Source organism: Thunnus thynnus, chromosome 1, assembly GCF_963924715.1.
Source record: "Thunnus thynnus chromosome 1, fThuThy2.1, whole genome shotgun sequence".
Lineage (NCBI taxonomy): Eukaryota > Metazoa > Chordata > Actinopteri > Scombriformes > Scombridae > Thunnus > Thunnus thynnus.
The window spans coordinates 36,038,495-36,182,673 of record NC_089517.1 but is presented as its reverse complement, the minus strand read 5'-3'; the positions used below and the strand labels follow the sequence as shown (position 1 = coordinate 36,182,673).

The 144,179-nt window shown below is 39.4% G+C and overlaps 7 protein-coding genes and 1 long non-coding RNA gene across 14 annotated transcripts in view; 3 read left to right on the top strand and 5 right to left on the bottom strand.

The window, feature by feature from the left end:
* The window catches only part of LOC137187672 (CD81 antigen-like), a 31,626-nt gene extending 20,870 nt beyond the window's left edge, over window positions 1-10,756 (bottom strand). Inside the window, exons 1-2 of the mRNA XM_067596754.1 lie at window positions 10,642-10,756; window positions 727-841 (exon numbers count right to left, since the gene is read on the bottom strand). Of these exons, the coding sequence (XP_067452855.1) occupies window positions 727-841; window positions 10,642-10,707 (181 nt within the window). The 5' untranslated portion in view covers window positions 10,708-10,756. The remainder of the gene's footprint in view (window positions 1-726; window positions 842-10,641) is intronic.
* A 5,942-nt stretch (window positions 10,757-16,698) lies between these two features.
* LOC137187646 (tryptophan 5-hydroxylase 1-like) lies at window positions 16,699-25,670 on the bottom strand. Its single transcript, XM_067596705.1, has 11 exons — window positions 25,295-25,670; window positions 23,923-24,078; window positions 23,563-23,746; window positions 23,279-23,379; window positions 23,088-23,155; window positions 21,811-22,007; window positions 20,987-21,122; window positions 20,723-20,849; window positions 20,385-20,480; window positions 19,423-19,556; window positions 16,699-18,811 (listed from the first exon to the last, which is right to left on the bottom strand). Exons 1-11 carry the CDS (start codon window positions 25,388-25,390, stop codon window positions 18,637-18,639), a joined length of 1,470 nt encoding a protein of 489 aa, XP_067452806.1. The 5' UTR covers window positions 25,391-25,670; the 3' UTR covers window positions 16,699-18,636.
* A 9,326-nt stretch (window positions 25,671-34,996) lies between these two features.
* Window positions 34,997-38,398, bottom strand: LOC137189608 (uncharacterized). Its single transcript, XR_010929673.1, has 4 exons — window positions 37,537-38,398; window positions 36,495-36,606; window positions 35,384-35,492; window positions 34,997-35,288 (listed from the first exon to the last, which is right to left on the bottom strand). It is a non-coding gene; the product is annotated as an uncharacterized lncRNA (long non-coding RNA).
* A 2,148-nt stretch (window positions 38,399-40,546) lies between these two features.
* Window positions 40,547-64,432, top strand: LOC137187627 (AP-2 complex subunit alpha-2). 4 transcript variants are annotated; one of them, XM_067596666.1, is made up of 23 exons: window positions 40,547-40,777; window positions 44,508-44,576; window positions 46,244-46,386; window positions 46,520-46,713; window positions 48,296-48,425; window positions 48,549-48,650; window positions 48,758-48,866; window positions 50,355-50,505; window positions 50,851-51,019; window positions 53,021-53,158; window positions 53,242-53,424; window positions 54,277-54,374; window positions 54,558-54,789; window positions 55,077-55,241; window positions 55,496-55,585; window positions 56,237-56,370; window positions 56,509-56,591; window positions 56,715-56,805; window positions 56,987-57,109; window positions 57,199-57,315; window positions 58,996-59,065; window positions 60,297-60,437; window positions 60,530-64,432. In XM_067596666.1, the coding sequence occupies exons 1-23, from the start codon at window positions 40,711-40,713 to the stop codon at window positions 60,605-60,607; spliced, it is 2,877 nt and encodes a 958-aa protein (XP_067452767.1). In that variant the 5' UTR covers window positions 40,547-40,710; the 3' UTR covers window positions 60,608-64,432. The 4 variants fall into 4 exon arrangements, with proteins under 4 accessions (XP_067452767.1, XP_067452783.1, XP_067452792.1 ...); XM_067596682.1 differs by having other exon boundaries at window positions 40,548-40,777; window positions 60,297-60,431; XM_067596691.1 differs by lacking the exon at window positions 55,496-55,585 and having other exon boundaries at window positions 40,549-40,777; window positions 60,297-60,431.
* Window positions 64,433-67,154: 2,722 nt separating this feature from the next.
* Window positions 67,155-77,120, bottom strand: LOC137187620 (protein C19orf12 homolog). Its single transcript, XM_067596655.1, has 4 exons — window positions 77,045-77,120; window positions 74,859-74,981; window positions 73,090-73,264; window positions 67,155-67,870 (listed from the first exon to the last, which is right to left on the bottom strand). Exons 3-4 carry the CDS (start codon window positions 73,247-73,249, stop codon window positions 67,605-67,607), a joined length of 426 nt encoding a protein of 141 aa, XP_067452756.1. The 5' UTR covers window positions 73,250-73,264; window positions 74,859-74,981; window positions 77,045-77,120; the 3' UTR covers window positions 67,155-67,604.
* Window positions 76,581-82,448, top strand: si:ch211-260e23.9 (uncharacterized protein LOC555795 homolog). Its single transcript, XM_067596643.1, has 5 exons — window positions 76,581-76,651; window positions 77,131-77,320; window positions 78,973-79,116; window positions 79,206-79,368; window positions 81,321-82,448. The coding sequence occupies exons 3-5, from the start codon at window positions 78,993-78,995 to the stop codon at window positions 81,547-81,549; spliced, it is 516 nt and encodes a 171-aa protein (XP_067452744.1). The 5' UTR covers window positions 76,581-76,651; window positions 77,131-77,320; window positions 78,973-78,992; the 3' UTR covers window positions 81,550-82,448.
* Window positions 82,257-88,979, bottom strand: zgc:162297 (uncharacterized protein LOC555865 homolog). Of its 2 annotated transcripts, none has more exons than XM_067596631.1 (6): window positions 88,867-88,979; window positions 86,844-86,926; window positions 86,578-86,758; window positions 86,111-86,261; window positions 85,002-85,129; window positions 82,257-82,729 (listed from the first exon to the last, which is right to left on the bottom strand). In XM_067596631.1, the coding sequence occupies exons 1-6, from the start codon at window positions 88,916-88,918 to the stop codon at window positions 82,539-82,541; spliced, it is 786 nt and encodes a 261-aa protein (XP_067452732.1). In that variant the 5' UTR covers window positions 88,919-88,979; the 3' UTR covers window positions 82,257-82,538. The 2 variants fall into 2 exon arrangements, with proteins under 2 accessions (XP_067452732.1, XP_067452723.1); XM_067596622.1 differs by lacking the exon at window positions 88,867-88,979 and adding an exon at window positions 87,489-87,717.
* ccne1 (cyclin E1) lies at window positions 88,153-97,006 on the top strand. Of its 3 annotated transcripts, none has more exons than XM_067596602.1 (12): window positions 88,153-88,492; window positions 89,043-89,092; window positions 89,320-89,407; window positions 89,773-89,835; window positions 90,191-90,357; window positions 91,810-91,945; window positions 92,811-92,957; window positions 94,431-94,526; window positions 94,847-94,981; window positions 95,162-95,273; window positions 95,407-95,564; window positions 95,915-97,006. In XM_067596602.1, exons 2-12 carry the CDS (start codon window positions 89,079-89,081, stop codon window positions 96,098-96,100), a joined length of 1,302 nt encoding a protein of 433 aa, XP_067452703.1. In that variant the 5' UTR covers window positions 88,153-88,492; window positions 89,043-89,078; the 3' UTR covers window positions 96,101-97,006. The 3 variants fall into 3 exon arrangements, with proteins under 3 accessions (XP_067452703.1, XP_067452712.1, XP_067452693.1); XM_067596592.1 differs by lacking the exon at window positions 88,153-88,492 and adding an exon at window positions 88,511-88,811; XM_067596611.1 differs by lacking the exon at window positions 89,043-89,092 and having other exon boundaries at window positions 88,220-88,492.
* The last annotated feature ends 47,173 nt before the right edge of the window (window positions 97,007-144,179 follow it).

The window sequence follows — 144,179 nt, the reverse complement described above, 5'->3', positions numbered from 1 at the left end:
GTCATAAGTGATGATTGAGAAGGATAATTTTTGTATGAGTCTATACATTGTTTTTTTTAAAGGAAAATCCTGCATAGTATACCTTTAACTTATTAAAAATGAATATCCCATTCGTCTTATTCAACAGGGGCCTTATAGACCAAAGAGGATCCACTATTCTATCCATTAATAGTTAATGTTATTGTTTCACTCTTAGTTATTGCAGCACATTAAAGAAATGACACTGTGAAACTGTATTCAATAACAAAGGAAATAATATGCCGATACTGGTTTCAAGTTAGAGGCACATATTTCCTTCTAGTATCTTGCATGAACTTGCTTTAAACTTGGACTCATTGATGAGGTCCCTTCACTGAGGGATATAGTAAAAGTTCAACTCATCTGAACTCAGTTTATTTGTCTTTGACCAAAATTACCTGCCAGGATGTATCATATATCAAAATTTGTTTTGAAATTCAGACCAAATGTCAGATCCTACCTGATACGAGCACTGTACTGTTTTTTATGCTGTGGTTTAGTGTACAAAGTGCTGTGTTGTGTGGAAATAATGAAGATGAGCGCAAATGCCAGTAACACCATCATTTTCCATGTGACGGAGGATAGAGTGTGGCAACAGATGCTTTTTGTTGCCACAAGGCTCTCTTAACGAAAGTTTCAGCAACAGATTTTCCACAACATAGACAGCACAGAGACAGACAGTAAAGATGGTGTAGATAAGATACGTACTGATGTAGAAGGTGCTGGGGGCCTGGGCTCCATCAAATTCAAGTACCAGAAGATTGCTGGTCTGGGGATCATGTCTCAGCCATAGGGCCACGCCCAAGATTACACCTCCTGCAAGCTGCAACACACAACATGACACGCAGTTCCTTCAGTGCATCTCATTTCATTCGGTACATTGCATTGTGCTGGTTACATTTTTAAAAGCAATACTTTTTGTTCACTTTGATATTTATTGGGCACACTCAGTGACCTAAACAGTCCATCACACATGCCTGCAGGACACTATGAGCTGCTTGTGTTTTATATTTGCATGTTTTACTGACACTACAGATAAGGCCTGCTGCCATTTATTGCAAAACAGTCTTCCCTTAGCTGAAGTAAGTTTGTTTTCTTGGCAAAAGTTCGCTGAGAAGACAGATAGCCTTCTCATGTTTGTATGCTGAATATGAAGCTACTGCCAGCAGCCAGCTAACTTAAAACTAATGAACATGCTGTATCTCATTTGTTTCATCCATATGAAGTCTAAAACTGACAAACTGTAGTTTGATGGTGGGTTATGTGCTCCTACAACTATTTCTTGGCCAGGAATAGTTGCCATGCAAACAGCAGAGACTCACGGAAGTTACTGGAAATCAAGAAATTGTGCAGCTCATACCTGTCCAAAAATTTGTTTTTTTACACTTTGTACAGATACAACAAATAAGTTAAATAATTAGTGAGCTTTACAGGTGCCGGTAGGCAAAGTTTGTTACATTTGGACAGAACCAGACTAGTTGTTCTCCCATTTCCAGTCTAAACTAAGTTAGCCAGCTGCTGACTTGATATCTAGAAGACAGACATGAGAGTGGCATCAATCTTCTCATCTAACTCTCAGAAACAAAGTGAATAAATGCATTCTCTGAAATGTTACACACTTTAAGTTTATTTAAGTCAGTCAGGTGTGGTGCAGAAGGGATATTTTGAGTGTACATTTGACGACACAAGCAAGACACGTCTGTGAAACCCTTTGTTTTTTTTCTTACTTCCTCCACTGCCCAATTTCCTGGGGGAAACCCTGCACACACTGCGATGTGTAACTTTGCTACATAAATATATTGTTCTCCAGGTTGGTTTATATTGACATAAGCCTTCCCCAAGCCTTTTTGTTTTGCCCAGGACAAAGAAATCCTAAATATAACCGGAGTTAGCATATACCTCAGCAGGCACACAGGAACAAGCACCAGCACACATACGGCAGCAGTAAAATAAACCACTGACGGACAGAACCAACACCCTTCCCCTCAACATGAGTTTGGATCTAAACGTCTGCATCTTTTAATATATTTGAAAAAATGTCCTTCTTCTTTCCTGTGACAAAAACAGAATATTTAAACTAAACTAGCTTCTGTGAATAGATTTTTACCAAAACAGGCACAGCGCTCTTACTCCCTCCCATCCTCCTCCTCTCTTAGTGATCTCCATTCCACAGCTGAGGACAGCTGCTGCCTAGCAACCAGATCAACACCATTACTGCCAAGAGTGCAGAAATTCAACACAACCACACAACCACATACACACACACACACACACACACAGAATTACTAACTTTAAGTTAACCTCTACCGCCTTACCACGTGAATTACCACTGAGATGAGTCACTGAAATGCAAGAGGGTTAAATAAAACATGTTTATACAGATTCCTGAGAGGCTTTAGTTTACAGTGTTTAGATGATGAATAGAAGGAGAACTCTGTTGAAATTCATCAATTTTAAACTCTGGCTGGGATGTGACCAGGGTCTGAAATTAACACCCCCCAAGCGCCAAATGCGGGTAGATTTTCTGTTTGGCGAGTAAATCTCAGAAGGCTATCCGCCACATTGGTGGGTAAATATTTGTACCGAAATAGTCATGCAGTAAAATATCTGGCATGATGGCTTGGAGGAAAACTCAGGTTTGTCCCTATACAGTGTAGACACGTGTATAATGTGTTTTTTTACACACTTCTAAACAGTGCCACGAAACTGTAGGAGATGGTCTGAGGCGAAGGAGTGCCGACCACAGACTGTCTCGAGCACTCCTAGTTTTGTGGATCTAGTGGATTTTTTCATCTACCAATCCCTTTGGCAGGTGAGGTTCAAACACTGGATGTGATCGAGGCTGGAGCAGCCCAGCTACTGCTGGAGCACAAAGACAGTCCCGGTCCCAGGTTAGCCACAGTTTCAAGGGCAGCATTGCAAAGGGATGTGACTCCCAAACACAACCACCAGTACAGCTATGAGAAAGAAAGTATTTCATCACAAATCCATGAGATGGCTTTTGAGCCATAATTATGGGATCTGGGATGTTAGAGTCAGAGGTGCAGGCAGCTTCTGGAGAGACTACAGATCTTGAACTGTCTCAGAACAATTTTAGAGGAGAATCACTTAAACTCAGATGAAATTCAACAGGAGAAGTTAGAACTGGACTCACATCTCACCCAGAGCAGACAAAAAGGCTCAACTATTGATTGAGTAGTTAAGTAGAGCTAAAACAATTAGACAATAAGTGGATTGACAGAAAAATAATCTGCAACCATTTTGGTAATAGATTTCTTCATTTAAGTATTTTTTTGTTTTTTCTATGACAGTAAACTGAATATCACTGGCATTTTACATATTTATATTACTGATAATGAAAATAATTGTTAGTTGCAGCCATATAATAAAGTAGTATAGACTAATAGCAAGGTTTTTTTTGTAATAAACCTATTTCACAGCAGACACTTTGACATATAATAGTAGAAAAACCTCAGGTCTAAGTAATACATTTAAACTGGCTGCAGTCCTTCTAGTTGTTTCAGTAACAGCATGCTGGTTCGCTGGAATGGCGTACAGGGACATTTAAATGGAACAGACTCATCATTAATACTGTTAGTTATGTTTATGTTGAAATGTCTGCTGTGAGAGAGGAGTATTAACAAGATTAAGTGGGAATCCACATAATAAGCAAGAGCGTAAGTGCGTTCTATTTGTTCAATCCACACTGACAACGACCGCACCTACATTCATCGTCTCTGCCCACAGAAGCAGAAGTCTGTCTGCAGAAGCAGAAGTTCCTGGGAAGCTGAGAGGACAGCAGCCCGACGGAATGCCCCCACCAGACTGACTGACAGCAGAAATTTACTGAACCAAAATAGTTTTCATGTCGGCTACACAGGAAGAAATCAACAGTGTTTGTATTTATTGATTCATTGATTTTATTTCCCACCGTAGCGAGTGAGGAGAATCTGCCTACATTGAAACTGGTAGCTCACAGCCAGACTGAGAGCCTTGATCAATCAATATAGATACAGTTTGAAACACATAAACATTGAAACACATATACAGTGGGATATTTGTGTGATTTAAACAACTGTCTGTGCAGATTACACTTCACTAAATGCAACAGAAATAGACTCAGAGCATAAAAAAAAAAAATCGCACGTGTCTCGGAGTCAGTATGGATTAATGTATTTAATAAAATGGAAGTGAATCTGTTCCATGAAACGAGTGACGAACATCAAAAACGCTTCTGAAAACACCTTCTATGTGAATCGGCCATAAGAGTCTACAGCCGCGCTAGCAGCTCTGTGAAGCTCTACAGCAGCACAGTGGTGCTTTGAGCCAAGTGCTGATGTCATATTGCGAACATGCTCAAAATGACAACACTAACATGCTGATGTCAAAGCAGGAATAACGATTACCATGCTCACCATCTTAGTCTGGCATGTTAGCATGCGCATATTTGCTTACTTAGCACAAAATACAGTACAGCTGAGGCTGATGGGGAAGTCAACATATTTGCAGGTATTGGACAAAGTATTGGACAAATTGAAATCTTGACCAGATGACATCGCTAGCTGAAAAGTCAGAAATCAATGTTATTACAGTTCATCTTGAGGGTGAGATGAACATCTGTACCAAATTTCAGGGCAATCCATCCAATATTTGTTGAGATATTTCACTCAAAACCTCAAATGTCAACCTCATGGTGGCGCTAAAGGAAAAGTGAGGGGATCACCAAGGTCAGTAGGATTCATCTTCTGGGGACCATTGAATATTTGTTGACATATTTCAATATGGACCAAAGTGGCAGACCTTCAGACCGACTGACCAACATTGCCACAACCAAAGCCATGCCACTAGCATTGGGATGTCACATTTCTACGTAAATGAGTTCATCTTGTTTTAAATTACATGTCCACACAGGCGTTTTCACTTGTTTTTCTTAATTAGACCTCCACAGGAATGTGTTGGTGTGTACAAACTGTGCTCCTTGACATCTCCCTAACCTCCCTGTTACTTCTGCTGCACTTATTACACCTATATCATTCTTTTTAGTAGATAAAGTTTGGTGGCTCAGTAGCCTTTCAACATACGTCAACAAGCTTGACTTTATTGTTGTCGTTGGCTGGGTATATCCACTGTCCAAATTCTGTTTTTCCAACACAAAATGTTCTGCTCACTGGATGTAGGCTATTATAAGTATTGGACACCAATACTTTCATGAGGACGCCCTGAGTGATAAAATGCCAACTGTTGAATCAAGTACAACTTAACTGACTTGACTCTGTGTTGTAGACCTTATCGCTCTATTGAAGGCTGTTGAAACATATTTTCTCCATCAGCGTCTTGCTATGAACAATGGGTTTCAACATGACCACAGTTTCTTGCCAAAGTTAGAGCAGTTTGGGTTCTTTCACAAGACAGATATCCATCTGTGCCCTTGCTGTTGTTTGTTGTTTGAAGGGAAAAAGGACTCAGACGCGAAAAACGTGATGTCAGGTACTCATGTGCCCCAGTCAGGGACAATCACTGTTGATTGTTAAGTGTTCAATATGTAGTTATAGAGAAATACTTAAGATTTGAAATCAGGTTTTCAAGATTGTTTTTCGAGATTGTTTCAGCTCCAACTGAAATACTTTTTTCATTGGGAACTAGGAAATACTGGGATGTTAAAATGACCACAATATGAACAGCATTTTCCTTGGGACACGTCCTACTCATCACAAGATTTATTGTATGTACGCTACTTTTTTCATTCTGTTGTTGGAATTTTTACACTCAAATCAAATGTCAGACTGTTCAAATCTTACATATGCATGTATTTTATTAGAATAAAATGTCCTCTTTTTATTAGATCAAGACTTAGAGACAGGAGGACATACTACAATCACAGAGTTATACTGGAAGCTAGATTGGTAGCTCATAGGTTAACATTAGTATAACGGCAGATAGGCCCCATTTTCAGTGACTGATAACATTTTTGGCCTTGTATGTCGAAGACACAAGCAAACCATCTGTTGCTCATTCAGCCACTGCATTCGGTGTCACACATTCCACACAAAGAAAACTGTGTAAACACACGGGTCAGCATCATCATGTTTACTGCCGCCTGCTGTCACCAAAGAGAGGCGGCTGACAGTGTGGGCTTATCTTGCTCCTTCTGAGCAAAACCTAAGATTCATTATAATATCAAGCCAGTTCTAATGTGTTGTAAGACAGGAAAAAACACAGATCAACAGCTCCGACTCAGTTCTCACACTTAATGCCTCTTAAGATGGAAGCGCGACTTATAGATGAGGGTGAAACTCTGAAATTGTCTCAAACATCATCAAGTGTAAGATAAGCACAGCCAAAGTGTCCCCGCCAGCCCTCCCTCTAGGGTCTATTTCTGCCCGTTGCCCAGAGTGCAGGGGGTTGTAAAATGCTAGGCATGCTGGAGGACGGGTGTGGGGGATGGGGTGTGGTCTGCAGTTCCCATAAGACTCCTAAACCACCACAGAGAGGCTTGCCTCCCACCCCCCACTCCCTCTGTAACCTCTTAACCCTCTCAGTGTCCGGTGTGATTTATGGAAACAGGAGGTCTCATTTTTTTTTAAAGAGCCGGCCTCCACAGCCGGCTGCTGAACGACCGCACATCGCAGTCAAAGCGTCTCTTCAAATGGACTGAACTTGTCAGCCCTGACAGATCCATTCACAAAGCTCTTTAGAGCAGCCAATAAAACTAAAAGGGCTAAAGTGGGCTATGTGTTAAAAAGAGAGGAGGAGCCACAGAGATGCTGTAATGCACTTTAAGTACTTGTAATGCATCATATTATAGTCACTTTTCAGGAGTGTTACCAACACTGCATATCAGGAACTGTTTCATACTTGATCTCAGCGTCATACATCCTGCTGCATCCTGTTTCCCTATCGTTGTTTTTCCATCATTACAATTGATTGCGTTCAAAAATGTTTTAACGCCTTACACCAGAGCTGTCAAAAATGTGTACACTACATGTGGCCAAAAGAATTTCCTACAATGGAATCCAAATTAAGATATGTCTTTAAAACACAATAAGATATATTCCATATTTACAAATCTCCTTGGTGTCTCAACACAGCTGGCTAACAAGAAGAAAATCTTCAAAAAAAAATGTGATGTTCGTCCCAATAAAAATAACCTGTATCCTCAATTCTCTGATGTAACTTTTTACAAATGGAACTGGAAACAGAACTGCAAAAACACATAAAAATGATCAAAAGGATAGATTTGAATTTATTTTTCTGGCAAAACTGTTGTCACTACGTCCATCATTTTGTATCCCAAAGTTCTTAATGCAATAAATCAAGAGTTATGTGTAACTACAGTTATGTGAATATGGAGGACTACCAGAGATGATTTGTAATATCTGGATGAAGTACAACACCATGATGACAGAAACTAGGGAAGTATGTCCAAAATAAACTAAATGGAAACATCTTAGTTTAGCCTATTAGCATGCTAACATTTCCTAATTCGCACAAAGTACAGCCAATGCTGACGCAATGTCATTAGTGTTGCTGTTATCTGGTCATAAACCTAGTAAGTACTGGGCAAACAAGGGAAACAGAGGAAAGGTCAATGGACTATCAAAGTCATCATGATTCCTGTGGGCACCATGGACATGTGTACTAAATGTTGTGGCAATCCATCCAATAGTTTTGAGAAAGTTCAGTCTGAACAAAAGTGGAGGACCAACCAACCACTTACAGATTCCTGTAAAACTGATCAGTGCTACACTAAATCCATTCTGTTGGAAGCTCGTAACCCTAAAGGTAATCAATTCTAACCAGCAAAAAGAGTAGATCCATATGTTCATTGTGTTTTAAGTAGTGAGAGATTTGGGGATTCTAGGAACAAAACATTGCCTTATGGCAGATTAATTGGTCTCTGCTTCCCAAACTGGTTACAATTGCAGACAAAGGTATTTTATTACAAAGGAAACCCATAAATGTGGTATAATTACATTTCAATGTAGAGATAAATCCTTTGTTTATTTGGCTGCATGCTATTTGGTGATATAACTGAGTTTGATTTCTATTTAGCCTGAAGAAGAAACACTGATTTCATGTGAATACCTACTTTCTTTGCATGAACTAAAAAAAGATACAGTTGGATCCCAGAGATACCCATCATGGCTGGTAGTGAAGACAAAGTGGTTTTTTGTCTTTATTAGGGATCAATAGTTAATTTCACTTCTGCTACTTTGTGTCTTGGTGGCACTTATGAGAATGGCAGTTTTATTAAGATGATATTAAAGTTTGAACGAGTAATTGAATAGACGCACTTGCTTATTGAGTCGCCTTCTGGAAGTAAGTTAATGTAACTCTTTGAAGTTCAGAAAGAAAAAGGCCCCTGTTCGTTCCACAGTGAGATTTACTGCCTGTTATCTATGTTAGATAAAGCTGGTACCACAGTTTTATTATTAACTCTCCGGTCCCTGAACAGTCAGACTGAGGAAAACTGCAGCAACTGGAATAAAGAGCCTATTGCTCTCTTTTCAACACTATCACTTTAGTTGTCATTCATCATTGATAACGGCAATCAGGGGCAAATGGTCATCAGGGGTAACAGCATTTCCTGTTGGGCCAGCTGTGAGTTTACCAACATCAATATCAAAACTAAAAAAATCTGTACCTTATAGTTCCTGCAAAAGGTTTAAAATGACCATTAACTAGGCTGACCATGACAATCTTTCAAAATTGTTCAAATGATTAATATTATAACCTACAATACTGAGCATTGTTTTGAACACCATCTAAAACCCATTTTCTATTGATTTATTGTAGTAATTACATTTTTATGTGGCACGTCTCATACAAATTAATACAAAACAATGTGGTTTAAAAGTATTTTCTTAAATCAGAAAAGAAAAGCAAAAGTGGGAACATAAAAAAATAATTAAAAAAGAGACATTTAATAATAAGTCAATAATAATTACTGGACATGATGAAACAAGAGAAAAAAAATCAAAGTTGAACCAATTATTCAAGTAGTCGATTGACAGACAATGAATCAGCAATAATTTTTCATAATTATTTGTTACAGCTGTATATCTTTTGGTTTTGGAAAGAAACACCAATGCAAATGTCTCAATAACGAACCACAATACAATGAGTTCAAATTACATGGAACAAATATTGAAAGCTAACACCTACAAACTCTCAGCACTGGATCGCTTATTTGCTGATAAAGCTACGTATTATAACATCTTCCAATGTCTCAAGACTCTATCTGCAAAGAATCAGGAGCAGAAAGCAGGTCTGTATCAGAGTGATACTGTTTATCTGCAATCAACACTTTTGCTTTCATTCAAAAGCTCGTATGGAAGATGGCCATTTAAAATGAATACAAATGATGATCATGGCCAAACAAAGTCAATACAGTTGGCCTCTATGATCTCTATCTATTAATTATTCCGTTATTGCAGTAGCCTCAGGAGTGACGTCAGTAACCGGCCACAGCCCCGACAGCTCTGAGATGCTTTCTACTGGTGGATACTTAAGAGAAGCAGAAACAAAACATCTCTGAGCAGAGCACTCTCTCACTGAGTGAAACTCACTGTTAAGACAGATTTCTCATTTCTACTCATCAGTTTTGATTTGTCATTTTGTGAGTTAAGTCCTCCAGTAATCATACTGAATAAAAGTGGTGAATCTACAAGGTGTGATTAGCAGGGACTTCTCCAATTACTTTTTGACTCTCATAGGGTATAACTGCTGAATAAAACAAAAAAAAAACCTAAGGAAAAAACGTACGAAAGTAAATGAAAATCAGTGAAGGAGCAGTTTGAGTGCAAACTTCGCAGCGGCTCTTACACAAGGAGTAAAAAAACTAAACACCCAGAAATGTTTCCATGATCCATCACCCAACACAAGGCCTTGACTCACCAAATGGAAACCACCACACACACACACACACACACACACACACACACACACACACACACACACACACACACGTTGGGTGGAGGATGTAATCCAAACAAAGCCAGTCTCCTGCCGCCCAACATCTAACGGTGGAGCATCACAAGCTGAGCAGAAATGTGTCGACATGCTTCTTCAGCTGCTGAAAGTAAACTCAAATTTGATTGTAAAGTATTGAACTTTCAGCTTTATATTACAGCAAATCACAACTATTGGTTGAGATGATCTTCATGCGGTCTTCATATGGTCTACATGTGGTCTACATGTGGTTACAGACCCCTTTTTCTCCGTTTCATTGAATTCTTCCTCTCACTTTAAGATCTGAGGTGACTACTGAGCCATGTTGTGTTTTGTCTCGTATAAACTACATATAGGCTGATGAACCAGCCCGTGGGTGTGTGTTGTAGTTACGTAAATTAACCACACATGTCATTTTGTATCAATTCATTTGATTATCCTAATTTCACCGCAATCCACCCTGGAGGTAGAAAACTGTCACACGGGTATTGTAGAGGTATAAAGGCGCTAAATGTGAGATGTGACGTACATGTTGTTGGTTTCATTCATGATAGACCAGCAGCCGAAACAAACCAGATCCGTTAAAGACAGAGAGGAGGCGGCGCTGCGCCACACACACACACACACACACATAAACACACTCACAATGAGGTGAAAAGCGAGGCTGCTTACCCAGAAGATGAAGTTGAAGAAGAAGAGCATGTACTTGATGCATTTGGTGCAGCCTTCGACCCCCATGGCGGTCCGTCAGACAGAGAGATGTGGCGCAGAGTTAACGGGAGCGTGCGACTAGCTGGAGCTCAACTGAGGATCTGGATTTCAGTTCGGAGACAGAGGCAACACCCAGCTCCTCCCTCCCGCCCTCACTGCAAAACAGAGCATCCCCCGTTATAATCCAGCCCGACAACACAACACTTCCCGTCTCAGCCTTCAGAATAAAACCCATATTTGAAGGACGAGTTCACTGTTTTTCAAGTCTGTTTTTACAGTCAGGAGCACAAATGAACATTGAAACATGTTTTTCTAGCTGTTATCATTCCTCCTGTTCATATTGACCGTTAGAAGATCCCTTCATAATGCACTTATAATGTAAGTGTTGGGGAATCCACAGTCCTCCATTTGAGCAAAAATGTATTTAAACGTTTATCTGAAGCTAATATGAAGCTTCAGACGTCGAAATAAGTCAAATCAAGTAGCTATATTTCAATGTTAGTCTTTTTAGTGCCAAAGTCCCTCTTTTTGTTACTATACTTCCACCACATTTGATGCTAAAAAGACTGTAAATGTGGCAGATATCCACTTGATATGACTAACTCAGACTGCTGAAGCCTCATATAAGCTCCACATCAACTTTTAAATGCATTTTTGCACAAAATGACTGTGTGGACACACTGTGGATTTTGGCCTCCATCACTTATATTGAAAGCACATTTGAAGGGGATCTTTTGATGGCCAGTATGAACAGGAGGAATGATTACAGCGAGGAAAACCTCTTTCACAGTTCATATGGACACCTGACTGTTGTTTTAAGACACACTTGATAAATTGTGAATCTGTCCTTTAACAACGTGCTTCAACATTTTTGCCCTGATTAGGTATCTGTGCTTCAGTTCAGCTGCTGTTCTGTCTCTCTGTAAATTGTTTTTCTCAAAACATTTTAGCTCAGCAAATCTCTCAGTGTGAGGTGGAGTTGCATGGAGCCGTTCCAGCCAAAATAATTGAACTGAAGCAACAAATAAAAGCAATAACTTGGCAGCAGAATAAGCTGGAAACTCAACAATGACACAGTATCATCTTGTAATGTTGTTGTAGTGAACATGTTAGCAAACAGCTGCCTTTTACATATACAGCAGACACATCATTCATTTGGAGTTGTGATTCTGTCCATCTGAAAAATGTAAGTATATTCACTCTCCTTTTAGCTCTGGTTTGGTCTCCACAAATTGTGTAAAATATCTGGTTTAGCTGCTAAATGTTCCACTACATTCAGCAGTGAGTCACTAACTTTGTCTGTCATTTGGTTCTGGGCAGTTTGTTTGCGGTAGACTTATGAATTTTATTTGCTCTGAACAGCTGCTGCTGTTTGAAAAAGGTTTGATGAGATGCAGTGAGACTGAACCAGATGAGTAAAGTTGAGGTTGTAAAACCAAAACAAGGAGCTGGAAGACACTAAAAAGGGAAGTACAGAGCGATGCAAAACCTTTCATTTCGCTCATTTTTATATACATTAATATATCCGTTAAGCTTTATAGAAAAAAATGTAATGATAAAAATAAACAATATGATTTTAAAATTGTAATTTTAATAGGGTAAGTCAAATAATAAGACAGTATTTCAACAAATTTTGATGGTAATATTTTGTGTCATTTATCTGCCTATTTGAATATTATTTATATCAAGATTAACATACTTTTTATTATATATTATATATTATATTTTACATGAAACTAAAATTATAATATGCATTATACATACAATACATTCAATTAAATTGTTGTTGTTGTTGTGTTAATACTTCATTAAAATGGATTAATAACTGTCTTTCTGTTGTGTGTTTTCAGTAATGTATCAAACTTGCTCCCCAAAATCACAAAGTACATCCTGAAATTATTTTCAAGCTCCAGTATTAACTTGTGAAATTCTAATTAGTGACATAGTAACATAGTAATTAGTTACTATATATAACTAATTATTATATTACTATATCACTAATTACTGCTTGAAGGCAGTATTGAGTAGAGCGAATGTTCACAAGGAATTTTAAAACATGAGTCACACTCATGTGTAAGGTGAGTAATAATGAGTTTTTCACTCCAACAGGATGACAGATGAAATAAAATGCGCACAAACAATTTGTACTTGGTGTGGTAAGCCTTTTAAATTCTTACAATTATAGCAATGTATTACTTATGATATACTATATGATCGTTTTTACATACAAAGTAATAATTATGAGCTACATTAACATTTTGAGAGGCTGAGTCATAAATCTGACCCACCTGTCTGGCAATGGAGTGCAACCTGTTCAGTGTTTCCTACAAACTTAGCCAGAAAATATCAATGTACTATATATGGGTTGTTGTTTTTTTTCTTATATTTTACAATAAACACCTACAGATTCCTATAAATAAATCTGGTCTCTAAGGATTGGTTTCAACATTGGCCTATAATTTATGGTGGATATTTGTGGATTTCTTTAAAAACAACCACATTAGCTAGAGTTTCATGCCTTATTTGTCTTGTATTATGGACGGTGACATATAATGTAGGGATATCTTTTAATTTTTATTTTCCCACAATGCCACATTATGGGATTTGATTTTGAAGGACAAATGCTCATGTTTCAGAAGTATCTCTAGCTAAGTGTGAAATCTTGACAGAGCTGCTTAGACTAGCCTCAGCTTTCTGTTTCTGTCTGTTTTCTTTTCATTTTGCCAGATTAACATGATAATGAACAGTTAAATGACCATTGAATTACAGCGAGTATGAGGGAGGCTACAGGAATGATATGATTTATATATTGGTTTTAGAGATTTAATTGATAAGTGGGATTAGTTATGTCAATAAACTGGCTTCAGTCAGCTGGCTCATGTCTTTCTTTTTTAAGATTTGGCCTGAAAGTATATTTTCAGAGAAATTTATTTTCTCCTTTTTCAAATGATTTAAGGTGCAAGGTCAAGCAGGTCTTAAATCTGTGGGATCAATCAGGGCAGAAAGTTGGCCCCAGACAGTAATTTGCTATTAACAGAGACCCTCATTGGCTGGGAACAGAACTTCACTTCACTTTCACTTTTACTTTTCACATTCATTTTTACTTTCTATACTATTTCAGGCTTTGATTCTACTCTCAGAATAGTTTCAGAGCTACTCATTTGGTCAAAGTTCCATGTTTTTTATTTATCTGGGGAAGTTCCACTGTGAGGAAGTCACCCTTATAACGCTCTGATCACATAGTTACACTGGGGCAACTGGAAGGGCAAGGCAGTGATGATGAGAGGGAAGCCCCCAATCCTGATTTACTTTGCAAGCCGAGGACCTTCTGGTCACAAGATCACTTCTCTAACTTTGGGCCACCACTGCCCTTATTTCAGTTTACATTTCAATCATTTTAATTAATGACCTTGAAGGAATTTCTGTAACCTACAAGTAAAATCTGATTAGACATACTGTACATTTACATTAAGTTTGTTGGAACAGTTGAGAAATTAAATTTTTGATTTAAGTTTCTTTGGACAGATTCAACATGACCTGCCAGTATCATCGCAGTTAAAGACATTAAAGTATCAACTGGTGAGTGATCAAGGTAAAATGTATGTGGTCAACCCTTGTTAAAAAACACTGTACCCAGCTGCTTGAGAAAATTGTTATTATCGTTATTTTCATGTTTTTTTATTTTCATTTTATTGACAGTCGAAAGTCTACAGACATGCTATAATCGAACAGATATGCTATAATCGACTCTGTGCTGATACATAGAGGTTGGGACTTTATTAGATTATTGGCTATGAATTAAAAGTCTTAGTCTCAGAAGTCTTACAAAAAGAGCTTTTACCTCTTTCTAGCTTTTTTACAACCATAACACAAGCCTAAGCAGCAAATGGAACTGGTTCAATTGTCATGTGACCTTAATATAGAAGTCTGGTCACCTAGGCTTTATTTCCACCTGGTGTTTACATGTGATCTGTATCTGGATACATTATCTGGATAATGGCATCTGATCCACGGGCCGTTGCATTTATACTTGGTATTAGTGTTTTCGTTGTTTTCATTCTCAGATCTCGATTCATTGTGATCAGATCTCAATATGCAGATAGTTAGGTGGACAAAAAACTTGGTGCGTCTTAGGTCAAGTGACACAATGTCATGGATGGGTGTCATTCATTTTATTCAAGGGAATAAAGCTAATAGCTAATAGCTAATAGCTAGCTATTTCTACTACTTGTAGCATTTATTGGGCTTGCTTAAGCTGGCAGGAGGAGGCAGAGTGACCTTTCAACTTGCTGGGTTAGGTTTTCTTAAGAGTTTGGCCACACTGTACAGATTGCATTTACATCTGGTGTCAAGCGTCAGATATGAATGCCCCCCTGATCTTTCTCTGGCTGTCCACTGACTGCCGATCAATGATTTTTACCCCTTCCCAATCAATGCTGTGACCATCAGCTGTTCACAGGCAGCTGATGTCTGTTTCCAGGATCCCTGCTGTTTCACCGATGTAGTGTTCCCCCTAGCTGTCACATGTGATGTCATACACCATACCAGTTACATACCAGTTTTCCTCTCCAGGGGGATCCTAAAGTGTTGAATGGTTATTCCAATCACATATGTAAGGGAGCCTCACTGGTTGATTTAGCAGTGTCCTTAATGGTCTTAAGCCAGGGTATGTTTCTCATCATTCACTCCTTGTATCTGTTGGCCCTGAGTGTCACTCAGACATGCTGCACCTCCCTCTCTCTATCTAGTTTTTGACTCAACCCTTAATAAATAATAATAAAGGATGTGTTTCTGAACCTTAACATTGACTGTAGGTTATTAAGTCATTATTATTTAAAGTTATAGACAAATACTTAAGATTTGAAACCAAGTTTCAGAAGATTTAATATTTTTTCACCATAATTGTATTCCTGACAATGTGGGGAAGACATTGAAAAACAAAACAGTTAAATAAAGAAATGTGGAAAAAAAGTAAAACACAGTTTTTCATGGTTAGTCAAACTTTTCTTTGTGGGGGCAGGGCTGGGCTGAGGGAATTTGGACTCATGCCCGTAGTATTTCTAAAATCCTGGCAATGGCCTTGGCTTAAGCAACCGTAATCAGGGTGACTGTGAGCAGTTGCACATGTTCGGACTGCACATAAATACAGACTATCTGAATGAACCATTTGATGATCTAAATTACAATATATTGTGTGTAGTGTGTAACAGTTCCTTGAGAATTAATTTACCTTTAGTGTTGTGTTTTTCTGCATTTGTTACTTGAAATTTAGTGGGAGCTGTTTTGTTTAACTGTAATTTTGATAACTGTCTTGAAACAAACATTTTTGTGTATAATGGCAGTTATAACATAAAACTCTCCAGAGAAACAAAAAAAAAGTGGTAAGACCTCTGGACCAGTGTGATATTGATGGTTCATAGGTTTGGTTATGAAAGAAGTAACTTGTCTGCTATTGTACTTCTGGTATTGTACTTTATCTATTATTACAGTTCCCCACTGGGTCTGTGAGTTGAGATACACACCTACAAAGTAACCACAAGAGGGTGGTACTCAGCTGTAATGCACACAGTTGCAGGCCTCCTGAAGGTTGCTGCACACAGGATGGAGAGCAGTCAGTGGAGTAGACACAATGTCTTCAACAGCCATGCAATCTGGTGCAATTTCATTCCACAGAAATGCAGTAAATACTACCTTTGTGAAGCTATGAAGTAAATAATGTTCAAATGTATTTAGAGTATTGGAGAGTGAAATGTTGTTGCACTTTAAATTGTAAGTTGTACTTTATATTTTGTCCACTTGTTCCTTTGTGCAAGGTGAGTGTTGAATTATATGTCTATTTCACTGATTCTTTAAAGGATAAGGCTGGTATTATTCTATATTTTTCTTATTTTCTTTCCTGTGAAAAGACCAACACAAACAATATCTCAAAATATCTCTCAATACCCTCTGAAATTCCTATCCTGTGTGACACACATTCTTGTTAGTATATGAAAAAACAAGGACGGCCAGAAACCAGACTATCATGGGGCATTAAAACTATCCATTTAATAAAAAATAAGAACGTAAACATCAAAATTTTACCAATAATGAACATTCATTCATCAGAGCCAATTAAGGTTACAAGCTACAGACAGTCAATGTTACAGTGTCAATTTAATCAGGGATGTCCCGAGTCACTCAGGGACAATCAAAGCATTTTTATTGGATTGGTATCTACTATATAAAGCCTGTTCCATATCCAATTAACAAAGGGATTGTAATCCATTGCTGTCTGGGTATGCCAGCTGTCAGCAACATCTCATAGTGTACAAACAAACAGCCGTCATAGGATCCATCATCACAGTGTAAATTGGTAGCATCAGAGAGTAGCCTTCACATTAACAAAGCAACAAAGTATGGACTTTATTACTTTTTAAAACTTTGACTTGATTATACATTTATTAAAATACTATCACATAAAGTAAGATAAATTAAAACACTGTGAGTTACCCATTTAGGCAAGATCACCCACATTATTACACCACATGTCATATACTTTTATAGTCATATATGACAACAGAAATCAATCACACAACTACGCACTTTCACATTACTTGTTGCATTTATTACCGTTTACAGCCAACAGTAAAGCCAAGTTCAAAACATTTGTCTGGTGCTTGTGGACGTCCCCACACAAATGTCAATAGATAGATTAGAATAATGAACGATTCAGGAAATCACTGCTGCCATTTGTTATTTGTCATTATTCATTATTTTGCGCCTCTATTACAGTGACAAGAACCTTCAAAGCTGCTACTGGTTGCAAATGGCTTTTGAACTTCAAAGCCCAACACAGCTATGGTCCACCAACACAGGTGTTATCACTTATTTTGTCTGATTAGACCTCTTCTCACAACTAGGTGGGTGTGTACATCTCCCTCACCCTTCTGTTAGTTTCGTTGTATTTCCAGTCCGGTTGAATCGGACTCTGGTTTCTTTTTCTTGGTAAAATTTGTTTGGACAGATCTGAACACAGCAGTCATACTCAGGAAGTGGTCTTGGTCTGGTCACAAACGAATTCTGGAGCAGTTTGTGGTGGGAACATGATCCGACCTCGATCCAACTCAACTACAAGGCGTACTCTGCAAATTGGAGCTAAGTGGCTACTGTAGCCAAGTGGGCTTTGCACGGTCGGATGAGAATGACTGAAATTAACAGCTGCTAGCAGCTGCCCAGAGATATATTGAGGTCCAACCTGGACTAGCAATGAAGTAACACCCCATGAATGTTTAGAAACGCCCTGAGAGTCCAAAATGGAGGACACTATAATTTTTTTGTGTGTCTTACCCTTCTCTACTGAATTAGAAGTAACACCAATAGAGCTTTCCTCTTCTTATTCATTTTGCCACCAGTGAAACTAGTCACAAAAGTTTCCACTTTATAATTCACTTAGTACAGAGCTAATTAGCTTTCAGACATATTAACTTCCATTTTCTATGCTACTTCTATCATTGGCCTAAGCTTAGGCTAACTGCATGTTGCAACTATACTATGTCTTAAGATATAATATCGGATCTCTCAGATGAGAACTTGGGGCAAACTGGATCAGAATGTATACGGAATTAAAATGTATAACCCATAATATCATTTTAACCCTATTCAAGATTATCAAATCACAACAGGTTAGGCTAACCACCATCTTAATACAGGTTAGTATCCTAGTTTGCCCAAAGTTTTCCCTCATTGCCCCATTCTCACCAAACCCCATCCAACCTCACATATTCCAGCCCATTTATACCCAGTCCATCCAACCCAATAAACCCAACTCCAAACTTTACCAACTCCAGCTAACCTCTTTTCACCCTAATAAACCGGGTACTTGCTGCCGTGTAATTCTCCTGAAACCCTTTCTGAACCCCACTGAATCCGATGCACTCCTCCCAGCCTGATCCTCCTTCAGCTAACCCAAGGCTCGCCTCAGGCTCTCAGATTTATGTTGAGTCGGTTCAGGGCGTCCTCTACAATGTCCAACTCATGCCGGATGTCCTTCACCATGCTGTTGATGCTGTTGGTGTCCCTCAGGACGTCCACACTCTGGGTGTAGGGGTTGTAGCATACTGTGAATGGGCGACGGATGGTCTTGGCAAACTCCCTGTACACACAAAGCCATTCAACCAAACTTATAGTAATCTCAAGTAGAAAATTGACATTCCATGATCTATCATTACATTAAATCCTCCCCGACAAAGGAAGGACTTTGATATACTCAAAAGTTTAATTAACTCAAATATATTAACATAAACAAAACTGTGAGGTATCTCCTCGGGCAAAACTTTATTACAGCTAAGCTAAGGTCCACATCTAGAGGCATTGGAAAGGTAACTGCTAGAACATGGAGACTAAAATCAAATGTTGCCAACTTTTGTTGAAATACAGTAGGTACAGCGGTTTTTAAAGAAATTATGGGAAATATGCTTGTTTGCCTTCTTTTTGAGAGTGAGATGAGAAGACTGACTCTCAGACACATGGGTGGTATCAATTTTCTCATCCAACTCTCATAAATAAGTAAGTTTGCATATTACTCAAAATGTTGTGGGCATTATGAAACATCTGATAATGTCACAACAGAGCCTTTTTAATGACAATTGGTTAGATTATCAGCTAATTACAACAGAGGTGATATAAAAATAGTTACAGAATCGATTTCAGCTCCCTTCAGCTACAAAGGGACATTGTGCATTTGCAGAGCAGAATTCTACTCACCTCATCTGGTTCTTGGCTTCCTCAAAACTCTCTGAAACAAAGTAAACTTCTTGGAATGTAGTAATCATGCATTCCTGTTTACAGGTCAGCATGGGGTCAAATGGAAGGGTATGAGCCTTGTCAGACAAAGCATGCTAATAGAAGAAAGAGAAATATTGTGGTCAGATTTTACATTTTAGTCACAACATACAGACATATTTACATACTGGGAGAATGTCCTTCCTAACCAGGTTGGTCAAGTAACATAGGTTTGGCCAACTGCATAAATGTTATAACAGGGTTACAATTAGCTTAAACACAGAATATAAGAATAAATGGTAACAGAAGCTAACTAAGACTTTCCACTTGACATAGATTGCTGTAGATGGTTGATGTTGTATGAATGTGATTGGTTATGACCGGTCTTTATTAATATAATTAATCACTTAAATCATGATCATTAATCAGAAAAAATCTTATGTCACAACTTTTTCCATATTTACAATCAATCACTTTGTGTGACCAAGGCAACTAAAATTATGAAAAGAAAATGTTTCTTGATCCAGGAGTTATGATCCAAAATGTCAAGTGTTTTGTTAATGGCCATGTTTACACACAATGGTCATACTATTGGATCTGGATCTGCACAAAAAAGTAAACATTTCTCACTTGGCCTACAGCCTTACTATTCACCAAACTTCATTTACTTATCCTATTGTATTGAATCTTTTAGATGCCTTGATAGAGAACAATCAAACAAACAAACAGCAATGAAAACCTTTATGGAGGTAAAAAAAAAAAAAAAAAGAGGCTGAGCAGAAGAGGGTTCATCATTTCATGGCAACAGGAACATTCATGTGGATCAAAGCATCCGGTACATAAGTTAACCTAATTAAGACAACCTGAGTATAACTAACAGGTAGTTTCTTTGGTATGGAAATACACAGTATAAGCAATAAGTGCAACAGATTAGCTTGTATTACCTTGAGTTCACTGATGGAGGAGAGGAGTCCAGCTCCATAGGCCCTCAGCCTGCCATCTTGCTTACATAGACCAAACTCCACTGTGAAGAAATAACACTGGAATACAATAAAATTAAATATTACTTTATGCTATTCATGTCGGCACCACAAAAATTGGAGCATCAGTGGCAAAAAAAACACGTCCATCTCTTAAATTTTAATCTCTTTAAAATAATGCAATATTTCTTTCTGTTTTAACAACTACAGATAGAAATTATAAGTAGTGTTGACTGTGAGTAGCCCTAGTGTGGATGTGTGTGTGTATGTTTGTGTGTGCATGTGTCTTTGTGTTTTCTCACTGTGGCCAGTTTCTGTACAGCATCATCTGAAGCCCCTAGTGATGCTAAACCAAGCTCTTGAGAGAACTGAGCGAAGCTGGGCTCAGCAAGCAGGGGAACGTGACCCAGCAGCTCATGGCATGTGTCCCTACATCAAACATACAAGAAATATAAACACAGGCACTTACTTTGCTAAAAAAAAAAATCCTAGTAAAAAAAAAAAGAGTGACTTAGAAGTCATAACAAGTGAATGTGTTGTGTGTGCATATATGTGTGTGTACTCACGGTTCAGGTGTGTACAGGGGTTCAGAGCCGTGGCGGACATACTGAGTACAGTGGAACACTCTGAAGGCCAGGCCTGCTAGAAAGTCTCTGGGGGAGAGGTAACCTGCCACTGGCCTGATGATGAAGCCTGAGCGCTCTATTCAAACACACCCATACACACACAAACACACACACACTCTCTGTCTATTTGTTCTGTAGAAAGTCTAGGTCTGTGGCCTACCTAGAGTAACCGGGTCATTGGGTCAAATGCAAGAACCACAAGTATGAGCAGATTTGTTTTTAAGAGACATGTGAGTGATGTGAACTTTGTTGTCACATTGACCAACTGTCTCGTACTTTGAACAAAATTACAGCAGGTTAGATATGAAGAAAATTCTTGAGTGTTCAGGCCTGTCGTACAACTCATACAGTAAACAGAGAGTCTGCCGTCCTCTACAGGGGGAAAACATTTGTTTGACTCTAAAATTCTAATGCCATAATTTAAGGGAATTTGGAGTTTCTATATGTTACAAAAAAATGCAACATGTTTATCACCGCCCACCACCCAAAAGGTTTATAAATTGTCTCTCTGCTATGTAAAAATGTCCATAATCTCTGAGATGTTGATGGCTAGACAGTAGATTCTCAACTTAATGTGTTCGCTGGTGTTGTCTAATGTTGCTAGACATCAGTTATTTATTATTATATTAATACATCATACTATAATATATTACATATATCATTATTTATTCAAATGTTTTTACTGAATCTCAATGTTTTACTCAATTAACAGCTGTGATGCTCTAATCTGACAAAGCTGGTTTATAGTAGTTGTAAATACTCACCCTTGAGGAAGCGTGAGATGTCTTCCAGCTGTGGGATATTGTCCTCCCTGTAGTTACAGTATGTGGACAGCAGAGGAAGGTTCTTCAGATACTCCTTGCAGGCATGACTGGGATACAGCTTGTTGAGTTCCCTGAACACCACGCCCCAGGTACGAACCTCCTCTGCTGTGAAGTCTATACGCGGAATAGCTTCGCCGCTGACAAACAGAGAGAGTTAGTTGCTTGTTAGCTTGTTGACTTCAGTAAAATATAACTTTAAGAGACAGCTTACAAAATTTAGGAAAACAATGTAGCAATGTAATTAATTAATAGCTAATGTGTGATGTGGTGACACACTATTGGTGTATCTCAACAAGTGTTATCTTGGTTTCTTTTAAACGCAGTCACTCAGATTATTTAACTATTAAGAATGGTGTACCACAAGGATCTATATTTATCTTACTTCTTATTTTACTTTCCTCTATTTTTAATCAATAACCCTTTTGTGGAAAGTTATTAATTGTGGAGAGATTGTTTTGTTCAGTTGTATGCAGATGACACTGTTATGTACATATCTATTTCTGAAAATTAAAAACTCTACAATCTGAATTTTCTGTTGGTCAAATTTTTTTTTTAAGTATCTTATAGTTATATATTTATAATCATATATTGAATAAGCAGAAGTACTGCAGTTTACTAGAAACTAAATACTGTACTAAATACTTACTAGTCTAACTGAATAATCCTCTGAGTAGGCTAATAATTTTACTAATTGATCTCCACATGGCACTCTAGATTGAGTCATAATTTTCATTTAGTCATCACATTGATTTTATCATAAATAAAATAAACGTCAGCCTCATAATACCACATTGTTAAATAAATTGCTTTACTTGGAAGTGAGAAAAGAAATAGTCTCACAGCTAAATTACATGGACATATATCAGACCATATCTGCAATTTATCTTCATCATTATATTGTACAATAGTGTTTGTGGATATGTTTATATTTTTAAAAAGCACTTAGTTCCATTTAGATCATCACTTAGACTTTCTCAACATGCTTTCTTTTTTCTGTTTATAATTTGGAAAGCAATTAGTAACACTGACATTATGTTATTTTGGTGTGTCAGTTAATTCATCTTATGTTTTGTTAGTTTTGTGCAGATAATACTTGAGGACCCCCTTGAAAACAAAATGATGCATCTTAAGGAGCTTATTCTTAAATGTTGAAATAAATAACTAAAAATAGCTAAATGAAACAATTTCAAATGCTTTGCAGTTAGAATGGAACTTACTGTTTGTAGCTCATAGCCAAATCAGCAAAATATTTTCTTCTTTTACGATATATGTTGTCCTTAAATCCCTGCAAAAACAGTACACTCACACATATTAGAAAATAATAGAAAAGCAATTTTTGTTGGCTTTAGCACATGTTAGACAAGATATGAAAATTTGTGCAAAACATAAGTATCTCTGTCCTACATACTGGATGATCTGCATCCAGGTCAGAGCCATACATCAAAACCCGGTTCGCACATAGATCCAAATCAGAAATCTTCTTAGGGAACCAGGGCACATCAGCCATATCTGAAATACAGTTAGAGTTGACTATTTTAAATCAGCATGTTTCTCACTTGATTTCTGCTTTTGCATGTAATCATGAGTTAAATTGTGAATTACACTTTAAACAAATACACTTTTACAACTGGTGTTTTACAGGCCTGGATTATGGTATTTTCAGTTATATGTTTTTAAACTTGCATGGCCTACCATCATCAGCTAGAGTGAAGTTGTCTGCTGGCATAATCTCAACAATATCTGTATGCTTCCTCAGCAGCTGAGACAACTCCTTGAGCTGTTCATGGTCAGTGTCACAATCCACAAAGATCTCAAAGTCTGAATTCCTTCGTTTGGATTTGCGAGACTCGATATGAACAAGGTTGACATGTTTTTCCTGCACATACATCACATACAAGATGAACAAAACATGTAAAAAAGCTTCCAAACACGATCAAATGCAACATCCAGTGAAGATAATTTTGACAAAAATGATTCTGTAATTTGAATCTACATTTAAATATAAGAAAGCATCCTACAGTATGCTTTTAAAACTTTAAATGAAAGACCCACCTGGAAAAGCTTGAGTGCCTTGACAAGACCACCAATTTCATTTTTTAGTGAGAATATGATAGTTGCACCGCTTTTCTCAGAGCTGGAGGGGCTTCCATTGCAGACGCTCCTGTTGTCTTGGTTCTCATCAATTTTACTGAATGTAACCTTATTCATCTAAAAAAACAAACAACATTTATTCACACTGTGAACCACACTGCATCACTGATTTTCCTGTGGCCAGAAATACAGGCATGCTTTTTCTCAGGATTTGGTGGAGAGCAAATCTACGGCAGTTTAATGCTGCCACCACAACAAAAAATATCTGCTCAGTTTACTCGAAGGAGAAAATTATCTTGAAAAGTATTACATTGTTACAAAAAGGTTTTCTCATTATAATGACAGAGTTTACTTGTTCTAACAAGATAATTCTTCTCTTAATAATGAGAAACAGCTTGTTATACTGAGATGCTTATTCACATTAAAATGAGTACACTTTCTTATTATAATGAGAATAAATCCTTGTTAGAATGAGAAAGGTGTTTCAAATACAGACTGTATATGTATCTCAGAAAAACAGCAGTGTTGCTGCAGCTTTTAGGGCTAACACAATCAAATTCTCCTAGTAAGCAACTTAGGAAGGGTTTCTATCTTCATGCGGACACTCTGAAGGACACTGTCCACACTGCGTCTCTATTGGAGAAAGAACCAAAGTGACATTCTAGATGGATTTCTGAAAGCCCATGTGATGTGTTTGCCACAACTGAAGTACAGGCTATTATGAGAAAACTTTAGCATTATAACAAGAAATGTATTTCGTAATAATACATTGTCTTGTTATAATGAGATTATAGAAACATTTTCTCATTATAGAAGTTTTAATGTGATTGTTTTTTGAGATAATGCTGGACTGGTAATGACATGAGCAGCAATCTCATTCAGATTGGAGGCAGCTTTCATGATAGTCTCCTTTTAATCCTCCTTTACAGCAACGGATTAACCAGCAGTACCAGGTAGACATGTATCCTCCTAACACCTTGGCTGAGGGAAGCAAGAGAAACTAGACCAATTAAACCTGCCAGCAACTACTGTATATCATCATTACTTTGGAAATGAATATGAAAATGACCAAGCTGCCCATGGGGTTTCTGTTAAATATTTTACATTTGTAAATTTTTTTAAATGTTTGAAATTGGTAAACACCTGTTATTTTTAAGTTTAAATTATGGGTCTACGTCTTGATTGGCTTTGTTGCAAGTTGCATTCAAATAAATCAATACAGAAAAAGTGGACATCAGTGTTTTAGAATGTTCATTCCAATTAGAGTTTTTTTTTTTTTTTTTATCAGCTCATCAAGGAAACACAGAACACAAGCATCATTAGTGCTACTTACTTCGTTGTTGAGCTGCTTCTCCTCATAAGCAGAGTTTACCGAGTCAAAAGACCTTCCTTTGCGTGGCCCCTGTTCATCAGTCTTCTTTGCATACATGCCTGTCCCAGGATTAGTAGAAATGTGATTTAACTTTTGCTCAGTAAAGTGCTGTTTATTCTACCCTGGCTAGAACTAAGCTTGAAACTAGATGACAGTGAGTTTTCTGAAAGGAAGACAGCCTCTCTCAGCAGCAGCAGCAGACTTTTACATCAGCTACAGAATGAGTTGCCTGTGGTACTGTCACACAGAGCAAAATGCTGTGGTATTTATGAAGCCCTGGTGGAGGGGAGGGCACATGGAGAGAGGGAGCAGCCATTTCTTTCAGCAGGAGGGAGATTAGAAATAGGGTCACGATTAACATCAGGGCTGAGATGTCACATGGCCTGACATGTAAACCAAAGAAGGGCACTATGACTCCTTCATAAGTGGCCCAAGTACTCAATCATGTGTCCTTACTATGTTAATTTTTTTTTAAAAATGTATGTATACATGAATCATACCAGTGGCATGGTGAAATTCATCCATGAGTCTTTGTACTACTGCTAACTACTGCTACAGCTAACATGCTGGCTAGCCAGCTAGCACTGCATTGTGGAATTGTTAGCCATTCATAGTGTTGCACTTGTTTTGAATAGTGACAAAAATAGTTGTGCAAAGAAAGAAAAGCGTAGCATAACAACTTGGCAACTTAGTAAATGTGTTTAACTTTTTATAAAAGGTGACTTATTAGAAAGTGTTACCTAACAATACCCAACAATGTTTTGTCAGCCCCAGATTTTGTGATGTGTGGCGTAATTTCGGGTTGGTGTCTGTTTAATCCAGTCTCTATGAACCAGACTGGCAGGTTGGGAGATCAAACCATGGTGGCACATGATCAGTCATTACCACACCATTAGTTTTTGCCATTACATAAACTCCATTCCATTTTCCGCCGCTTATCCACGACCGGGTCCTGGTGGCATCAGACTGAGTAAGGAAACCCAGACATCCCTCATCCCAGCAACACCCTCCAGCTCCTCCTGGGGGATCCCAAGGCGTTCCCAGGCCAGAAGAGATATGTAGTCCCTCCAGCATGTTCTGGGTCTGCCCCGGGGTCTCCTACCAGTTGGAGGTGCCTGGAACACGTCCAGAGGGAGGCGTTCAGGAGACTTCCTAAGCAGGTGTCCAAACCACCTCAGCTGGCTCCTTTCGATGTGAAGGAGCAGTGGCTCTACTCCGAGCTCCCCCCAGATGTCCAAGCTCCTCACTCTATCTCTAAGGCTGAGCCCAAACACCCTCCAGAGGAAACTCATTTTGGCCGCTTGTATCTGTGATCTCATTCTTTCAGTCACTACCCAATGGTCATGCTGTGAGGGTTGCGACATAGACAGACTGGTAAATTCTATCAGACTGTGTGATTGGATATTTGGTTGCAATGGTAATGATGGCAATTCTTAATACAAAACTGAAAAATACCAAGACAAATGGCACATTTAAAAAACTGTATTAACTGTGCTATCAGTCATATTTATTTCTATTCTCATCTATCCATCCTGGTGGAAAGTGTAATCACTTTGCTTAATCAGCTGTCTTTGTACTCACTGTTACCAAGGTAGAAATGAGGTGTAACCAGTCTGCATGGTCGGGTAATGATGCGACTGTTATTATGTTTATGTGAAGTTTTCACTTTCAGTAACAACATTAGGGGTGAAAATTATGAGATTTCCTCTGTTGGAAAAACTGTGAATCACACATTTTCAGGGAATAGCTGAGGGTTTGTGGCTGCTTTCATTCACTTTTTTCACATGACAGAAATTCTTAGACTGGATTGTTTTGGATTTCCAAGTTTGGTTCCAAGTTTACAGACATATGTGTACTTGATTAATGCACCTTTAAATAAAATAGGATGTCGATTCCCAACATTCGAGGGAGAAACCATGTGATTGCTTGAAAATATTCCTTGCAGTATCAGGACTCCTGAAGGACGACTGAAAATATGGCTCAGTGATTTGTTAGGTCACACTAATTCTACCAGTTGGATAGTCATAGTAGGCACCGTAGATGTTCTTATTTTCCAGACAAAAGTGTTCGTATTAATGGAGTTGGCACAAAGGGATCAAGATTACGTCTACATTAAACTAGCTAAATTCTAAAATGCCATTTTCAACAGCGACATGCATCCACAGCAGGAGTTTCAGGTTGTTTCTGTCAATACCTCCATCCACATTAAAACGCCAAAACAGGTAATTCTCCTCCTATTGGGCATGTGTAGAGGACAGACAAGTAAGTCAGCCACAGAAAACCGATGAAGAAGGTATAATATTTCTGTTTCCGTGGTGGCTTCCTGACATTTTGTTTATTGTGAGCAGCTTACAACAGTTTCAGCAAGAGAAAGATGGTAGATAGCTAAGTTTAACTCTAAACAATCAAAGTAGGCAATAAAGAGAACCATACTTTCATGAAGCCATCTGTCATTATTGCCATTGTCATTGTGTTTCTTCTTCTTCCTTTTTCCAATGAAATGTAAGTAAGTAAAGTTATTTAAATAGTACCTTTCACAGACACCAGTCACAAAGTGCTTCTCAAGCACACAAAAGAAACAATAAATACAGTAGATAAATCAAAGATAAACAACAAATAAAACACACAGGAAAAAAATGCCAATGAAAAACAATGAAATTCCGTGCCACTGCCACCATCTTTTTTGTCACTGATATGACTGTGTTTCTTAATTGTACACTCTAAAATGCCAAATTTTAGCATTTACATACTCTGGAGGCCATTTTGTGGGGGAGAAAAACACTGCTTTAGTCAGGAGGAGGGCCAAAACGGAGAGAAAAAGATCCATTTACGAATTTGGCTTAACATGGACATGGCGTGGGGCTGGTTTATACCATCCAGGAGATGACGTCTGAGTTGCTCCAGAGTGGGACACTGTTGAGGGACTTTAGCCAGACACATGTGCAACTAGTCTTGGCAATTGTGGGACAACTCTGCTGATTTTGAGTTTATTGTGTTGTTCAAAGCATGTCAAACAGGACCACTCCCAGGTGGCACACTGTGGTGTGACTATAGGTCCAGCATTCGTACCACGCCAGTAGGATTTGTGCTGAGATACTGTAAAAGATCTGATAAGATGATTTCTTCTCTACAAAGCAGCTTAGCCCGATTTCAAACAACAGAACACGTGGGACATCAGAGCTGGTTTCTATTAAGATGTTTTCCACCTTGATGTCCTAGTGGAAGATGTGTTTTGCCAGTTCCTTTGCAACATCAACCAGCTGCTTCAGAGTGAGCTGAGCCTCCTTCTTCGAAAGAGAGCCTCCTTTGACCTGTGTTTACAGAGGTCAACAAAGGGCACTGGTTTTTCTAGCACCATAGTCCACATCATACCAGTTCAGTAGAGAAATTGCTGCTTACTTCCTGGATACTTCTGGTCCAGATCTTCATCATGGCAGCCATGGCAGAGAGAGTCTTTCTATTATGGGTCACATGTTTTCAGATCAAATTCTCTCCGAGAATGTGTTTTATTGCCACAGGGAGGCTCTCAGGTAACCAGCATATAATGATCCATGGTTTCCTTCAGTGAGAAAGTGAACCTGCTGGTATTTAGCCTCAAATTCATCTCTGGTGCCCATTTAGGTTGACTCTGCATTTTTTTCCTTCTCAAGGTGTAGGTCAGACTACCTCTTCTTCTTCCTGGGTGTCCCAGTATTCTTGGCTGGCATGACTTTTCTTTTTGTCCCCTTCACGCTGACTGTGTCTTCAGAGATGATGCAGGATTTTGGCTCTTAGGTCCTCTGACTCTTCACTGTGCCATCTGCATCTTCAGTGACTTTTCTTTTTATGGTCTTCATCTTGACATTGTCTTAAACATGCTGCAAGAACCAAACTCAGAGCCCCTCTTCCTCTTCTGCCATGTCTCTTCATCAGTACTTTATTCTTTATTTGGATCCTCATTAGTTTCCACAAAGTGGTTGCTAGTCTTCCTGGGGTCCACACAACATGAGCAACAATAAAACAAACAGCAATTAAAAATCACATGGATCAATAAAACAAGTCAAATATAAAGAGTGTTTAAAAAGTGAAATAACTCTAAAAAGGTTGACAATACAAACTTAAAGTAAAATAAAAAAGAATATTAGCAATAATTAAAAGTATCTCTGTAAGTTTCAACAGATTTTGTTTTAGTGACTTTTTGAAAGAAAATCTACTTTTGATGTGTCTTATGTCTGTGGGGAGCAGACTCCAGGCAGCAGAAGCTCTATAGATAACATGACCAGAGCTGATTTGATGTGTGTTATACCTATGACAGAAACCAGTATATACTAACTTTTAACAATGGAAGTGTTGATAAATAACAGAAGACTTGATTTCAATTTAGCTACCACATTTCAGACACTTTATCAGGGAAAGAACATTGAAAAACTGACCTGGCTGCTCTGTTCTGCACAGCCTGAAGTTTCTTTTAGCTGTTTGTCAGCAGTATTCGGCTAAATGACTGGGCAGTACTCCAAGTGTGACACAACAAGTGAGTCAGTCAGAACAACGTCAGTCATAACAGAAGATGGAACATATGTGGAACATTTCCTTGAAATTGCAGTGCCCTTTATCATCATGGAAACAGTGACTATGTTTACATCCACAAAATATTCCGGTTTTTGCCCTTATTCCGAAAAAGACAATATTCCTACTCAGCTGTTTACATGGCTAATGAAAATGAATATTCCACTATTATTCCTGTCACATGCAGAGGGTTTTCAGGGTTTCCCTCTGCTCCAGTGGGAACAGGAATCACAAGATATCTGCAGGCAGTGAAGTAAACCAGAGAGGTGAAAAACATTAGTGAGCTGCGGCCTGATATTTATAATTGATATTGATATGACTGATATTATAAATTTATAGTTACTGGCACATCCAGTACCTTGGTTGTCCCATGATGTTTATGACACTGCTGAGTGTTTTTGGTGCACTCTACTCTCATTCCTCTCCTCTGTCTGCCGTCCTGCTCCAGCATGTCATTTTGCCAGCGCAGGGGTAAACTGGCAAAGAGAGTCATGTGTTGTTAACTGTGGTAAAAACCTCAGTTATGACGTATATTCTGAATGCACTGTATACATGTCCAAAGAAAGCTCCTAAAACAGAATAATACCGGCATATCCTACATGTCTTAATCGGTAAATGCTACATTTGGAATAAGTCCTAATTTGGAATATTCAGACAGAATATGCTGTTTACATGACCCGTATCAAATTCAGAATATTTGTAATAATAGTGGAATATTAGTGTGCATATAAACATATCCAATGTGATCACTTGGATCAAGTCACGAGAGAAAATTACCTAATTTAACACCCAGTAATTTGGTCTTTATGACCTGCTCAACTGATATCCCATCTATAAACTAACTGAGTGACTTTAGCAAGAACATTCCTACTACCAAAAACAATATATTTAGGTACAAGTGTTCCTCTTTCCTCTCCTTGTCCTGACATCACTGGGCTCCGTTGTGCTACTGTTGTTGTCTTTCACTACAAGAGTTTGTTTGCAAAAGCCAACTTACTTTGATCATGTGGTGTGACAGCTTGATGATTCCTAATATTGTTAAGCCCATATTTATTTAATTATTCATTGACTGAACCCCAGTGACCAAAATTGAACAGATTGATGTCAGGACTATCATAATTTCCTGAACTTGATGGCACCTTACTTTCAGCTCACATGCATCAATGAATAACACATCAGTATGGCAATCTAAAAAGTGATAGGTTTAAATGTTATGTCTGTGATGTGACACTTGATGTTGATAACTGTAATATAACTGAGCAATACTAAATACAGCTGTACTACAAAGCTTTATTGAAAGATATTTTAGATTATGTCCTACTGCTTTACTCATGAACAATTACTACAGTGTGTACCTGAAATAGCTGGTTCATTCGACAATCAAAAGTCATGCAGCACTATGATAGCTCTGTGATTACCTTTGCTGTATCTATGTCTTTTGTTCAACTGTTAGCTTATACATTTCATTTTGAGTTTTTACAGGCACAATATTACCCCACCGGCTGATCATTTTAATGTTCATATGAAAATACTATTTTTGGGTAGAATACTTTTAGAGTACTGTCTGGCTAACTCCAAATTAAATTCTTAACCCCTTCAAGTTACCCAACTGGGCTGTGAGTTTTACAGTAGACTTAGATTAGCTAGCTAGCTAACACGAGTTAACGGAAAAAGTGATAAACTTACTAAACTAAACGCAAAGAAGATCCCTCAGAGTCAGTAACAACAGTGAGTGCAGATTCAGGTCGGTTTTAGAATGCTGATAGTGAATCATGAAATGAAAATATAAATTAATTTTCATCTTCTCAAAAAATCTTATTTAACTTATTAAAAACAAACTTATTGAAAACAAACTTATCAGAAAGACACAGAACATATGTCAGCATGAAGAGAACTACAGAAAATGAAATGAAATGAAAAATGTATTACTGTATCTAAATCTACTGAATCTACCAAAATTTCAGCCATTCCATCTGGTGGATGTTCATATATTTCACTGGACAAGTAAAAATTGTATCCTGCCGGTGGTGCCAGGTGAAAAGTCAAGGGATCACCAATGTCAAGAGGAACTCTCTCAGGACCATGAATGTCTGTACAAAATTAGGTGGCAGTCTATCCAGATATTTCAGTCTGGACCAAAGTGGTGAACTACCTGTCATTGTCAGCCATTGAGGCACGCATGCCTAAAAAGCATGAATGACAGTATGATGTCCATGCATATGTTAAAACACAAATTTATATTTCTTCTACATGTGAACCATACTCCTATATAACTCAATTTATATAGGGGTATGGTTCTCAACACATATGCCCACTTTTTCCATGCAATAACCCCGGTATGATGAGTAACTGTAATTATATCAAGAGACAGGAAGTCTCTATGTGGCTCTTTAATTTTGTCTGAAACAGTGGCCTGTCTCTAGGAGGCTCCACATGAGTCCTGGCATATGTAAATACATTTACAGCCGGATCTGACCTTCAGCAACCCTCTGAGAAGAAAATCACTGATGCAGGTTCATAAGTAACAAGTTGTCTGCAGCTGGGATTTTCTGAGAGGTAAATCTGACCTTGATGCAGCTCTGCTCCTTTGAGAAGCTTAATGAAAACCAATCTTAAGAGTGTGATCCATCTGCTCTCTGTTTATACAATTAGAAAGCCCTTTGTGTAGCATTGAGAGGTTTGTCAAATGCGTTGTAACGCTGTATGGTCTCTGTGCAAGGTAATTTGCAACCATGTGTTCATTTTGTTGCTTTATTGTATTATGCCATGCCCTGTCAGCATGGATAATTTTGAAATAATTCACATGGATGATAGATGCAGCAGTAAATCACTGCTAAGGCTGATAGGAAGGCTCCTCTGAAAGCTGGAAATTATGCCTCTCCAAAGATACACATAATGTCTTTGTGTGGACCTGTGCGTCAAGCAACTCACCTCCTGTCAGGAAGCACATCCGAAACGGAATTGAAAACATACAAAAGTAACACACACTTTAAGTGCAGAACTGGAGTGCAGGACACACTAACAGGATATGTGGGTGTTGAATTGAAGTAAATAAATTAATGCTTCATTATCCTCCCCAAATATTAGGCTGTAAGCTTTCATTTCTGCCTCTCTACACCAAACCTCTTGGATTAAGCAGGTGGTTCTTAATTTAAGAAACAGCCACCTGCACTAGTCTAGATTAGTTAGATTGAGGGTGCTATGAAATCCAAGAATGCATCAAGAACTGTATATAATTGGGTGGATCAAGACAGGAAATGATTATTACAAGAATGGCTATTTCATATTTGTAATTATATTCATAAAAAATTATGTAGCCTAAAATGGTAGTAGGTTGCAGGCTACTAGACCATCTTCAAGGTCAAACAAGGACAAAATGTTTATAGAAATGAAATAGCCTTAAAACACATCACAATATGATTTGGATCATTAAACCTGGTTAAACCAACAATTGCAACAAAGGACAAACAATTTGGATGAATGAAATGGCCTCACAACAACTATCTAATTCCAGTCCCACCTGTTTATATTACACACAGGTTCAAGTGGTAGCTATTCTCAGTAGCACCACTAGCTGATGTAGTCGTAATCTTATACAGGAATGAATAATCACAACTTCAAAAGCAGATCATTTGAACCTACATTATCTCAAATCAAGGACTATTTTAATGCACAACTCAGAGGGTGACTTTTGCTCCTCCTCTGAGATTACTCTGAGCAGCATCCATGGGAATAAATTACAATATAATCGTGACGTCAGTAAACGTCAGTGCGTGAGAGCTGGCAGCCCTGTTAATAGCTATGTTACACTTTAATGAGCTGAAACTGATTCAGCTCCTTCATGAATGTCCCATCTCCACAGCCAAATCCTGTCCGATTAGCGAGCTAACGTTTGGTCAGTGGGCTAGCAAAGTTTGCTAATGTTGACTTGCAAACCAGTAACAACACTACAATCCTGCTTTTAGCTCATTAAAATTTGGCTGGAGTCAGTGGGCCAAGCAGGTTCATTCAACATATGCTAGCCCATCTTTTCCTGTGTTCTATCTTCAGTCAGTGATTGCAGTTAGGCTAAATGTCATATTTCTCACCTTTGTAAACAGTCAGACACCTGTGTGGATTGATAGACTGTGATTGACAGCCAAAGCATGCTGTTACAAATGATCAACAACGGGTTCAACTAAACCAATTCAAAGGGTGGTCAAAAAATGTTTGATTTTTTCATAACTTGCTTTTTGTCAGTTGCTGAAAATAGTAAAATGATCACTGACATAGGCTGCTTAAATACTGTATTATCACCTGATTGCGGGGACTGTATGATGATAAGTTTATTTTTGAAAAGACAAAAAGTGAGGTAGTAAAACCATAACAGCTCCTCCTAACTGAATAATGGCGATGCATTTACTCCACTTGCTCCATCGCTCAGACACCTATATGTCTATGTAAAACTGAATCTTGAAGACAGCAGACAAGCAGAGTGAATGAGTGACCAATCCAGGGGGCTGTGTGTTGTAAGTTCACTATTCTTTTATAATGTCTTGGTGAGTTAATTCTTCAGCTAAGCTAGTGTAGCTAACTCCTGTAGTTGGCGTAAGACGGTCGACCTTTGGTATTGTGGGGATAGTTTGTATGTTCTATGCAGAAATGTGTGAGCTACATCTATTACATTTAACTGCTGTGAGATATTACAGTGTTGACCTTAAGTTAAAGGGAAATTTCTGTGGTGTTTACTCTGAAAAACTTGAGATGTAAAATGTAGCTAACTGAGTACTTTTGCATTGTGTTATAATGGTGTTGTGTGCATAGCATCGTAACAGTTCTAGTTTCATACTGTTAGTGTGATAAACAATTTTGTTTGTGCATAAGGAGATAATATAGAAGTGAAAGCACTTAAATGTCACTATACCACACACACACCAAGAAAATAAATCACTAATTTAAGTGAATATTACGTAATATTTAATTACGTAAAATAGTGGAGTGTGATTATGCTGTTACTTGAAACAAGTTGACTCATCTTGAAATAGGCAGACCTAAACCCATATTAAATTTAAAACTAGTCCTTAATCTCAGATAACAGGAAATTGATTTTTACTGAAATCACAATCGGGACTGCAAGTGAAATTTCTGTCAACATTTATTGACTGTTGAAAGTAGTCTGGAAAGAGCTTTCACACCAGTAACAGTCTTATTGTGCAAATTCCTGAAAAAACAAACAGGTGATTCAATAACCTACTGCATTGTTAGACTGTGGGCAACCTTCAGTCTACTCTCAGACACCCATTGTCACAGAAAGGGCATTGTAAGGTCATCAGCGGCAGTGCATCAACAGCCAGGAGGAGGTTATAGATTCTACCAGGACCGGACTGGTGATGGGCCGTCTCTAGAGAGACATACTGGGGTCCTCCAATGGCTGAGAGCAACAAAGAGGAGACAAAAAGTAGAACAAAATTAAACCTCAGGCATATCAATTTAATTTCAGTTAAACTGACACTGACTCAAACTCACCTCAAGAACATGGAACAGTGCCTCACTTATTGATCCAAGCTTATTGGTGGGACAGTTGGGGAAGGAAACATTGAAGGTAGTGCCTTCAACAACGCAATGGCTTGTCCAGCTGAAAAACAATATGGATACATCGAATGCATTGTCCTTGTTTTTGATAGGCAATTTGACTGTGATATTAAGTATAATTGAAAAGTAAGCACAAAAGCAAAAAATACTTCGGTGCAGTGCCCAAAGTAGTGTAATCATGGAAAAACTATGCTGTTGGTGAATTACAGTGTTTGTGTGTATATGTGTGTTGTGTATATATCCATGAATCTTAATGTCAGCTTGGGAAATTGTATATAATCTGGTGCAACTTGAAAAGTTGCCCTGAATGTTTTGTTAGGAGACAGGTTGTGGGATCATCAAAATCAAATGGTTCTCCTTCTAGGGATATTGAATGTGCACAGAAAAATGAAAGAGCAGGGATATGTAGGGGAATAAAAAGCATAAGGCTCATATGTATACATGACAAAAGGTAGTTGTGGTGTTTAAACCCTCTAGTGATCACTACTACCTTGGAACTACTATTTTGCTGCAATTCAGGCAAAAGAGATTTTTGATTTTTTTTTTCAGTTTAAATTGCAGTAATAACTGAGCATAATAGCCTGTCATTTGATTAAAGGGGAATACCACCCATTTTAAAAATTCACATATGTTCTTCCTGTACTCCAGGAAAGTTCAGTCATTATTTGTGAACATGCATCACTAAGTCAAAGCTAGAAATCAGAGGGAGAACCCTCCAATCAGTGATGTAACTGGGATGCAAAATTTGCTGCTCCATAGACAAAGAATGGGGCTCTGATGTTATAAGGCCATAAAATGTTTGTGTTAGCTCTTACACCCAAATGAGGTTTATATTCTAATATTGCTAGAAGTTATGAACCAGAATTAAAACCTCATATGAGTGCAAGAGCTCATACCAACATTTTATGGCCTCAAATTCCCCTTTAACACATTACACACTGCCCAACATATATATAAGCATAATGGCACTCATGAAGCAAGTAGAAACTTCAAGGCTGCAAAGTCAAGTGATAGAAACTATTAAATAAGAGAACAGGCAATATACCTTTCTAATTAGAAATATGCTGTTGATGTGGACTGGGGGCTTTGCTGCTGGTGCTTGACTGGAGATAATTGCAAGGGGAGCAGCTCCGCAGGCTCTGAAGTCCTTCCCAAAACTGTAGGGGTAGACATGCAACAAGGGAGTCGTGAGGGTTGTAAGGAGGTGGATGTCTGAAAAGAAATCAGAACCCACAAGTGATTTCATGTATATCTGTGCATGCATAAAATATAAAAAATATATTGTTAATACTGATTCAAATTCAAGTACAAGTCCAAATTCCGTCAGTTGAGTTTGCCCACTCTTAAAAAAATTACAGTGTGCTGCTGATGCCAGTAACCTGATAATAGCATTATGGAGTAACTGTTAGTAATTGGGAATTGGAAGGTAAGTTACTAATACATTCAAATCGCACAACATTCATTAATATACATGGGTGGTCCCAGAGGCAAAGTCCCCCCCCCCCCCCCCCCCCCGTCAGAGATTAATGAACTGTATTCTGTCAACTGCTTATCAAAATGCTGAAAAATATAAAAAATATACAGAAATGTCATGTACAGAAATGTCTAAAAAAAACATAAGAGAGAGAGAAAATATAATATATAATCAGAGATCTAATGTCAGAGATCTAACAGAGAATGGAAAGAATAGGGGGAATGCACACCTGTTAGGGAGGTGCTGACCATGGCCAATAGTACTGGTTCGATATTAATGGAAGGCGAAGCATCTCTAAACTAAAAGCCTCTCTAATCATATCCTGCCAGTTTCCTCACTCCACAGATATCCACATCAGTTTTGTGCCAGCAGGTGGCACCAAGTCCCTCCATGCTCCATGCTAGAGTAAAGCCAAATTCAGCAGAACTCTCTACAATGCCCGTAAAGGCAGATTAGTACTTTTTTGCTGTTACAGAAATATTATTATTTTATTATAATTACTTCAAAAAAACCAAATTGTTTAATGAATACAAATATTTGTATTTGACTATGGCAAGGTGAAGCCTGTGTCCAAAGACAGTCTTCTCCCATCATTCAGCTGGACTGCCCTCACATTGTTGGTCCCACTGTCAGTAGTCAGGGCCACCTGCCTCTCCTTTCCCAGTCCCCAGGAATCAAGGGCCTCTCTCAAGCCTTGTGCAATTATTTCTCTGGTGTGTTAAAGCAAAAGAGGTAAAGAAATACAGATTAATCAATAACATATCCTTATAGATTAGAAGCTTTAAAGACAGTAAATGATGAAAAACAAAGTACAGTTATATATGAAGGTGAGTGGTGAAGATTAAGTGGCGGCCCTAGACCCCAGAGAACTTGTAAGCCTAGGATGCAGCAAGAAGACAATTAGAGCAGTTAGAGCTTCAATAATACAGCAGATTGGTGTTCCCATAAATGCAAGGTAAAAGAGGATTCATTGGGGGTAGATCAAACGAGTTTCATGGCCTTCATTTGTAAAATTATTAACGTGGCTACCAAGCAAGAGAAAAAAAGTAGTAGAATTAAGACAGTGGTGAATGCATATTCACTGATATGCACTGGATATTAAAGACTTGAGAGCAGAAGATACTCTTGAAATGTTGAAAGTAAATTCTGATGGAGGGTCCCGGGGTAATGACTAACATAGTTTTTATAGTGATCCATTTACTACAGTGGAACACGAGAAGCCTCATTGCTAATGGTCAAGAATTTAAAAGATATGTATCAGACTCAGAACCTTGACCGGATATCTTATGTATACAAGAAACCTGGCTACACCCCCATCTTGACTTTATTATACCAGGATAAACCTCAGCTAGGCATGACAGGGTAGACAATGAAGGTGGTGGTTGTGTTACATTTATAAAAGATAGAATAGTTTTTCGAATCACCAGCAGACATGGAATGTTTAATTGTTGAAGTGTGTAATGCACACTTCAATGCAATCAAAATAATCAACTTTTACAATCCATGCAAGAAGTTGAGTGTCGAAATGTTTAATGCAATTGAACATAGTAATAGAAGAGAAATCTGTTGCAGTGATATTAACACTCATAATAGCTTTTGAGGTAGTAAACACACGGACAATAATGGCAATGTGGTTGAAGAACTGTTGGAGGAAAGATCACTGGTCTGTCTTAATGATGGCAAAGGAACAAGATTAGATGTATACAGAAATGTTCATCATGTCTAGATGTAATGTTAGTATCTAGAAATATAGCGTGTTCATATGAATGGAAGGCTAATGGCATAGGAAGCAATCATTTTCCAATTTTTGTTCTATAAATATCAATGTGCATGCCCAAGAAAGGTACATGTTAAAGAAATGGTGGAAAATTTTCAAGAATACCACACTGAGAAAGCAAATTTGATTTTGATAGATGGTAATATTGAAGAATGTGCTTCTATAGTAACTAATTTAAGTTTGAATGATGCTTTGAAAAGCATACCCATGAGTAGAATAACTGGGAAAAGGAAAGTGGTGGCACGGTGGAATGAAGAATGTAGCTGTTAGAGAACGAAATAAAGCATTATGAGTATTAAGAAGCAAGTTGAATCAAGAAAACTTAATAGACTACCGAAGGACAAAAGCTCTGACTCATAGAATTATCAAATTCAGCAAGAATAACACATAGAGGAAATACTGTTCTACTATAGGAAGAGAAGTGGAGCTAGGTGATGTATGGCTAATGTTAAAGAAAATTAGTGGAAAAAGGAAGTACACTAAAATTCCAGTGCTAGAGGATTTAGAAAGAAAAGGCTATGTATTGGGTAAGAGCTTTGCCAATATACACAGTGGAAATCACTTGGACGATCTGCATAAAAAGAGGAAAGAGGAAGGTCTTAGTGAAAACCGTGATGTAATTAAGAAAAAAAGATAATGAAGACTCAACTATTGATGCTGAGCTGACAATCAGTGAGTTAGAAATAGCATTACATGGCACTGGATACACAGGATGGGACAGGACCAACTAAGATATGCTATGTTCCATAAATTATCTGATCAAGTACTGAGTATCATCCTGGAACTACTTAATAAGATATGGAGAGAAGGATTGATGCCAAAAAGTTGGAAGAGTGCACTTAATTTACCTTTTAGTAAACCCAGTAAAGACCCAAATAATGCTGGAAATTATAGACATGCTGTTGTTAAAGTAAGTTATGAAATAGAGAAATCAATTGATGGTGATCGTTTTCTTTGATATGATATGATATGACTATGTGGAGGGAAGGACTGCTAATTCAAATGAATTGCAGGATAGCATACCTAGCAACGGCAGCAACTCAATAGATTACCATGGTTTTTTAGCTGACGACTGAAGCAAATCTACCAGCCACTTGCATATTTTACCAGTATTTGGCTCGTGCTAATTTTGTGCCCTGACTGTCAGTAAGGATGTTCAGCATAACAACATGGTATCTCCTAACTCCCTTCACTTTCATCAGCTGGTGGCGAGCAAAACATGGGAACTTGGCTTGGGTCTTGAGGAGTTGTGGCATTCATTCACTGACAAATAGCCTAAACTGTACGCACATTGCATTGCTAAGTTCACAGCTATACTGCTAACTTCATACTCTCTGCTCTGGTCGCCAGCCTCACCATCACACACACGCTCTCTCTCTCTCGTCCACACACTTGTACACATACAACCTACGACCATGTTGAAGTTTAACAGAGTTACACCGAGCTGAACGGGTTGAGACTACCTAGCTAGATGGGTGGTAACAGTGTACAGGAGATGGTATCCTCCAAAAATGGCTGACTTGCTGTCGATGACATCACATTCCCATTTTCTATATGGAAAAGAATAAGGAAAAATAAAAATAAAAAAATAAATAAATGACATTATATAAAAATAAATAAATGTATATTTTTAAAAATATATAAATGAATTTGTATACAAATGAATGTGAAAATATATGAAAATGCTTATAATTATTCTTTTATATTTTGTTGTTTGTCTTTATATTTCCACATTTATTCTTTCATTTATTCCTCTTTATATTTCCACATGTATTTTCTTATTCTTTCACAGATTTATTCTTTTTTTATGGCACTCCGATGACTCCATACACAGCCCTGCTGTTAGGTGTTGCTCGACATGTATTGAACGCAGCCGCAGTTGTCTGGTTCCTGTCTCAGTCGCTTGCTGACTGCTGGTTAGCAAAACAACTTTGAAACAAAGTTATTCCATACTGTGAGACTTATCGTTACACACCAGAGAAAACCTGACATTAACAGGGAGCGGACAAAATGCCTGCGGTCTCTAAAGGGGATGGGATGCGTGGCCTGGCCGTGTTCATCTCTGACATCAGGAACTGTAAGTTTGTTTATCACATTCATACACAGCTCTGGGTTAGCCTATAACAAGTTATTATAACGTTGGCCAACATTGGAGGTCTGACGGGTGTTTTCGGGAATAGGTTCAGTTAAGAAGAGGAGTGTGTCTCTTGCCCTTTCTACCCGCAGTTTTGTTAACTTCACCGTATGAAAGTGGATTTTGACAACCACTCAGCTGGCTAGCTAATTAACGTTAGCTGCTAGCTTCCAGTAGCTAACGTCATGTCGAAGGGCGTGGACCGCGCCGCTAACTGGAGATGAGATAACGCCAAATTGGCATTTTCTATTACACTGTAGCGTTTCAGGGTTTTTCATTTTATAGCTTTCGTGAAGTTTTTATGTCAGAAATCAACAAATTCTCACTTTCCAGCTCGGTCTGGATGACTCACTGACTGTATTACCAAATATTTGGGCAACGCTGCGACTGGCAGTTGCAGTACGTTAGACTTGGTGAAGGCTGTTTCAGGTAACGCCAACATCAAATGGACGTGCACAGCTAACGTAATGAACAGCTCGAGTCTATTTTAAATATAGATTTTGCCAGCATGTCCAGCTTAAAGTGGGTTTAATCGTCCAGCTAGAGCTTACATTTCCCCATCGGTTTCAAGCGTCCAACTACAGAGCTTTACAAGAACTGGCTGTCAGTTTTGGGCAACTGCCCAATTGTTAGTGTAAGAAGATTTGTACATAATTACAGGCACCATTATGACCACACACATACACAAATACCACTTATTCACTTATTCTCGACGCTGAAGTTAGCTTTAGAATCGGGGGTTAAAGGAAAAGTTGAGGGAAACATAAATAATGATATTTAGCGGCTGGTTCTCCGTTTTTTCACCATTTGTACTTCTGAAAAAGTGTTAGAAATCGTAACAAAAAGCCTTGACGCTTCTTAAACCTTCCTCCTAATTTGCCAAACCTTTATTTTGCTTGTGAAAACTCAAAAAGGGCGATTTCACTGCTCCCCCCCAAATCCAGATAACATTTGACTCGGTCTAAATCAAAAACCATTTTACTTGGACTTGTCAAATCTGGACTAGATTGCCAAGAAGACTCCAGAGAGTCATTAAAACACAGATTTTTCTTTATTCTATTTGTGAAAACTGAAAAAGGGCGATTTCCCTGTTTTTTCTCTATTCAGAGCACTCTAGAGCAGTTCCAGATCAAAAAACACTATACTATGACTTATCAACTCTTATCAATTCAAAACATAGTGGTTTTTGAACCGGAACTGGTTTAATGTGTTCTGAATGGAGAAATATCAGTGAAATCGCCCTTTTTTCAGTTTACTAATAGAAAAAAGGGTTCACAAATTTGGAAGTGGGTTTAAACAGGCTTTTGCTAAGATGTCTAAAACTTTTTCAGAAGTGTAAGTGGTGAAAAAACGCTAAATATCATTATTTATCTTTCCCTTAACTTCCCCCTTAACTTTTCCCTTAACCCAGAATCACAGTCGTCTTATTCACTTTGAACACAAATGTATTTCTATAAGGCAGAACTGTTGCCAAACATTTGCCTAACATTTCCACTTTCCCTTCTGCTTTTCCCTCTGCCCCTTTTTACAGTGTATTTATATGTAAATACAATTTAATAAAGGATCTAGAACTAGGCATGGGCGAGAGTTCAATAAACATGTCAGAATTGCGCTTAAAGGGCAGGTTCACAATTTATCAAGTGTGTCCTAAACCAATAGTCAGGTGTCTATATGAACAGTGAAAGAGGTTTTCCTTGCTGTAATCAGTCCTCCCATTCATACTGGCCATCAAAAGATCCCCTTCAAATGTGCTTTCAATGTAAGTGATGGGGGCCAAAGTCCACAGTGTGTCCACACAGTCATTTAGTGTAAAAATGCATTCAGCAGTCTGAGTTAGTCACATCAAGTGGATATCTGCCACATTTACAGTCTTTTTAGTATCAAATTCCCTCTTTGTGTTTCCTCAGACAGTGTTTCCCTGTTGAGCTGTGGAAGTATAGTAACCAAAAGAGGGACTTTGGCACTAAATAGACTGTAACGTTGAAAGATATCTACTTGATTTGAGTAACTTGGACTACTGAAGCTTCATAGTAGCTTAAATACCTCAAAACTTAAATACATTTTTGCACAGAAGGAGGACTGTGGATTTTGTCCTCCATCACTTACATTCTAAGTGCATTATGAAGGGCTCTTCTAATGGTCAGTATGAACATGAGGAATGATTACAGCATCTGTCTAATCTGTCAACCATTTTCTCGATTAATTGATTAGTTAACTTTACTGTCATAGAGGACTAAAGAGGCAAGAAAATACTCACATTTGAGAAGCTGAAATCAGAGAATTTGGACATTTATTTTCAAAATGATGAATTGATTATCAAAAGAGTTGGTGATTAATTTGATAGTTGACAACTAATTGTTTAATTGACTAATTGTTGCAGCTCTAATTACAGCAAGAAAAACCTTTTAATGTTCATTTGGGCACCTGACTTGTTTTAAGACGGACTTAAAGAAGTGTGAAACCGTCCTTTAGGAATTCTGCTGACAGTTTGAAAGTGATTGACTGAGAGGCACATTGCATTCACTTAAGTAAAAACATTAGAGAGGAGATTATTATAAGTTGACTTTCACATCTCATAATTATGATTTACATTCTTGTAATTATGGCAAAATTATATCACAGACATGATGACCTTGTAATCATAAGATCTTCATCTCATAGTTATGAAAACTAACATGTTGTAATTATGATATCTTTACCTGATAATTTAGAGAAAGTGATTTAAGGACAGTGTGAATAGTCATCACTACTTGAGAGACTAGAGAAGATAGAGATTACACAATCTGCTTAAATTTGCTTCCTTGCTTTGAGGCTTTTTAAGATACTGATGTCACCGACTAATGTGAACAACATTTTGTATGCCAACATTGCTCAGGCATTGTAATTTGTTGGGAATGTCCAGTCCCAACCACACAACCAGCTCACACTCATCTACTTGTTGTTTTTCTCAGTCCACCAGTCTCAGCTCCTGCAGGTCATTTCACTGTTTCAAAACGACTTCTTGTTACAGTGTATGCTGTTAGCAACTGTCAGCAAGTACACTTGGACCCAAATGCAGTCCTAATGAAGAGGCTATATAGCTACCACAAGTGTTGTGGCTATCATTTAATGCTGATGTAGTGTCTGTCCTGAAGAGGTTGTAGCGTGTACACTCTCTCTGATAGGAGGAGGACAAACTGGAGGACAGATATCCTTCTTTGGATTTGCTCAAACCAATCTGTTTCCTGTTAACATTTCTCTAAACATCAGTGTGCCCTTTCCAAATTGACCCTACTGCCACAACAACCCATAACCTCAGTTCCTGTGGCTACATTCTTTTCTTGTAGTTAGGAGATAATATTGTCATGCAGATTTGATAGTTATTTATGAGAGAGCTTTTTTTTTTTTTTTTTAATTATGAGGTAAAGATCTCATAGTTATGAGATACTGATCTCATAATTACAACACACAGATGTTGCTAAGTCGTTATGAGATTAAGAAGCTATAATTACAGGAACAAGTCTCCATATTCTTTGGGGGGTGAATGCAATACTTCTTTGTAAATGAGAGGTAGTTTAACAGTTTCAGTATTTCAGTGTGTGTGATATAGCTAATATGTCTGTACATGGAGCTCCACTGTCCTCTATTAACCCAACATATAACATGCAAAATATCTTGATTTTTTTTTTCACAGGTAAAAGTAAAGAAGCAGAGATTAAGAGGATAAACAAAGAGCTGGCCAATATCCGTTCCAAATTTAAAGGTAGGTTAACAATTCTGACAAATCCATGCTAACATTCAGTAACAGTGAAGCATATGGAGGGCCAGGATTCTACAGATTATCATTCAGTCCGAAGGCTGATCCCGATCACCTGGAATCATGAAAACCTTTACAGCCTTTGTCTTCTATGGTACATGTTTTCCTGTCGCTGCTGACTTTGCCCCTGTGACTTTCTTAATGACTGCTGCTGTGTCTGCACCGTTAAAAGTTCACACTCCTCACTGTCAATGTGTCGTTCTTAATGTGCCGCTGGTGTTGTTTCTCCTGCCACCTGTTCCACACCGCCTAAAATTAGTTTGCTCCAGAATGACGCTGCCTTCTCTGCCCATAGCACCCAGCATTCTGCCCTCCTTTATTTCCTCTAGTATCTACTCTCCTGCCCCCGCTGGTTTCCAAGGCTTTCAGGCCCACAGTTCAACTGTGTTTATTTTACTGTGATTGTCTCTCTGGTGTGTTTGTCCTTTCCATTGTACATTTTAATCTGAGACTATCACAGGCAGTCCCATCCAACTCCGTGGAGAGATTACAACCCTGTTCTATTTCCTTCTTGTAATCATACCCTTCTTTTCATGATGCCCTCTATCGGGTAGTGGTCCTTGAGATCAGAAACCTAAAGCGTGTGAGGGGTTGTAACTACAAAATCACACGACCACTCGTTTATATTGTCAATAGCTGACACTGGAAACTACCCAACATACTTAAAACTTTTTCTTTTCAACTCACCAGCCTGATAATGTTGAGATTTATGTGCCATGGTGTTGGGACGTCTGCCTCTGAAAATGGGCAGATATCGACTGCTCAAAGCTTTGACAAATTAAACAGCAAAGTGTGTATACGGAAACACAGTCCTTGTTCATCACAAGCCTCTGATGACAAACGCATCCTGGACTAAACTAAGAAAATAAAAGGTTGACTTGAACATGACCCCGGGAAAGTCCTTGTAGGAATTTGCATGCTTGCTATCACCAGTTTCCTACAAAAAAGTTAAACCACTTGTTTAAAGTCACACACAAATCAAACCTTGATCTCAACAAACATCATTATAACTACAGTAGAAAGGAGTTTTTGTTTCCCTGGAACGTGTCTTCTTCACTTGCCTTGTTTACCCCAGCCCCTGAAGCTTCTCTAGTTCCCCATTTAAAGTTAACAGAACTGAAAGTGTTTCCAATCTATTACCTAAACCTGACCATGTAGCTTGCAGAGTTTGTTGTGATCACTAGAAACCACTAAGCTTGCCTCAGATTCTTCTAGCTTGCTAACATAGGCTAACAGCTACAAAGATCCCCACATACAGGGCATTCCTAAGACAAATAATTAACTTTTTTCTTACCTTGAATGGAACTTATTACATATTAGGATTATTGGGAAGTTCTTTAATTAGTGGCATATTTTACAGCTGTTTTAATATATCACCACACAGTTTTCTGGAACAACAAAATAAGGAGACTTTTGTCTTTGTTTCCTTTCCTTGACTTGAGTTCTGCTTAGTTTAATCAAAATGGGAAATTAATGTGGATTCGTCTTTGGTACTGTACTCACAATGTCAGATCATTGAAAACCCTGCATTTGTGACTTCATTCAGACATTCAAATCCATCTTTGTGGTGTGTGGGTGTGGACGTGTGTGCGTATGTGCTCGTGTGTGGATAGGAGACAAGGCTCTAGATGGCTACAGTAAGAAAAAGTATGTCTGCAAGCTGCTCTTCATCTTTCTTTTGGGCCATGATATCGACTTTGGACACATGGAGGCTGTCAACCTCCTCAGCTCCAACAAATACACAGAGAAACAAATTGTAAGTAGACAGAAACACACAGTCCTCACACATTTATGAAAATTAAGAAATCATTGTACTTCAATAATATAACATGGTCTCTTAAGCAACTGTACAATCATTTCAATCAACATTTTACCATGTTCCCTTTCAGGGTTACCTCTTCATCTCAGTGCTGGTGAACTCCAACAGCGACCTGATCCGTCTAATCAACAACGGCATTAAGAATGACCTGAGCAGCCGCAACCCGACCTTCATGAACCTGGCACTGCACTGCATTGCCAACGTGGGCAGCAGAGAAATGGCTGAGGCTTTCGCTTCAGATATTCCCCGCATCTTGGTGGCAGGGTGTGTGCACAAATACACTCTGCTCATAGTGCCTTTCTATACTGTAGTTTTCATTGTTGGTGGTGCATTTATTTTCCTGTTACTGTTGATAGAGGCCTCTCTGTTAACTGTTGACTCTCCCAACACTGTATCAGAGCTGTATTACAGTAAGTTATGGCTAATGCAAACCCAACATTTCCTACTGCTGCTGCTTTTATTGTTAAGCAACAGCAGGAAGTGGTTGCAACAACAGAATAACACATTTTCAGCACTTTTCTTCAGTGGCCTCTCAGTGGACTCTGATAAACTCCACACTAGGGTTTGGAACGAGGGAAAACATAGCTGCACAGGCCTCTGTGAGTCAACAGGTAGAAGTTTCTTTTAAATAGATCTGTAACGGTCTCATGCACTTTTATAGTTACAGCCTGTATATAGTTATAGGTTAGCAGGGCGGGCCAGATTATTAAATTGGGTGCAGGTACTCTTTAATTTTTGCAAGAGAGAAATGGAACAAGAAAAAACAGGTGAAATGAGATGTTGGATGCTAAGCTGCAGGTGTCAAGCTCAGTTTGTGTACACCTCCAACTCGCCATCAATGCAAACAGTTCCTGATAAGTGTGCCATTATGTTGTGTGGAAAACCACTGAACTGTGCATAGAGCATGAGATCAGATCGTAGTTACTCATGGCATGATAGAAATTATACTTATTCCTATTAAAGCAACGTAACACAGTGAATCCTTTCAGCCCAGTTTGTTTGGCTGCGCTGTAATCAGACACACCTGTTGTTCTTATTCTGTTGCATTTCTGACAAAGTAGCTGCTCAAGGCATGTTTGCTGCCTTTAGTGGTCAAGTGTGATTTGAATGTCACATGGGGACCTTTGCTATTTTAATGCACTTGCTATTACCACCAGTAACTATAGGTGTCACTAAATCAATCAGGACTGAAGTCTTAAGGATTCAAACTTTGAAGCCGGAGTGCGGGACTTTTGTCTCCCCCTTCTGGCAGTGAGAGTAGTTACAAAAACCCTATGGACACGTGCCTACGTCATAGGCTCCGCTCTAGCCTACTCTGTTGCTACGTTTGTAAAACGGTGGATAAATTGTTTAAGTTTTGAGCGTCACTCAGCCCCCACGAAATGACTTGTTTCACTATCAGAATTTGATCCTTTCGGTCCGATATCATTTGGAAGGTCTAGAAGAGCTGCACGATTAAATTATTTTATCCCCATTCAATTTCGCAGAGAGCTAACTGGAAGTTAGCTGCTCACCTGGCGGAACTCTCTTGTGCGTATGCTCTGCCCATAGAGCATGTGCAGTATGCATTCATCTGGCCAGTAAGGGAATGTCAAACCAGACACCAGAATAAAAACTCTGGTATACTGTGAAATACAGAGAGATTTATCTGGCGGTGATAGACTTAATCAGCATTGTGTGAACTCGTTTGGCAAGGGCTTGAATGTAACAGACGTTCATTTATATGTAAAAGTTCCATACTGCAGGTTTTAAGTGTGAAGTTGTGAAAGTGACCATTTGAAAAGTATATTGTATATAATGTGTTGGATTATGATGAGTGAAGTTGTGTTGTGCTTGCCTGGAGCAGGGACACCATGGACAGTGTGAAGCAGAGTGCAGCACTATGTCTGCTACGACTCAACAGGACGTCTCCTGACCTGGTACCCATGGGTGAATGGACAGCCCGAGTGGTCCATCTGCTCAATGATCAGCACCTGGTAAGCCTCACTACTATCCTAAGACCCAGTCACACCCTGTAACTTCTGTGTACCTGAAAAATATTTTCCCTGGATGATGAAATGTTATGTCAGTGGGTCTGTATTTTTTCTGTCTGTTTTTAGGGAGTGGTAACAGCAGCCACCAGCCTTATCACTACTCTGGCTCAGAAGAGTCCTGATGACTTCAAGACATCCATCTCACTGGCTATAGCCAGGCTGAGCAGGGTGGGTGTCAATCTGTAGCTTTACACAGTGTCTTCATCTCACTGATGTTAAAGGTAAAATGTGTTTCTGACATCTATTGATGTGATATCTTGTCCTTGCTTGTCCAGATTGTGACTTCAGCATCCATCGACCTCCAGGACTATACATACTACTTTGTTGCTGCACCCTGGCTGTCTGTTAAATTACTGCGTCTGCTACAGTGCTACCCTCCACCTGGTATGGTACAGAACAGGCCTGTGTTTATGGAAGAGAAAATTAGGTCAGGTGGAAAGATAAAATCCTGTCACCTGGAACTTTGAGCAGCAGTCGTTAGAGATTCTTGCATTTACAGTTGTTTACATCTACTGTAGATTCTTCTTAACTTTGCAAGGGATGTTCAATGTTTTTCCAACAATTTGTATATCTTGCCAACTACTATCCAGATTGAAAAGGAAACTGATATGGATATTCATGGTTCCCATATCAATCTTGATTTGATGATTCCAGTTACTGGTGTTTGCCCTCTTCTTTACTGCCAGGTCAGATTATCAGCTTTGTCCACAAGGTAACTAATGGCCATATTTTCATCAAATTAGCTGTGGGTATAGGATAAAACTATTGATTTAGGGAATCCCATTGCCTTCCCTCTAGCATCACCCTCCTGCTTGAAACATTAGATGCTTGCAAATCCCAGTACAGTAGTCAGCTGTCTAGCCGGCAGCCAGCTCTTGTGGAACTTCTTGCTTGACAGTTAATAACATTCTTTCACACAAATCTTCCAATACAGAGTAACGACATTTTTGCAGAGCTTAGAGTTTAAGGTAATATTCAGGTTATTTGCTTTCCCTCTTAGTGTGATGAGAAGATCTATATCATTAAGTACAGTGCTGGAATTATTTAGTCTAGTTTAAAATAAAGACTGGAGTCAAGGAGAAACAGCCAGCTGGCTCTGTCAGAAAAGGAAAAAAAACACACCTACTCACACCTCCAAAGGGCAACACACACTGCCTTATTTCACATTATGTAAATAAGACTGCTTTAGAGGTGTAGGTAGGCTTTTTAAAAACTTTGGACAGAGGTATGTTCCCCTGCCTCTAGTCTTCATGCTAAGCTAGGCTAAACACATCAAATATTAGCTCTGTACTAAACACATTCGTGAGAATGGTATCAATCTCTCAGAAAGGAAGAAAACAAGCATATTTGCCCAATGATGGCTGCACGCATCATTTCTGAGATGTTTCAGTCTTTAATACAAAACTGCCAGGTTTTGATTACTTGGTTGTTTAAAAATAGGATAAAGTTGCATAATGCAAGTTTTGGCTATGAGATGACAGAAAGTAGAAATTATGTCAGTTTATCAAATTCTTAAAAATAATGAGGCGGGAAAAATGACTTACACATCCAGCAGAAAACCAGCCAGTCAAAAATTCATTCACATTTTAGAGCTGCTTTGGTCTGCTGACTCCTGACAAAAATATCTGAGCCTCTTTAGATTGGCAGATGTTCAGCTCTCTTCATCAGGTACTTGTTTACTTCAGCTTTCCACTACTTTGAGCTGGGCACAGAGTAAACTGCAAACTGAAACAACAAGCCCACAGTGGCTGAAAGCACTAACAACCCAGAGGTTGATTTGATTCACTGTTAATATCAAAACATATTTCATAATGTAGACCTTATACTGAGTTTATGCAAGTAATGAACCTAACCTAGCCTTTGTTGATGCAGAGGATGCAGCGCTGCGAAGTCGTCTGACAGAATGTCTGGAGACCATCCTAAATAAAGCCCAGGAGCCGCCCAAGTCCAAGAAGGTCCAGCACTCCAACGCAAAGAATGCTGTTCTGTTTGAAGCCATCTCACTCATCATCCACCATGACAGGTCAGTCAGATTCACTGTGAATTTGGGTTCAGTTTCTTAGGAATTTTACCCGCAGGTCACTGTATAGGCTTTTAGCAAATAGTGATTTCCACCATTAGTTGTATTAGATTCAGTTCAACTGTAGCAGACTCTAGACTGTAACGCTGCATTAATAACACCAACAACAGAGGAATGTGCTCTGACTTGGATATGATTCATCTTAAAACTTCACATTAAGGTCACAGGACAAACCCAACTGTCACCAATTCAAACTCTTGTGTTGTGTAGCACTTGTGGGGTTTTTGGATTTTGAAGTGTGTGTTTGCATGTAAACACTCCAGCTAATTGTTGTATCTCGTCTCTCAGTGAGCCCACCCTGTTGGTTCGAGCCTGCAACCAGCTAGGTCAGTTTCTGCAGCACAGGGAAACCAACCTGCGTTATTTGGCTCTGGAGAGCATGTGCACACTGGCCAGCTCTGAGTTTTCTCACGAGGCAGTAAAGACGCATATAGAAACCGTGATCAACGCTCTTAAGGTGAGTCCTTTGATAAGTGTTTTCAGGTTAATGTGAAAATGATGTGTACGGTTTGGATGACTTGTTTCAGAACCTGATAGTTCTCTGGTCTTCCATGTTTTGTTTTAGTTTTGACCATCAGACCAGTGGTAATCAGGATTCTGAAATATGAAACTGGAATAATTATTCATGTGGTCAATGGTTATTTACAATTAATGAATGAATAATTGCATTTATAAACAAGTTCTAGAGTGAGCATGGACAATCTTTGTGTAACATAATAATCTCAACTCAAAGGTCCACTTGCTATCTTTTTGGAACTTTCCACTGTATCCCATGTTTTCATAACCACTTTATAACGGAAATGATAACTCCTCTCTCCACTCAAAGATGGTCATTGACAACTTCAAAAAACTAGTAAGTGGACCTTTTGAGGTTAGTTTATTTTTTATACACAAGTTCTAGAGAGAGTTATTGAATTTACATTTAAAAATGGTAATAAAGTTATAAAATAATCAGTAAATTTTCCAATTAATAAATAAATGATATTTTAGATTTTAAGAGGGATTTGCAAAATATTTTATGTAAAGACTTTATATTAACCATCTTACCTAATTCCTTTGTCCTTGTTATAACATCTTGTCTTTCATTTAAATGTAAATACATGGCAGCAGTGTGTCACACTAAAATGCAAAGTGACTCCAACCCACAGGGTGATTATAGGAACTGATTCAAGCTGTGTTCTGTCCTGTTAACCACAAAGGCTTTCTAAGAAAGATGCTCTCTCAGTTTGATATAGTTTTTTACTGCCACCTAGTGTTGTATGTGAATATTCCTCAGAACAGCTGAACTTCATATTATTAAACATCATAAGATTAGAGAATATACAATATATAAAACTTTTCATAACAGCCTTATTGTGATAACAGTAATTTATTTATGTGAAAATTAGTCTAAGTTTCAAACAAATCCAATTTTGATAACAGAAACTGCAAAATATTTTTATGCCAAACCAAACCTGCACATCATATTCATGTTTACATGCCAGATGTTTCACATCAGCAAATTTAATTTTGTGTTTGAAGACTGTCTGTCCTCCAATTTATATTTATTGACTTTAAGGAAATGTGGAGCTCTTTATATCATTCCAGGAACACAAGAGTAAATATTATTACAAGACATGTAGGAAAAAATAGTAAAATGAAAAGACAACCTGTCACATTCTCAGGAGACACATTCACATTAACTGTGATTAAAATCTAAACAGGCATTTTTTTTCAATTTCTATGTAGGTCCAGAAAAAAAGGTCGTAGGAGGAAGAATAATCTTTTAATGTTTTAAGCACAGACTCATACGATGCTTTTTCTACCACTACACTCACCTTATCTTTCAAATCTTTAGCTACCTCCTGTGCTGTTATCACACCATCATAATAACTGAGAAGGCACATTTGGTATGTTTGGTATTTGAGATCCATCCTCTAATAAAAATCAATCAAGAGCTGCATTAATTACTGAACCAAACCATCCACCCAGGACTTCTATCACTTGTACATTGAAGCACAAATTATCCTTCATCAGTCTTATTCTGTGGAGTCTTATTGGTTTATGACAATATCTCAATTTAATATATAAAAACTTCATATAGTGTAAAGTTCCTCTTTGCTTCCTTTACATATTTACCACATTCTGCCCAAATTTTCCATCTTTAAATTCTTTTCCCAGATCATTCTGTTAAAACAGTTTGACATATGATGAATCATTACCCATAAAGTTGTTGGTAAATTTCTAAATATTTATAATCCACAATGTTGTCTGTGACAATACTGGATGTATATCTTGCACAATCTCTTGTTTGTAAATACTTTCAGTAATGTTCTTTACCCTTAAGAACAATATTGTCCAGTTAAATTTCCGTAGGACATAAATATACCTTCTTTTCACAGATATCCAATAGTATAGAATTTAAGATCCGTTGCAAGTGTCATTTCATATCTTGTGTTGATATGTGTTTTCTACACAGACTGAGCGAGATGTGAGCGTGCGCCAGCGGGCTGTGGATCTGCTCTATGCCATGTGTGACCGCAGCAACGCCAAGCAGATCGTGGCAGAGATGCTGAGCTACCTAGAGACGGCTGATTACTCCATCAGAGAGGAGATAGTGGGTCACCCATTCAGGCCTGTACACCACAAAGTTTCCCTGTGTTCCACTCTCGCCCTCAGCCAGTTGCCTCTCTTCCTCAGGTGCTCAAGGTGGCCATCCTGGCAGAGAAGTACGCTGTCGACTACACCTGGTACGTGGACACCATCCTCAACCTCATCCGCATCGCCGGGGACTATGTCAGTGAGGAGGTGTGGTATCGTGTCATCCAAATCGTCATAAACCGAGATGATGTCCAAGGCTACGCTGCCAAAACTGTTTTTGAGGTGGGTATGGAGCTTTGTGCCATCACAGATCGACTTTACTGTCAGTGCGCACCCTCAGTGTCAGCCTCATCAGTGTTATAAGCAAATGTATCGTATATATTTTTTTAGAATATGTGGGCTAATGATCTGGCCAAAACCTACTACATAGGTGCAAATTTAAAAAAACAAATGGATTTTTCCAATCCATACTCAAACTATCATGTTGTACAGTGCAGCAACTCCTGAGCCATTTCTGGTACTTTTAAATGATAGGTATTGGCTAAATAAGGTGATTTCTAGTCCTTTGCTTGCTCCGGGTGCTCCTGCTGTCACAAAGGCCCCTTTGTGCTCTGTTAAAACACTGGGAGCACACAGCGAGCACTTCATCACAGAATATTAGCAGAAACCATCAAAGTAAAGCTGTGATGCAAGTATTTTCAGAGTTATTCAGCTGTTGAATTGCATAACAAATGTAAATATTTGCCTGCTTTACACTAAGTGAGCACTTTATGTTAAGAGAAATATTTATTTGAATCAGACTCTTGCCAAGATTTAGAAAAACAACATTGGATTAAAAAAAGAAAGAGAAGTAGTAGAGAAATAACCAAAAATTTATGACTGTTAGGAATTAAGTTTGATCAGTGGCAATCAAGAGACCCTTTGAGCTGATTACACTTTACCCACAAGAAATCCTCAAGGAGCCCATGCAGTGGGAAACAGTATGGGCTCCAGAGGAATTGTATCCTTGTTACTCGACTCTGTTGGGTCCACATGGACATGCTGGCTGGGTGGTTACCTCCCATTCTATTCAAACTCTCACTTCTTCTTTTTTGTTTCTAACCCAGTGCTCTCATGCTTTGTGAACACTTGCAGGCACTACAGGCTCCCGCCTGCCATGAGAACCTTGTTAAAGTCGGAGGTTACATCCTGGGAGAATTTGGTAACCTGATTGCTGGTGACTCGCGCTCCAGGTACAAACAGCATCCACAAAAAACCCGAACACGGTGCAGTGTTTAACATGTAGAAGAAGTTAGAGGAATATAATGTTGTCTATCAGCGAGTATGGTTTAATATACAGTGGAATTATCAGCATAGAGTTGACCTGAAGGATAAGAAGCCTTACTGTCACTGTTTTATATCGTCTTCTCCTTCAGCCCTCTGGTCCAGTTCAACCTTCTCCACTCCAAGTTCCACCTGTGCTCCGTGCCGACGCGGGCGCTGCTGCTGTCGGCCTACATCAAGTTCATTAACTTGTTTCCAGAAGTGAAGGCCACCATCCAGGACGTCCTGCGCTCAGACAGCCAGCTCCGCAACGCTGATGTGGAGCTTCAGCAGAGAGCTGTGGAGTACCTGAGGCTCAGCTGCATCGCCAGCACAGATATATTGGTTAGTGATTTCTGCAGGGAGTGGACAAAATACTGAAAACATACAAACAGGCTCACACACACTCAGTAGAGTCATAGAATAAATTTGCAGTGTCTTAAATTAATACAAAGTGACTTTCACAGTGTCATCTCGTGACTGTATTGATCATGAGATGAAATGCATCACAATCTATTTGATTCTGTGTGTCAGCAAACGATTTACGGAAAAACTGCTAAAATTGTTAATTGTACAGCGGTGCAGTAACTGTCTGTGTACAGTATTCCCTCAGTCTCTCCGTCCCTCCCCAGGCCACAGTGTTAGAAGAGATGCCTCCGTTCCCAGAGAGAGAGTCTTCAATCCTGGCCAAGCTGAAGAGGAAGAAGGGTCCAGGCCACCTGCCGGACATCGATGACACCCGGCGGAACGTCAACGGCAGCACGGAGCACAGCGAGAGCAGCGAGGCCACGAGCAAGGTAACTCCACAGTGCTGGAATAGCTAGCAGTGACACTTCATTTGCGAAGAAATGTGCATCATAACAGTTATACTCTTTTTATTGTGTATCGATAATTACTGGTTTCCAGCCTTTTGGCCTTTGCCTTTATTTTCCATCGTTTTTTAGCCTTTCCTTGATCTTCACTTCCACTTGTCCTCTCTTCTCCTTCCCCGTCTTCACCCCTCTATCCTTCCTCTACTCTTTCTGTCCCGCTCCTTCTCTTTCTCCTTCAGTCTTCTCCTTCACTGATGACAGACCTTCTCCCAACCAACAGGCCCCGCCCTGCCTCCTCTAGTCCCATCATGCTCTCTGCTGGGACCATGGTATACTGATACTGTAGCTAGAAGCAACACATAGTATACTGATTTACATCTTTGATTCATTACCACTGCAGTGGAAACTACTCTTGTCTTATATACACTCACTGAGCACTTCATTATATAGAAAGTGTTATATATAAAGTGCTCAGTGAGTGTATTGACTAACCATGCAGTTGGATTTTTCTGGGAAATGCCTTTTTGTCACATATCATTAAGCTATTTCTGTGTTATTGTATGCTTAAGTATTTTGCTTAGAATGTTTCCTATTGACTCATGTCCAGGTGTTACACATGTTTATTCACATCTAGATAGAATCAGTGCTAACATTAGCAAGCTAGGTTAATTCACTTCCACTATCTCCACGTTTTGAGTGGAATACAAACGTAGCAGGAACAGCTGCCGATGGAAACACCCACTCAGATGCTTGAGGTTGAGATGCTGTTTCCACAAATTTGTCCAAACAGTTTATTCTATTGTGAAAAACTGAAAACTATGCACAACAGCCGTGGTATTATTATAGTTTATATTTCTTTACTAAACAAATGAGGAAAATGCTAATGTCAGTTTGATGTAAAAACTTAGATTGAGGTTTTGGTGTGCTGTGTGTGCAGTTATTGTATGTCAAAGATAATATTTGCTGACTTTCTCCCCCAGAGTTCCACCCACCCCTTCACAGACCTGCTGAATCTGAACTCCACCCCCTCAGCAGGAGGCAGCCTGCTGATTGATGTCTTTTCTGACAACTCAACTCCTGCCTCCATGGATGTGTCTGAGGAAAATTTCTCCAGGTGGGCTCACACTGTGCGCTTGGTTGATGAAATCAGCAGAGAAATACAGTTTGCAGCATTTGTTGCTTTGGACTAAATTGCCCCATTAGTGAAAAATGCAAGTTCTCAAAAGTCTTCTTTATGTGTGTGTGTGTGCAGATTCGTTTGCAAGAACAACGGCGTTCTCTATGAGAACCAGCTTTTGCAAATTGGACTTAAGTCTGAGTACAGACAGAACCTGGGTGAGCAGATTTACAATATCAAATGTGCATCTTTCTGTTTTGGGAAATCTCATTAGATTTAATCAATTTTGCTGGTATTTTTTAAGAATTTTAAGGAAGTGTTTATCTTCTGTCGTACCCCAGGTCGTATGTATGTGTTCTTTGGCAACAAGACATCTACCCAGTTCCTCAGCTTCTCCTCAGCGGTGGTCAGTCAGGACACGCTCAACACTCATATCCTTTCTGCTGCTAGTTAGATTATTAGTCATGTTTTAACCCACAGGAAGTGCTGCAGTTAACTTAACACAAGTAACTAGTTCCTCCTCAGTACACTTGTACTTCAGCTCTGCAGGTGTGCTGAGATGAATACTAGCGTAATTTTGGTATCAGAAGAATTCTTAACCATGGCTTCCACAGCTGAACGTCCACGCTAAGACAGTAGACCCCATAATAGAGGGTGGCGCTCAGGTCCAGCAGATCCTCAATATCGAGTGTGTGTCCGATTTCACCGACGCGCCAGTGCTCAACATTCAGTTCAGGTTGGTGCCTGAATGCGACTTTTTAAAAAATGTTGACATGATGAGCTAATTATATAAGCTAATGTCTGATTCTGTATATGTGTGGACAGATATGGTGGAGCCCTTCAGAACATTGCAGTGAAGCTCCCTGTGATGCTTAACAAGTTTTTTCAGCCCACAGAGATGACATCCCAAGACTTTTTCCAGCGCTGGAAACAGCTCGGCGCGTAAGGTTCACTTTACATGATCAGTGTAGCAGGAGAAAACTTCCCCTCATGCTTCTGTGTACTGTCACAGTCAAATAGAGATGTTCATTCATGTCAAGAGCATGAATGGCATTCAGTCAGCCCGCTATGATAGGTCAACATTCAGCTCAACATTTCCCTCTACAAGCATTGGTGCTCCAGCCCAAAGGTGTCGACGTGTTTTTGCATTAACTACATAACATACACAAACTGTACATTTGCAGTAGTAATGGTTTTCTTTTTTACAAAAGACATTTTGACTTGTGACAGTAGGAAAAGCACACATGTAGATAATAAAATGAATGAGGCTCAGTTTCAGGGTCCTGGTATTGTGCATGCTGGCTCACTGTCACACTGTCAGGACTTACTGGGACTACTGGGCTACTGGGACACACTAACGAAGCTTTTCCTGCTGTGACAAGTCAAAATATCTGCTGTACAAAAATAAAAGTAAAAATGCCAAAAAAAACAACAACAACACTGGTGTCAACTTCTAAAATTTGGTTATTTTGGTTTTATGTTTAAAAAAAATCAAGCAGTTTGAATATATCAACTTGGGATTTGGGTAAAGAGTGTTTTACTATTTCTGACATTTTATGGACAAATCTATTTAAAAGAGAAATGAATCTACAGATTAATCAGTGAGGAAAATAATCATTAGTTGCAGCTCTGTTTCATTTCTTGTTCTGTTTTTATCTGATTCCAACTAAGTGGATAAAATATCCTGATTCACTAAGCTCTGAGCTTAACAAATCTCTTATTGATATGTTTTGTTATTAGCATTGTCCAAAACATTCATTTTTAGCTGGTGTTGAGTGTTGTGTCTGCCAGTTTAAATGACAAACATTGTCTTCAGCAGATTATATAAACTGTAATGAAAGTTAAAGGGACACTCCGCAGATTTTACACATAATGGTCATGAAGAATCAGGTGTGCAGCAGTAAGCAGGCTACACCTGTGGTTTCAGGACCTCAGATACACATTCAGTGGATTCAGTAAGGGCTACCGATTATTTTAGTAATTGAGTATTCTACCGATAATTCCATCGATTGAGTAATTGGATGCTATGCTAATGCTAATGCTAACATTAACGTTACCTGTCGGGTCCGCTCATGCTATTGTGGTAGGCTAGTTCAGTTTTACTTACACTGTACAGAGTTTTTGTTTTGTTTCAGCTCCCTGTTGTTTTCTCTGGCCTGTCTCTTTTCTTCGCCCCTCGCTGTTTTCTCTCTCTTTCTCCATTTTGCAATCCACGCCATCAAATCATGTCTTCTTGACATCATGTGTCTACAGTGTAAGTGCGTTGTGCGATAGTAATCATCCGTGCAACAAACAATGTGCTGTATATAGTTACATGGATTAAACGAAGATGATTTTTAGTAATCGAGTTTCTCGAGGAATCATTTCAGCCCTAGATTTGATACTGGATGAGACTATAAAATCCTTTCAAACCTCACCTATAGTTTATGTGAAAACAAAGCTTTGTAAAGTCCTTTTGACCTCTCTTGGAATTTAGGTGTTGTATGAATGCAAGTATCAACATACATTTAACAGATTGAGCTTCACATCGGCAGTATTTATTGCAGAGGCCTTGTCATAGAAAGGATTCCATTGCAAATGTTATTGCCAGAAAACTAATCTTCTCCTCTCTCTACCCTGCAGTCCTCAGCAGGAGGTTCAGAAAATCTTCAAAGCCAAACACTCGATGGACACTGATGTTACCAAGGCCAAGGTAAAATATTTATCCTCTGAGGAAACCTTCTTCAGACACCTTTACAAATGTACCAGCTGGTTGTGTGAAAATCGACATGACATGCTGTCATGTGAGCCACTAAAACATGATACGATATTTAAAATCATAGAGGAAATGTGCCTGAATGAATTGATTGTTTGAAGTGCCAAGTTTGGTTATTGTTGTTCCACTTTTGCTTTTCCACTTATTTAATCAGTGATGTTATGGCACATTTTGTCTTTGTACTTTATTTAGTTATGTCTCAGTCATAAAGGATGCATCATTTTTTTAAATATATAGCAGCTTCTCAGAAAAATTGCAATACAGTTTTTGACCTTTTTTGTTGTTATTTTTCCACTAAACTACAGTATTTTTTGAATTCAGTGGGGGTTTTGGAATGCACAGATAGTCCTGTGTATATACTGTAATTATTTGCGTAAGACAGATAATATTTTTATAAAACTTCAGATTGTACATTCGTAAACATGAGCAGTTTGTGTCCATCTCTTATCTGTAATACTTGGTAGCATATAGACTTTGTCAGCCAAGATAGAATTTGGTATAACAATCATGACTCAGGATCCAGTTACTCCACATATAGAGTACTTTTAATGAACCTTTTGGCCCTGTAGTGAGTGTGCATGTGTTCCCAGGGAGCATGCTCGCATCAAACGGTTAGATGTGTTTGTTGTGTTACAGATGGTTCAGTTTAGAAATGCTGAGATGAGTTTGCTGAGGTACGGTATAAATTTGTGGAATGTGAGCAACAGCCTGGGAACAAGAGCTGCCTAAGAAGCCAACTTCTTTGGAATGAAAATCCTTGAGGTGCCAGTTCACCTGTTAACTTAGAGGTTTGACTTTTATTAGATGTTAGCTTGTGCTGTAATTAGTCACATTTGTTTCTTCTTGATTTGATAATTTATGTGGAAATATTGTGCGTCTTGGACAAAACTGCATGCCCAATTATGCAGTGACTCATTGAATATGCCTTATTTCTTGAGATCCCAACATTTCAATACTCCTGGAGGGACTGACTACACCTTGATTGTAACATCAGAATCCAGGAATTCTGGAGATCACTCTTGAATTGAATCAGCAACTTGAAGAATTGAATCACTATAAATTAAGTTGATAGGGTAATCATATGATTGGTTCACAATTTCCGGATTTTTTTCCCCCACATCACTTTGCTTTCTTGTGTGCATATAATCATATCCTCTTTTTCCTGCAGATCTTAGGCTTTGGTGTAGCTCTGCTGGATGGGGTGGATCCCAATCCTGCAAACTTTGTTGGAGCAGGAGTCATCCACACTAAGAGCACTCAGGTGGGCTGCCTCCTCAGACTGGAGCCCAATGAACAAGCAGAGGTAAAGGTAAACACACACACACACACACACAACCCTGTGTTAAACCATAATATATCTATATATTGTGTAACTGTGTGTGTGTGTTTTTTTTTGTTCAGATGTACCGTCTCACCCTCCGGACCAGCAGGGACTCTGTGTCTCAGAGACTGTGTGATCTCCTCTCTGATCAGTTCTAGACTCGACACAGCACCAGCGTTACCACACATTTACTCTCCTAGTCTCACCTTAGATTGGAATTGATGTATTGTACAGTGTAAATTCTTTTTTTATTTGACTTACTCTACATGTAAATGAAAAGAAATGTATTTTTGGCACACAGCTTTACTAATATGTCACTGCTTTAAACCTGCCTGTACTGTATGTGTGTGTACTCACACTGTGAGCACCTTAGCCGACATGTTGCGGGTGGTGCAGGAGGCTCTGAATGCTTCTCTGTAGTGTTCTGCAGCTCCAAAGTTTTGAAATTGTGTGTTTTTTGCTGCTTGAGTACTGCCTTTCTTCTCATTGAAACATTTTGAGGAGTGTTTAGCATTAATTAGATTACCAAGCGTACCAATGAATTCAATAATCGACTGTTCTGATAGCGTTTCTATGAGACATTTTATTCTTGTAGTGTTTCAAACGAGTGTTGCACAGAACTGGGAAGCTTTCCTCAACTTCTAGCCCATTTTGCACTTGTTAGAGAAAAAAAGATCACATCAGATAGATTTAGACGAGAGAATTTTGACTTGAATCTCAGAATTCTTACTTGCTTCACAAATTTTACACATCTGTCGTCTCAGGAGCAAAGGCAAAGCTATGCATTGTGGGGTTTTTTTTTAGCTAAAGGTAGACTTTGAATGCTATATTTTTTCTGTTCCATTGTGGGAATTTTTAAGCTTTGCAGAAATTTTACACGTTTAGTTTAAACATTCAAATAAAATGGCAAAATCTTAATTTAGTACACTAGGTAGCAAATGGGTAGCAATTTCTGATAGTGATGGAATTCAGTGTCAGCTTTTTTTCCCCCTCATAATATCTACAAAACTCTGGCCCTGATCTCCTTCCACACAGTTGTGCCTTTGAGCTTTTACTACACTGTTAAATAGACACGCGTAATATTCTTAAAATCTTAAGCACTACAACACTGTCTCACTACTTTTGCCTAAATGCATTTATTCACAGAGCACTTTCCAAACTGGTAATATTTCTATATTTCAATACCGCTCGGTGTATTTTCTGTTTTATAAATTGTACTTTTGTCATATACCTTGATGACATATTTGATGTGGCCTCGTCTTTTAAAACACACACAACAGACACTAAACCAGACTCCTAAAAGTGGGTTAAGAGGTCTTAAAAAATGCAGCCTAAAATGCTCCATGCATACACATAATCTGTGATTTGAACAATTTGGGAATTTGGCGAAATCAGCCACTCTATAAAAGTTGAAATCCAAGACAAAAGCTTTAAGTTCTGGCCCGTTAAAGGTGGAAACAGATCATTTTTATATGTTTTATGTTAAATATGTTCCATATTTTGGGAAATAAGTTTATTCACTTCCTTGCTGAGAGTTAGATAAGGAGATTAATAACAATCTAATATATGTTCTAAAAATTTTAGGCTGGAGCCAGGAGACAGTTAATTTAGCAGAAAGACTGGGAATGGGGAAATGGCTAGCTAGTTTCTGTCCGAAGGTAAAAAAAAAAAAAAACAGCTGAAATTTCTGACTGCCAGAATGTCTAAAGCTCACTAATCGACCCGTTATAACTTGTTTGTTTAATCAATACAAAAAATGAAGTGTACAAACTACAAGTTGTGACTTTCTGTTGAGTGTGGTGATGACAACACTCTAGGAAGTCACTGCACCCCGCCAAGAGATAGTTCTGCATATAACACTTCGTAAAACCATTTTTTGTACGGATTAGACAAATGAGATATAATGTGTTCCCTAAGTCGTGATCTTTAGAGCTGCTGGAAGGCTTTTTTTTCTTCATCTTTGGACAGAATCAATCTATTTTTTTCCAGTCTTTTTGCTAAGCTAAGCTAATCGACTCCTGGCAGGAGCTTCATATGAAATGGACAGATATGAGAGTGGTATCGATCTTCTCATCTAACTCTCGGCAAGAAAACAAATAAGAAAATGTCTCAAAGTGACAAACTTTCCTTAAGAGCTTTTGTTCAGCAATAGTAATCGCAATAAATAAGAATATAAGAACAAATGTAAGTGAATACTAAAAGAATACATCTGTAGATGGTGTTAAAGTGGTTGGCCGACTCATGAGCTCATCAAGTATCTTAAAGTGGAGCTGAGAAGCTTTACTCTGAGGTCTCATTTTACTAAGTTGATACCATCTTTTAAAAATGGTTATAGGCCTTCACTATGCCCATAACCATTTCTCCTTATATATGGGCTCATGTCTTGTTGGATATGAGGTTTCACATCATTTAAATGCAGTGGAATCAGACTTTTGGGTGTCTTAAGGTTTATCTATTTACTGTCATCAGGCATGTGAAATCCCAGCAGTGATACAGAAGAGCAACCAGCCCAGAGTCACTGAGTCCCTTCTGTTGTTCAGCAGCTTATTGTCAAGATCACAAATGGGATGGAGGTGTGGTGCAGGATTTGGAAGCACTGATCTTCTTACTAATCTGTATTGTATACAGGACCATGGAGACACTGAAACAGGGTGATACTGTAGGTGCCAGCTGGGATTAGTTTAAAGCTCTAATCAATATTTTATTTTAGTGAAGGATCAAAGGTGTAATGTGAAGGTGTTGCTCATAGTGATGAACCCACAGAGCATTACCATCTAATAGTTTCCCTCAGTGCTACGGGGCTTTTTAGTGTCTTTCAGCTTGTTGTCTTGGTTTTACGCCTGGAACTGTTTTGATTGAGTCTCACTGCTCTCATCAGTGTCCAGATGCAGCCATGCAAAAATACTGTACAACACCTGTTGCTAGCTAACTAGCTTTTTTTGGCATTTCATATAGTATCTTTTGGACATTTTTATACCTTTATTACAGAGCGAACAGTAGAAAGATGGGGAATGATATAAAACAAAGCCCCTAAACAGATTTGGACCAGATGCATTGTAATTCATGGTTAGCGCCTCAACTTGTAAGCCACCAAGGTACTAGCTGGTGAACATAGTGAAGCATTTAGCAGCTAAAGAGCCAGACATTTTCTTCAGGAGTTGGTGGCGACCATAACAGAGCTCAAAGGTCACTAGGTCAGAGATAGGACTATGAATGATAATATTGCTCAATATTTTCTATGTGTGTAAGCAATTGTTAACTGCTAATAAGTTCACCATATCAACTTCATGATAATATGTCAGTGTTGTGTTTACAGCTTGTTTCTGATGTCCCCAGTTGGCCATAAGATCTCTTGGTCTGGTTCTTGGAACCTAGTTCTTGTTTTTATCCAGTACACTTACAGTATAGTTTGGCATTATGTTGCACTAATGTTAGAGAAAACACACGGCAAGTATGCTCAGTGGGACCACAAGTTTGCACCAGAATCTAAATGGGGCCACAGAAAAACAAGCTTTCATTGGCTTTGAAACAAGTCCAGGCTAAGCCAACTATCAGACTCATTGGTTCAGTTTTAACCTAATCTACAAATAACTGTTTGATAGTTACAAAGACTAACTACTGAAACTCATTCCTGTGGGCTCATTGGATTCTGATTTAAAACAGTGTCCATGCTAGATACAAGGTTATGCTAAACTAAACTGTAGATATTTTGGCCAAAACTGACATTAAGACCCAGTTTACATCCATGGTACAATATCCACTATACTCAACACTAACTTCAACTTTAGACTTTGTCATAGTGCTGTTGTTATTGTGCCTTCTAACAAGACAAGTGCTCCGTCTCCCTCCTCTGTGACACAGGGTTATGCTGCATTATTAGAAAAAATATAAAAGGCTGGATATGTTGTTGCTAAGTAAATGTAATGTCATTTAAACATCCATATCCCAAAAAATGTTTTTATGAATAAAAAAAATCTGCCAGACATTGCTTGGTTTGTGACAGAAAAAGACACATAATCATACATTATGATCATACAATATGCTCAATAAACTCACATCACATAATCCCCTCATTCTACTTCAAAACTGGTTTACAGTTGACTGCTGGTATCTCTAATATAAGTCTTTCTGCTCGCTGGCTTGAAACTGTGAAACTGTTCCAGATGGGTTTTTTTTTTTTGTTTTTTCGGCTGCTGAGTCTAAGATAGTCCTACCAATCTGTTTCTGTTTCTAGAGTTTCACCAGGTGTGTTTTAGAGAAGCTACATCACAGAGAGAGTGAGTGGTGGCAGCTGACATTTTAGTCACAACTTCACAGTTTGAAGTCTATTTTAGTGTTTAAAACTGAAGCAACAAATCTGTTTTGAGCAAACTGAGATGTTTTGGCTTTCTTACTTGTGTGGGGAAAAACTAGTATTTTTAATTACTTTCCTATTGTGGAGTACTATTCAGTTCTCACCAAGGCTTCATAAGTGATTATGTCACCAAGCAAAGTGTTAACTGACAAAAATACAGGTTCTACCACTTGTACTTTCAAAATGAAATTGTTTTATGTCCATATGTGTATGTGGATACAGTTCCTCAGATAGACACTGGACCAGTTTGTCCTGCCCCACTACTGCAGTAGCCTCCATCCCACAGTGTCATTTTACATGTTTCATCTCTCTCTGAGAGGCTGAAACAATATGTTAGGGCTTTTCATCCTCACAGCTAAATGGACATCCACTGCTGGATTAATGAAATCTGATCTTTTATGCAGAATTCATACTGGTCTGTACATTCCTGTGCATTGTGCATCGATTAGTAACTAGTCTGTTAGTCTGTCACAGATATAAATTTATTTAGTTAATGAACTGAAATAATAAAGGCTTTAGAACTACATTTTAGCTCTTGGCCCTTCCAGATTATGTAATAATGTAGGTGTCACATTAAGGTCCCTGTCATCTCATCTTATATTTATGCACAAAGAATTAAAAAACAATTTACCAATATAATCAACAGTGAACCCAGAGACTTCAGGCCTCCTGAGGTTTAGTAGTCCAATTATTACCACACAAATGTCAGGTTAAAGTTTAGAAAACCTGATTCTACATTTGTCATTCTTTTATTCTTGTATGTTCAAATATTTGGAAGCACAGTCAGATACGCTGGACAGCCTCCCTCACTGAAAACAGGCTCCAGAGAGCATGGATACACCTTAAGTTCATTTAATTAGCATTCAATAAATATATATGTTGTTGTTATATGTTGTTAACAGGACCAAATTCAGCCCTGATTACTGCAGAAATCAGTCATCTTCACCAAGTTAATAATCTTAGTGAAATGTTGAGTAAAGATTTCAGATTACTGTCTAGTTGTTTATCAGGTTTAACAGAGCAGTTTATGTTAGTTATGTTAGTTCATTTTCTTTTCAATTCAAATTTTTCTTTTTTAATACCTGTGATTATTTTGATTCCGTTTCTCTTGAAAGTCAAACCAGCCTCTGAAAAGGAGCTTTAATTTTGCCCATAACATCGTCGACGATCTAGTTGACATCTCCATATCCTTTTAATTCTGTCTCGCTCATCTTATGAAAAATGGATGAACAATGTGCACATTAAACAGCAGCAGATCTAGTAAATTTTACATAGAGTGGCAAGAGGCTTTGGCGAGGTTACTGCCTCCATGTTGAGACAACGATAAAAAAAATCTGTGGTAAATTGAGAACAGTATGGAAGCTCATTTTTGCAATGAAAAGAAAAAAGTCAAGTCAACATTACACAACGATATTATGAGTGACTGTGTCATAATTTTTGACTCATTAAAGCCAACTTAAGATACGAAGTCAACATTCTGAGATGAGTCAAAAGTTTGACTTACTAAATCAAAATTATAAGGTAAAAAAAATCAAGTTTATTGATCCTAAATCAAAATGATAAAATATCAGATTTTCAGAGTCAACATTTTCTTATTGTCTTAGTTTTGATTTAGCATGAGTATTTTTTATTTTAATCATGCATAACTTTTCATGTATTTTTTCCTGGCCATAATAGGCCTCCATAAAATGGACAACAGAATATTTAAATAAAAGTCCCTGCATAACAGTTTTACTACAAGGACTTAAGAAAACCTAATATGATATCACATATTCATGTCATTTGAACTGAAAAGGCCAAATAGATGTCATTATTCAAATCATTATTCATCTCTGAGAACAGAATGTGTAATCTATGCTCAGAAACTAGTGAGTCAACCTCTGAGTTTAGATTATTTTGTTACATAATGAATATACAGATTCATGATAATTTGCCTATATTATACGGCCCTACGTGAAACGTTGAATCTTCTGCAACTCTTGCTACAAATTTGTGAGCATTAAGCCACAGATATATTCCTGAGCAGACGCGTACACAGACCACCACCATGGATGCATAGTAGCTCTGTTTATACTACTTTCTGAAGTCGGCTTGGAGGATGTGTTCCACATATGCACAGTAGATCAGCATCTACAAGAAGACAGCGTAGTGACCACATGGACAGTCACAACAAATTGAAGGTACCCGGATATCCACACAGAGCCTACGTGTACACCCTCTGATGACATAATTTACAATATGCGGACCCTCACGTACTCGCAGAGGTGGAGAGTACAATTTCGGCTTTAGTCAAAATGTGCCCTTACAGTCCTGAGAACTTTAAATAATTAAATAATCAGTCAGAAGCTGAGCAGTGTCAAATATTTTATTTGATCTGTCATTCCTAAACAGAGGTATACCAAAACCACCCTGATACAGAGTGCGGAAATAAGGAGACTCTACTCTTGTCCAGAATAGATGACTCCCCAGGCACCATAAGTTACATAGTTAAAAAAAAAACATAGAAAAATTGATGTTGACATCCATCTGATGTACAAAACATTATTTGTGCGATGGTCACAATCCATTCATTATTGGGTAATGCAGGTAAATTCCTACAGTGACTGTCAGTGATTGGTTTCTTTTAAGAATAGACAGTGATGATAGCAAACAGCTTATTGTGATAAAGTCATGACATCATCTGTAATCTAACACCTATTATTCATAGTTTTTCCAATTAAATACAAAAATAAACCTTCACATTGTAAAGGAGTCCTGTGGTGTTTGTCAGGCTGGACTCCTGAATTATGTGTCACCATAATTCAGTCTTGATAACGCACCTCTGCTTTCAGTTCCTTTGTGACAAAGTTAAGCAGTGTGGCAACGACCTGCTGCTGGAGACTGGCGTTGCCCATCACCAGGGCAATGAGCTGGGCTGCATCCATCCAGTTCAGGTTGCCTAGGACAGCCATAATATCACTGCAGAGCTTCTGCTGCTCGGCAGGTGGCAGCTCCATCAGGATCTGAGGCAGAGGCCTGAACTGGCCGCTTGTCAGCCAGCTCCCCAAGAGACCACCTACCGCTCCACCTGGAGGAGATGCAAAGAGGGAGGGACAAAGGCTCAGTTAGAGGTTCGGTAGAAATCAAATGGAAGCATGTACAATAAAACTCAAATAATGCAGGATTTCACATGATAATAGTCTGGTGATCATCTATATTTTTCTTATTGGCAACAAATTCTGTGAAAATACCTAAAACAATGAAATGAATTACATACACTGCATGTTTTGATTGAATCCTATACACACGTTAGGATGTTGAAGCATACATTTAACATCTAGCATTAGAGATTACTCCTGTTTGAGTAATGTCTGCTAAAAACTACAGCGCCCAGCGGTTAAAGCTTAAAAAGAAAGTTTGTGATATGTTTTTAAAATATAAACCCCAACCAGCACAAGCCTAGTTTCCCATTTAAGACCATTGATCGATTAGTCAACCCTGGTTCTTCTGGTGTCCCTATCACTTCAAATGCAGACTGTAAAACCTTTTTCATAGATAAGATTGAGGACATTCGATTGAAGATTCACTCCTCCACTTCTGTGTCTGACTTCGCTTGTCCTCAGCTGGATATTTTGGTTTTTAAGGAAAGCAGTATCCAAGAATAAACTGAAACTATTGCACTGGACATAAAACCTACCAAAATTCTTATTAGAAGATCTAGATATTTTAGCCCCATGCCTGCTTTCAATCATCAAGAGTACTCTATCTTCTGGATGTGTTCAGGATTATTTTAAGACCGCTAGTGCCCAGCCACCTCTCAAAAAACTCAAACTGTTGGTGGCTTTGTTTCCTCTCAAGCATCGTCTATGTATGGGGTGCCACAGGGCTCCATTCTAAGGCCAATTTTATTTTCCCTTTATTTACTCCCTTTGGGCCACATTATCAAACAGCATGATATTTCATTTCATTGCTATGCAGATGATACTCGGCTGTATTTTTCCTGCAAACTATCTGAATCAGCTAAGTTATCTTCCCTGCATAATTGTCTAGCTGTAGTTAAGGTTTGGATGGCAGGAAATTTTCTTCAGCTTAATTGCTTCAAAACGGAAATCCTTATTATAGGCCCTAAGCACACTCATGGACATGTTCTACCTCCTCTTGGCTCTCTAGCTCAGCATGAGGTACCAACTGTTAAAAACTATATTGTTATTGTAGATCAGAACCTCACTCTCGAGTCCCATGTTAAAAGGTGAGCTCAGTCATGTTTTTTTCCATTTGAGAAATATCTTTAGAATGAGATCTTTTATTTCTTTTAATGAGTTAATCATGCTTTTATCACTTCTCATCTGGATTATGGTAATGCTGTGTTTACATGATTGCACAGCTTCACAGTGTCCAAAATGCAGCTGCCAGACTTTTAACCAAATCACAAAAGCATGTTTATGTCTCCCCTGTTTTAGCTTCTGTTCACTGGCTGCCTGTACATTTTAGAATTGATTTTAAAATTTTACTCTTGACTTTTAAGGCCCTGTTAGCTATTCCCCAGTCAAGGCTCAAGACTAAGGGTGACAGGGCTTTTGCTGTCAGGGCTCCAACCCTTTGGAACAGCTTACCAGAGGAACTTAGACTAGAAAATTCACTTCATTCTAATAAATCCTCTCTCAAAACTTACTTCTACTGTATGGCTTTTGCTTAATTACTTTATCTGTTATTTATTTTATCTGTTACTCTCATATGTTACTGTTATCCATGATTTTTATCATTACTTTTACTGTTTTATGTGTTATTTTGTTTGTTGACTGTGATTTTGGATGTGATCGTTTTCCTGCTTTCTTTTACTCATTGTTTGTGAAGCACTTTGTAACGGTTGTTTTGAAAAGTGCTATATAAATAAACTTTATTATTATTATTATTATTATTATTATTATTATTATTATTATTATTATTATTATTTACATTGGATTGAATTTATTCCAATCCCAAAAGGGCCTGTGTAGTTTTTAACATTTAATGCATCCTCCTGACACCCAGCAGACAGTTTTACTTGTCAGGCTCAGTACTTCCTTCTGGCCTTCTTTGGAATAAGTCATCTGGTAATATGCAATACTACAGGTGTCTTTTTGTGGTTGTTAATCTTGGTCTTCCCATATGGAAGTTTTTATTAGACTTTAATAGTTGTAACCCACAGAGGACAATCCACAAGTGAGTGCCATGAGCCACAAATATTTCACTATCCACAAACATGTATTTTTTGAAAATGTGTGTTGTGTTCAGTCATATCCACAAAAATAAAGAGCAATTTGCAAATATGCATAACTTACTCTGTAAACATTTACGTATTTGTGGATCCATTTGTACATGTGAAACAGGTTTTTTCACTTTTGTTGATCACTTCCTGTCTGTCTGTAGGCAATGTGACATTTGTCACACACACCCCTGAGTCCCGCTCTTTTTCTCCAGTTTCATCACAGGCTAATGTTTCCAGCGCTAGCCCCCTCATATTGTCCTCTGGCATCCATATCCGCTGCACTTACATCAGATCCAGTGTTTGTTTCATATCCTGGATCTGAAACACCACCCAGAAATCCTATTTCAGTGCCTGTAATCCTTCCCATTCCTGTTGTGGCCAGCCAAAGACTAAACACCTTCAATTCATACTGCAACTCTTTCGAACTTGATATCAATTTCCTGTCCAGCAAGAACTATAAACATGGCTCTGTTCAATGTTACATCTCTAGCAAACAAATCATTTTTAATTACTGATCTTATAGTTAATTATAAGCTTGATTTTATGCACCTAACTGAAACCTGACTGGACATGAATCACACTGCCATCCTGAGACATGTCCACCAGATAACAGCTTTTATCAGTCAGTGAGACAGGAAAAAAGAGGGGGTGGAATTGCCACATCTACTCAGAAAACTTTAGCTGTACAAAGGTCGACCTGTGTAAGTTCTCATCCTTTGAATGTCTTGCCCTTGTCCTTAAAGCTGAAGCAGCTGTACTCATTACAATATACTGACTGCTCTTATCATCATCAAATATGATAATAAATAAATTTTAATAATTTTGAGTGGTCATTCACATTAATAACAGTGCTGACTCCAAGGCTATAGAATTCATGAATCTACTTGAAAGCCTAGAACTTACTCAACATATAACTGAACCCACTCATCAACAGGGCAATGTCCTAGATCCCGTAGTGTCAAAAGGGTTAACCAGTGTCTCATATTCCTGTCTCTGGTCACTATTGTGTTTTTTTAATAGTGTCTTGTCTGTAGCTATAACTACAGAGTTTATGGTGCAAAAGCGGTTCTTAGATGCTGGTGATGCTGCGAGTGAGTTCCCTGAGGATGTAAGTTCTTTTTTGATCCATGTAGTGTGAGCTGCTTGCTTGACAAAATGGTTGCTGCCCTATACCAAGAAATTAAAAATGCCCTAAAGGTGGTACCACTCATGGTCAAAAAGAAGGCATGTGAAAAAACATCACTATCCGTGAGTTGAAGCCTCTGCCTCTGACCTTCTTACCCAAACCTCTTCCCCTAAGTGTGAGAAATTTGCAATTTTCTGAACAATAAAACCACAACCATCAGAGCTGAAATTGTTAGAACTCCTGGTGACCTCTGCAGACAACCTTGTGAAAGGCAGGCAACAGTGAGAAGATTCTCTAGCCTCTCAAACTCACAACTTTGCAGGATTGTAGCTATAAGCAAATCTCCCATTTGATGCCTTGACCCTGTTCCTTCTGCACTCATTAAGAAGGTCTTCAATACCATTTCAAACACGGTCATAAACTTTATTAATACATCCCTTAAAACAGGAGTTTTTCCTGAAACAGAAACCTAACTAAGATTGTGGAGTTCTAAGCAATTAATGACCGATATCAAACCTCCCCTTTCTAAGCAAGATACTTGAAAAAGTTGTTTGCAACCAAATAAACAACTTTCTAAATGAGAACAATCTTCTGGAGAAATTTCAGTTGGGTTTCAGAGCTAATCATAGCACAGACACTGCTCTCACTAAGACAGTAAGTGATCTGAGACTTAGCACTGAAGCTAAAAATGTACTGTATCTGTTCTGGTTCTTCTTGATTTAAGTGTAGCATTCGATACTATTGACCATGAAATCCTCATAAATCACTTCGAGAGCTGGGTTGGCCTCTCAGACTGTGTTCCGGACATACATTACAGGAAGGAAATTTTTCATTAGTCTTGGAGAACATGTGTCAGAGACACATTACATAACTTCTGGTGTTGCACAAGGGACCTCTGCTATTCTACTATATATGCTTCTGCTAGGTGAGTCATTAGTGAACATGATGATGATACATAATTGTACATATCATAGAATATTTACATATGCTTTAAACTCCCTGATGCCTGTCTGTCTGCAATCAATAGATGGATGAGTAATGATTTAAAATCAAATGAGGAGAAGACAGAATTCTTATTAATTGGCCCCAAAGCAAAAAGGGATGAGCTCTTTAAAAGACTTGGCAACCTGATTGCCTTGATCATATTAGAGGTAAGAGGTTAAGAATCGATTTTAAAGTCATTCAACTTGTTTATAAAGCTCTCGATGGCTTATAGCTGACCTACATCACAGACTCCCTGTTACCCATAACCCTACCCAAAAGAAAATTGGAGATGCAGCTTTCTTCAATTATGCTCCAAAATTATGGAACACCTTACGTAAAAGTGATTAAAGAGGCATTAGAGACTCGGTTGAAACCTTTTAACGAGGGGTGGGGGGGGGGCTTAGCAGCAACACGTTTCTCTGTTTAGCGTTGTCAGGTTAGGCTAACCCATTGTTACTAACTTTGTGGCTAACCCTCTTCACTTCTCCAGCATTTGTACATGTGAGACAGGTTTTGCACATTTGTGGATTGCTTCCTGTCAGTTTGTGGGCCGTGTGACATTTGTGACCTCCCTCCTATTTGTTTGTGGATTTTCGTCCAATTTGTACCGGCGACATGGTTTGGAACTTTACTGTTTTGACTCAAAATTTTAGTGAAAAAGCTCTTGATAAACCTGCGGTACACTACGTGGCCAGAACCAAACTGCAGAAATCAAAGTTAGCAACTAGCTAGTGAAAATAGTGGATAATTTAGCAGCTAAAGAGCCAGATATTTCCCTCAGGAGTTGATGGAGACCAAAACAGAGCTAAAAGGAGAGGGAATATTGAACTTACATTTGTCAAGTAGACAGAGACACAACTCCAAATGAATGCCAGTGTTATTCTGTGTCTGCTGGATGTGTGAATAGGCAACTGTTAGCTTTGTTTGTTTTTCGAGCACTTATTCTTACCAACAGCGATTCCTGGAGGTCCACCAAGCAGCCCTCCTAGAAAGGCAGTTCCTCCTGCCACCATTGCTCCTTTGGTGGAGTTTTTCACCGCGACTTTGATCTGATCATGAGCTGATAATTCACAGCACAGTCGCATGATATCATCAATCCGTGGAGCCATCTCTGCGTTAAGGCACTGGTGAGAGACAGACATGTCGTGATTAGTATGAGACAGAATACAAAGTACAGTTTCAGTACATTGGTTTGACTTTAGATTCTTTGTGTCATCAGGTTTTGCAGATAAAGTTGTTATTTTAGTAGTAGTAGCAGTAATGTATCCCAATGTGACTTTAGTATTGACTACAGTGAAAAAGGCGGGTCACCTGCTTTTACATAGATGGTTTAGAGTCCATATTCTACATGTTTTATTCCAGTCTGACCTGAGGAAACATCTCTGGAGGACACTGAATACTGGCAGCATTTGCATATATTTAGCAACTTTGCTTATGGAGTAGCTGGAGTCATTTACTTATATTTTGATAATGTACTATTGTGGAGCAAATTCCCAAACAAATTTGTAACTAAAACTAATTATTAAACTGACCCGGGGACTTTGGGGGCCCCTAGGTAATTTTTTATTATAATAATAATAATAATAATAATAATAATAATAATAATAATAATAATAATAAATTTTATTTATATAGCACTTTTCTTAACAATGTTACAAAGTGCTTTACAAAGGAGAATAAAACCAACAAGGCAGATAAAATAAGCAAAGAGGAACAAAGAGGTAAAGGCAGAAGTACATAGTAACAATAGAAGATGCACAATAATAGTAATAATAGGACAATAGAATGCACAGGAGTAAAATAATGATAAAAAATAAGATAAAATAACATCAATTAATAGGTGTTAAAAATAGTAATTAAAACATATCAAACATTTCCAAAAGCTTTCACAAAGAAAAAAGTTTTAAGACGAGTTTTAAAAGAAGCTAGAGACTTAGTGTGTCTGAGTTCAGTGGGTAAGGGGTCCTAGAGAGTGGGGGCTCTGACAGCAAAAGCCTACTGTAAGAGAAATATTGTGGAATGTTCAAACATTTCAGACAGAACTATGTCCCTCAGGTACAATTCACTTTTAGATGAATATTGACAGCAAAAACGTACAGTGTCCTGCAAATGCTATTGCTCAAAGTCAGCACAGACACTTCTACAATTAATAAAATTGTGTCAATGAGGTGAAACACCTCATTTAAAGAATCTGGGAAGGTGGCAAAGCAGGGCAAACAACACACCTTGTGGAACATAACTGTCAGCAGCGTTTGGTTTCACTTTTACTTCTACTTTAAAGTTCAGCACAGCAAACAGCTGTCTGAAAATATAAATAAACCGATTAAATATATCTGCACCCGATCTGTCTTCATGTTTTCCTCCAAATCAAACATGTGAACAAGTGTTTGATTTGAATACAAACTACTGGACTGCTGTGCTCCATAAACTGAGTAGGAATAAGAGCTACGATGAGTTTGTAGTGTTTTTTCGGTACGTGTTGACACTGGAAACGATATATTTAATCAGCGATGAGGAGTTCAAACTTTACACCATGCTACGATTCGTTTCTATTTTAATACTGAACAAAATATGACTCCAGCTAAGTTGCAGAACACCCCAGGAGTTAGTTCCCTCGTCTCTTTAAGCTTAAACTAGTGATGAGAGACAGGTGGCAGCAGCCTTTCCTCCGCCATTATTACAAGGTTAATAAGAGTCAAATAAGTAAAATATTCTTACCCGCAGTCCTGTCCTCAATGTGCGGGATGATAGTTTCTGTTCTGATCATGCACCCGGCTTTCCTCAAACTTATGATCTTCGCACTGTATGATGGGATTTTCAGTCGACTTCCTGCTCTAGAAACTATATCAGAGAGTACATAACAGATGACCAAGACAAGATAAGTCCCCTCTACAACATAGGGCACATTAGATAAACGGTTCCCAACGGAAGAGGATTAGGGCCACATGTGAAAAAATTATTTGAGTTCTGAGTGTAAAGTCAGAATCCTGACACTATTCTCAGAACTCAAATATATTTTTCACGTGGTCCTAATGCTCGTCTGTAGTTCCCAACCATTTTGGCACGTGACATCTTAAAATAAAGCAGTCTGCCTTGTTATTTACACATCCAGCCCACCTGAGACCCCTCATCACATTACGTTGTCTACCAGTTAAGTTACCGATTATTGTCTTGATTCATCGGTTAATCATTTTGTCCATAATATATCAGAAAATAGTGACAAATATCTGTTAAAGTTCCCCACAGTCGAAGGTTTTGTCTGACTAACAGCCCAAAACCCAAAGATATTCAGTTTATCATCATGTTCAATCAAATCACAATTTTGTGGTATGTGCTATCATCTCGCGACCCTTTGATTAATCCAGCGACCCCCAGGTTGGGAAACACTGAATTAGATCAATGTTATAAAGCTATTACAATTCATACAAAACAATTAATCATAAAATATAAATTTTGAGTTTTTTCACAATATTGTACTTTCTTCTTTATTGAAGGGAAAATCCTCCCTAACTTACTGTGAACAGTAATACAAACAAAAGACGACTGTTTCCATGGGCCAGAATTAGGAGAAAAGTCATCAGTCAATCAGTTGAGATGGTCACTGTGAACTAGTGAGTAACCATGGGTTCATATATTTTGAGATAGTAAATGAAATCAAAGCCAAAATGAGAGATAAAAACAGGTACGGGTGCTGGCATGGTTTCCTATATCAGCAGCACAGACTGTCTTTCTGTTGGTTAATGTAAAGAGAGTTTTATTTTCAAGGTGGTATTTCCCTTTGACAAACTATTAAGCTGTTAACCTGTCAAAGTGGCCTAAGCTAAGTTAATACACGATGATCATAGTTGACCGTTTGGGACAAGTCAAAGTTAACGGCTGGTGTTTGGAGTAGGAGGTGAATTATCTTAAACTGAAGAACTCTTCGATAAAAAAAAATATCAAAAACTCAAAAGTATGGTTATATAGCGTGTCCGCACTTTATCCTGTTTCTGTGTGCTTATTCATTTAGATTAGTATAAAATAAGAAGTTCGTTTTTTTAATGTGTAAACTAGTTTGTTCATGCACTCTGTTCCTTACCCTCATGTGAGCATTTGTTGTCTGGCTTTTGGGCGGTGCCGTACATTATTGGTAATTTTTACAGCGGTGAGGCTTAGAAAGTTTAAGGTTAAGTTTAAGTAAATACACACTGAAGAAGTAACTTTTTGTACGTTAAATTGTTTGTAAACGAGTCATGACTTAGAAGAGTCCGTCATGTTCCAATTAATGTGGACAAATATGGAAAATAACCCCCGATATTTCACATCAACATGTTGAATACTTCCAGGGGTTGTTGACGTATGTCGTAGTCAGTGACGCATATAGATGGGGGCAATTATGTCCCGCCCACTCCGGAGGGGAAAACAATTCATCCCTCTCCATTAACTTTGGTTTGCCTGAAAGTGCCTCCTTGTCAGCAAACTACAGAAAAATGCATAAAGGATGCTATGTGTTGGGATGCGCTACTAACAGGGTAAAGAACCCAGAACTAAATTTTTATAAGCTGCCGAACTGAACAGTTGATGCTTTATGAAGACAAAGTGGATAACATTACAAGGCTGCACGGACAGCCTGCAGCTCAACAACCTCCGTAAAAATGACACATATACCTGCTCACGCTGCTAGTCACAGAGAATACACATTTAAGTAAAAACAGAACAGCTGTTTAATTGAAATGTGTGCGGTGTTTGTAATAAACGTTTAAATCACAGAATAGTTAACCTGCATTCGGCTGAAAAGCCCGAAGGGAAAACGATTGCATGTCTCTGTGTGTAATTTCCTGCCTATGTTTACAAACTGTAGTCGCCATATCAGCTGTGAAAAGTGTAATGCCAGCCTGTTATCTTCAGCATATGCTATTAACTACCTTTTCCTCTGTGGTAGACAGGGTACTAAAATAATCCTTTGACATGCTGAAATCTAATGTTATGGCGCCGGTTGTTTTTACCTCAGGTGGGCGTGGTTTCACGTTATGACGCGGTGCGCACAGTGGGTGGAGTTTGATGACGTTTCAGGACACAAGGAGGACTCTCGCAGATAAACAACTTTGAGATCAAAACAATCTCTGAAGAACAGCAACATAGCAGGATCCTTTCCACACAACGGCAACACCCGAAGAAAAAACATATCTTTATTTTGTCAGGTGAGTCAATGTCTAAATCTCTGCATCAATGAACAATAATCACCGTCTATAAGCCTTGAATTCCTTTTGTCTTTTGTTCTCTTACTACCATCCTCTTGGCTATGTGATGTCTGATCATCGAGTTTCCTTTTGCTCGACTGTTATTTGAACAGAATATTAACTTTGCAGCTGTGATTATAAGAAATAACGCATAACGCAATAATCGCTCAGCACACAGTCAGCTGTTGTTGTTTTCCAAGTATCATGTGATAATAGGCCGTTGATGTTATGATATGCTATCCTCGGGGTTTCTTGCATTAAGGCAATGTCCTGCAGTATGTGTGTTTGCAGGGAGGGGCTGCTGACATTAGATTCCGGCCAGACACTGACAAGTGGGCAAGAAGGCATCCAGACACTGGGGAAAAACATGGGTCTATTTATGGATGCATTTTTGTCTTGAACTACAACAGAAATGTAATAATATACAGTATGTAATAATGTAGTAACTATTACTACTAATAATAATTATCTTGGAATATATTTGCAATGGTCTTACTGTATTTTGGGGTAGATATATTGCAGAGCTAAGAGAAAAATAGGCCTGTTTATCATGAATACCATAAAAAAATGTTATGATAACATAAGGATTTGAAAGCCTGAGTAAACATTATACTTGTGTTAAATCTCCACATAAAAAAGTCTTCAGGAAAAAGCGTAAGTCTTACACTTACTTAAGTGTAAGTACAGAAATATAACCAGCAAAGTGTAAAGTATCAAAGGTGAAAGTATTTGTTATGCAGACAAACAGCCACTGTGATTGTTATATTGTTAAATATCATATTATTAGATTGTTGTTGATGATGCATTAAGCTGGAGATGATTTTAACCACATTAAACTTAAGTCTGATTAATGTAACCGAGGAAAAAGGATAAGTACTCCTTACGTTAACCAAAAAGTACATTCCAACAAAGATGTGTTACAGTGAGATTAGTGTCTCATGATTGCTACTTTCACTTACTTTGACAGTAAGATTTAGTGTTAGTTGTACACTGAAATAATGTATTAAAATAGTAAGTAATAGTAAGAGAGTTAAATATATTTACCCAAGAAAAGGATAGAAGCCTGCACCACAGACTAAGAAAAACAAACAAGCAGTGATGGTATAAATTGAAATTAATACCAAGAGTAAAGACTACAGGGTCGTCCGCTTTGGACAAAAGGTCAGTCAGCTGTTAGTCTGGGGCAACACATCAGACTGACTTTCCTCTTTCATGGAAGGAATCTCAACCAGTATCAGGGATGATATGATACTGCTGCAATCAGTGTAATTTCAGCCTCTTGTATCATTGTGTTCCCTAAGCGGTGTCTGTTCTAAACTTACCACGTCACTGTGACATAACAACTCGGCCTGCTTGGGTTTCTGAGATGGCGTAATGGAAGCAGTTGTTGATACAGATAAGGCATCAGGTCTTGTAGGGTGTTTACTGGGGTGGCCTCAAGGTGGAGCCATTTGTGCTGTTTTAAAACACAAGTGCTATAAAAACTCAAGTAGACTCAGGTGACCCATAATTTCTCTTTTAAATATGGAATCATGGACGCAAAACTTCCCAACTACCTCAATGTGTTTTTGTGCATTCTTTCAATTCACCTGCTTGTTGTTATTATTTTACAGACGGCAATAGAGGCATAAAGATGATCGGGAAGATTCTTTCTCATCTGCTTGGGAATGCCAGCGATGACTTTGAGGTGGCAGAAGATACTTTTGAGGAGCTGATGGAGTTCGAGGAGGGAGAATGGGTCATTGTTAATCTCCCAGGTTAGAGATAAACCCTGTTCACATCTGTGTGGTCTAAAGGTCCTTGCCTCAGTGAGGGTGCAGCTGATACATGGTTGTTCTTCTTGCAGAGAACGGGCCACTGTCGGCCCCTGAGGTGGACCCCCTTGAGAACCTGCTGATCGAGCACCCCAGTATGTCTGTCTACCAGATCAGACGCAGAATGAGTGGAGAAGAGGAAGGGGAGGAGGAGGAGGAGGAGGGCTCTGATGAAGATGAAGAGGACTCCTCCAGGTTGTTTTCCATTGCTCTGACCAGCCCACACACACACACATTTGTCTCAAAAGCCCAAAATGAATATCCATGTCATCCTTTTCCAAAACAAGAGAGAGTTATATTGGCTACGTCTAGATTCCAAAAGTCCAATATTTACCTCATTACCTTTCTCTTGGTAATAATACAATAATTAACCCCTGCTAGCTACTGTTTCTCAGTCTGCTGGTACAGACTGTTGCTGAGATTTATCAGCTCAGTGTTCAGTGTGACAACTGATGAGGTAGAATTGTTAACCTGATAGATCACGTGTTATCATCAGTCAACCCATACAGGGAAGACACAAATAAAGGTAAACTTTATGAGACAATAAACCCACAAGCTCATCAATGCCATGATTTTATGTGAAGTGAGCTACATATAGTACATATGCAAGTGCCTGTAAACGAATTGTCGACATTCAACTGTCTATATTAATAATTAAGTTACAGCTAAACAATTATTGGTAAATAATACTAATATTAAAAATAATACAAAGTCTGTCGGTGATGAAGGTTACATGGCTTTCAGCTGCAGCATGTCAATGTCTATTACAGAACCAGCTCCTGTTGTCTGCCAGAGGGCAAAAGGCCGCCTGGAACAACAACTTGTATAACGAGGGAGAGAGGAAAATATTTCATAACTCACCTCCTCCTGTAATGTTAATCATGTCAGAATGGGGCTTCAGATTGTATTTCTAAGTTGAAAAAGTCACAAATGCGAGCTGTTGTGTTTTCAAACTTTTTGGAAATAGGGCTTGGAATTTTTATTGACTTATTTTAGAAGCTAAGAAGTACAGAGAAGCGCTGGAAAAACACAGGACTTGAGTAACTCCAGCACTCAAGCTGTAATTACATTTCCAATAGCATCTGCTTTGTTCTGCAGGCTGACTGCACATAGTAGAACAAATACTGGTTGCCAATGCTGATAAAATGAACAGATGATGAGGTAATTATTTTTTATAAGATCAGTGTTATGTTACAAAATCAATGGCCCAAATGACTGTGTAAAGTAAAAGATGTGGCCTGTAGTGACAAACCCTCAACAAATTATCAGCTCTCTATGGAGCTTTTTAGCTCCTTTCAGCTCATTGTTTTGGTTTTATGGCCTGTGACTTTACAATCTTGATTCAGTCCATTCAGCTGTTTAGTGTGGAAAAAGCTTAGATAAACCTACTGTACACTAGCACTAAATAGCAGCCAGACAAAGCTAATAACTAGCTGGTGAACATACACTAGCACTAAATAGCAGCCAGACAAAGCTAATAACTAGCTGGTGAACATACACTAGCACTAAATAGCAGCCAGACAAAGTTAACAACTAGCTGGTGAACATAGCCAGATATTTTTCTTGGGAGTTGTTGAGGAGCAAAGCAGAGCTGACATGAGAGTGCAGATTGTACTTGACTTCATCTGGTGGACAGAAACATGACTCCAGATTAATGCTAACATAGCTCTGTATCTGCTGGATGTGTAAATAAGCAAATCTTTGCTAACATGCCATATGAATTTAAAAATATGATAATACAGTATGTCAGTGTTGTATTTAGAGGCTGCCTTTGCTGCCCCCAAGTGGCCAAAATGAGTTAAAAGCAGGTCAGCCAGGGTTTCTAAGGTCAGGAATAAAGTTTCATGCTTAGCTAATGAAACAGTTTTGGGTCAGTTATTTTGAGTTATACTTGGAATGGCTTACATGTAGTTGAGCAATCAAAATAGATGGATGTGGACACACAAATATCAAGACTATTTTAATCCTAATACTGATATTAACTGTACTCTCAGGATTTATTCTAACCTCTTGAGAAATGAGAACTCTCAAAACCCTTGAAAAAATGCAATCACTTGTGTGCAGTAATACTGTCTCTCTCATATTGTATTTCTTAGTTCTAATATTTCATCAACACATATTATAACACTTCCTCTGTGTTTATTCAGGCCAGTGGCAGTGCGGCGACACATCTCCTGGCGCCTGGCTGCCTGGGGAATCCCTCTGCCCTGCAACATCCAGCTGCTGGCTGTCCAGAGGGCAAAGACCCAGGCTGAGCGTAAGAAGCTGAGCCGCAGCGCCCTCCACAGGCAGAACCTGGCTAAGATGCGATTCTCCCCGGCAGAGAGACGCTACGGCCACTTCAAGCAGCCCTGCCAGCGCCTTTACAACTACTGAGCAGGAGTGATGAACCTGCTAGTGAGGGTGCTTGTCAGGTTGCATCCACCACAGCTCAGTGTGCAGCACAGTGCCTTGACTCTGAATCACTCAGGTTTTCCAACATTTTTTCACCTCACACACGTTATTCTGCAAATGAGCAAACATCAGCCAAATGAACCATAGCAACACATGCTTTCATTAGGATACAGGCAACCTGCACTGCAACCCTCACGTGTGAAACCACTGATCTCCTGACATGATGAATGACAACGTGGCCCCTCAGGTTGGAAAGCACAGTTACTATCAAATAAAGCCTTTGTACATATATCAAATGAGAGCAGTTGAGTTGTTTGACTTGTTTAGCCTGATTAGATATAAGTAGGGGTAGGGCTTATAGAAAGTTGCAAGTGTGTGAAAGATATTGTAAAGGTGTTGTTACCGTTACAGTGTGTGACACTGATCCAAATTTGAGAACTAGAAAATGTCATACCTGTAGAATACTTTGTTCTAAATGATGATGCAGTTGGCACATTTTGATTGATTATTCCTTGTGTTCAGTATGTGATATATGACGTGCCTTAGCTTTAGATGTTCTTGTGAGAAGTGTATTGCAAGTTAAAAGCTGATTTCATATCATGTTGACCTGTACAGTACTCATGCCTTGTGAAAACATAACCATACTCTGTGAATTTCATAAGAAAAAATGTTGCTTCAAATGCACAGGGAATGATTACGAAACCACTGTTCATGTTTTGTATTGAGACTACTTTTCAGTGGATACTCACTTTTTTTTTATGTTACACAAATTGTTCATGCTAGACTCATGAGTGTAAATACAGTTGATGAATATGTTTTTTTCTATTTGTTTGTATTTATAAAATGTACAAAAAAATTGCAAATAAATCTTGTTTTCTTAAGGTGGTGGCTGAATGTGTTTAATGTGTACAGTGAATAAAACATGTTTTTTTTTCAGGGTTCAGTCCCACAGGAAACGCCTTTAATTGATCTCATTTTCGAAGTTCACGCATCTTTGCCATGAACTTCTTCACTCGCTCGGGGTCGACTGCGTTGGCCCAGTGGCCTTCTTTCTTGAAATGAGACCCGATGATCATTCCATTTGCATCAAGGAAATGTTCAATGTTGTCGTGGGTCACTCCAGAGCCTATCAGCACTGGGATTTTCACAGATTGGGAAACATCTGCAAAGGCAAAGAAACAAAGTCCACCACAGGTTTTAAAAATACACTCGGTATATGATATGACACAAATCTGTGTAAGACAAATTTGAACAAAATGAAACAATATCAAACTAATGTAAGTGGCTGAAACACAAGGTGTTTAAGGCAAATCTGGACCTGTTTATGAATAATCACCCATACTGTCTGTTGTAATGCTGAGAAGGTGACTAAACCAAGAGAGGCTGTGATACACCCAGTGAACTTTATAGAGGCTAACCTCCACACAGGCATGTGAGCTTTAACCAGTGCCTGCATGTTTGTGTCGACAAGAGTGCACGTGTGTGTGTGAGAGAGAAAGGGGTGTGAGAAAATGTGTGTGTGTTTGTTCACGTGTGCCAGGACCCTCGCGTGCATGGAACTAAGGCTGAGTGCCTGTTTAGCTCCAAGTGTTTACAGTCTTGTCTGTCGTGTTGGAGACTCGGCTTAAAATAGCAACCCGGTGTTGCTGTGAGCAGGACATGGTCCAGATTTCAGCCCCACTGACCCTCCGCAGAGACACGAACCTGGTGGTATTTTCTTCTCAAACCCTAGTGCCTTTCCTCACAGCCTCCATGGCCACTGACTTAGCAGAACATTTTCTTCTTTCTTTTTTACAGATTCTTAAGTAAAAGTAGTTATACCACACTGTAACATAAAAAACTCCATTACAAGCAGATGTTTTGGTAAAGTACAATACTGCTTGGTAGTTTATTCTATAACACTGCATCATATTTTTTAAGATGATCATGTTTACATTTCGTGTAAAATCTGATTCTGCAAAATAACTAGTAACCATAGCTATCAAATCAATGTAGTGCAGTTAATTAAGTACAATATTTCCACTAAATGTACGGCGGTGGAAGAAGTACTCAGATATTTTACTTGATTAAATGTAGCAATGCAACTATTTAAAAATAGTTGTAAAAAAAATGTTTTGCATTAAAAACCTACACATAAAGTACCTATAGTGAAATTGCTCCTTTCAGTGTTATATACTATATTACTTTATTATTATTACTTATTCATTAACTATTTTAAAAACTGTTGAGTAGTTCATTTTAACAAAGCATCAAATTTTATAAGCTAAATCATATGTGTTGTATGTTAAATTGCAAAGTAACTGCAGTAGTAACTATAGCTGTCAAATATGTGTAGTTGAGTAAAAAGAATATTTCCCTCTGAAATGTAGTAAAGTGGGAGTTTAAAGTAGCGGTAAGTATATCATAATTGTACTTAAACTTGCTTTAATTGATTTTTTGGTCACTTGACGGCAGCAAAAAAAAAGCTGTAAACAAAACACTGACGTATAGAGTTGATATGGCAAATGTGTTAGCAAACATTAGCTTATTTACACATCTAGCAGACACGGAGCAACATTAGCATTCATTTGGAAGTGTGGCTCCGTTCACTGGGTGAATATATGTCCAATACTCACTCACTTTTTAGAGAAATATCTGGCTCTGTAGTGGCTAAATGCTCAGCTATGTTCACCAGTTAGTTTCTAACTGTCTATCTGCTGTGTAGAGGTGGGTAGGTGGTGTACAGTGGCTTTATCAGTGCTTTGTTTGGCTGAACAAGCAGCTGCCTGCTGCTGCTGGAAATTAGGTCTGGAATGAGAGGGCTGAAACTGAAGCAAACATTAAAGTTACAGCCCCAAAGACACCAAAAACAATGAGCTGAAAGATGCTAAAATGCTCTGTGTGTACTCGTATGCATGTGTGTATGCTAGAATAACGAGAATAACTATCCAGCACAATCCCCTGGAAATGAGCCTGAAACTTCCCTTCCCAGTGGAGCTCAGATAACACAACACTTAATGTCTGCTGATACTTGACTGTATATAGTCTGTATGAAAGAGAGACAGACAGAGTGCGTATCCAGCATTCCTAAACTGAGCCACAGTGTAGACAGGCTTCAGATGGCTGCCATATTGGGTGACTGTTGATCACTGGTTTGAATGTAAACTGTCCTGACCAATCAAGGACCACAGAGCACTGCTGACAGGAACTCACTACAGGTGAGAGTGTCCTCTGCTGGACAGACAGGGCACTGACTCAGAGTGATATGCACAGTAAATAAGACTGTGGTGAGTTACTTGCTTTTCTCTGTTTCATTTTATTGTTTATTCAATAACTTTATGTTTTTCGACATTTCATAGACTAAACAATTCAAAAAAGTGCATGATGAAGCTAGCATTCATTACAGCACCATGAGGCTGCTGGTTGTATGAAGCGTGGAGTTTTTGTGGCAGTACCTCTGAGCTCCTGTGGGTCAGCCTGCACTCCAGTAGCCGCTCCTGTGATGATGAGTCCATCTGAGAGGAAGAACTCGGCGGCTCGTGCCGTCTCCTCAATGCTCACGTCTGACGTCAGGGCATGGGAGCTAAAAAAACACACATACGGTATACTACACAAACATACCCACAGACTGAATGACAATGAGATTTGGGCTGGGATTATATTGAAGACAGAACAACAGAAGAGTGACATCCATACCCACTTATACTGACCACGTTCTTTGGGACAAAATAGAGCACTCAATGATGACTGACAGATCATTGATTGATCAAGGTGATAGGTTGTTAGACATAGGTCACTAGACCGTTGGGAGACTGCTGGTCTGGACCTGCATTTGTCATACTTCTAAGAATTACACTTATAGTAAAAAAAAAATGAGTTAGAAAGTATTTCAATAAAATGAGAAAGAAGACACATTTAACAAATGTCTCACTCCTACTAACAGTAAAGTTTAAGAGTAAGCTTTAAGAGTAACTCTCAAGTGATGACATGATTATTGACATGTATAGCTAGAGAAATTAGGTAATCAGACAAGGATTTAACCTCATTCTGCCCAATTGTTCATTAGTTTTTTTTAAATTCATTTCATTTTTCTCAGTGGTATACTGTCTTGATTTTTTGTGTGTGTGTGTGTGTGTGTGTGAAGTCTTTAACATCTCTGTTAGCAATTAACACGTGAAATTACCAGAAGCGATTATATTTCTAATATATGGATGAAATAAAAGGAAATTGGCTGAAATGGACATTAAAAGAAAAACAAACTGCATCAGGGAGGAAATTCTGCTGTTGATAAAGGAGGCACATTAGAGAAAATATAAAGCCTAATAAGGGAAATTTAGTACCACATTAACAAGTTCCAGGTTGTTTAGTCTGATACTAGAGTCAGTAGTGAGTCAGGCCAACAGTACTTATGTCAGTATAAGTAGACAGAAAAAAATATTGCTATAAGTGCACCACTACAGTTGTATTCAGACATGAGTCAAATATGCTTTAAGGTCTTTTTTTTGCATGCCAGTGGCCCATCAGGTTCTTCTAACTAATGAAACTATGCAGATGGTGATCTCACCTGTGCTTCTTTTTGATGTCGGTGAAGATCTGCACATGCTCAGCTCCAATCTGCTTGCGATATCTCAGTAAGTCCCCAGCACATGCATTTAAGAGGCCCTCGTCAGCCACGTGAGAGAAGACAAAACCCTCAGCCCTGATAAAATCCAGACCTGTGAGATGACAGAGCTATGGTTAAATGAGACAAATGCTAGTATATTTTGTCTACCAAAACCTTTTAATTATGTGGTTGATCTTTGTTCATTCCAGACCAAACACACAGCAGCTTATTTCACTGATAAACACACCTTAAATCAGATAGGGTGACCAAACAGTGAAATCAGCTGCTGTAGAGTTTGGTAGGAACATAAGTTAGACATGATAAGACATGGTTCTCTGTTCTGATCTGCTCTAAAAGCTTTAGCTGCAGATGATTATAGCCTCATATACAGCACTACAGTAATCATACTACTAATATCAATACTGAACCTGAAGCCAGAGCTACAGCCAATGCATGCTGGTTAGCAGAGGATAGTATCTGCACTCCGAGCGGCAGAGACGGACAGAGGCCTCTCACAGCAGCACATACTGAAGTCATACAGGCAGACACCTCAGGGCCCACAGAGAACGAGTAGGGGATGTCGTGCATGTTCTCAATAATCACACCATCCTGACAGAAGCGTTTACAATGGTTACTAGATTGCCTGGAAAGACTTCAAATGTCTAAGGAATTCACACAATGTGCAACCACTTACAATCCCTGCATCACGGTAGATCGCTGCCTCCCTGCATGCCTCTTCAATGATCTGGGACATTTTCATACATCCTAGCGGGGTGCCTGGAATAGGTGAGAAACTTGGTTATATATATTATAAGATATCACATAGTACAGCTCCCAAATTTTCAGTGGTGGAATGTAAATAAGTACATTTGCTTAAGTGCCATAGTTAAACTATTTTACTCCACTATGTTTATTTGACAGTTAAGATTTTTCACACAAAACATTTAATTGTCTTATCAAAACATAATTATTATAGATTAAACTACCCAACAGTAAAGTAGTTCAAATGATCTTCACCTAGACCAACCCCAACAGCAAAATGCTACTTACACATTAATGCTGGAGCTAAAATCATCCCATAATTTAATTTATAATAGTATGACATTCCACTTTTACCTTTACTTTTGATACTTAAAGTAAAATTTGCTAATAATACTTGTGCACTCTTATTTAAGTAACATTTTCAATACATAACTTTTACTTGCATTGCAGTACTTTTGTTTAAATGTGGTATTGCTGCATTTACTCAAGTTAGGGAACTGAATAAGTTACTTCTTCCACCACTGTAAATATCACACCAAAACACTGGAAAGAAAGGTTAAGTGAAATCTTAGTTTACCTGGTAAGGCTTTAACATGAACCATTCCAATAACCACAGATTTTAGGCGCCCAAAAAGATCCAAAAATCTCATGTTTCCGATTTTGTGCAACAACTAGGGAGCAGTGAACAAGGCTTGTTTTTTGTCTTTCTAAGCACGGGGTCACATGACTGGGCAAGGGTCAATTTCCAAATTGTTTATGAATTGTAAAATATATCCTCAAAATCTATATCAAACTGGTGATACAGAAAGATACATCTTTTATCTTAATTTCCCTGAGTTAAAAATGTATGTAGCAGTGCGACACGTTTGTGTTTGGAAAAGGTTAACGTGGTTGCGTAAGGGGGACAGCAGCAAGTATGGCAACCCGGGCTGGAAATGGGCGCCCCAGTAGCATCGGCAGGCTAACATAGTCCAGTTTCTGTTAAATAATAGACGCGCCCACGGTGACAGCGACTGACAACACTCTCTGGAGTCTACAGAACGAATGGGCTCCATTATTTCACCATACTTTGGTCGTGTTATGCTTTATTTTATGCTTAAATCCAGACTACTTCGGCTTTGTTTACATCTGACAGACTAGCCACGCGGTGCCCGGGCACTTCCTCTTCGAGACCCGCCCCTGCAGCTGTCACTGCCGGCTGTCACGCCTCCCGCTCAGTGACTAAATTATAAACTCATTTTTCATTTTGTTTCGCGCAATATACCCCGTCTATATCGAGTATATTTGCTGTGTACACGCTATATGTGTGAAACCGTGATGAATGGAGCTGAAGTGAGACTATAAAGAGGCGGTGGAGTTGGTGTTTTAGCGCCAAGTTAAATCGCCTCCTCCCTGACGTTGATGCTTCAGGTCATCTGTTCCCTGCAAGGCGCCAGCTCGGAGCAACCAGCAGCCTGGCCTGCTCACTCTCTGTCTCACACACAGCACCTTCAGCCTCAACCACAGGCGGGGAACCTACACAATACTCATATTTAATCTGTAAACGAGGAGAAGAGTGAACTTCAAGGAGATAATCTTGAGGTGAGTGGATGAAACGCGACTATCTGGTTAGTTTAGCTAGTTTCAGCTGCAACTCTTGTGTATGAGCTGACTTAAATGCTAACTAAACCCGCAACAAGCTCGAAATGCGAACAATGACTTAAAAGTTTGTGGATGCTCAAACTTGAATGTCGTTTGTGTATAACTAGAGGATCGATGTTTTTGCTGTCACTGTTAAATAGTGAGTTGGAAATAGGCGTCTCAGCTGTGCCGGGCTCGGCCATTATCTGGCAAGCCAGCTGTCCAAAGTTAGTGAATGAAAATAACCAGTTTCCCCGCACAAATATGCAACATAACAACGGTGAGCAGATAATGTAATGTCTGCTGTCTGTCATGGACTCGTTTCATGATTATACCTGCATCATGTGGTACTTTTTGGCGACTTTTAACATTGCGTACTGTTTCCATTTCCCCGCGCAGGATGAGCCGGGCTTTGTCCAAAGGAGGGAGTTGAGAGTGGGGGTTGGGACTGTGTGTGAATGTGTTTGTTTAAACCCCAAAATATAACTTTTAAACAATTCTCATTTCACAGGTTTACTCCGAAACTGACACCACCCCTCTGAGTATAATGCTAGGAAGACGGTGAGTTTAATATTGAGCTGATTCATGTCTCAATCAATCTCGTCACTCAGAGTGTGTGACGACGAAAGAAAAGTTGAGTTGATGGAGCTTTAGCCATCCGGCTAGTTAGCTTGTCGCTATAGGACCTTGTTTTGTCCACATTGGCACATATAACCAAGCTTGCTGAAATGTTTGTGTCCACTCTGGAGACTTACAGCTACGTTTTTGTTCTGTGTTGTTCGTTTTAGGGAAGAGACAGAACCGAAATCTGTTGCTCCCGAGGCGCCCAAGGAAAATACAGTACGACCGAGAAAGAGGAAGGCAGATGTTGCCATTGTAAGTAGTCTGAAAGGCTTGCTAAACCCCATATTCAGCTGTAGCTAGCTCCCTAACGTAGGCCTTTTTGAATGACCAAAATGTGAGAAATGGTGATGCATATATCCCTCGTTGCTGGCAGGTGACTGTGTCTTTTGCTTTCACATTAGCATTACTCACTGTTGTAGCTGGTATTGCATTGCATATGAGCACAGCTAGATTTATTGGTGTTTTTGATTAGAACTTACAATGCAAAACACACCCTAGGACAGGTTTCTACTGTTTTCACAAGCTCTCATATGCTGTAAAAGTGATCTAACCAGCTCTGTGTTTGTGAGCTGCCACATCACACACACAATAACATCCTTTCCTTCTTTGATCCTCAGTATTTACAAGATCTGGATGAGGAGGTAGCAGAGATGACGAAGAAGAAGCAGCGTGACTGTGAGGTAGGTTTGGTTATCTCTCCACGTTTGACATCATATAACATGTGCCTCACCCCAGTCTTCACCCATGTCTCAGTTCTTTTAATGTATCTGCAGACCAGTTGCTGAGTCTCACCACTATGTCTGTATTGTATCAAAGGCAACACTGATAGTACTGTATCTAAGCTTGGCTGCTAAGTCAAGTACACAGTGGCTGAACAGTCGTCGCTGCCTAAAATTGTACTTCACACTTGTTTCCTAACTAGGTGGTGTGTCAGTAGTTCCCTTTTTCAGGCTGTTATGCCTTTTTTAGCATTTTGGAAAAGTTGCATCTCCCATGTTTCTTCCTCTCCCTCACATTGTCTTCTCTCCTGTGAAGCTGGACTGGAGGCCTGATGCTGTTTACACCAGTCCACACAGGTGGATCCCCACACCTGATCAGGAAGAGGACCAACCAGTTACCCTGATAAATGCAGGCTTCCCCCACTATAACTTTAACAACATATTTACGACCCCCGTGCACTGCGCCCCGCTCCCTGCTCTGTGGTAAGTACTGTTGTTGACTATCACAGGCTAGGCTCATAATCCCCCTGCTCTCTTCTATCTGAGCACATACAGGCAACGTGATAAATTAAAGGCAAAAACCTGAATGAATGGAGAAACATAATACAGATGATTCCATACATGAGTCAGTGAATGGTTTGTTGAGAATGCAAATAATGTGAAGAGTGTGCTATGGCCTTCATAGTTACCAGATCTCAACCAAATTGAACACCTTTGGGTGATTTGAGCCACGTGTTAGAGTTCTCCACCACCACCATCATCTAAACCACAAATTACAGAAGTGAGATTTGATCTTTTTGTGGTGATGGTTCACATTCATGTTTGTAAGTGATATGTATGAACACCGTTGAGATCCTGAACTGCCACGCATCCACAGATTTATCTGAAATGTCATCCCCATGTACAAGAATAACATCATTTGTACGACGGTCAAATCATTAACATGGATGACATGACTATTTGTTGTATAGAAGTTTATTCATAAATGTCCAACAAACTTGTCCCCGTTTTTCCATTGACCCCCACCTCCCATCTGTTCTCCATGTTCATTTTTGCCGGGCTGTGAGCAACACTGAATGATGACGACAGGCGACACATGCATGTGCAGAGATGCGAGGCATAAAAAAAAACCCACATGAATTCCAATCTGACTGTTCTGACAGCAGTCGCATAGCAAGAATTCGGATATGAATCAGATCTGGGACGTATGCAAGCGGCCTAGATCTCATATGTAAAGGTCAGATTTGGGTTGTTCGCATGTCCACCAAAAAATCAGATCTGAGTCACTTGGAGGCATTAAAAATGTATTTGGGCCACTTCAGCATGTAATGTGAACATTGCAAATGGTGAGGAGCACAGAAGCTGTTCTGGAGGCTCATTGCGGCCCTCGATAATTAGCATGTATCTGTAGTTTTTATGGCGGCAGGCTTAACTTAAGCATCTGTAAGCACAGTACTCCATGTTCTGTGTGTGGCAGCTGATTGTCCCCTTCACCATTTATCACTATCTACAACTTTGGCTAAAATAAAATCATTATCAGTAGGTTTAAACTTAACTTTGTTTAAACATTTAAAACTATTGCTTTCACTACAGACAGAGAGAGGTGGCTGCATTAGAGCATAAGTAGCGCATGTCAGCCATCACAAAAAAAAAAAGATTCCGATAATCATAAAAATGCTGAATATCAGATCCGATAATCAGTCGACCCCTAGTTTGTATAGCCCTGTAGAAACTACTGTAGGTTGAAAACAGTTTTGATGCAATATTTATTTTTTTTTTCTTGTAGTTTATGTATCCATCCAAAGAAAATCTTCCTTAAACTGAACTGCATATCTTCACCTGGATTCAGTTCATTGTAAGAGTCATTATTGAGTGTTCAGACTCATGAGGAATCCTTGTTTTTTACCTTGTGTTGATGTCTGATTTTGTTATCAGCTGGGCCAGTAAGGATGTGGTGTGGAACAACATGTTGGAGAAGGATAAGACTTACACCAGAGACGTCAACATGATGGAGAAGCATCCTCATCTTCAGCCTAAGATGAGGGCGATTCTCCTGGACTGGCTCATGGAGGTGTGTAGCATGTCCTTGGTCTCATGACCTGTAACAGAAGGGATCCACGCATCCGTTCATAACCATCTACTGGCTCGCACTTGACAAATAAATCGGCCATGATGCTTTCTGTTAACAGCAGTTGTAGATGGCATAAGAGTTAGACTGCTTGAATTAGTTTTATGTGGGTTATTATCAGTAAACGCCCTGTGCCACAAACAGTTTAGTAACACTCAATGTTATCTTGTGGGGCAGTGGGGGAAAAAAACACTTTGAGTTCTGAACATCATTGTACTGAAACTAAATAATGAGCTGCTATGACTAATGAGTTCGCCGGCCCCTGAAAGAGATCAACCGAATAGATTTGGCCTAATCACATTCAATAAAGACCCTATCTGCTTTAGCCTTTTGATTTTAGTTTCTCCTCATATCAAAGTATAAATTGCTATGAATAATGGTGATAAGGGCTGTGTGGAAGTAATGTGGGACCTCTTCAGGCAGATGTGAGATCTAAGGTTTCTTTCAAAAGAGCAAAACATTAACTTTGAGAGAGTTCTTTTGGTCCTGTTTGTTTTGTTAAATGTTATAGGTTAAATATATCAGTTTAACCACTTCACGAGTCTTTGCTCTCGGTTACACAGGAAGCAAAGATACAAATGTGTGAATTGGACAGTAGCATTGCTCTCCTCCTTCATACATGAGACAAACTTGCCCTGATGAGTTAACAGTAATTACTTTTTTGTTCCATCATCAGTATGACCAGCTGCCTGATAAAATTTCATGTCCATAGTTCACTCACATAAACAAGCCTAGCACTGGTTGTGTTTCCTGAATTTACGGAAGGTCTCATCAGTGCAGTGATGTTTTGTTTGTTTGCATGTTTTAGGTGAGTGAGGTGTACAAACTGCACAGGGAGACGTACCACCTGGCTCAGGACTACTTTGATCGCTTCATGGCCACGCAAAGAAACGTCTTCAAATCCACGCTGCAGCTCATTGGCATCACTTGTCTCTTCATTGCTGCCAAAGTAGAGGTGAGAGGGGCATTAAAATCCTTTGTTTCTAAGTAGCGTTTAGTGCTTTCTTGTAGGTTTGCTTTTGGTATATCATCTAAAGCCCCTTTCACACTGGACAAAAAAACCTGCTAACACTGACTAACATCTGGCTTTTGTCTGCAGTGGGAAAGGGTACGATGGGCATTCATTCCCAGGTCAAATGACTCTGCAGTAGACTTTTATTACAGAGAGACCTTACATATGTTCTCATCTGTATGTTTATGTAGTATAAGCATGCTAGGATAACAGTGTGACTTTATATCCACACTGTGACATCTTTCAGAGTACATACACACCGTAAACACACCTGTCACCTGCTGTGGGACCAGTAGCTTGGCTACCTAAATGGACAAGTGAACCAGCCAGGCTTCAGAAGCTAAAATATTGATTGTATTTCATTTCTATCTTATCCCAACCCGCAGTTTGTTTTCCCACCACCAAAATGTAAGATTCTATCTGATTTTTAATATATACTGCTACATATTTTCTATTAAAGTAATGTTATATATAGTCAATGGCAGCCACACATTCTCAGTTCTGTATTTCTCTGTTGAGCATCGTCTAACTAGCTAACTTCAGGGCTAACCCCTTTCACTTTTCCAGCAGTTGGGGAAAGAACAGACGAGACTTTTCTTGGTCTTGACAAGCTGCAGCATTTATTAACTGACACACTGTAGTCTGTACTGTACATGTACTGCCAGACTGACAATTTACTACTAACCTTTTCCTCTGCTCCGCTCACATTCAGCGTCACTTTTCTGCCGCTCGCTCTCTCACTTAACTGCTCGCTCACTTACGCACTGCCCTATTCCTTAAAAGGAGCTACGCAACCAGGAGTTTTTCCTAGGCAACAACACCGACGTTGCCCCACGTTTCAAAACGGCACTGTTCAGAGTCTATTGATTTCTGATGAATGGGTATTTGGCATTACTTTTGGCATTAAAAAAAATATTTTTTCTGGCCTGGTGTCCCACCAGGCCTGTACAATTATAGGGGAGACACTGCAATATATATTTGTTCTTTCGGGAACAACTAATACTACTTTACATGCTGGATAAGTTAGTTTATAGAATCTTTTTAAAGCAAGAAACATTGTGTTTAGAGTTATGATGATGATGATGATGACAATATAAAAGTAAACTCACAATAAAAGAAGCAAAACCTACATAAAGACAAAGTAGCGATATAAAAGGGAAGGAGTACGTTTCACAAGACTTTTCCAAGACTTTTAAAATCCTTACAAATTTAAAAATTGTCTTCCATCACATACATAAAGACTCTTACTGACTATTTGAATACAATATATTTATATACTATATAGATAAAACACAACCTTGGCTGATATCACTCCCACGAAGATCAATACCACTCTGCCTATTAAATGTATCTATACCCGATTTTAACTATTGATTATTATAAAGCTCGTCTCCCTTTTTACATTGTTTCTCCCAGGAAATGTATCCTCCTAAAGTCCACCAGTTTGCCTATGTCACAGACGAAGCCTGCACTGAAGACGAGATTCTCAGTATGGAAATCATTATTATGAAGGTAAAGGACACACACGCTCTTTGTTAATCCATGACCCACCAATACGAACTTTTATTTGACTAAACATAAGTGATGAAGTAATAATTTAACTGAAACTAAATCACTGATGGTTGACATTTTTCTTCTTGAGTCTTTTTATTACATGGTTTAGAAATGTGTACCTTGTCACAACCCTGTCTGACAAGACACTTTGGAACTACAGTATTACAACATCAGTCCACAATACCTCGAATAATTCGAGTTGTCAGTGGTCTTATTGCTGTTAGTGACGGTGGTACGTCTCTAACCGTGTAGCTTGTCTGCTCTCTTTTCTAACACAGGAGCTAAAGTGGAGTCTCAGCCCACAGACTCCCATCTCCTGGCTCAATGTTTACATGCAGGTGGCCTACCTGAAAGAGACGGACGAGCTGCTCATCCCCAGATATCCACAAGCTACTTTCACACAGATCGCAGAGGTACCACTTTGGGTTTTTTTGTTTGTTTTTCTTACTAGAGAGGTTGTGTAGTTTAGCTTTAATAAGCAAAAAACATACAATTCGTTCTGAAATCTAACATCCTTGGAAGAACTTTTTCCAAATTCCTTCAAGACATGCTCTGATGTTTAATTAAAGTTTCTTTTTATCTGTTTTTCCCAGTTGTTGGACCTGTGTATGCTGGACATGCATTGCCTTGAGTTCTCCAATGGCGTCCTTGCTGCTTCAGCTCTGTTTCACTTCTCCTCCCTGGAGCTGGTGGAAAACGTTTCAGGTGAGAAACCAGCTCATGCTAAATGAACAGTTGTACTCTTCTGGAGCAAAATATCATTTACTTCTTCCTGCTTGTGCTATCGCTGGTCATATCACCTTGACTCATGTCTTTGATCATCTTTGTGTCCATGTAGCCCTGAAGAGGGTGGAGGTAGAGGAGTGTGTGAGGTGGATGGTGCCGTTCGCGATGGCGCTGCGGGAGGTCGGCGGGTCACCCATGAAAACGTTTACAGGAGTCCCTGCTGATGACATGCACAACATCCAGCCCCATGCCTCCTACCTCACATGGCTCGTAAGTGGCTCTTGCTTCCCACATACAGTAGTGTCAAAGTAGTACAATAAGAGAGACACAATGGATGATCACATTTTAATCTGGAAAAAGTTTGGAGATGATCAGAACATCTTGAAAAACAACTTTTCTTTACTACCATTTTAAAATCAAATCTCTAATTTGCAATTATCTTCAAAGTTGGAACAATAAACCTATAACACATATCTAAAATTCTTTCAACCTCTAATTCAGCTGAGGACTTGCAAATAATTTTCAGGAATGATGGCAAGGGTTACATCATCATAGAGGAATCACCTGTAGTGACATCACAATTAATCTTTTCCTGCTCTTTTGTGTGTGTGTGTGTACAGGACAAGGCCTCCTCTTACCAGGATGTGGAGTTGGAGCGTCATGGCAACTGTCCTGTCCCTTCAGGCGTCCTGACCCCGCCCCTGAGCAGTGAGAAAACGGAAGAGTTGCTCCGAGTGGATGCGGCGGTGCCAAAAATCAGACCGAGGATGCGCACTCCATCCCCACAGCGCCACCTTCCTGAGTAGCCAAATAAATCTGAACGGATCTTTATATTACAGCTGTAAGGGGAAGAAAGGAAGCTCAGGTGTCACCTCTGTGCTGTACCACATATGTACGATGGATTTTTCAAACATTAATGGACTTGTATTAAGGTCATTCTTATAACTTGGATCCAGATGCTTTTAAATGTCTGTGTAGTGGTTGCACACACTGATTTTGGCTAAATTGGGAAACACTGACACATAAGCTTGGATGGCCCCCCACCCAGGAATCGTACCTACATTTAACTCCCCAGTTTGGATGAAAACACAAAGCAAAGGGTGCTTTGAGATGGGACCACCCAAGAGGAGTGTTTTTTTTGTTGTTGTTGTTTTTTTAGCATTGCACCCAAATGCTTGCATTAATTACCAACCACACCTACATTTAGTGGTTGACTTTTTTTTTTATTTCCTATGCAGAGGCCAAATTGAAAGGACATTTTATAGAGTCTCTACTTGATCTTGCGCGTGTGTGTGTGTGTTTTAATTGTGATTGGTGTTTTTTTTTTTTAATCTATCGATGGCCTCATTTGCCCAAAAACTATTCCTAGGGTCATATTTGGCTCTATGTGCTGCTATAAAAGTGGGCTTTGCATAATAGAGGGGTGTGTGTGGTTGTGTATGTGCGTGAGTATGAAATGGTGTGCTTGTGTTTGTGGTTCGACTCTTGCCATTTTCTTGGACAAAACATGGCCATGTTTTGCTTTGGGACCAGTAGCTTGGCTACCTGAATGGACAAGTGAACCAGCCAGGCTTCAGAAGCTAAAATATTGATTGTATTTAACTTCTATTTTTATCTCAACCTGCAGTTTTGTTTTGTTTTTTTCCACCACCAAAATGTAAGATTTCTATCTGACTTTTTAAATAAAATGCTGCTACATATTTTCCATTAAAGATTATTTCTGAAGACTCTTGAATAATTCACACTCTTTGTTGTGTTTATGGTTTTTCAGTGATGAGCCTTTGTGAAATTTCAGTACTCAAATCCATTCCTTTTTTTTTTTTTACATCTTTATTAAATGGTGACACTTGAGAGATGCAACAAAGGTTCCTGGAAGCACTGGAACCAGACGTTGTGGTTCATGGTGGGTGTCTGAACCAGTAAAGCTTCCCGCTTCTGACAGATGTTTTGATGAAAATCTTTGAAGTGTTAATATGCAACATAAGAGTGTGACACCCTCTGTACTGTCTTTGACTTCTAAGAAATCACAGAAATGCACACAAGCTTTTGTCCACTAGATGTCAGTGTGATGCTGTTAGTTTTGGCCCTGAGAACACTGGATGCACTCTGCTCATAAAGCAAACAGGAAAAATCCCATCACTAAAGAAACCAAGTGCACATTGTGTTGTGTATCTTAATGACAGAGCTGAAGTGTTAAGCCCTATGTGATATATTTTAAATATTTTCGGGGGCATTTTATACCCTTAGTGAGTGGAAGACAGTCGGGTGTCGCTGTTCATCAGTGTATTTATCAGTGTGATATCAGATTTGATTGACATTGCTCCCAATATAAGCAAACAACCCCACAGCTGTCCTCAGATTGGTTCAAATGTTGCTAAATTGATTTGTGCACAGAAATTCCTGATATCACCTTTTAAACAGTCTCGCTCACTACAAACCAGTGAGAAAAGAAAGGACAAAAACACAAATACATCGATCACAGGTGAAAAAAAATCAAAGCTGGTCTAACTTTCTCAGAAAACAGTGTGTTTTTGTATGACTCCTTCACCCATATAAGAAGCTGGTTGATAAAAATAGATTTTCAGGGTTTTTGATTTTTTTTTTTTTTTTTACATAATAGCAACCAAGTCGAGTTTATATAACCCCAATTGACAGATTTTTCTCAGAGGGTTTTACTTCACAAAAACCTCCAACCTCAGAGGAGACAGAATCAAAGTCCTTTTAATGCATAGGCCTGATAATTAACATTCACTGTCTTATTTTACATCAGAGATTTTATCAAGGCAGAAATTAAGATTTGTTTTTGTGTTTTTGTGTTGTGTTTTTGCAAGTCTTAAGTCTTCAGGGAGCCAAGTCTCAGCATGCATGTCTCAGGTCTTCATTTTTCTCACTTAAGTCCAAGTTTCAAATCTGTGACAGAGTGTCTGAAAACATCTTGAAGTACTTACCCAGGAAGATAAATCATGAAGGTATCTCCCACTGTGATTTTTTTTTTTTTTTTGGTACAGAAATACACACTCCTACCTGCATGACATTTTCTTCAGTGTCTAAGTGGTCGTGTTACAAGTCATCTCATCAAAGCCACATGAGAACCAGCTCTGCAATCACTCAAGATGGTGAATAGCCACACAGAAACTAGACCAACAACCACGCTGAGGTTCTTGTTAGCCACCCACCATCATAGATGTGGACTTGTTTGTCTCCAGTGGTTAGTTTTCTTCTCTGTATGTTGACGCTGCTGACGCTGTTGTTTGCTCTCGCTGAGCAGAGTTAGAACCAGGCCAGACCTCCCTCAGGGCCTTGCCACCATCCCATGTAAACAAGTTGCTTCAGTGTATATTAGCAGATACTTTGATGTCATCAGCTGACTTAGTTTCTCTTCTCTTAAATATTTTAGTGACTTCGGCTAATTCACAACATCAGACTGATATCGACTATAACAACTGTTGTTTTTCAAGAAACTTAAAGGGATAACTTTATCCTAATCACAAACATGGCAGCAGCACATACTGTATGATTCACCTAAAGCATGGCAGGCAAATTCTGTATGATTTCCAGTTGATCAATTTGTGTTGCTGAATGGCTGGTTATTGTTTAGGGGCTGCCAGAAAACCCTGAAGTACCCTTAGTCTGTGTGAAACATGTCTGTGTTGAAATGCTCAGGGACTCTTAATGTACTGTACATGCCGGTCTGTCTGTCATGCTGTTTTAAATGTGTGTCTGCCTCCCTCTTGTGGCTACTCTAATTAAATACATGACCACTCGATGAACCACAGATTCCCTCACAGAGCCTCATCCTCACTCCACTGAGACAGAGAGGAAAGAAAATGTTGGTAGGATATGTGTGTCTCTAAGAGGGATATGTGTGTCTTTTAACATTTAACCTCTCAAAAATGGACATAAGATTCACTTTTTTTTTTGCAGAAGTGATGTATTTAATTTCTTTGGATTTAGGCCGTTTATGCACAAAACTAGTAATTTTTCACACATGTGGGTTGATTTTATTTAACTTTCTGACAACCAATTGTCTGCTTCCATATAGTTTGCCTCAGAGTTGAGGACAAAATCTGGAACGACAATTAAAAATCATGTGAATAATGTGATTACATTCCACAAATTCACCATTTTATTTCAAATTTATCAATTAGCTTACATTTAGAGGTAAGAAAATAAAATAGTCATCCTGGGGTGTCCAAGTAAAGCTTTATTGTAGAAACACATGAAGTTTATGTAGAGTTTCACTTCTTGTTGTGTATTAGTCTCTCTGCTATGTGGTTAATATGCTAAACACACAGTCATACACACGTGAGGGCTATGGGAAGTACTTAGCTTTACATTTAGTTACAGCTGAACAACAGTGGTGGTATCCAAATGACTGACTTGAGTAATACCACACTCAAAATACTCCATTATGAGTATTGTAAATGTACAGAAGTATTATGAACAAGATGTGCTTAGAGTAACCAAAATAGTCATTATGCAGAACAGCCAGAGTGTTGTTGTTACATTATTATATTACCAGATCATTATTGTTGATACATCAACATATAGCAATACTTAAACAATGTATTATGCATCATATTTTATAGAGGATGACAATGCCCCAATTCATAGGGCACGAGGGGTCACTGAATGGTCTGATGAGTATGAAAGTGATATGACTCATATGTTATGGCCTTCGCAGTCACCAGTTCTCAACCCAGTTGAACACCTATGAGAGATTTTGGACTGACCTGTTAGAAAACACCAAATGAGGGAAGAATGGTGTTCCTCAGCCTTGGCATTGATTCTACAAATCTCTGAAACTCTTCTGGAGGGATGAACACCATCCTTCAAAAAGATATTCCTTCATTTAGTGTTTTGGAATGATGATAGAAATGTTTCATCATAGGATAAAGATGATGACTCAGAACATCTTTGTATTGATTTGCAGTGACTCTTCCCTCTAAGGGGACAAGTGGACCCAAACCATGCCAGCAAAATGCCCCCCACAGCATAACAGAGCCACCAGATCCCCTCACTGTAGGGGTCAAGTATTCAGACCTGTGCCAGTTTTTCCTTTAATTTGTCTGTACCAGGCAAACCCTCAGGCTTTAAAGACACTGCCCCTCATCCTTGCAGTGAGATAACTTGAGGTATTTATTAGAGCTGCTCTTGTATTTGTATGCATTGGGGTCCTGTATGTGTCTTAGGGGACTGACTTATTTGTTTTTTTATGTTATAGGCCAGATTTTCCCTTAACTGCCAACACGCTCCCTGGTTGTTGGTGACTGACGATAAAGAGGTGAATGTCTGGTCCTGCTCTAAGTGAAAGCTGATTTAACTCATTTCGTGACTGTTAAGGTAAAACCTATAAAACTCTCCTTTAATATCCATTTAGTGGTTTTGGTCATTGTGTAATTGTTTTTTCTTTTGTTCTTTTCTTGCAATGCTGACTGCTGTTTTGCATAGGTTTTATCTTTGTGTATTTTATTTCTGTGCTGGTTTTTTTTAGAGGGTTTTTCTTAATAGCAGTAAATGTGTCTATATTTCCCATCTGCTCAAACTAAAGCTTCTCTCTGTGTTCTAGGCTAGAACTTGATCCAGGAAAGGGGTCATGGGCCTGTTCAAGCCGTGGCCTAGTACGCCAAGTAACCACTCCTTCTATAGCATGGTTGAGTGTTGTTTGCTGTGTTTGCACCTTGCACTTTATCTTTAGTTTTGTGTGTTTGTGTGTGTGTGTAATTTCACCAACCTTCTGCATTGGTCTAGAGTCTAGAGTCTTCCCCTAAATTCTACCCGGCTTGGCAGACAGCGACCCTCCCCCCTGACTAGTCGTTCTTACTTTAGTCAGTGCCCCTTTTATATTTTTGGCTGTAGCTCCTCCTGACATTGGTTTACATGGTTTTTATCAACATAATTGTTCCCATACCTTGTTTTTTAGTAATGTTAGTGTTTAGGTCTTTTAATTGTACTTAATAAACATAATTATTCTTGTCTCTATTTCCTTCATGTTGCATGGGTTAAAATAACTGTCTGAGATGGTTACATCCTCATCACCTGATCACACTTGCATTCTAGGAGAATTTTAACGCCAAGAGCAGTTGCTGTCACGGTTCTCTCCACAATCTCCTCCTTATGCGGTATTTCTTACTGTTGTGGCATTTCTAACATTCATGTTCATGTATGTTATTGGCTCTCTCAGGCCCTAGTCACTGCTTGAATTTTTTGAGAGCTCCTTCACCGAAGAGCCTTTAATGCCAAATCTAACTGTATAATCATTGGCTATAAACAGTCAATTCCTTGTTGTGTCTGACTGAGCTGCTGAATAGCTGCTCCACAATAAGAAAATGCAATAGGGGAGACAAGGGGCAATTGTAACATACTCGATTCCTCCAGTCAGAAACAAGCTAGAGTGATACTTACTCTGCACATGCTCAGTAGGATTCTCTCTCTGCTTGTGGAAAAGGAGCAGGATCATTTCACCTCAGCAGAAGTTTTCAACAAATAACTGATCTTGAGTGTGAAAGTAATGAAAGACCAAATGATTGGCTTATCATTTTAATACAGAATTGTGGAAGTTATTACTTTTTTGCTTTGTTACTGTGTGCATTTAGAAAGGAATTTTCTCTTGTTATTCTTGAGGAGGCCTACTTCTCTCCTTCTGTCATCCTGGCTCATGCCCAAATTAAGTGATGCTCTGGGTTGTATGTGTTGACATACTTTTCTGTTAGAAAATGAACATATTTCACTTAATTTAAATGTAAAATTACATTCAAAAAGGTGTATTAAAATTAATGTGTTTGTGCTAGTATAGCAGCTCATCAATAAACATACTATTTTTGTATAACATAATGTATATTTTATGTTATAAAACAATATGAGATATTGACAGAAAGTGTGAATATTATATATGTCTGCAAAAGCAACGTTCCTTTCATTGCCAGTTAATCTGTATAGTGGATTTAAAGTGGTTTGATTATATAAAACCCTGCAAAACCAAAGAGGAGGATTAGTTCACTTGTAAGAAGCACACATTTTATGAAATTAGAACAAAGAACTTAGAGGTTTTTTCTTTACAGTATGCCTAGATTCAGGCCCAGGAAGATGGATAGGGGACTCCAGCCACAATCACTGTTTGAGAGTGCAGCCAGTGAAGTTGCACAGGGAAAGTCAGTGAGGGCAGCAGCAAAGTCACATAGAATCTGTCATGTGACTTTATATCGCTTTATTAAGAAGAAGGAAAGGTTGACAGTGAGTGAAGGCATGCCTACTGTGAGCACAGGATACCAGCCAGCCATTAAAGTGTTCACCGCAGAGTAGGAGACCATATTGTCAGAGTACCTCCTCAGGGCTGCTGATTTATATTATGTTTGTGTTTTTATGTTTGTGTATGATGAACAGTTTATTTTAGTTTATGTTGACCTACTGTAGCCTATATATGTTTCATTTTTTAAATTTACACAAATGATTTCATACAGGTTTGCAAATTTGCCTATGAGCTGGCAATGGCTCATAACTGCAAGCACCCTGAGTCATGGGATGAGCATGGAGTGATGGGCGTTGACTGGTTAGATGGTTTCCTGAAAAGGCACCCAAGCCTTTCCCTGAGACAGCTACAAGCCATGAGTTTAGCTAGGGCAACAAGCTTTAATAAAAACAAACGTTACAAACAAACAAACAAAAGTTTTTACCAATCTGGAAGAGATAATACAAAAACAGCATTTCACTGTCAAGGATATCTGGAATATGGATGAGACGGGGGTCACCACTGTCCAGAATCCGGAGAAGGTTCTTGCCAGAAGAGGCCAAAAGCAAGTGGGGTCAGTAACGTCTGGAGAGCGTGGAACACTGGGGAGTGCAATCCCTCCACACTTTGTGTTCCCCAGGAAAAACTTCCACCCACATTTCATCAGGGATGCCCCCCTGGCTGTATAGGAACAGCAAACAAATCAGGATAGATGCAGGATGAAGATTTCCTAGAGGTCTTGTGCCTCTTCCAAACCCATACAAGAGTCTCTCCAACACAGAAGGTCTTGCTGATTCAAAACAATCATCACTTCCACGTCCTTGCAAGGAATATTGTCGGGCATCTGACATTATTCTCCTCTCCTAACCCCTGCACTGTTCCCACAAGTTGCACCAACTGGACCGCAGTGTGTTGGGCCCTTTCAAGAAGAGTTATACCTTCTTTGACAGCTGGACATACCAAACGACATACCAGCAATTGTAAGGGATTTTTTCCCAATGGCTGCTACACCATCAAATATAAAGGCTGGCTTCAGGTGCACAGGAATTTGGCCCTTAAACAGGGAAATTTTCACTGATGCTGACTTTGCACCATTCTGCATCACTGACTGTCCACACAATCTTGAGACATAAGTCACTGGTCCAGCATCATCTGTGTCCATCGTCTCCACTGTGCCTGCAGCTGGGCAATCCTCCATCATCTCCACCATGCCTGCCACTGCACCACCTCCCATCCCCTCCATCATGCCTGCAGCTGGGCTGCCCCCTTTACCTTCACTGCATCCATGTCTGGGACACCCTTCACTGCACCTTCTGCTGTGCCTTCCTTCTTTGCCTCCACTGCATCTACTTCTGGGCCACCCTACATCACCTTAAATGTACCTACTGCTGGGCCTTTCTCCACCACTTCCACTGTGCCTGTCACTGGGCCACCTTCCATTGCCTCCACCGTGCCTGCTGCTGGAACATCCCTTGATCCTTGATGATTTTTCACCTGTCTTGTTGACATCATTCCCAAAAGTAGGGCTCCGAAAGACAAGTAAGACCAGGAGAAGAATTGGTGTGTCAGCAATTTTTACAGACACACCAGTCAAGAATTCCCTTGAGAAAGAGCAGGAGAAGGTATCCTTATCAGAAGTAAAATGAAAGGTCTTTGTAGAAAAGGGGAAAATGGTTAAGAAGAAAGGAAAGAAGTACACAAAAGAAAATGAGGATGAGGGTGTGGAGGAAGAATTGAATTCACCAGAGGAACAGAACAAACCATCTTCCTCCAAAGTAAAGTAACAGGTCTCTGTAGAAAAGAAAAAAAATGTAAAGAGGAAAAGAAAGAAATGCACAAAAGAAAATGAGGATGAAAGTGAGGAAGAGGAAGAATTCTCCATTGTCTGCCTGGAGAGCCATTCAAAACCAAATTAGGTCTGGCTGTCCTGTGCGTCTTACCGGTCCTTGGCACACATGGCCTGCAGTGACATCGATATGTGCAACAACTGTGAATCAGACTAATAGAGTTTAACAGTTTATAAAGTTTCATTTTAAGATTATCTAATGAATTTAAGTATGGCAAATCATTATGTCATTGTTTCCGCAAATGATCAGTGTAAACATTTCAGAGGTCATCTTGCACAGTTTTAAACATGTTTGGTCATTAATATCATTATATCAATTAATATCATTATATAATTCAAAGTGGTGATGTTTTACTCTTTCTTTGCTGCTAGATGTTTTACATGTATTTTAGACATTTACATGTAATGAATATTATCTCCACATGATCTCATTGTGTTATTCTGTTCATATGTCTATCTTGTACCATTACATTAAAGTTTGGTTAAAGTCTGTTCTTGACTCACCAGCTGATCAATGTATTGGAGTAAAATAAACATTTAAATCAATTCAAATAATTAAAGTCTAGTTACCACTAGAATAGTCGCAGAGTCTTCTGCAAAAATAGAAATAGACTTTTGCTTTGAATACATACGATGCCTGACATCTGACAAGAATTTGAACCATATAACTTTTTACTTAACATTAGATACTACAGTAATGTGATTACTTTGAGATGTGCTTTTATATGAGATACAGTGGGTTAATATGACTTATCTTTTCATTGTTACGATTGCTCCCAACCACTGTTACAATTGCCCACTTTGTGGGGGCAAACACTCTGACTTGCATTAAATTTAATATCATAGTCCTTATATATTAGTAAAAACATATTCATTGTATTATTAATTAGTGCACATATATAGGTTTCTTATATCAAAAAGTGACTGGTGTATTTCAAGTAGTCTATGAGTTAAGAAGGAAAATATAAAAAATGCTACTATTGCCCCCGGTCTCCCCTATATTAAATTAATCATACCTCTCCTCAGCTTGATGGGTATGAGTATGATTCATGATGTGTCATTCTTGGTGTTGCTTCTGGCAACTTCTTTAGTGAGTATGGACAGCAGAGTGGATGGACAATTTGACTTGTCACAGTTGGAAAAGCACAGATGTAAACAATAAAATGAATGAGGTTCAGTATCTGGGTCCTGGTATTGTGCATACTGGCTCACTGTCACACTGTCAGGACTTACTGGGAAGCTTTAATAGAACAGAGCAATTGTTAATGTTATTAGTAACACCTGTGCTTTTCCTGCCATGACAAGTCAAAATGTCTGCTCTGAAAAAGGACTATTTTGAGTCATTGTGTTGGATTAATAGTAAAAAAGAATATTTACAAAAGCTTTAAAGGTATAATATGTAACTTTTCCACATTAAAATGTCTAAAAACTACGAGACCAATGTTATATATTTTGTTGAGTTGTGTATGTACATTATCCCAAATGTTTCCAACAATTTTCAAACTCAGAGAAAACTGTAATTTTAATAAATGTTACAATCAGTTTCATTTGGTCACCTGTCAATGGTGTCATACCCCCTTTGCACATGAGTAAGCATTGTGGTTGTCGCCAGAAGGTGTCATAAATTGACTTTTTATCCAGTTTTAAGCCACAATTTTATAATACACTTTTTTTTTTAGATCTTGGTCATTTTTAACTATATCTTTTAACTGGATGAAGGATTTTAGTCATTGGATCTTAAAGCTGCAGCACAGAACTTTTACATATAAATGAATGTCCATTACGTTCAAGCCCTTGCCAAATGAGTTCACACAATGCTGATTAAGCCTATCACCACCAGGTAAATCTCTCTGTAAATCACAGTATGTAGAGTTTTTATTCTGGTGTCGGGGATGACATTCTCGCTCTGGCTGGATGAATGCATACTGCTCTAATAATGCTTAATGCTCTATGGGCGGAGCATGTGCACTAAAGACTTCTGCCAGCCAAGCCTGCTTATTTCTGGTTAGCTCTCTGCTAACTTGAATGGGGATAAAATAACTTAATTGTGCAGGTCTTCTAGACTTTCCAAAGAAATCAGACCAAATGATTTCTGACCAAATGGATTAAGATCTGATAGTGAAACAAGTCATTCCGTGGGGGTTGTGTGACAATTTATCCACCGTTTTACAGCCACAACAGTAGTGACAAAGTAGGCTACAGCGAAGCCTATGACGTAAACATGTGTCGACAGTGTTTTTGTAATACTCTCACTGCCAGAAAGGGGGAGACAAAAGTCCCGCACTCAAGCTTGAAGTTATCAGAGAAACAAGCTAAGCAAAAATTAGCAAACAGAGTGGGACTTTAAATATGAAACTGCCTTATTCAGTTACCGTAATATATGTTGAAGAATATGGCGTTGAAGAAACACTGATTTTTAACGTGAAACTGCTTTATTCAATGTTTTTACCAGTTTTAATCACTGTGTCCATTTGTTTTAGAGAGGAGGAGACCTCTGCGGATAATTCGGCTCCCAGTAAAAACCTCCTGAACGATGAACCCTCTAGTCCCTCCTTATATTTGTATGGACACTTAATCTCCAGCATGCCAGTTCCACAGCAGCCACAGGAGGATATCCCATCTGGAGAAACAGCCAGGTATGGCTCATCTGCTTTCACTGTCAGACCCACTGCTTTTAAATTAAAGTCCATGTGTATCTTCTTCATTTCTGTTTGCTAACATTGGCATGCAGTATCTTCCATTTGTCTTCCCCATTTGACAGCAGGAACAGTGAGATTTGTGGATTCATACTGCATTAGCTGTTTAACAACATTTTCAATTGAGGAGTCCTTGCTCATTATATGTCCCACTTTGTGTATGTTCCATGTTATGCACTTTGCCTGCTCTTTAGTCACATCCTGTATATGTTCCAGCCTGTTAGTTGTGCATTGCCTTCTCATTTTTCCATAGCTGGTTTGGCACTTGTCTTTAAGGTCAGCTGATAACAGGTCTCTAGCAGATGGGTCATACATAGCCATCAGGGACTCAGGGAGTTCATATTCTGTTTCTGATGCTGTATCTGTGTCTGAGTCTGCAGCTGTGTTGATGGATGCAAACAGAGCAGCATCTGCACACATGTTTTCGAGAGCCTGGAGATCTTCAGTTGTAATTACTATGTGTAGGAGGAAATGTATATATAGTATGTAAGCAATATCACATGAGAGGGGGTCGTTTTACAATAACACTTTTATCAGTTAACTTATTAAAATGATTGAGACATTAAATGATATTGCGTTTAATTAGTGAAATTATTGCAGGTTGCTACGATGTATGAAATGGAATGTAAATAAAAGGGGGGATGATTCATTCACAGGTAAAACTCCCACTGCATGTCAACATTCACAGATTGCTTCACAGACAAAGTATTGTTTGATTGGAACAAACTTGTGAAATTATTTTATCTGCATAATTGAAAATTGGGATCGAAGGGATTAGCGTGAAATTACACTAGATGGCCCCTGATAAACTCTGACTAGAAATAGGCTAAATTGAAAACTAAAGTATGGCTAGTATGGCTGGTTCGCAATAATATTATCAATATTGTCTCTCAGTCAGGCTGATTGATAGTCTGAGAAATGTATTTCTGGCTGCCATTGCGCCCACCATTGTGCGTGCTCATAACTGTAGCCTATTTTAGAGTTTCTCATTGATAATTAAGTGTCCGCACAAAACTAAATTAAGGGCACAATTAGGCCCTTATGTCATAATACTGTGATAATGTTATGTACATGTCTTCAGAAGCTTCGGGCACTGCGGAAGGGTGTATGTAATGGTTCTCTAGTGGCTGAATAGCCTGTGTCTCTACCTGGTATATTTTGGAGTGTTGGTGCATGATGGAATTGGGGCAACTCTGTGAGATGTCTTTCTGGTCGGCTGAAGTCGACCTTCAGTTTTTGTGGCTCAACATTTTTCCCGGACATATCCTTCCACTGATTTGGTTTTGACGTGCAGGCAACCTCCTCCTTGGTGTGTCTCTTCCCTGCAGCTCAACCTGGCACATGATGGCTGCAGCATGACTGCAACAAGAAGCGAGGCTGGAGCAATTGATAGATCAGAGTCCTGCACTGGGTCGGGTACCCTACGGGTAACTTGCAAAAAAACTGTGTAATGGGTAAAAAATATAATTACATAAATTCAGTATGGGCATGAGTAAAAATGAACTAAATGCGAGCGGGTAGCAGGTGAGAATAAAACAAAGAGAAGTCAGAAATGAAAATGATTTGCACTATTTTAAACATTTAAATCAACTAATATTATCAAGTCTAATCAGCTGCCAGGTTTGTTATTGGGAGGTGAAGTGGAGCCTGTCAGTGGATTACTATGAAACTTCAGAGTATGTTGCACACTGTTATAAGGCACATGAGTGAGCAGTCATTATAACATTAGTATGCAATTATTGTTAAGTGTGTGTGTGTGTGTGTGTGTGTGTGTGTGTGTGTGTGTGCGCGTGTGTTTGTGTGTGAGTGAGAAAGAGAAACTGCTGTGGTATCTGTGACTGTGTATCTGTGTGTGTGTACTGGCATATGTGAATGTCAGTGAATGTGCAGCACTGCCCTTCTTGCAGACACACAGATTATGACTGCGCAACAAGTAAAAATAAAGCACTTTAAAGTGACTGTGTAGCCTCAGCCTCATGTGTTTAATCACGGGTCGGGTCGTGGGTCCGGATTTGACATGGAGATAATTGCAGATAACGGGTCGATTACAGTGCTGAGCTTTATGGGTGCAGGCGGGTGCAGGTTTGCAAAATTGGACCCGTGCAGGACTCTGGGATAGGTTATTGGCAAAAGTGAGAGAAATCTTGATCTCAGATTATCTGCCGTGTGATACTTACCTTTGCATGCATGTGCAGTTAGCTGTTAGGATGTACCCAAGTTCCTTATGCACAAAAGCGCAGGCATCATAAGGTTAAGTCTTTAAGCCTTGTCTTCAGGTAGGCAGGAAACCTCAAAATGCAAAACTCTGATCTGTGTCATAAAACTCTCTTGCACATGACCATAAAGCACATATTTACATGCATCTAAGGATTTGTATATTGGGCCATATGTTTGCTGGCCACTTCATCATATCCAAAATCCATTTGTGGTCTGGAATAGCGTAGGGATCGTAAACATTTTTACTTTGACTTAGTTAGCTTGACAGTAATATTACCACCATGCTCCTGATATTATCAAATAGGAAAGAGTAGTCAGGCTCCAACAAAACCAGGTAAGTTCAGCAAAATTCATAAGACAAGGTTTTTGTGATTTGGATAGCTCCTTTTAGCTACATATTTATTTGAATGGTAAACATAGTTGGGCAATTTCATTCAGAGACCTGATGACTATACTGATAGTCAACTATTGTTAGCTAACATTTTACATACTGTATGTTATATTAATATGCGAATGAAAGACAAACTGATCCAACTCTGAATGGCATTTTATTATTAAGTCAACAAGAATTTACAAACAATGCAAAACCTACATTGATTGACAATGAACTACAATCTTGTGACCGGCTACAAAAGAGGTTTTGCCCCCTGAGTGCGCATGCACCCAGTAATGTTTGTAAGCAACAAAGCTGTCTATGGTTGCAGATGTTAGCTCAGGGTGAAAACGGCTAATGTGGCTCCTCAAATTCGTTGTATAACCAGTATTTAATTTTTGTGAGGCAGATTTTACACACATCATGCATCTCGTTCAGTTCATAAAATCTGAAATGTCCACTTTCAAAATACTGGATGCGTTTTTTTTTATCACTTGCTGCTGATCTCTGCCTTCCTTCGCCTTATCTTCTGACATATAAAATTGACATTAGCCTAATGTTCGTCCACAATTCAATGCAAGATAGCAACGTTGCTTCTGGAGGGTAACTGTAACTTCACAACTTTATTGTCCAGCTGAGGCCGGAAAATCAACAGTCAACGTTAGCAGGCTATGATTTTTTGAAGGCTGTTATTTTAATCACAATAAAATCTGTTTATTAGAAATTAATGGTTGGGTTGGGGATGGTTTTTTTCATATAGGCCTAATTATATTTCCAAACTCCTGAATATGGTCTGTAACTGCATCAATGCAGAATTGTCCACGTCTGCATCACGATGCATCTTATAATTGAGAAATCCACACTTAACGCACACACACGAGAGTGGTATCAATTTTCCCATCTAACTCTTGGAAAATATAAAATAAGCATATTTCCCAAAATGTTGAATTATTACTTGAACATGTGATCTGTCCAAATGTTTCACCATTTTCCTTCAGTAATCTGTACATTTATGCAATGTACATGTCACGTCCTGCCTGGACTTTATCTGTTATTTTTGGACTCTTTGTGTATTTTGTTCTCTTGAGTTTTCAGTGTTGCATTTATGTTGCCTGGTTTTGTTTTTTTCTGAGTTTCGCTTGTGTATTCCTTTATTCCTCCTGTGTTTATGTGCACCTCCTCTCACCTGCCCTGCATCACTCTTGTTAGCCCAGCCCTGCTCGTAGTGTCTTCCCCAGTTTATCTGCTCCCAGTCTGTCCATGTGTTGTGTCACCTGTTGTCCGTCTGTTGTCACCTGTTATTTTGCAATATTTTCTCCTTGTGTCTTGTCACCTTAACTTCCTGTTTTTGATTACCTCATGTGTTTCACCTGTGTCTCGTTTCCCTCACCTGTGTTTAGTTTGCAATCACACCCTGTGTATTTATAGTCTGAGTTTATTCTGTGTTTGTTCCTGTGGTTATGGTCAGTGTTCTACGTTCCTGTGTCTCAGTGTATCCTGTGACTTTTGAGTTCATTCATTAAATATTCTGCATCGTATCCTGCCTGCCTGCTGTCTCTCACATTTGGGTCCACCTGCTCCACTCACCCACCCTGACAGTACATAAATCTAATCCAATCTATAGTGGCAAACTTTGGCAATTAATTGATTGACAAAAAATTAATCAACTATTTTGATAATCGATTCATTGTTTTAGTCATTTTTCAAGTAAAAATGCCCCAAATCTGCTGGTTCCTGCTTCATAAATGTGGTGATTTAATGCTTTTCTTTGTCATACATGACAGAAAACTGAACATCTTTGAGTTTTGGACTGTTGAAGAAAAAGAAGTCACTCATTTTTGGTCAATTTTTACTATTTTCTGACATTCCATAGACCAAATGATTAATCAAGAAAATAATTGACAGATTCATTGATGATGAAAATAGTTCCAGCCCTAATCCAATCATCTACTCAATAACTGTGATTTAAATTTTGATCACGGATTGTACTTTCTGTTCTCACAAGAATGTGTGTATCCACAGACACTCTGCCATGACATTACATGACATTACATGACATATTTCATGTCCATATACAGGGACATAACAGAACACGACTTGTGCTCAATTCAAATTTCTTTGAAATTCCTTAACAACAACTCAACAGACACCCACTGCAAGGAAAGTCATGCAAATGCTCTCATATGACAGTGTGTCTGGCGGGCTAATGGCACTAAATGTTTTGCTTTTCTTTAATATTCACCTAAGAGCCATTTGTGAATTTCATCTGGATTTGGAGGTGGATCTGGAGGTGGATTTGGGGCAGACCCAGAACTTCTAAAATCCTTGGCAAAGTGCTTCATTCTCATGTCATGCTTGATAAAAGAACAAAAAAAAAAACAAAAAAAAAAAAAAACACTCTTATTACCATTCTCTCCCTGACAAACCAGCAGGATCTAATATTTGTCTGTCATTAATTCTGTTGTCCTTGCTTAATCAAACAAATACCTTATCAAATTGTATTTAGGGATTTGTTATTTGCTCAAGACATATTTGTTTTTGTTCTTCAGTGGGTGTCATGCTCCCAGACATTACTAAAGTATCTGTATCTCCCCCTATAATGTAGACTGAGGAGGACATATTTGGAGTAAATCTTGGAGCTGTACAGTACAATAGAGCATGTGTGGATTAGGCCTATTTAATAATGCGAACACAAAGGCACTCTGCTCTTTTAAGTCTTTATGGGATTTCATAATGTGTGTTTGCGTGTGCATGTGTGTGTGAATGTAAGTATATATGTGTGTGTGTGTGTGTGTGTGTGTGTCACACATGAGAGGCCGTTTCCTGTCGATACTACTCCACACATCCCCGGTTCCTTTTCCATTGTAATTCCTTTAATTAAAGTGATTTTATTCACAGGCACACAGCTGGCACCGGCTACTTTCCATTAGCCATCTGAGTGGACGCCTCGTTCAGTGGGAGGACCCGCACTGGGGCTGCTTCCTATGGAGTACACAATACTATTTTCATCTCCCAGCTGAGTTTGTTGTGTGTTTTGAATTTATTAATCATTGATTTTAATGTGCCGCCTCTTGACAGTGGCAGCTACCCACGCATTAATTAATTCCTGCTTCCCAGCCTTACAAAATGGCATTTAAAAAACAATGAGAGGTCGGCTGGTGTTTCCTCTGACCTATAAATGGAAGGCGTCAAAAAGCAAAATGTCAAAATTTGCTTTTATTTGTTCTTCTCTTGGCAGATTTTATTGCCTCCTTTTATTTGATAGAGCAAGATAGAAATGAGGTTATTTTAGGTCTATTGAAATGATGTGTAAATACAGTTGTGTCACCTTTAATATTCCGCTCCTCTTTTTGGGAGGTTGTGAAATGCAATAATGTCTCTTTTGTCGGGCATGTTTCCTTCCGTGCACCTGCTTTGCATACGGCATCTGCCAGGAGCACTCTCAAAGGAACTGTGGGTCTTAAGTTGAGGATAAAGGTGCATTGCCATCAACAATAGGTAGTCTGTGTTTATCCTTTGAGGTCTTAAACAACTATGTGTACAAAGATTTGCCTTCCCTGAATTGGTGGAAATAGAAAAAGGGAGATTAGATCTTAAATTAAGCATATGGTGCTGGAATTTGAATAGAGTTGGGATTTGAATGTATTTATGGAAGTATATTCTTTTTTTATTTATTGAGCAGACCTGAATTGTTCATCCATTTAAATGAGTGACTGGTCTGTGTGTTTGAAGAGATAAAAGCTCGCTCTCATAATCCTTATTGACACTCTGGGATGCGTAAAGACAGCTATTGCTAAGTCCCTGCAGTGCCCTGCCCCATGGAAAGGGCCTCATCCCCTATTCACACTGGGTTGTTTAAAGCTAAAGATTTCCTGACAGATTGCTTTCAGCAGATTGATTAGCACATGTTGTGAGAGAGACAACTTCCCAAACTGGGTTTGTGTATGTTTCGCATGTCTGCGCATGTGTTTGCGGGTGCACGGTGATGCTGCTGTGTGCGCACGCAACCCCAGAGTGAGGGGGGGGAGTCATGGAGCGCTTATCGCACGCTTCAAAAAACATTCCTGCTAAAATTTAAAAAAAAAAAAAAAAAAAAAAAAGGCAAACAACCACAGTCGTAACCTGATGGCATTTAGTGGAAGCCCCGCGGAGCTTCTGCACAAAACAGTGCTGACAGCTGCAAAAGATAATACACTCGCTCCTCTCGCCTCACCTCTATCATACTCTAAACGGCTGTTATGTAGGAAGAGAAGAGGTAAATAGATACTGTATGCATACACACACTCACAAAAAGTGCTTATGCCTCACAAACCTACAGTACAGTGTGGCTGATTTGTTTGGAGTGCAACACAAAGACAGTCTGATACGCCCAGATTTGTGAGGTCATGCACCATTTTTAGAAACAGCTGTACAATAATCAGCCATATTGGTTTGATACGGAATCTGCGACTTCATTCAGGAGCGTTCACTCATCTTCTCATCTGCTCTGTGTGAGTGCTGAGCTGCTGCTCTTTGGTACAGATGCGAGGCCTTTGGCTCAGCCTCGCTACAAAGTAAAAATAATCATTCCCATGCAAATGCACTGATTGACACGTTCAATTAGACCCTTGTGAAGTAAAAACGTTTGGCGCTTTGAAGAGAGACAGTTCCCACTGTTAGTGCACCTATGAAGCCCTAAAGCTGCTTGGCCTTTCCCCCCTCCTTCCTCTCTCTCCCTCTCGCTGTCCTCCCCGTTCCAGCCTCCCCTTCCTGTGCCTGGCCTCTGAAGAGGGGGAGAGACAGAGAGATCCATCGATCAGTGGCGATCGTTGAGCACCCGCCCCGCCTCCTGCCTCCTGCCTCGCATTGTTTTTATCTCATCTCTCAACCCTGTTGCCATGGCACTGAAGATAGCACTTCAACCCTTGTGCTTAATGATCTCTTGGATGATAGCCTACTTGTCAGGCATTCATGCCCTGTTCTGTTGAAATGCAAGACAGAGAGGAATGAGCTGCTACTGCTGGTGCTGGTGGAGGGGAGGGGTGGTTATTTGACATTTTCATTCTAAGCTTAACTGGTAGCGAGCATGGCGTTATGGGTTATTTACCAAATGAGCTGTCTTAAACAGCCGTTTGGTTTCCTCCTCCTGGCCGCCCTGACCGTGCGCTCAGAGATGGACATTCAGAAAGACGGAGAAGCCAATTTGCATTCATTTAGTGTCTCCTTTTTTGTTTCGCAGCATTACAGTACTTTAAAAGCCATCCCTCTCTTCTGGCAGTTCAGTGCTGGGTGAGGGATTACCGCTCATATAAATAGCTGCCATTGATTTGACTAAGAGAATACTTTGTGTCATTATGAAGGCAGAAAATCCTAATTTGGAAATCGGAACACACAAAAAAAAAAGGAGCTGAGCATTCAATTCATATCCATAATCCGCCATATTGCATGAAATCAGGGGTGTCGCGTTACAATGCTTGATTTTAGTCATCGCTGTGATGGAGACAAAGGTAGCGCCTGGAGCCATCATGGCGGTGCTACTCAGTGAGGGAATGTGTCATTTTATTATGTTTTATCTGGCAACCTCCCTCTGTGCTTCGCTGTGTGGAAGGCCTGTGCAGGGAGCGTGCAGGGGTTGTGATCCTGAAAGACCGGGGTTAAACACACTAGAAACTATTATAAGTCTCTGTCAAAAAGCCAATCATTAACAGCAAATGTATTCTTTTAACATATTGAAACGTGAACGCACGATTTATTTAATGCAGCCCCCTCCGTTCTTTATTTTTCTCCACCGGGTGTAGCAGTCGCGCCTAATCACATATGACTTGAGGGAGATGATGTGTGCAACAATGCCCCCAACACCCCCCCCCCCCCCCCCTTGTTATTTAAATATGGATTCAGGCGTCTCACTCAGTCAGAGACATTAGTGACTGCTTATTGATTGAGATTCCTGGAAAAGAAGAGATTTGCCAGCTCTCCATCGCTGGAGATGGAGCTGTTCGATCACATCTGACCTATTATTCATATGTGACGGGTGAGAGATGTTGCTTTTGTCTTGGAGCGATTCCCTCTACGTTTTTAGGGATTCACACACATAGAAGTGCCGTTTAACATGCCTATTACACGCCCTAAGATTAAGGAATGAACTGAGGAGTTGTAGAACTTTTCATGTTTCCTCAGCAAAAACACTTTGATCCACTGAAGGAAAGGCCAGCTAACTTCTAAGTTTATTGTGTCGTCACTCAGAGCATGAAGAGAAGTCAAATATAACCCTGCCCTGAGTTTAGGTAAACGCGTTAGCTTGTGTTTCGTCTCCTGAACACAGACAGGCAGCAATATGAAGCGACTTAATCCTCTCCTCCCTTACAGTACAGAACACAATGAAAAACACACTCCTCTTTTTATCTGCTTTTATCTCCCTTTGTGCCGAAGAGCTTTAAAGAATCAGCGTCTTTATCTCTCCCCCACTCCCCATAATGCAATAGGGCGAATGCTTCCTGTGTGTCATAAATAAGGTATTGAAAGGTCCAATTGAATTAAACTAAAAGAGATCTGGGAAGAAAATGGGAAGTACTCTCACTTTTTCCCTCTCATTTTTGACGGCGGGAATTGCTGTAAATTGACACTGAAATGGTCCGTCTCGCCTAAACCTCCTGCCCCCCCCCCCACTCCACCCCCCTCTCTGGCCGGCTCCATACGCCCCCTCAGCACAGTCGGATAACGTGCATATTAACGGGCTCTGGGCAAATTGTGTTGAAATGGGACAGAAATGCAGTAAATGAGATATCCATCGTCTAGCAGATAGCATTTCCCCTCATCAGAGCGGCTAGCTTGATTTCCTCCCCTACTGACGCCTGATGGGTTTATGACGTAGCCACCCCAAATTAACTGACCTTGGCCTCGTTGTCTCCACACACACACACACACACACACACACACACACACACACACACACACACTGTGCCTCGGACCAAGAAAATATCTGTACAATCTAGCCGTTTGTCTCATTGTATATTTTTCTGACGAAGAACAAATGAACAAAAGGTTCAGTAAATCTCAAAAGTGACATTTGTTTTTCATGACAGGTGCTTAAGAAAGCTGCTTAAAGCTGCACTAATTCATTTTTTTTTAATATTAGCAATTAATCAAATAACATGTAACGTGCAAGGAGTCACTTGTAGTGACAACTCATGCAGGATCCCCTCAGTTTATAGAGCGTTTTAGCATCTTTCAGCTTGTTTTCATGGCCCGCAACTTTACAATTTTGGTTCACTCCCACCGCTCTCATCAGCTTAGTCTCCAGTTGCAACAGGCAGCTGTTTTCTGTGATAAAAGCTCTGATAAACCCAATGTACATCATGCACCCAGCACTGAGTGGCAGGTAGACCAAGTTAGTGACTAACTGGTGGGCATTTACCAGCTAAAGAGCAGATTGACATTGGACATGACATGAAACATGACTCCAAATGAATGCTAATGTGGCTTTGTGCCTGCTTGATGTGTAACTGTTCACTAACAATCACCACAATCACTTCAAATGTTGGTAATGTCAATGTTGTGTTTTCAGTTTGTTGTGCTGCCCCCTCAAAATCAATTATTGCCACTTTAAAGCGGCTTTAAAGCTAGAAGCTATCAAGATATGTTTTCAGGATGACGTGCGTGCTAATTTCCTGTGTCCTGAAGTCTGCTGTTATATTTGTATCAGTCTGACATGGTCTCTGAATGTGAAGAGCAGGTGGGACTCCAGTTTTTCCCACTGATACCTTTGAAATGTAGGTTAGATGTTTCGTGGAACTTGCATCAGTGTTTAGTGATTGTCATTTCTGCTTTAGCGCGGCATTATGGGGATTCTCTTCCTTCGAGTGGCAACTGTCAGGGAATATTTTGGTGCGTCTGAAAAAAGAGAGATGCCTTGAATACACATGCTATTAATAATTAACTGCGCGCTTTATTCCCCTTTGAAAGTTATTATGCAAAATTAATATTTCATATGGGTACAGGCCTTACATGACAACTGTGCTAAGACAAAGGATAGTAATGGCACAAAGTTTGACAAGTCTGTCTGGGCTTGCCCTAAAATCATTGGCCTTCATCTTATATTTAGCATTCAAGAGACGCCATGAGATGAATCTCTATTTTTGTTCACTTTCCTATTCATGAATTCTGTTTTCCCACCCTATGTGCAAAATATGAGAAGTGTTCCATTTTGAATGAAGATGCACAGTGGTAGGCTCCCCTTTTGGAGATGGTAACTGTCATTAGCCCATTAAGATCTGGTAGCTGCTCTTGTCATCCACATTAGTCCCTAACACTTAAACCCTGAAGCCACTTGGAGATCTCCAGAGATGATACGCATCAGGTTGATGGAGCCACCCCACCTTTCCTCCATTGCACTTGAGGAACGCTCTGCCAGCCCATCATATCTTGGGCTTTATGTGTCTATTGTGCTTTAGCAGTGAGCGTCAGCATACTATCAGCATATCTGACCGTAACTCTTTGATTTTTCTTTCTTTGCAGCTTTTTCTAATCTTTGATTATAAAGCCACACTTCAAGATAATACATAATAATAATTTCCATATTTTCTTCTTTCTAAAAATAAAACAGATACATAATGCACATATATAATGCGTGATGAGTCTGTTGCGTCTGTTGACTGCATTTGTTGTTTGCATCTGTTGTTGCCGATCTGCAACAAACAATTGCTTTGCTTAAAAGCAAATGGGTTTTGCATCAAAGATAGTTGCCTCCCAATAAATAAATCATGTCATTTGTATTGAAATGATTCTATATCGTCCTTAGCTCTCCTTTAAGGAAACAAGACTAGGCCAAAATCTAGTATACGGCTGGACTGTGTATGAAATGTTTGAAGATATATGCTTAGATATGTTTGTTTAAAGGTAATATAAGATGGTAACTTCTTCCAGAATTTCATTTTATAAATGTAAAATTTGGCTAAAATAATGAGCACATTAATGACATACTGTTCATTGCTGAAGAAATTAGGATTGTTGAATGTTAATAATAAATCATGTTCTTTAGGTAAAAATTTCAAAATATATTTTAAGATCCAACTGAAAATCAGCCCAAAACATTGTCACATGTACACACTGAATAAAAACATGTTCTAGTGTTTCCACCATATAATTATAAAAAGAACATTTGTCTTCTATATAAGATATATATGTGATAAGCAACGTGATAAGCATATAATGCCAATTGACAGAGTGCATTAATTACAGCACTATCCTCACTATTCTCTATAAAATCTTCAGGGCTTCCCCCGACCAAAAATTTTCCTAGTCGACTAGTAGTCGTTAGTTCAAGCCATTAGCTGACTAGTTGTTGCACGTTTATGATATTAATTTAATTAACCGTGCTACTGTAAAGAGAAATATAAAATTCCTTCAGAGTGAGACGTCTGTCCTCCCTCGTCCTCTTTGCTGTAAACACACGTGACGTTAGCTGTTAGCGAGCAGCTGCTCTCATGTCTCCCTGGGTCTAGGTGCTTGTTTTCAGCACAAACTCTCCCGCTCTCTGACAGTCTGCTCTTGATGTGTCTCTCTTTGGATGGCAGGTGGGATGCTCCGGTTTTGGTTCGAAGTGGCTGTCATCCTCTGGCTCTTCCCCACGTATGTGTACGCCACAGCCCAGCTGTACGCAGAGGAGGACCTGCTGGTGACCCTGAGCAGCAGCAGCAGCCTGAATTCACACCAAATCAGACATTGTGGCATCTTCCCACAGGGTTGTGCGGAGGTGTGCGGGTCTGTGGACATGTTTATTGTGCTTTAAAATGTAATTGCCATGAAAGAATCAGAAAATAACTTTTTATTTCTCTCATTCACCAACTTTGTTCTTGCTACGCCGATCACTTTCTTCATTCACACTCTAGCTCACTAGACCACCGCTGCTCTCTCTCATCTTTTGTACAGCTCTGATCAGTCTGTTTTTTTGTCCTGCGACTAACTGACCAATGAAAACTTGGTCGACTAAGACTCTTCTCATGGACAACAGTTTGGTCGACTATTAGGGGACAGCCCTTAAAATCTTTATATGAATACAGAGGCCCTTCACATTTAAATAGCTGTTTTACAAGAAAAATGTTGTTATTGGCAATCTTGAAGATCTCCATTTCGTTCTCCTTGGTGACAACATATGATGATAAGTGGTAATTGCTGGTGTATTGTTCTTTTGCGCGGATAACTAATAAATTACTCTTATTGGCTTTTTACTCGCAAAGCTTTTATTGCACTCACAGTAATGTAACGAGTGTAGTTGGTGTCAACTCGAGTACTTCACCTGGTTCATTGTCCTTTGCTCTGCTGTGTACAGCACACACACACACAAGGAGCCCTCGCTGAAACACAAGAGAGCAATGGAGAGGAGAGGATATAGCACAACTATAAATGACAGCAAAACGCAGCAGAGACTGCTTATTTATGTTTTTTACCTCATTTATGTGCACTTGTTTCATTTCAGCTCAGTGTGAGAGTCTCAACTGCATTTTGCTGTCATTTATGGTCGCACTTTTCTCTCTGCTCCTCGGCTCTGAGGAGCACCAAGGGGCAGGGCTCAGCCCTCCGTCTGTGTGCTGCACACACAGCACAGCACGGGAGAGACAGTTACTGTATGTGCAATAAAAGCTTTGCAAATAAAAAGCCAATAAGTTTAGGCTTTTAAAAAAAATAAGCTGCTTCACACACAAGCGAATGAAGAGCGAGTCTGTTGCGTCAGCTTCGCTGATTTGAATGCATGGTGGGAGAGTCGCAGCTGACGGTTCTTAATAATCATACTCTTTGATAATACTGCAAATGCGAGGGCTTTCATCACTGGGCCATAGGCTCAATCACCATTGTATTACCTCATTCAGCGATAGATAGTGACTTAACAGACATTTATTTAAATGAAAATCTTGGGAGATCTTCGAGATTGCCACTTTAAACCAATTTTCAAGAAATAATTATTTGTTTCTGTACATGATATTGACATTATTCAATAAAAAATGTGTGAGGAGAATAGTTGTGCTTATATAGAAGGGACCAATACATAAGAGCTTGCCTATGAAAGTTGGAGAGTATAATAGGAAGTTTACCAACAGCATAAAGGCACATTAATAAAAAATTAAGACCACCTACTTTTTTTAAAAACAGAAAGTTTGGGATAATATTCCACATGCTAACTGGATCTTTTAGAGATCTTTTGATCTGTTTACAGCTATGCTGCTAACTTCATACTCTCTGCTGTGGTTGTCAGCCCCCTTGTTGTTGTGCACTTTAATATGGCGCTGTTGGCACGCAAATGAGTACATACTTCTGCTTACACAGAGAATGCCAGTAGGGTAGGTACTACAATGTGGCCCAGGACACATTCGTTACACACTGCTAAAAGGATGCGGCCCAGACCACCTCCAAATGTGGTCTGAGTGATTGGATCTCAATGTGTCCTCAGTATGTCTTGGGCGCATTCACACCTGTACTTAGAGCTGTCCATGTGTGATCGGATCAACCAAGATGCATTTTAATGCCAGGTGTGAACAGGGTCTCTGTCTCAACATGTCACTCTCCCCCCCCCTCTCTCTGGTCCCTCTCTCTTTTCTTCTCTGACTCTCTTGTCTCATGATATGCCACAGAGAGACACAATTATCCACTTCATTTGAATCGTGGTGCTAATGGTTGAGCCTGGCCTCTTGGGAGTTGGGGGTGATAGGTAGCAGTAATTGTAAATGGTGTAATGAGTGTGGAATGGCCACAGTGCAGCGCTCTGCCATTACAGGTGACCCACTCCTGCCCCCCCCTCCTCCCCTCAACATCACACCGACAACAAGTGAGCCCCCACCCCCTCTCCTTCAGGGTTCAGCAGAGACAGAGGAAATATTAGCCTCACAGACCATTACTCCCAAGTGGTTTGGCTGTCGCTCCTTCTTGCCTCGTTTCGCGGGTGGCCCCCTCACCTCCTGTTTCTCTTCTCGCCTAATCTGACATTTGTTTTTTGTCCTGACTTTTTTTTTTGTCTTTGCCCTTACAGATCAAGTTAACCCTGTAGCACTAGGTTGGTTTCAGTAAGGACGACACACCACACGTTGTTCATACTAACAGGAATTCTTTTTCATCTTTATCATCTGACTATGTCCTACATCTGCTTAGCTTCTTATTTTGGGAAGGTGTGTGTTTTCCTCCTTCTTATTAACTCATTTGATTGGTTGATTGAACTATCTGCCTCTTGTGGTATCTATGCCTACAGTGTTGATTAAGAGAATCCGCATCAATATGCCTGGCCTAAGGGGGCTGCTCTGATTACAAGTAAAAAAAAAAAAAAGAAAAAAAAGCTAAAACAAAAAATAATACCATGATGGGAGTTCCTGCTCATGTCTTGCATTTTTTTAAAGGACAATTCTTGTTTATTGGATATTATTTTTGCTGTCACCAGGTTAATAGCAGACACACACGAGCAGTCAGATGATCAGACAGAGTTTAAACAAACTACCTAGCCTACAAGAGAAAACAAAGGGGAATGGTAAAATTATTTCCTAAACCTTCATCACAGAATCATCACAACTTCCTGGTTCAACTTTTTACCTGCTGTTACTTTTCATAGCTGCGCACACAGTTTTACCTCCAGATGATTCAGCTCTGTATCTTGAGGAATTATGGCCATATTGGACAATTCTACACCTCACAATTTATACCAGTGTCAATATTCAGTGCCAACCTGGGGAGTAGTTTGCTCTCTCTGTTGCAAGGTGGAATATAAGAGTGTGGAGGTCAGGGTGGTGGCTGGTAATGTGTCTGACTTTCATGCAGGAGAGAGGAGTTGTCTCCTGTCACAGACTGCAATAAGATGCCATGGGCAGATACTGGAGAAAGTAAAAATTTTGTATATGGCACGCTCTGGAGCCTACTGGTTGAGAGGAATGCCAAAAAACCATAACGTCCATGGTTCAATTCCAGGAAAAAGACCTTTGCTGCATGTTCTTCCCAGTCTCTATCTTCCCTTGTTTCCTGTCATCTATTTACCATCACTATAATAAAAGCATAAACCCCCCAAAATATTTTTTTAAAAAAAAGAAGTAAATATAAGAATGAAGTTACTCTAAAAAGGGACATTCTGTGTGAATATGTGGTTCAGTGGTACTGATCTTCCAGAGACCACAAGATCCATTGATAAAGAGCAAAGATACTTAAAAAAATAAATAAATAAATAAATAAAATAATAAAAAGAAGCAATAAAAAGAACCCAAAACATTGTCAATGAACAAAATGGGTTTTGCAGAATCACCCAGTATTGATGTTTTTGGTGAGAAGGTTGATCCTTAATTACTGTTTCCCAGTGCTTTTATCACATGATCAGGTATTTATCTTTCTTTCATCTTACTTGTTTTGCAAATTAAATATTCTGAAATAACCAGTGACTAGCAAGCAGCTAGAAGCTAATTAAATATACCAAAAAATAACCAGGATCTAAATCTTAATTGAACACAAACTAATGCTTAATTTCAAAGTTGCATGACGGCTAAGCTATCAGTACAGTAGACGGAGCTAATGGTCATGTCATTTCTATCTAAGTTTAAAGGGTTTGCACCTGTTGTGGTTCCTAGTATTTATGTTTTATTCCTCCCAGTTAAACTGCTGTTAACAAAAGTACTACATTTGACATTACTCTCTATAATGATTCCTTTTTTACGATAGCTTAGGGAATGAGACTAAATTGTATGGTTGCAATTCCAACCAGTCGCAGATAGAAGACGATAAAGATCCTACATTACAAAAGACATCTTTTTGAAGGAGCTTTTTTCAAGCATCTCTCTCAATCATAGAAACAGCAGCTGTTTGGGTGGTGAGAGGCAGCAGAGGTGGAGGAGGAGGAGGAAGAGGAAGAGGAGCTGTCCCTCTCCGGTAGGCGATGACATCCCAGCACCTGCACGGAGACAGGTGAGCGAGCGCGCTGACGTTCCCCAATTATCACAAGTGACACAGTGTCAGCGAATTACCTCCCCGCTCACCGACGCCTGGAGTGCCGGGGAGCAGCGGGAGGCCCGGCAAACCTCAGGCAACATTCATCGAAGAGAGCTGCCTGGCTGCCTGCGGAGGAGCAACACACACACACACACATTCGAACACACAGGTTTTCTGCTCCTTCTCATACTCTCACATGATCCTCACTCTCCACTATTCTTTTTTCTCTCTCTCTTTCACACACACACACACACAAACACACACTCGTGGACATTACCTCTTTCACGTTCTGTCTGTCTCTCACACACACGCACACACCCCTCTCCTGGTGAAGTGTGTGTGATGAGCTGCTTATCGTGGATTCCTGCTGTTTCAGAGTATGTGAGAGAGATATGTGCTCACTTTAAAATTCCTCTATTAATTAACTGACCCCCCCTCCCCCTCCTCCCCGCCCTCACCCCTCCACTCCAGATCAACCTTTCTCTCAATCTTAAGTGGTGTCACTGTCTATGTGTCTTACAGTAAGTCCTGGAGGGCCCTACTGGCTCCTTTTGGTTTTGTACAACAGGCAAGTTGAGTAGTTTTGCTGAGTGATACTCTGGTAGCAGGAGGACCACCTGAAGTGTGGTCCAATTTAGCTCCTTGTGCTGGATGACTTATGACTCATCAAAACACTTGCGGCTGAATAGGCTCTCTGAAATATTATATAACTTATTTGATGCACCAAACGTTGTGATGTCTTTAAATGTCTAGTGTGAATCAGCTCCGCTAACGTAGTGCCCTTAAAGAATGCCATCAGGCAGCTCACTATATGAATGGGGCAACTGTGTGCTTGGGGCTCTCTGCCTGTGAAACTGAGCCTATTATATAACTGCAAAAATACATGCTTGTCAATCAAAATATGAGGCAGCTCGGTGTCTATCTGGCAGCATCAACAAGTCTGTCTGAAAGGTGAAAGAAGAGTGCCAAGATCTAAGTCATAGAGTTACAAAAATAGGTTTGTGTTCACCCCTGTGACATTTTCTAATTTGTAAGTGTTACAAATGTTATGAAACGAAACCTATTTTTTAATGTAGAAAGAACAAAAAAACACCCGAAAAAATCAGCTGCTTCTGTGAATTTCAGACCCTAACCTGATGAATATGAACCAAACTGCCCGTAACTCTGGGTATTTATATACGAATTATAACTTGTAAAATACTTTAAGGCATTAAGCAAATCAAAGTAAAAATATATAATTAAGGTTTATGATTGCAACAGTGTTTTCTCTATAATTGTACAGGCCTGGTGGGCCACCGGGCCAACGAGAGGCCCAACCAGGCCAAAAAAATCTTTCTTTGAATGCCAAAAATAACGCCAAATATCCATTCATTCGGAAACAGTAATCATATGCATTTGGGAGCGTCTGTGCGACCCTGTTCGGCAACGTGAGTCAACCTGTGTCATTTCCTGGGAAACTCTTGATGTGATGTGAGTGCCACTGCTATCAGAGTCCCTTTAAATTACTGCAGAGTGAGAGCGAGAGTGTATGTGATGCAGGTTAGCTAACGTGAGCATGGCACCACCTAAATAGAGAAAAAGCTCTAACGCGGGTGATGGACAAACAAATATATCAACGTTTTTCTCCAAAACTCTGGAGTCAAGCAAAAATACAGAAGTGGGAGAAGTGAGAGGGGCAGCGTTTTCAATAAATGCATGCAGCTTATTAAGTCATTCTCTCCTTGTGACCATTTTGTTTTAAGTCTTGAATATACTGAGCAAACAAAAATTTGAATGCAAATATAAATTGCAGGTTTTTTCAGTGTGTACCACCAGGCCTGAAAGAAAGTCTACGGGAAACACTGATCCTATTTGCTCAAATGAAAGTTCACCTAGTTCTCCAGACTAAACGACCAAATATGTCATGTCTCTTTACCTTAAAAGTAAATTTATTGACTTAGTATGTCATGAGAGAAGTTGAGGCTTTTTGGATGGGTGTCTATTGGAGCCAGCATCTAGTGACCGCCGGTGGCATTGCACTTTGAGGGACTTCTGCATTGGCTTCAATTTCAAGTCATGGTTGTTGCTGCTTGGTCTGAAATGGGCAGTTTTAGCTCCTGTCTCTTTAAGGCCCCCCTCCTGATGAGCCCACTCTGTTCTGATTGGTTAGCTTCCGGAAGCTACGTCATGGCCGCTCGGGAGGCAACTACACTATAGTACTACTACTATAGTAGCAGGATTTCACTACTTTTACTCATTCTTTACTCGAAATGTCAACTTCTCAAATACTTCTGTACATATTGGAGCAGGAATCTGATCCGAAATACTGTATGAGAGTGAATGACACAAACAACACATGAATAAAACCGTAGCAACACCCTTAGCAACAAAGGCTGCAGAACAGACAGCCGCTTATGGATTTTAAATGGAAACTTGCTTTGTACATAGAAAGTGTTGAATAAGAACATGACAGCAAAATGTAAAAGCAACTGTTGTGAGCACCCCAGGAAACTCTTCTTACTCTAATAACAATAATTGTATTTGTTGAGCACTTTTCAAGCTAGGAGCACAAAGTGCTTTCCATGCACGGCATAAAAAACAATCACACACATAAAAAGTATAAAGTATAAAAATAAACTTAATATCAGCTGGTTGCCTAACCGAGCTGTATTATCTAAACAAATAAGATTAGCTGTCAGGCGAAAAGGCAAGTCTGTAAACATGTGTCTTAGTACAGGATTTAAAAGCAGAAACAGTGTCAGTAGATTGAATACTAACTGGAAGACTGTTCCAAAGGTGAGGTGCCAGTACAGCAAAAGCTTGATCACCCTTTGACCTTAACCTGGACTCTGGAACAGCTAGCAGACCTAACCCACAAGATCTAAGAGGTCTTCTTGGACAATAAGGAGTTAAGAGTTCACTGATGTACTCTGGCACCTGGCCATGTGAAGGCTTGTAAGTCATGAGCAACATTTTATAATGGGCTCTAAATGAAATTGGTAACTGGTGTAAGGAGGCTAAATGTGATGTGAGAAGAGTGTTTGGTCTGGCTGCAGAGTTCTGCACAGTCTGAAGTTGAGCTACAACTTAGGCACTGAGGCAAGTAAACAAGGTGCTACAATAGTCCAGGTGAGAGGAAATAAAAGCATGAATAATTTTCTCTATATTGCTAAAAGATAACATTGTTCTGATTTTGGAAATATTCCTGAGCTGGTAGAAACATAATTGTGTCAATTTTTCTGTGTTTTGTACCAAGCTTAGCTCACCGTCGAAGATAACAGCCAGGTTCTTAGCAGTGCCCTTAATATTTGGGATAAGGGGACCGAGCAGTGCCTGGACTCGATCACAGAGGTGCTCAGTACCGACGATTAGCATCAGTGTTTTGTCAGAGTTTTCTGCAAAAAGTTTTGTGACATCCAACCTCTCACATCAGCTAAGCAGCTCTGTAGTTTGGCCATCTTGTTGCATTCAGAGGGTTTAATGGATGTAGTTTATGCTAAAATACTTGAAACAGATAGTTGGGTGCAGCTACAGAATATACTGTGAAATGTCCTCCAGAGAATCATGAATTCTGCTCGTAAACTGCAGGATGAAAACCCAGCAGAGTATGTGTGTAGATGTGGCAGTGTTGTATGTGCTGGGGGTGGGGGCTTGGGTATCCACTGTGGGACCTGAAGTCCAGGGAGGCGAGAAGCTATGAGACGCTCTAGGAGATCTTTGACTCATGGTGGGACTCGGGGAGAGGATATTAAAGACTTCATTGCCAGAGAGACATCTGTGGCACAGCTGAGCCCTCCTCCCCATTAGCCTCCAGCATCTCCCCTCCCCTTTGTCCTACAAGTCCCAGTGGCCTTTGCTCTTCCAGTCCCCACTGAGGGAGGGGAGATGGGAGGGGCTGTGCTGACAGACATGGATCTTTACATTATCGTTGGCTGTATGTTAGAGTGCCAGTAGGATTTGGAAAAGAGAGACACTAGCAAAACCTCTGCCTGAAAAAATCTCATTTTATATTTATTTGGTATATGCAATGTACTCTGTAAGTATTTGGACAGGGACACATTTTTTGTTGCATTGGCTCTGTACTTAAGAACATTAAATCTGAAATGAAACAATGAAATTAAAGTGCTGCCTTTAAACTTTAATTTGAGGAAGTTTACACCCAGATTTGGTGAACAGAGATGGACTATAACCCTGTCATTTTGGGCTCTGTGTATTAAAAAAAAGGTAACGAGTCCTATATTATTTACCCATCAAACATGTGGAGTAAAGGAAATTTGTCACTATCCAAACATGACAGAAATATACAGCATACTTCCATTCATAAATAGAGCAAAGTGCCGGTATTGGTTTAAGGATACAAAAGCTGTCAACTATCTAATACACCACCTTCCATACTTTTGTTTTGCAATAAAAAAATGTCTATTCTTTCATTTTTCCCCCTCTTGCAGCTTTTAGAAGTGGGATGTTTCTTTCTCTTTTAAACATTTGACAATAGTTTTGCATATATAGACATTACTTTTCCTCTGTATCTGTGTGCAAGTATTTTTTCAAACTCATCTCACATGTAAATAGCTTTCAGAAACATTCCTTATCGTTTATTCAATAAACATGCAGAGTTAATCTAATATTTTCTCTTTAGATTTTATTATTATACAGAAAGTCAATATTAAGCAAAAACCACATTTGAATAAAGAATTAGCATAAAAAGTGACAGGGGAGCATTAAGAAACAGCTTTACTTCTAAGTTTGGTCACCTGTGTGTAATTCATTGAACATACATACATTGAAAAGATGATAAATCTGTCACAAATACTTGCACTGTATTTATAAGTTGTGTAAATTCAGGGATAAATGACGATAGGTTCCAAGGTTTTATTCACAAGAAGGGAAAGTGAGTAACGGGCTCCTAAAAGCCCCGGATTTACTGCATGCTGATTGGTTTAATTTCTTTTTACAAATTTTACACTAAAACACCACATCAGCTGAAATGCTAAGGATCTTAAGATGAGGCCTGTATCATTACCTCGTCCTGAAGTTTTGTCTTGAAGAGCGCCCTGAGTCTGATTTTTGCTTGTGCTTTTTATTTAAACTGTCACATTAAACCCGGGACAGGTACAGGTAGTACTAGTTGTTGTTCTATAGTACTAGTTCTGTAGGCAAAATATCATGTTGCCCTAAGTAGTCTGCAGTTTGGGTATTCTGTGGAAAGAAGGTACATACACAATGCACAGAAAGCAGGATAGACACGGTGTCAGCAGAGGCACAACAACTTGTTTTTGCCTGAGGCCTCCATAGTGTGTTAAATCCAGCCATGTTAGGTTCACTTGCCTTATTTTCTGGTTTTTCTGGAAGCTAATGTACAGTACAGGAGGTGGCAAAATAACAGCACAGCTAAGGCAATTCAATACAGCAGCCCTGCAATTAAAGAAAAATATTCGTCAAGTTTGTAATGCTCATTTTTGAGAGGTGTAGTTTATCATGTTGTTTCATTGCATTGTAAGATGTCCATGTTATTTTGTCCACAGTTTGTACACATCTATGTTCATTTCCTGGGACAGAGCCCGAGCGGTAGCAGCTTGCCCCCAGCAGGGGGTGCTATTACCTCTTGTTTCTCAGCCGGGGCCTTTTGGGATAGACAGCTGAAATGCCAGCACTGCCTACAGAGACAGAAGGATGGAGGAGGGGTGGGGGGCAGAGAGAGAGAGAGAGTGGGGGGGGGGGGGTCTAAACAACCCAGCAGTATCAGACATGTAGTCTTAACGGAGTCAGGAGAAGATGATTGTTATTCAAAGTTCTGTGTGTCAGGGTCGTTAACGAGTCGATGACAGGGATTTCTACTGCAGCCTGCCGCTCGATCCCACACCGTAGCAGGAGCTCGCATCTATCTCAATTCCCTCAACATATGTGTTTGAACGGGAAATAAATCATGGTTCATCATTGGTGTCTCAAAACACTGTCAGTCACTCCTGCTCATCATGCTTTTTCTGTTTTCTCCTGCTCTGCTCTGTTTTATTCTATTGTACTCAATTCTATTTTTAAAAGACGTGTCTCACATCATGTAGGCATTAAATCAGCCATCCCTAACATCACCTCCTTTATAGCCTAATTCAGATCTGGTCAAGTGAAAAAACCCCCGCTGCCATTGATCCACAGTTAAAGAAATATGCCCTTAGTAAAATACTGCAGCTTTTTCTTTTTTTAATTTTTTTTTTTTTTTTTTTTTTTTTATTCCAGTGGATTTAAAGTCGGTCAGGCACATTATCAGGCTGGGCCCAGCCGAGCAGAAACATTCCATAACCCCAACCTTCCCGCTGACCCCTCCCTTGCTTTTAACAACTGCCGACATAGTTTGGCTCTGTTATGTGATCATGCTTGGATGAAATCTGTCAAACAGCTCCCTGAGTTATTAGGCTGTCTGCGCCTGACCTTTCCGCAATCAAAGATATATGACTTAAGGGCTCGGATTTGCCATGGCAACGGCTCCAATTTGCCGCCGTGAGAAAAGGTCTAATTGTTGCAGAAATTTAATGATCTAGCCCCGACATCAGGGGCTGTGAGATTTTATGAACTGTTTACGCTATAATTTTCTTTTGTTAATGCATTCCGCCTTAACCCCTTCCCCGCTGGCTGCCTGTAGGGAGGGGAGGGGAGTGTGTGAGAGTGTACGTATGTGTGTGTGTGTGGTGAAGTAGGGGGTGTGTGTGTGTGTAGTGGGTGAGGGAGGGTGACGATGAGGAGGAGGAGGTGGAGGAGGAGGAGGGTGATTTCTGCCCCCAACCTGTTAGCTTGTGTGTCTGGCGCCTCTTTAAAAAGGGCAGTTTTGTCTTTAAGAAAAGCAGCTGCCTGCCGCATTATCTGCTCTCAGCGATGTAGACATCAGTAATATATTCTACAAGGTCAAAGACAACTGAGATTAAAATGTCTAATCAGTTAATTTGTTTTATTGAGAAGGACTGCCGTGTGATTGGACACACAGAGAGATAGAGGGAGAGAGAGAAAGGGGGAGAAGGGAGGGGGGTGGTGGAGGAGAGGGAAGAATAGAGAGAGATGGAGAGATGGAGGGGAGGAGGCGCACAGATTTGCACATTGGTATTTTGACTGAGCTTGATGCTGGTAAATATGGCCGTGCCACTCAGTTATAGCATGTTGATGAAGCTCTGACACCCTTTGTTTTTCCTCCCTCGTCTCTCTCCTCTCTCTCTCTCTCTCTCTCTCTCTCTCTCTCTCTCCCTCCCTCTCTCTCCTCTTCCCTCTCGTCTCGCCCTCTCTCACCATTCATTTTCAATCTATGGCACATTCATACAAGACTGATTTTATTAGTTGCTGAAATAGACTTATATTTTATATCTCATTAAATATTCAAAATAAATTCAGCATATTTGAGCTGTTCATACATATTCAGTTTCTGTAACTAGGATCAGAATATTTTGATTGAGCCCGTACAGCAGAGACATTTTGAATTTCTTTTTGTGTGCAGATAATTCCATTCAGAGGAATGAGTTGAATCACAATTGATCTCATTGTTTTCTTTTTCCCTCCACTTACAATTAAACGTGGAGGAATATATTTCTATGGATAAAGTGGCTACAGACGGTGTTGGTTTGTGCAGGCCAACACATTTGACTGTCTGACTTCACCAGAGACTTTTGAAGAAAAACTGTCTCTGTTACTGTGTGCACACGCAATGTACGGGATATGTGGGCAACCTGACTTAACACATGATATCATAAGGATTACTGTAATGACCTTTAATGCCCCATAATGACCTATATCAGCATGTAGGTTAGGACTGTGATGGAGCACTTTCTAATTAACTGCATGAAATAAGATCTTCTAATTGGTTATATGTTACTGTAACACACTGTGCCGCTTTACAAGTTGAGCTTTACTTCCATACAAAAGCATAGATTGCATTGTAATGTTTCTCCTGCACATCAAAGAGGATCATAAATGCAGCTATTGCAGATATGAGACCGAGAGGATACTTACCGGTCAATATGATCTGTAGGAAAAATATGAATAAAATATGAAATGTGGTAGTGGAATCATTGATCGTTAATTGACAGGAAAAAAAAACTATTTTCATAATTGATTAATCGTTTAAGTCGTTTTTTCCCAGCAAAAATGCCAAACATTCATAGATTCCAGCTTCTCTGTTGTGAGGACATTCTTTTCTTTTCATTTCTTTTCAGTATTTTTTCAGGGTTGCTGGTCACACAAAACAAGCAATATGAAGACATTATTATAGGGTTTTTTCACTATTTTCAGGCATTTTACAGACCAAATGATTAATTGAGAGAATAACGTGCAGATTAAGTGATAGCAAAAATAAGAAATAATAATTGTTGCAGTCCTATTTAGAATGCTTTAAAGGAATTTGCGGAAGGACTGGTATTTCTGAAAGATGTTTATGCCAAAGCCACTAAATATGCCTCTGTGAACCAAAAAACCCTTCTGCAAGTATGAGCATACAATACATGTGTTACATACATGTTTGCATGTGTTTGCATATATGAAGAATCACTATTTGCACGCTCACTTGCAGGTATACTCCATGACAACGGTAAGCTGCATTAAAAGATTATGAAGAAGATGATAACAGTGTAGTTCACAGTATACAAATGTATGTTTTCACCTGACAAATCATCTAACATCAGTAGCAGCTGATTTAGTGCTGATAAGCGCTGATATGTCTACATAGAAATGAGCATAAAAGTGTGTTTTTCAGTGCGTCGTAACATGCAAAGTGATTTTTCTCACAGCAAAATCATTAAAACTACTCCTCCTCAACTCTGCGCTTAGATGCAAAGGCATTGCGTTCAGTCAGGACAGCATATTTGTGTGTGTGTTTTTTTTTCTTCTACAGGCGTGCGGTTAAATGTGTCTCTGTGAATGTGACCTCCATTAGGAGCAGCTGAGGAGATCCATCCAGGGGCAGTTTGTTTTCCAGAGAGGAGCAGCAATGGCGGACGGCCCTTGATTTATTAGAACCATGAGCCAAGTGACCATGATGAAGTGCATTTCCATTTTAAAAGACTATACAGCTTCATCTGGTAGAGGGGACGAAGAAAGTTAAAGCGGAGAAACGCTACAAGAACGGGCTGATGACGGAGCGACTGCTGAGCTCCAATAATCGGAAAAGAAGTGGGGAATGGAAGAGAGGAATGAGATGCAGCAGAAAGTCAGTTTTAAGTTAATTAGATTTGAGATTTTTTTTTTTTAAACCGCTAAAATGACATTAATTATTTTACGTTGCTTAATCTAACATAAGGATGAGTATAGATCCTGGGGAAAAAGAAGGAAGGGGTAATTGTGATGCAGAAAGAGGGAAAGTAAACGATTTAGAGATGGTGAAAATATGTTTTTAGAAGGGACATTGATATTAGATATTTAATCCTGCGTGAAGTTATTAACATAGAGTAATGCCTCATACTTAAGCAGGAAAAACATTTTGGGTTAGCCTGTGCCAAACCTTGCAATCATGCAAGGGCCGTGTAATGAAAGTAGAGCTTTGCCAGTGCATGGGTGGCATGTCATCATGGACCCATGGGGATATTGCATTTTAAGAGTTGCTGCCATCATCAAACTCAATTCTTTGGATACGTAGCGTGCCTGTTGCGGGGCTCCATAGCTTGTGTGCATCCTTCAGACAGAGTGTAACAAACAGGCTCCCATCCGGAGAAGTGATGGAGTGTTTCTTAAATGAAAATACACCTGTCTTTAGGACAAATATGTGCCACTAATTACCTGTCTAACCTAAATCTCTGGGCGCCAGATGTTGCTAAAACACAGCGAGACAGAGACAAATTGCACCATGCTGTTGTAGCCCCGCACGTAAATATAGTAGAGGCTTAAATCATCTTTTCCTTGACCCTGTTAGAGAAGTTGTTCAATGTGATTTTGGAGTGTGACGTTCCAGTAGGAAACTAATTGTAAAGATAGGGTAAGGTATCACAGTATCACATAATCTCTCTCCCGCTCTCTCTCTCTCTCTCTCTCTCTCCTCGGCTTGACCGAGCCATAAGCAGGATTACATTTTGATCTGTATCCTTGCCTCTAATTCAGATTTCTATTTCAGTTATGTTGACTCCCCTCCTCCTCCTCCTCCTCCTCCTCCTCCTCCTCTTTCGCTCTTGTCTTAGCCAGATGAGGAGAAGTAGGAAAAACAGTTTGTCAGATGATTGGTACAAAGTGGTGAAGAATTTAGAAGCTAGATTTGCAGAGGACCTTGAAAAACTTTACAGGTCTAAGTTACAGTAAACTCCCCTCTTCCTCTTGCTCCTCACTACCCTGCCTCTCTTCTTCTCACCTCTCATCTTCACTCTCTCTGCTGCTCTCCCCTCACAGACCCTCCATTACATTTGATCTGTCAGTTACTGGGTATGTTTTGAGGCCAGAGTTTGTAGCAGCAGAAGGACCTATCAAGTTCCCCCTACTTCTTTCCACGTTAACAGGTTTTTAAGATTTAATGATGCACATGCAGCTCAGGCAGGTATTTGGCTTCTGGATTACTGAATGGGTTAAGCAGGCACAGGCTCAGGGCCCCTAAGCCAGAGCCTTTGTATGAAATAACTGTTGGGAAGTCAAAGAGCTCAGTCATAGCAGGGATGTCATGGTTATGATTTTCACTCTGCATCCTAATCTAATATGTATATATATATGTATATATAGATATAGATATATAGATATGAGTCCTTCATACAGTATCTGCCCATTCACAGTCTGATCTGATATTTATTTTTGATTTTGTTTATTTTTTCTTATATAATACTGCTGGACAGTAAGCGTACATTAAAATTAGTAAGGCAACTTTTAAATTCCTCTTTTTCCAGCATGAAAAATTGCTCAAAATGCTGTTCAGGTGCAGTTTCCACCAACAGCAGCAACTTCAGAGTAATAGTTGACCTGCAAAATATCCACTGTCTCATCGGGCCCCATCGTCTCATAACCGGTCCATGCTATAGACTTCAGTTTGTTAGCTTGTGTTGCTCTAAAAACTCCTGTCAAAGTGGTAACTGTTGTGCAAATTCATACTGCAAGCTTAGGTTCAAATTTGTGCCATTTTAATAAATCACAAATTAAGAGCTGCAACAGACAAGAGTGTCCTATTTCCATTTCAAAGTCTGGTGTCACATCATGTTGGACAGGTATTAAACTCACAGGTCACGGGAACACACTGATGTTGATGAGGAGCAGCAATCCATAGCATCTTCTCCGCAGAAGTGTCCTCAACAGTGAGTCACTACCCTGACCTTTGACCTTACTGTGGATGAAGCAAGAGAAAAAACTACTCCACTACATTATGAGCATGTGAGGCCCAGTTGTTTTTCTACCATGTGTAAAGCTGTAAGGCCTTGATATGTCTGCATTAATGCCACAAAGACAAACCCTTACACATTCATCCTGCGCACTTGTCAAATGAAGTGCTGCTGATTCTTCTTCTCTCTCTCTCCCTCCAGTCATCTTTCCCCTTCCCTCCATCCTCACATCTCCATTTTCCTCAATTTCCCGACTGTCTGTATTTGAATTCGAAGTAAAGCGGTAATAATAATAGGGGCACCACAAACAGCCATGTTCAGCTTTTCCTTAAAGGACAGGATAATGAGACGGAGTATCTATTTGCACAGCGTAATGTGTGTGTCTCCAGACGCTGTTAAAAGACACGTGGACCTCTCTCTTTCAGCGCTGGTGAGAGGTGGGGTGGGAGGGGTGGAGAATCATATGGAGCTGTGTTTTTTCAATGTTTTTTTTTTTACCCCCTTCCTCACATTCACTTCCACTAAACAGCCCAAGGATCCCCCTCTAGCAGGAAGAATCTTAGTGCGGATTCAGGTGGACAATCCTCTTGCTGGGGAAACAGGGTTAGGAAGTGCACACTCATTGGTGCATCAACCTGCCAATCTTAATCACAGATAACCAATATGCAGCAAAGGTAAATATGTCCATTAAAGGCCCCTGGGGGTGGGATTATAAGCGGCCAGCGGCCTATGAAATGCAGATTCCCCCATTCAGAATGCTACACACACCGCTCTCCTGTGTGATATCAGCCATGAGCGCTCATTCTAATTATTTGGGCAAATGTACTAATTAGCTATCAGGTGCCCCCCCACCCCCACTCCCATCCTCACATATCATCCTCCCCCGACATCTTTTGTATTCAAAATAGGCTCCCAGCATGGTTGGAATTTTTCAGGCCATCAGCAAATATTTACCAGTTCCATCTCATTATGTTCCAGGCTAAAATGCTGGCTATGAATATCTTAAGGCCCCTGGTACACGCCATCTAAACTTTTCCTTGACCTTTTACTGCTGGCCGCCTGCACTGGCAATTGTGCTGCAGTTTCAGTATGTAGGCACACATGCACATGCCCACACACACACACACACGCTCACACAGTATCTGTGTCATCATGTCTCAGTGCTGTTTCGCTGTAGACTTAAGACTAAAGCAAACTGATGATTATGCATATGCACCTTCTTCTGCATGGTTAGCCTCGCCATCCCTGCCTCCTGCTCTGATCAATCCATTAACTTACATCCTGTTGTATATATCTGGTTTAGCCCGATCAACGGAAATGCTGACAGCCCTTATTTCTTTGGCTTTGGCGATTAGCAACTTGGTCCTTGTCAATACAATAGTAATGAATGGGCCAGATAAATGTGATTTGGGGGCATAATCATTTTTTTGTGATAGTTTGATATTGCTGGTCTGCATTTTTGCTTAAAAAGCAAAGTGATTAATCAATAATTAATTTTGAAGCAGGGGAACTGATAGAGGCGAAACGATGAAAACATTTGCCATAAATCTGCACTTTATAGCTGGTACTATTGAAGGATTCGTGGCAACACCTCGTCAGTCTCGGTAAGTATGTTGTGAGCATTTTCTGTATGGTTAGCAAAATGGCTCAGCGAAAATATTCATGTGTCTTATTTACTACCAAATGGCTTTTTATTCAGGGGATATTTGTGTACTTATCAATTTTATTTCAGCTGGAAGCTCATCTCTACAAAGTCTGATGGTGGTAAGTCAGTTGGAGGATCACAGAAGTGAGGGTGCTGTGGATGTTAGAACATAATCCTCTTTCATTAAGACTTTTGGGACCATGTCCTGGATTGTCAGGGACCACTTACTGTGTGAACTGGATTTGATTTTGCAGGTGCTCACCTGAACCCCTGTGGAGCATTTGATTTCAACTTTGGACCGGAACGGGGCATCCTCGTGCCTTAGGGGATGAGACACCAGCCATGAACCACGCAATGTCGCTGGTTCGAATAGCCAACAAGAAAACAAAAAAAGGACATGAATGTTCTGTTTAAGGCCATTACATGCTGTAAACTCTGAGTGTGATTTATTTAAAGCAATAGTATTTTGGGAAATATGCTAATTTGCTTCTACAGTTGGGGCTACATCAGCTTCTGACATAGACAAAATTCAGGGAAGGGTATTAAATTTAGCACATGCTGTCTGTACAATCAGATGTTTGGTATTTAGTGTTGGAATGTTGAAGTGGCAGTTCACCATTGTGGGAAATAAGCTTTTTTGCTTTCTTGCTGAGAGTTAAATGAGAAGCTTGATACCACTTGAATGTGTGTACGCTGAATGTGAAGCTAAATCCAGGAGACCATTAGCTTACCTTAGGATAAAGACAAAAGAGTAGAGACGCAGAGTGAAACAGCTAGCTTGGTTCAGTCCAAATATAAAACAACCTTCCTACCACCTCTAAATGATGTTATATCTCCTTTGTTTAATCCATTCAAAAACCAAAGTGTAAAAACAACAAGTTGACCATTTCTTGACCAGGTGTAGTGAAGGTGCACTGAAGACTAAGCTAAGCTAAGCCAAGCTAAGACAGATGAGTGATATCTTCTCATCTAACTCATGTCTAGAAAGCAGATAAGCGCATTTTCCCAAAATGTCTAACTATTCCTTTATGATAAATTTCACAACATATGACAACCTGCGCTCAACCTGATGTTTTATATATGACTAATATTGACTCTGCTGCTCAGTAGCTAAATCTGCCACTAGCTCTGATTCAGAATCCACAGTGACAATACAAAAGGGGTTTTAGCCCCCAAAATATCCCTCTACATCATCATTTTAGATGTATAGAGGTGTGTGTGCGTGTGTTTAAAGGAGACAATGGTGTGAATTTAAAGACAATGCTGTGTGCTTGCCAGGGCTTTGATGCTGAGCCAAGCCCCATCGTTCCCAGAGGTATTTACCCCCGTCTCTTCCTACCACATTGTTAAACACTACCTCTGTACGTTTTTATAACACCATTGTTAAGCTCAATAGATTTTTATTTGGCTGCTTTACCCCTCCCTCCCTCTCTCACTCTCCCATACTCTTTCTCTCTGGCTAGCTGTGTTTGTGTGTTTGCATTGCCCCGTCCTTTCACCTGGAAGTGTCTAGGTGTGTATTTATAGTTCCTTAGACAGCAGACATGAGACCCAAGACCAAACATCCTCTTCCTCTCTGGGAATCACAGAGACTGGAACAGCGAAATGTTGACTCTAAGATGTCTCGTCTCTCTTCTCTATACAGTTTGGTTTATGTATGTTTGTGTGTGTTCGTGAGAGACAAGCTTATTAGCGTTTTTAATCCAAAAGCAGCCTTATTGCAAGACAGAACATTGACATTGGATGATTCTGTAAAACTCTGTTTTTAATGTTAAATGCCAATGTTTTTAAAATTGGCAACTACATTATGGTGGCTGGAGAAGGACTGCAGTTATGGCAAGTAAACTTTGGTTAAAATATGCTACAGTCTGACAAGCACTTAGTTGAACTTATGGAAAGATTGCGGTCATGTTTGAAAAAGAGGCGTCAGGGTTTTGTTTTCTGTGTGGTTTCAACATCAGCAACATTTGGAACATGTTCAGCCTCAAGCTAAACTAGCTAACTTCATAAACTTTAAATCAAAAAAGTACAACTGGAATTCAGTGAATTTGTATATGTGCAGTTGAAAACAGTGTGAGTACTAGAATAAGGCTTTAAAGCAACACACTAAAGAACTGATGTTAACATAACAGTACTTAACTAAAAGCTGAGCTTAGTTAGCAAATTTTCACAACTTGATGCAAATAGAAGTTCCAGAATTCATGATTGTATTTTTAATATGAGTGTGAAACTGTAACCAAAACCAAGTTCAGGTGTTAGCACGGCTAATGTAAAAGCTCCAGGCTGAACTTGTGGTTTTTCAGTGATCAGTATCAATCCATCATAGAGTTGCAAAACAGACTATAAAAGATTGAGTTGGCAAGCTTCTATTCACTGTGTGAAAGAAAAGTGTAAATAAGCAATCTCAAGCATTCTCAACAATAATGTGAAAAGAAGTTGGCTGTAAGATTGGTGTACATCCCATGAATGTATAAAGAGAACTGGATACAGGGGCCCTGTTCATTCCTATGAAAGTTGCTCAGTGGCGCATGAAGCCAAAAAAGTTCAACTTCCTCCGCATTGCTTATCTGTGCGGCCCATAGAGCAAGCGCACAAGTGACTTTCGCCAGCCGAGTCGGCTACTTCCGGTTTAGCCCTCAGGCTAACATGAATGGGGATAAAGCAGTTCAATTGTGCAGCTCTTCTAGGCTTTTGAAATGTGATCAGACTGAATGGATCAAATTCTGATAGTGAGAAAAGTCATTTTGCGGGGGTTGTGACCCTCAAAAAAATGTATGTGCTGATTACAGATGTCTCTTTCACAGTGTAAGTCAAAAAAGTCTTTTTGGGCCAGTGTGTGTCACGTGACGTTGTAATTATGTGGTGTGGCCACTATGTCAAATTTGCTTCAAAGCCCAGCGCTCTTCCTGTATCCAGTTCCCTTTATACATCCATGGTACATCCTAGTTAGTATACAGACACACATAAATTGATGTGTGTGCTCATGCTACAGCCAAGCAGGTAGCTCCCAGTCTGAAAAGTGAAGCCAATTCGGAAGTGCATTAAACTTGTGACTCCACTATGAGAAAATATCCCTATTTCTCCCTGTTACCCCCAGGAAACACTTTCCTAATGAGTTTATAGTCTCAATTGCCAATTTCAAGTCTTCTTCAATACAGCATGATGTTCATTTTGTAATTTATGGTCCAATTTAAAGTAAAATGGAGGATAAAGCATTGTATGCTTTGGGGTGTGGCTACTTGTGATTGACAAATCGCTACCACGGTGACAACATTGGTTAGGAAATGTAACCATGGCATAACCCCAAGATTCACAGGGTATACACAGTGTGTTTTCAGTTCATGTTAATTTTAACATGCTAATTTAAGTTAATTGTAACATTTTGGTCACGTAAAAAAGTCTTGTTCAGTGTTTGGTTGTTCCAGGAGTTGGATGATCATTTTTTCCGTTATGTACATTTTGTTTTAATGGTTTTAGGACTGTTTTTCACTAGCGAAAATTAGCATTAGCATTATCACAGTTAACCATAGAGTGTAAATGTACCGTGCTAACCAAGCTAGCAGCTAGCAGTTAGCGCTAGGGTCAGCTCCATCCTCTTATTCAAACATGGTCATTTCTGGCTCCAAACATGAAAGATGGCGACGGTCAAATCCAAGATGGTGACAGTCAAATTGCTAACCTCAAGTCTTCAAAACAGCAGTCCACAAAGCACTGGGTGACATCATGGTGACTATGTTCATATTTTTTACAGTCTATGGCTACAGCTCACCAAGAGGTTGCATTTGTGAGTTTTATTTGAGCTCAGTTTTTAATAATCTGGAGATACAAGGAGGTACTTCAGGTACTTCAGAGGCACAACTTTCTTTATGAAAAAACTTGTTCTTTGTCAAAAACTCAGTGGATTTAGTCACCCTGCTCATTATCAGTTTAAGACAATTTTAATGTTTTAATGTGTCATAGTCTGAATATTTGGAGTACATTTGGATTAATGTTTGACTTTTTGTCAATTTTTTGTTACCATTCGTCCGATGTATGATGGCTTCTTCTGTTGTAAGAAGGACGGAGAAGGAAGGATGAGTGAGAGTGGAATAATGGATGGATAGGGGAGGAAGGATGAATTTGAAAGCAGAGAGGAAGAGACAGAGAAGAAAGTGAGAAAGGGGTGAGGAGAAAGGCGGTTGTGCTTCAGCCATCTGTTGTGTGTTCCCCAGCAGCAGCAGCAGCAGAGCAGAAGAAGGTGAAGTCTGTCCACATCTATCCTCTGGCCGCACATCACAGGCCCACCGTTGGCCCAGTGTCGGCCCCGCTGTCACTGTGTGTGCGAGCGTGTGTGTTTGTCTGCCTGTGTGTGTATGTGCATTATGTGGCCACAGTCGACCCCAGACACGAGCTGCTCTGGCTGATTTAATGAGTAGGGCTGGGTTGCCATGGCTAGGGCAGGCACTGTCTCTCTCACACACGCCCAACCGATTCCCCACCTCCACGTCACACCCCTCCGAAATCACACACGCTTGTCGAAACTCGCAAGGCTCTCTTGAAAAGTCACAGGGAAAATATGAAAATGGAAAAGAAAAGGCCCGTCCTGGATGCGTCAACCTTTCTGCATTTTCGCGTCTTTGTGGAATTTGGGAGTGTTTTGAAAGAATGGGGGGAAAAAAAAAAAAAAAAAAAAAAAAATGCTAATGTGCGCGAGTGTGAGAGGCTGCCCGGTCTCTCGCCTGGCCAGCGAGTGTGGCAGTGTTTTAATGATGCATCTGCTCGTGTCAAATGATTCTGGGCACATGGTGAAACCCAGGGCTGCTGGCCCCTTTGATGTCACCGAGCTTGCACGCACACACACTTTCTTGAGCACTTACATGAAAATACTCACACAAGCGCCTTTGCATGCACCCACACACACCCTTTGACGTATCCCCCCCACAAACACACACACACACACACACACGTGCACACTCCCATACAGCTATGTACCGGGCAGCGGTTCACTCAGGCCCCCTCTGGTGCTGTGGTAGCTGGTTTTAATGTCCCTGCCTAATGATCTGGCACGCGTCGAAAGGTAAATGATAATTTGCTTTAAGTGGAGCCTTTAGGCGGAAAAGCCTTGTAGAGCTTAGCTGTCTCCCTGAAATGACAGTGTTTACCACAAGCAGCCCTCGACAGATTCCATTTCAAATATAATTTCTTTACAAAAATGCATCGGACCAACACCCTGACTCTGCTGACTGTTGCATGAACAGACATACATCTGTATGAGTGTGTGTGTTTGTGATTCTGAGAGATCCCCCATGAAGGCATCCAGGAGATGATTGAAGATGATTCAGTTGGAGATGGACACTGGTGGATGGACACAGCAGCAAGAATTACCCACAGAGAGACAGAGGAGAAAATCGCTATTTTTTTTTTTTTTTTTTTTCTGTGGGAATGATTTGGAGGCTGTGAAAGCACATTCTGAGGAGACAGCGCGAACATGCAGCCTTGGTGTCGTGTGTGTCTTTGTAGGAGAAATCTGGGCAGTTTCAAATGAGTTTCTCATCACTGAAAAGGGGACTCATTATCACTTTTGTATACTCTCTCCATTCCATTCTTCATCAGGCTTTGTAAGCACAAAAAGTGCTAAAGCAGTTTTTTTTTGTTGCCTGATTCTCCTCACTTGTAAATCAGGCGGGAGTTACTTATGTGATGAGCGAGCGGAGAAACTACTGAAAGTAAATGTCTTAACACCACAACATGTTGGGATTGTGAAAGCTTTCTCTTTTGCATCTGAGCGAAAATAGATTTGATCACATTTTTGTTGTGCCAGACACACAAAACTGTAAATACACCAGCGTAACACCACCAGTTTTCAGTATCTGGTTAAATACTTTTCGCTCATTAACCACTTACTGAATCACACACACACATACAAAAATCTTTCTAAATGAGACACCAGCAAAAACATCACAACTCATGGGTTTTATTTGGGAAGCTAATCACAATGTGAGTGAACTGATCTCAGACAGGGGGATATGAGGGAGGAAGGCAGTATAACGAGCTGAGAGGAGCAGGGGGAGAGTAGAGGAGGTGAGAGTAAACATCAAAGAAAGGTGAGGAAAATAGACGACAGCTAAGTAAAATAGAAGGCGGTTTAGATCAGCGGAAAAGAGACGAGGAGGTGAGGAGTTGACAGCTGATCATAACACGCGGCTGCAGGGTGGATGTCCTGTCCCCTCGCTCTCTGCTTTCATCCTTTAGCTTTCCCTTTTTATGCCCTCTTCAACAAGTCTTCCTGCATCTAACCCACCCCCCCCCTTGAAAAATCATCTATATCCTCTTCTCATTTCCACACCTCTTTCTCTCCCGTCTTTAATACTGCCTGTTCAGAATCATCTTTCACACATCCACACCTTCAACCCTTCAACACCTTTACTGTGACATCTCTCCTGAAAAATGCCTATTGTAACAAGACATTTAACCAATTTGGCAACTTTGTTCACTCTCATCTCAAACTGGCAGGATGATACAGTCTCACTGCACTCTCCAGAACTCTTGTAGCCCGATTTCAGTAAACTACACAGGCTAATGACCTGGCTGTTCTGAGATGACTCCAGGTGTTTAGGACGCTGTAGCATTTCACTCACAAATTTTCTTCTGTCATTTCCTGTGGACGGAAACATCACAACACTTGACAGCAGATTTTCTTTTGAGCAGTATGTCTTAATTACTGACACTGAGCCCTCGTCATTTATATAATACTGTGAGATTTCTGTCGCAGAAACATTTGGTAATAATGATTTCTTTGTTCAATGCAATTCATCTTTTTTAAGCTGTAAGGCAACTCTTAAGTGCATATTTAGTATTTATAGGCAGCATATAAACTCTTTGTAACACAATGTAATATAGTTGGAAGCAAAAATAAGACATTTTAAGCGTTAACTGGTGTACAAACAGTTAATTGATGATTGCACACGTGAACATATACAGTGTATTATAAATTAACCGAGTTAATTGTATATACTTATGTCTAAATTATTCACAAACGGTTTTAGACCGTTTATGAATGTGTTCAAAACTCATGAGGACATGTGGAGCTTCAATGTCCATTCTTGACCTCGGACCAGTCTAACAAAAAATCTGGAGCTTTCAGCTGCATCCAGCGGCCTTCATCAGTGAATGGAGTTTGAGAGTCTTCTCATTACTTCATTAATTAATACAAGAAATAAATGTTTAATATAAAATAGTTAATAAATACTTAATATTTCATTATACCAATGCTTTACAAGAGTTATAGTTGTTGACAAATACATTAATAAAATGGCTTCATATCTTCTTATGACTACATTATAGTGTATTACAAATGGTTGGAGTGGTATTAAAAATAGGTGTAGACTTAGGCGTAGATTTATAAAATGTTATTTATGTAATTTGATATTAGTGCAGTGATCTGCTATATTGTTCCTTGGTATTGATAATTACTTGGTATTGATAGTTGGTCTTGCAAATATCCTGAAACATGTAAAAGTGGCCTGGAAACGAGGAATATTTGAGAAATTTTGTTTAGAAAACCAGTGTTTTATGGCTGAATCTGCATTCCATTTAAAAAAAACAACTCTCTTATTAATAGTTAACAATGATGATGATCTTTCCCTCACCTTAACCATGCAGTTTTAGTGGCCTAAACCAGATCAACTTGTCATGCAGAGATTTTTTAGGAAAAATGATTTTTGAAAGGGTGGTAATA

Excerpts from the sequence above, each read along its gene's own strand:
- LOC137187620 (XM_067596655.1), bottom strand. The coding sequence starts at position 73,249 with ATGGCTCCACGGATTGATGATATCATGCGACTGTGCTGTGAATTATCA. Across the intron at positions 67,871-73,089 it reads ACCTCCAGGAATCGCTGTTG|GTGGAGCGGTAGGTGGTCTC; the intron begins GTAAGAATAAGT and ends CATCTCCTCCAG.
- zgc:162297 (XM_067596622.1), bottom strand. The coding sequence starts at position 87,561 with ATGAGATTTTTGGATCTTTTTGGGCGCCTAAAATCTGTGGTTATTGGA. Across the intron at positions 86,927-87,488 it reads TCATGTTAAAGCCTTACCAG|GCACCCCGCTAGGATGTATG; the intron begins GTAAACTAAGAT and ends CACCTATTCCAG. Across the intron at positions 85,130-86,110 it reads GACATCAAAAAGAAGCACAG|CTCCCATGCCCTGACGTCAG; the intron begins GTGAGATCACCA and ends GTGTTTTTTTAG.
- si:ch211-260e23.9 (XM_067596643.1), top strand. The coding sequence starts at position 78,993 with ATGATCGGGAAGATTCTTTCTCATCTGCTTGGGAATGCCAGCGATGAC. Across the intron at positions 79,117-79,205 it reads GGTCATTGTTAATCTCCCAG|AGAACGGGCCACTGTCGGCC; the intron begins GTTAGAGATAAA and ends TTCTTCTTGCAG. Across the intron at positions 79,369-81,320 it reads GATGAAGAGGACTCCTCCAG|GCCAGTGGCAGTGCGGCGAC; the intron begins GTTGTTTTCCAT and ends GTGTTTATTCAG.
- LOC137187646 (XM_067596705.1), bottom strand. The coding sequence starts at position 25,390 with ATGTATGCAAAGAAGACTGATGAACAGGGGCCACGCAAAGGAAGGTCT. Across the intron at positions 23,156-23,278 it reads ACCTGGATGCAGATCATCCA|GGATTTAAGGACAACATATA; the intron begins GTATGTAGGACA and ends CTGTTTTTGCAG. Across the intron at positions 22,008-23,087 it reads TTGGCTATGAGCTACAAACA|CGGCGAAGCTATTCCGCGTA; the intron begins GTAAGTTCCATT and ends TCTGTTTGTCAG.
- LOC137187627 (XM_067596666.1), top strand. The coding sequence starts at position 40,711 with ATGCCTGCGGTCTCTAAAGGGGATGGGATGCGTGGCCTGGCCGTGTTC. Across the intron at positions 48,651-48,757 it reads CTATAGCCAGGCTGAGCAGG|ATTGTGACTTCAGCATCCAT; the intron begins GTGGGTGTCAAT and ends TTGCTTGTCCAG. Across the intron at positions 59,066-60,296 it reads CTGATGTTACCAAGGCCAAG|ATCTTAGGCTTTGGTGTAGC; the intron begins GTAAAATATTTA and ends TTTTTCCTGCAG.
- ccne1 (XM_067596592.1), top strand. The coding sequence starts at position 88,767 with ATGAAAATAACCAGTTTCCCCGCACAAATATGCAACATAACAACG. Across the intron at positions 89,408-89,772 it reads GGAAGGCAGATGTTGCCATT|TATTTACAAGATCTGGATGA; the intron begins GTAAGTAGTCTG and ends TTTGATCCTCAG. Across the intron at positions 92,958-94,430 it reads TCATTGCTGCCAAAGTAGAG|GAAATGTATCCTCCTAAAGT; the intron begins GTGAGAGGGGCA and ends TGTTTCTCCCAG.